The sequence below is a fragment of the Onychostoma macrolepis genome, chromosome 11, assembly GCF_012432095.1.
Source record: "Onychostoma macrolepis isolate SWU-2019 chromosome 11, ASM1243209v1, whole genome shotgun sequence".
In the NCBI taxonomy this organism is placed as follows: Eukaryota; Metazoa; Chordata; class Actinopteri; order Cypriniformes; family Cyprinidae; genus Onychostoma; species Onychostoma macrolepis.
In genome coordinates, this window is record NC_081165.1 from 11502464 (window position 1) to 11624359 (window position 121896).

General features: G+C 37.1%; 1 protein-coding gene across 2 annotated transcripts; it reads left to right on the plus strand.

The window, feature by feature from the left end:
• The first annotated feature begins 55039 nt into the window (after positions 1–55039).
• On the plus strand, positions 55040–121366 carry sema3fb (sema domain, immunoglobulin domain (Ig), short basic domain, secreted, (semaphorin) 3Fb). Of its 2 annotated transcripts, none has more exons than XM_058790858.1 (19): positions 55040–55367; positions 57918–58071; positions 90704–90864; positions 91382–91444; positions 93478–93597; positions 98384–98473; positions 101776–101869; positions 104368–104487; positions 104805–104944; positions 108082–108196; positions 110790–110859; positions 111039–111183; positions 111445–111667; positions 113781–113869; positions 114478–114519; positions 115089–115246; positions 116062–116129; positions 116641–116774; positions 119240–121366. In XM_058790858.1, the coding sequence occupies exons 2-19, from the start codon at positions 57960–57962 to the stop codon at positions 119657–119659; spliced, it is 2364 nt and encodes a 787-aa protein (XP_058646841.1). In that variant the 5' UTR covers positions 55040–55367; positions 57918–57959; the 3' UTR covers positions 119660–121366. The 2 variants fall into 2 exon arrangements, with proteins under 2 accessions (XP_058646841.1, XP_058646840.1); XM_058790857.1 differs by having other exon boundaries at positions 115089–115245; positions 116049–116129.
• Positions 121367–121896: the final 530 nt, after the last annotated feature.

The following is a 121896-nucleotide window of genomic DNA, read 5'->3' on the forward strand; positions in this document are numbered from 1 at the left end:
ATCTTTGCAGCACACCATCCCTAATGAAATCAATGAATTTGCAGTGTTCTCTGACACAGCATAAACTCTGGTGTAGGCACCCTAGTAATCCATCCGAGATTAGACACAGCTATAAATCACCATTAATAAGTTTAATAAACCAACAACTTAACGCTCTCCCGTCTCCTAATTAAGACAAAAAGTTCCCACCCTTACCTGAGCCATTAATTATGACAAGAAGTCAACCACAGCCTGTAAAAGCATGGCAGTCAGGACAGTGACAAGAGAGCACACTTCTTATAGTTCGTAACTTTGTGTGTGTGTTGGGGAGCCCATAATTTATGATATAAGTTGAGGCATGGCGCCCCATCTTTCTTCAGAGTTGGCCTCCTCTCAAGCTTGGCTGTTTTATATGCTGAGGAGGGGGGCACAGGGCCAGGCGCTCTTCACCGTGGGAAAGAAGAGTGGTCGTCAGGCCGCGGTAGGGTTTTTTAACGGTGCATTGTTGAGGAGAGCATGAGGTGGCGAGCACTGGGGCCCAGGAGGCCCCTTCTCATTTGTAACCTGAGTTGATTTGGTCATTAAAGTGGGCCCCGTTCAAACCTGGCTTGGTTATAGTATCTCTCAGACTTATTAGGACCCTATGATTTCCCCGACACGTAAAACGCAGATGGAATCCTGAACTCCAGTAATAAAAATGGAATTTACTATATGATGTGGACTGTCACAGAATTTGGGAGTGTACAGTTAATTTTGGATAGTAGACTATGCTCATCGTTTAGTGACCTGGTGTGACCTTGGTGGCTGTCCAAGACATGAGCCCAGGGTTATGATGGTTTAAGCAGATAATGACTAGTTCGGGACTAGTTCAGTCCCTCAACGCTAATTACTCTGTAAGGATATGTTTTGCAAACTTTCCCTTGCAAAACAAGTATTGTGGAAATACCATGGTTCAGTTCACATTTACATGTTACTCCAGGAATATTATGAAAACTATGAAACTATGGTTTTACCATCCCTGCACAAACCACCTTAGGCTGGTTTTGGCTAGTTAGCATTGATGAACAAAGCCTAAAATGGAAACAATTGTACTATAGCCGAGCCTGGTCAGTCTCTAGGAGAACAGAATTAAAGTCATGCATTATTTCATTCAGTTAATGTCAACTGGGTTTAAGCTCACACAAAGACGAACAATTAGCATGATAGCTTGTGTATGATAAATGTTGCCCCGCATTGTCTCACAAGTTCATTGCTATGGAAACCATCAATAATTACAACTGTCTGGGAGAAACAAAGCCTTAATTAAGCAGATGATTGAAAACAAGAGCCTGTCTCTCCATTCCATTACAAAGCTCTTCTCCTCGAGTTAACCAAATATTTTGTTAGCAATCATGTGGGTTCTGTGATTTTTCAATGGTGGGGAGAAAGGGATTATGTATCCTCTTACTCAATGCTACTGAAAATCTCTCTATTTTCTCCAGTCATAAGAGGCTAATTTAAAACCACAGTTTTCCTATATAATGATTTGGTTTGGCTGGAATAGACAGCTTGAAGCAGCACATGATGGGAAAAATTAATTGTTCCCATATTTCACTAGTTCTTCCTCTGATACTTTAACATGTCATACTGAGATTGTATGAAGCGTTTCTTTGTAAAATGTTATCCTTAGCATGACGGTTTCTCTCTGTGAGATTAGCAGAGTCACTGTTACGCTAAATAAGATCTCAAAGCGTTTGGGAGTGGATCTGTTAAGACTTCCATGAAATTCCCTCAGCAATGATGGATACATATTTTCCAGACTCTACTTACTTTTTCATTGTTGTCAATGTTTTTCTTTTTTTCTTAGTTGTAACTGTACCTTTTTTAAGCCATGTTGGCTAATAGTTTGCACATGCTAATTTTCCAGTCTATCTCATGCTAAAAGCTTCTAGTATGCTAAAAGTTAACTGATGATGGGAAAGTAAGGTAGGGTAGTATTGTATTGAAATATGTTACCAGGTCATGAAATAGCATCTATCTATCTATCTATCTATCTATCTATCTATCTATCTATCTATCTATCTATCTATCTATCTATCTATCTATCTATCTATCTATCTATCACCATGTATATTAATTGTCAGAGACATGGAAAAGCTGAGCTCAAAGTGAAGAACACAATTGTGTCATGATTAAAGTAGGCATAACACAAAGACAACAGTAAGTTATTACAAGGATTTACTTGTCTCTTAGTGTTTATAAAGTTATATAAGTTAGTTGTTTCTATGTTGACTTTTGAGAATTGCTCATGCACAAACACACACACACACACACACACACACACACACACACTTACTTATAGCAGAGGTGGAGACAGATGCAGGAACAGTTGCAGTCTCAGGATCATCAGCTGTGACTGTACAGCTGTGTTTGATGTGTGGCCCTGGAAAGAAACACACATACACACCTGCTTACACAGCATCTTATGAGAGACCACCTCGTTTCTGCATTGTTCTGTGTCTAATGCATTTGTTTATGAAGGGATTTAGAAGGAGGCCAAACTTCACAGTATGGTAGCAGGTGGTTTTGGTTGTTTAGGCCAGATTACATATTTCTCATTCTTCCACCAACCATAACATCTATTAAAGGGGTCATCGGATACCCATTTTGCACAAGTTGATATGATTCTTTAGGGTCTTAATTAAAAGCCTATGACATACTTTGGTTAAAATTTCTCAATGGTAGTGTAAAAAACACCTTTTTTACCCTGTCAAAATGAGCTCTGTTTTCAGCAAGCCGTTTTTTGGTCCATGTTGTTTTAAATGCTAATGACTCTGCTGACCCCGCCCCTCTCTTCCGTGGGGTGACGAACAGTACTGTTTACCATAGACATGCATATCTATGCTGTTTACTTTAGCCACGAAACTGGCTAACTAGCACGTTATTAGAAAATGCGATTTGTGATTCATAAAAAACCCTTATACTCACTCAAGTTGGATCACGACAGAAATCTCAGAACAGCCTGATTTTTTTAATCCCTATTTTAAAATCCCTTTTCTCAAATTAGGCTGTTCTGAGATTCCTGGCAGAATGACGTAGTTCTGCACAGGCCGCTCCCACGATAGTTGATTGATAAGGTCGTCTTACCTTAGACCCGCCCTGGGTGAGCTGAGTGAGCTGTCCGCCATTGTGTCGACTCCGGTTCAGGGGAAGACAAGAATGACTCCTAAGCGATTGAGGTGTTTTGTTGTTGGATGTAATAATGAACATAGCAGTCGTCATTTACTCCCGACATCTGAGCTGCTGAAGAAGCAGAGGATTAATGTTACTTTCATTTTTGAAAGGAATGCGCCGATTCCCGATTTGCTTAAATGTGTTTATGTTCACACGAATCATTCGTGATCCAGCTTCATCTACAGAAGAAGTGAGTATAAGGGTTTTTATGAATCTTTGCAAATAGCCTTTCCTAATAATGTGCTAGTTAGCAAGTTTCACGGCTAAATGCGGCTAAAGTTTACAGTCTGCTCGTCACCCCACGGAAGAGAGGGGCAGGGTGAGCAGAGCTCATTAGCGTTTAAAGCAAGGAAAAGGCTTGCTATGAACAGAATTGATTTTTAAAAGTAAAAAGGGTGTTTTTTACACTACCATTGAGAAATTTTGACCAAAGTATGTTACAGACTTTTCATTAAGACCCTAAAGAATCATATCAACTTGTGGAAAATGGGCATCCGATGACCCCTTTAAGCCGCGGTCATACTAGATTTTGAGCATGCAAAATTTCTTTGGGTGGTGCAACTTTTCTGTCATTATTTACTCACCCTCATGTCATTCCAAACCCATAAGACCTTTATCCATCTTCAGAACACAAATTAAGATATCTTTTATAAAATCTGAGAGTTTTCTGGCCCTGCATACACAGTAATGCAACTGACACATTCAAGGCCCAGAAAGGCAGTAAGGACATCATTAAAATAGTCCATGTGACATCAGTGGTTCAACTGTAATGTTATGAAGCTACAAGAATAGATTTTGTGCACAAAGAAAAAAAAACTTTATTCAACAATTTCTTCTCTTCCGGTACTCTCCTGAAAATGCAGCAGAGACTGATGCAGAAGAGAAGAAATCTTTCATTAAATTACAGTTGAACCACTGATGTCACATGGACTATTTTAACAACGTTATTACTACGTTTCTGTGCCTTGACCATGGTAGTTCCCTTGCTGTCTATGGAGGATCAGAAAGCTCTCGGATTTATAAGACCTAATGTGATTAAACTCCATGAAACAATCATATAAGTGTTAGTTTTAATCCGTGTTATCTGTTAATTTTTAATACCCTTTGGCAGTATCTAATAGATAGCCTATCTAATAGTTTTTTTTTCTTTTGCTCACCAAGACTGCATGATAAGTAAAAACAGTAATATTGTGAAATTATTAATTTAAAGTAAGTGTTATATATTTATAATATAATTACGATCATGATGAATCTGGGTCTTCAGTAGCATTACTACTATTACTTCTCCATCAACATCTACTTCTTTGTCATCATGTTCTTCTTTGTCTTCTTTTTCATCTTTTTCGTCATCTTTTTCTTTATCTTCTTAGTCGTTGCCTTCATTGTTGACGTTGTCTTCATCTTCATCATCACCTTCATCTTCTTTTTTAATATGACATGGTCTTATATTACTATACTTTAATTTAGCATTTATGTTTCCACCACTTATTCATCATGTATATTTAATTGACCACAGTCAATCCAGTGTTTGATCTGTCTTTGATATTGACTCATACGAGATGAGATCTTGTGTAGTGAATGATAATGAATTTGTTCATCATTATCACAGAGCTTCAGCAATGTTTCTTATCAGTGCTGGATGTCATTCCGAGAGCTTATCGAAATTTCTCACTAATTAAGTCCAACGGAGGGTTTGATCCGCTCTGAAAGTGCTTGTATTCTCCTGCGGCTCATTGATCATAGTTGTGTTTGTATAATATATTCACTTTGTTCTAGTCAATAACAGCGCCTGCAGAACGGCGTGGGGGATTCAGTACAGAGGAGCTATTGATCACAGTCAACGCAGGCGCTAATGAACTTGGCCTAATGACACGAGGGAGATCTGGCAAAGCTAGAGCAGAAAGCACATGGATGATTGCGCATCTCAGTGACCTTGTGCTACTGGGCTAATGGGCCGAAGGTGGGTCAATATATCCATTTGGAATAACAGAGCTGCCCGAATGGGGAAATGGATTTGGATAATATGTATCTGGCAGAATAATGGCAGAGTAATGTACAATGAATGGCCAAACATATTTGGAAACCTCTTCAAATTATGTGGTTCAGCTAGACCCCTTAAATCCAGTAAAGACCTTGACTAGTCTGCACAAAGCTAGAACTGAACGCCTTTGGGATGAATTGGAATGGCAAAATTAATTGGAATAAGAAATGTTTCTAGATCAGCAAATCAGCATATTAAAATTATTTCTGAAGGATCATGTGACACTGAAGACTGGAGTAGCTAATGATGCCAAACATTCAGCTTTGCCATCACAGGAATAAATTACATTTTAAAATATATTGAAAGAGTTGTTTAAAATAAAAATGTAAATACAGTATATAATTCGTTTTTTCTTTTTCTTCTTCTTTTTGGACTAGGGTATCACAGGCACAAATGAGTGAAATTAGTGAAAAATAAATACTAAAATGTCTTTGAAATGCATTTATTTCATGCTAAGTATACTAAAAATTTACATATTTATGTACTTAATAAAAATTCCCCTGCAATTGTACTTTTAGTGCACTAAACGTGGTATACTTAAATTCTGCTAAATTGGAACAACTAATTTTGTGCTTAATGCACTTTATTTGTTCAGAAGTAGTGCTGAAGTCCAACTAAAGATATACTGAAGTATATTTAACTGTGATAAAGTGAAATTATTGCAATTATACTTCAGTTGCACTTTAAATATCTTGCATTTAAAGACCGATATTATTCAAAAATCATACATCAGTACTGACATTAAAACAAATTTTAGGCTTAATATTAAGAAATGTGCATTGTGCACAAGTAGTACTCCAAATAAAGTTTAATTATAATTTTTATATCAGTAAGTCTCGAGCGATATATCAGTAGATACGTTAATGGATTTGTTTTAGATAACTATATTTAATATGAAAAAAAAAGTATTTTAAAAATATATCTCTTTTACTAGGGTAGTTACATCTATTACAAAAATGACATTTTCCTTTATTAATGTACACAGAGCACCCCATATTGACAGAAAAACACAGAATTGTTGACATTTTTGCAGATTTATTAAAAAAGAAAAACTGAAATATCACATGGTCCTAAGTATACAGAACCTTTGCTCAGTATTTAGTAGAAGCACCTTTTTGATCGAATACAGCCATGAGTCTTTTTGGGAAAGATGCAACAAGTTTTTCACACCTGGATTTGGGGATCCTCTGCCATTCCTCCTTGCAGATCCTCTCCAGTTCTGTCAGGTTGGATGGTAAACGTTGGTGGACAGCCATTTTTAGGTCTCTCCAGAGATGCTCAATTGGGTTTAAGTCAGGGCTCTGGCTGGGCCATTCAAGAACAGTCACGGAGTTGTTGTGAAGCCACTCCTTCGTTATTTTTGCTGTGTGCTTAGGGTCATTGTCTTGTTGGAAGGTGCCTTGCCACAATTCTGTCTCTGAGCTCTTCAGGCAGTTCCTTTGACCTCATGATTCTCATTTGCTCTGACATGCACTGTGAGCTGTAAGGTCTTATATAGACAGGTGTGTGGCTTTCCTAATCAAGTCCAATCAGTATAATCAAACACAGCTGGACTCCAATGAAGGTGTAGAACCATCTCAAGGATGATCAGAAGAAATGGACAGCACCTGAGTTAAATATATGAGTGTCACAGCAAAGGGTCTGAATACTTAGGACCATGTGATATTTCAGTTTTTCTTTTTTAATAAATCTGCAAAAATGTCAACAATTCTGTGTTTTTCTGTCAATATGGGGTGCTGTGTACATTAATGAGGAAAAAAATGAACTTAAATGATTTTAGCAAATGGCTGCAATATAACAAAGAGTGAAAAATTTAAGGGGGTCTGAATACTTTCCGTACCCACTGTATAATTTCAGTGTGGATGCTGCTTTAAGTGCTGATCATGTAGACTGTAGATAGCATGGCAGCTCACTAGGATTTGGAGCAGAGCCATAGAGAAATGAGAGAGTCTAAACACCTTTATTATCTCACTGATGTCCTTGTTAGCAGAGCTTTGCTCTGTCACATAATGCTGTTGATGGGACAGTTGAAGAATATGAAGGTTGTATGCGATCCACGGGTTGTCATTAATGCAGAGAGACTTGTGCATCAGCAGGCACTGTGGACATGAGGTGACTGACCCTTTTCAGCCAAAGCGTCATGTTTCTGGGCACACATGCCAGCATTTATTTAGCATCACGCAACAAGTTGTAGTGCAACTCTATCCTGTTACAGACAGAACGCCGCTTATCCAACACACACACACACACACACACACACACAGATACGGACACTCACACACTCTATCCAGTCCAGCCTAGTGACATGAGCACAGTTATATTCTGTTGACCTCTCACTTTATTTCTGTCATTCTCTCTCTTTCTCTTGCATTCTGGGTGTCCTCTGATTCCTCTATTACAGTGTCAAAATGCTGCAGCTCGTGATTCTGGGGCGATGACGGGCTGGGGTCAGATGCGTGAACCAGAAAGGAGATCCTATACCACGTTCCCAGTGCGGCATTCTGGGAATGCCTTGAATATAAGCAAGCCGACGAGGATCCACCCTTATCCATGTCCTCGTGGGCATCCCACCACTGCAGGAACCAGTGGCTTGCACAGACCTCCGGAGGGGCAGGGGCTAAGCGACGTTGCTAGGGCACAATCGCGGTCCAGGAGCACATAGACGGTTTCGGAGCTAAAGTTTTATACATGGGGTGGCCAAGGCTAATTCAGGGGGTCCATAGACCATGACAGAAAATCAGTGTATAACTCCAACCTGGCATAAAAAAGCATGAATAATACAATTGCTGATTACTTCACATTACCCCACATTAGCTATTCATTCCTACCGTAACTTCAGTGAAACTTATTTATCACCTCATTAACCAGTGGTTGGAGCAAAAGATCTAACATTAACTTGTAGGATACATTGGATTTTGTAAAACAGGACTGCCAGCTTTTGAGTTCAGCCTGGATTGAGAATTATTCAGGAATCATTAACAAGCCTGTGATTAAGTACAAAACCAGTCAGAAGTTTTTGAACAGTAAGGTTTTTAATGTTTTTTTTAAAGAATTCTCTTCTGCTCACCCAAGCCTGCATTTATTTGATTCAAAATACAGCAAAAGCAATAACATTGTAAAATCGGCCTATTTTTACTATTAAAAAAAAACTATGCTTTCTATTTGAATATATTTTAAAATGTAATTTTTAGCCTACTCCAGTCACACGATCCTTCAGAAATCATTCTAATATTCTGATTTGCTGCTCAAAAAACATTTATTGTTATTATTATGTTGAAAACAGCTGAGTAGAATTTTTTTCAGGTTTCTTTGTTGAATAGATAGTTCAGAAGAACAGCATTTATCTGAAATAGAAATCTTTTGCAACATTATAAATGTCTTTATCATCAATTTAAAGCATCCATGCTAAATAAAAGTATTAATTTATATAATTTCTTCCCCCAAGCCTTTGAATGGTATGGTGCATAATGTTACCAAAGCTTTTTATTTCAGATAAATGCTGATCTTTGAATCTTTATATTCATTAAAAGAATCCTGAAAAAAAATTTCACTTTAGCATTTAATTTTCTCTCCATCAGCTGAAAAGCATTATATTTGGATTACTAGAAATGTCACTTTTGGAAATGCTCAAATCTAATAATAATAATAATAATAATAATAATAATAATAATAATAATAATAATAATAATAATAATAATAATAATAATAATGTTGTTGTTGTTGTTGTTGTTTATGAAATGCTTAAATCTAATAATAATAATAATAATAATAATAATAATAATAATAATAATAATAATAATACTATTTATTTATTTATTTCACAGCCAACTGAAAATTAGACTTGTGCTTATTATCAATGTTTTAAAGTTTGTTTGAAACAATAACCAATAACAGTAGCTTTAGCTTTAACTCTGATTCAGTTCATTCTGGTGTGTAACAACCACTTAGCACAATCCATATTCTCCTTGCATATAATCTAATGAATATTCATTTTAACCTTTAAATGTGATAGTAAAATGGGTTGTACATGGCAAATAACATTGACTCAGAAAAGTAGAAATAGAGAAGTATTATTTGTTTAACCATTAATGCATTACAAACAGTAATACTACAGAAAAAAAATAATTAAATTGCTTCTGGGACAAATTTTGCCAACACAATATTGCTAAACAAACCAATACACATGTTGCACCAAAACAGACTGATCTGATTATGAAGATAAGACCGAGTATGCTGTTTTCTTTCTTCTTAACTGCATGGTCATAGAGATTGAAAGGCTGCAGGGTGACCTCTGATCTTTCTGAATCTCTGTTACATCCTGGTCCCAGAGCCAGATGGCATTACAGCACTGGACGATTAAAATCAGAATCTGATTTCCAAAGATGATCACTGATCTTTTTCTGGAAAGTTGCGTTGTTTCTTAATAACGTCATTTAAACTGGAAACCAAACTCTTCATTCATCATGACGCTCCACTTCGGCGGCTCTGACATTGAGTAGGGGCGAGAACGCGGCTACATTTACCAGCATGACAGTTCAAATTGGTATGAAAGGGATTTTACTATTGCGAGAGCGTTACCTCATAAAACTGCCAGATATTTCCATTGATGTTTCCATTCTGTGGAGCAGTTCGAGTTAAGAATTGTGTCTCGGTGAAAGATTGGCCGGACGCTGATAAAAGATTATCCGTATGCCGTTTAAAGCATAAATTAACTACAGACAAATGCTTAATGTGGTTGTTTTCTGGACAGCTTCAATAATAATGGGAAACTGGCCGCATATTCCATCCCTCCCTCTAGGAATCTGGACATGGGCTTCTCTCTGGATTCAATCACTGCACAGATTTATCAGGTCAGGGTTATCTTCTCCGCCTGCCATTGGACAAAGAGCAATGGTGGGATCCCGAGTGCTTTCCCCTAAATAGACCAGCGTCCTATAAGTGTTGTTGCTTCAAGCAGAGGGCCAAGTGATTAGATAGGGTGAGGTTTGACAGTGCTCTATGGTGTGATATGATTTCTTTGTGTTGCTTCAATGGGATAGGCTCATACATGCAGCGAATCTAAACACAGATGACCTCATATGTGCAGTAATGATGGGCCGAGAGCGGAGGGCAATCCTGTTTATGTTCAAAAATGGGCCATTTAAGCCTTTGTATTAGTCAGGCATGTGTAGCATATCTAGGACTTGTATTGGTGTGTGTGGCATCTCACATATCATGTGCTACTTTATGGAAAGGCTTTGTATACATTTAATGAATACACATCAGTTTTACTTAGCTTTTTTAGTCATAATGTGAGCATTATATCATTGCATTATTTATTTTTGGGTATGTATTGACACTCAGACATTTTATGTGTGGGGTAAAGAGTAATTCAGTCCAAAATGACAAGCCTATAATCATTTATTTAGTTAGTTCATGTTGTTCCAAGTCCACATGCATTTCTGTATTTCTGCAACCGTTTTTGATCATACAGTGAAAGTCAGTTGAGTCAGAAATAACATTGAATCCTGTTGACTTTTATTTTGTGGACAAACACTGAGGAAGTGTGCATGAGGAAGTGTGTGGATACATGCAAAACACTTTGCACACCGAGGAAGGCTTTGAGCCGAAATGTTTGTCTTTTCCCATCAGCAATGAATGTAAAATAAAACTAAAAAGAAAACTGTTTTCGTGAGTGCGGATCATAATCTCCTATACTAAGTAATTTAACAGATTGACGCACCAAAATAAAAAGATCAAGTGACAGAAGAGTGCGGTGCAAACAGTGTTGTGGACAAACACTGAGACATTTTTTTAAAATATACTACCTGTCAATTTTTTAAAAAACAATTAGGATTTATTTAGTGTTTTTAAAAGAAGTCCACGAATGCTACATTTATTTGATCAAAAATACAGTAAAAACAGTAATATTGTGAAATATTTAAAATAATCAGCAAATTAAAATGACTTCTGAAGGATCATGTGACACTGAAGACTGGAGTAATGACTGCTGACAATTCAGCTTTGCGTCACAGGAATATTTCACAATTTTAATGTTTGATGAATCAAATGAAAGCAGCCTTGGTGAGCATAAGAGACTTCTTTAAAACAAACAAAAATAAATAATATATATATATATATATATATATATATATATATATATATATATATATAAAGTCGCAGTGTTTGTCCGTTATAGTGTATTATCTGTTAGGTTTCACAGAAAGAAAGAAAAAAACAGACATACAACGACATTGAATGACATGAGTGTGAGTAAATTATGACAGAACGGTTATATTTGAGTTAACTAAATACATTTCCAGCACTGTATCTGTTCCAAAAAATGGCAGTTTGTGTTAAGTGCAAAGTAAGTGTGTCTGTTTTCATTCAGATAAAAGTCTCGAACTTGTTGAAATCTGTAGGAGGATCCTGTCTGTCTCTCCTCACTTTCCCACTGCTGATAAGGTGAAGGTCTTTAGCTAGATGACCATTAATCTAGTAGTCTTGTACCTGAATCAGGTGGGCTGAAATCCACACTAATCAGGGTCTGACACACACCAGACCCTCTGGAGCTAATTCACATGGACCAATGGCCATAACTTAATCGATTAGCTTTACAATGTCAAACACAGACAAAACATGTTGACAGTGACATTCACAGAGATATATATAAAAAAAGGTTACACTTTATTTTGATAGTACACTTTAGACATTCTACTAACTATAAGAAAATTTGTAACTACATGTCTACTAACTCTCAGAGTAGACTGTAAGGGTAGGTTTAGGGTTAGTATAATAAGTTGACAGATACTTGCAAAGTTTCTCATACTCAGTATGTTGTATGTTGTGGACCCATCAAAATAAAGTGTTAGAAGTTATTAAGCAGACAGTCTACTAATACTCTAATGACTGCTAGTTGGCATGTAGTTGCAAAGTTACTTACTGTTAGTAGAATGTCCAAAGTGGACTATCGAATAAAGTGTTACCAAAAAAACAAAAAAACAAAAAACAAAACATTCATCACCTATGAAATAGTAAATCATTAAACTGTTTATATATATACTGTATATATATATATGTATGTATGTATGTATGTGTGTGTGTATGTGTGTGTGTGTGTGTGTTCTGCAGAAAATGTGATATTGTGTTGTGGGATGTTTCTAAGGCATTGCTCTGTGGTTCCTAAGATGTTCTGAATGATTTTTAGCATGCTGCTATGTAAAAAGTGATAAGTTGACTTAACTTAAAAAAATTGAGGAAACCCGTTGCCTTAAAAGTAAATGATAATTAAAAAAATAAGTTAAGTGAATTGTCAAGTTCACTAAACTTTTTTTTAGAATTATTAATATTATTTGCTTAATCATTTTAAGGCAACGGGTTTCCTCAATTTTTTTTAAGTTAAGTCAACTTATCACTTTTTACAGTGGGGAGCCAGGTATCTGTGAAGAGTTTCAGATTTTATTTGATAAAAGCTCTCAATTCACCTCTATTTCAATTACATTTTATTAGAATGCAGTTAATTTTGGGGATATTTCATTTAAAATATACATTTTAATTACATACTGTATGTAAGTAATTTGCAAATGCCATTGTTTGTACTGGGAAGTGCCTTAGACTGATTCAAATCTCTAAAGAAGAACCATCTCATAGGAGTCATTTGTTTTGTGAATTGGCTATACTAGCTGCTATTGATTTGCTAAAACAAACTGGGAAACTGATGCCATTTGTTTGTGAATCAAAATACGCTACATGTGCTTTATGTTTTAGAGTCACAAAAAATAACCAGTCCATAAGAATCATTTGTTTGTGAATCAGAATACACTAGATGTTATCTATGTTTTTGATTCACAGAAAAGAACTGGTTCATCAGAATCATTTGTTTGTGAATCAAAAAATTATAGCTGATCTGTATGTTTTTGATTCACAAAAAAGAAACAACCCATAAGAATAATTTGTTTGTAAATCAAAATACACTAGATGTTCTCTATGTTTTTGTTTCACAAAAAGAACCGGTTCATAAGAATCATTTGTATTTAAATGAAAATATTGATACTCTGTATGTTTTTGATCCACAAAAAAGCAACCAACCCATAAGAATCGTTTGTTTGTGCAGCAAAATACACTAAATGTTCTCTGTTTTTGATTCACAAAAAATAACTGGTTCATAAGAATCATTTGTATTTAAATGAAAATATTGATACTCTGTATGTTTTTGATTCACTAAAAAGAACAACCCATAAGAATCATTTGTTTGTAAAATGGGGCATATTGTTCAATAGATGTAACTAGATTATATATAAATAGATTTTTTTTTTTTTTTAATCATCTGCCAAGTAAAATCATAAGGCCAATTTGACATATGAACTGTAGTAATAGTGATGATACCTTCTTGATCATTTGTTTTTAAGCACCGAAACCGGGTGGAGCAGAGTTGCATGACATCCGTAGACACAGCCGACAAGCAATCGTCCCATCTTACTCAGATACCCCTATACTCTTCTTAACCACTACAAAGGCTCTTCCCAGAAGGCTCTTGCTTTCTCGTGCGAAAAAACAAGAGACGGCGGAGTGCCGTGCCTGGGAGAAAGCGAAGCGAAGACAAATGGTAACCTGCACTCCTTTCCCAACACATTGTTTCTTTGCAGATTTTCTTTGGTTTTGAAGACGGCAAGATAAGGTGCACAAAGGAAAAAGCGGGTAGTGCCCAAAGGGAGAAATTAAGGATGAGATTAAGATAAATTAGGGTTGAGGGATATCGCTGACTAATGCGATTCATCTCGAGGGAGGGGGGAGACAATCAGGGTCTACCTCAGACATGCTGGTAATTAGGAGAACGGCCAATCTGTAAACACGCATGACCCTGGAGAGAACCACTCACACACGCGAGGCAGAGACCTAAACATAACATAAGGTTAAGTACTCTCACGGGCCCTTATAGACCTGCTGAGAAACATACACAACATATAGTCCGCAGCTTTGCTAATTGTTTGTGTGCGGTTTGTTCCAACCACAAAGTCTAATTGTCTGCATCCAATATAGCTTTAGATGTAAGACAGAACAGTTTGAAAGCCTGAATCAATTACAAAAGTGACTGATCTGTAATAAGAGTTTTTAGGTTCAGTGTTAGCCAAAGTTTATGAGGTCTAAATTATTTCATCTCAGAACCAAAGCTGCTTGTTGTCATATGTATTTATTATTAATAAAAAAAATATTCATTTTATTTAACACCACTGGCAGGAACATTCATTAGTTGGTCCAGATGCCTTGTGTATTTTTTTTTTTTTCTCTGCATACGATACCATGCTAATAGTTTTAAAGAGAGGTGAAAGTTGAACACACATTATCAAACTGTCATATATTTTTAATCACGGTCTGGTGAACTTGAATCGCAGGTGTTCCAATTCTAAGACATTCTGTTGAACTTCCATGATTCCATTCTAAGAATAAATGATTTTAGCACTATGAACTCATCTGGCAAGTGTTTCAGTTTATGAGGAACAGAAATCATTTCTGGTCAGTCGAGCTACAATCCTTTTGTATTGTATTGGGTCAAAAAGATAAAATGTGTACACCTTGGTGACCAAGATTATTTCTTTACTTTTCAGATAATTGCCTGTGAATCCCTTATTAAAGCTTTGAGTGTTTTGTTCTGTTTTATGATCTGTACAGGTGATGATGAAAACTGTTATGGCATGTTTTGATAACATTGCCATACAACTAGTTTCAGGCTGTCATTGTCTATGACTACCAGAGAGTGCTGTAATATTATGAGCCAGATGCAGAAGGTTTTCATAGAAAGCAAAATAAGATTAAATGCCTTCAGATTAAAGGAAGAAAGATTGAGTTGACGTAAATTGGAAATAATCTCAGATCTCCATGCAATCTCAATTTAAATTGGGATGACTTTAATTTAATCACTGCAGATCGTGCTTAAGGTTATCCTGATATATTTATGAGTTTTGTTATGTATATGGGTTATTTTTAAATTAAGGTAACTTTTAGCCCTTTAGACTCTAAACTGCTATTTGTTTAATTATGAATTCATTCATTTATTTGGTTAATTTCTAAAGAACTCCTGGAATTCCTGGTTTAACCAAAAAATGAAGAATGATCAGGCCACTTTGCTGATGGTTTGAATGAGTTTCTTCCCTACAAAGCGTTTCCATTTGATTTATAAGTAAAATGAGAAAAAGCTTTCTTTTTCAAGATATCAAGTACTAAAAAGTGTCTCTAATTAAAGGATCACCATGTATGTATGTTAAGAAAGGAAAAAGGCACCGATCCACAGAGACTTCTGACGTACAGCTGTTCCCATTGTTATGAGTCTAATATTAAAAGTGAAAACGACCTCTTGCCAGATGTCTTGGCTTGATGGTTGGATGTCTTGGCTTTGGTTTCGGCCACACAAGATGATGCAACAGACGGCTTGATCTTAAATTCTAACCCACTTCAAATGAATTTGTATTGAGCAGTGACTGACATACAATGGCACTGCATCAGAGACCCTTCACATGACTCCATCTTTAACGACTGTCATTTTTATCAGCGACTGAATAATCCCACCTATCTACATTACAACTAAAACAAGATAAGCCTATAGTAAACGACTACGTAATCAGAGGGGTCACTTACTGGTCATTAATTAAAGCTTATCGTATTTGTCATTTTGGATGGAGTCATGCTGTTGAAACGAAGCAGTTTCCTTAAATGGCTCAGATTTATTTTCCTGCTATTGTATTTGGGTTCTTAAACCCACCCCAGGGCCCCTCGTTCCATACCAATAACCCCATAATACACATACATGCATATAAAAACACATAAGTACACGCAAACCAAAAGCAGTTGCACAACCACAAGCCATCTGGGACTCTGCACATCATATGCAGAGCGTTCCAAAATATTCGTGCATAGGTCCACCGCAGAGGGCTGTTGTTTTGGTTGGTGATCAGGAGCGTGGAGAGAAAAGCACAGGGAATGAGCATCCCCCCTAGGATCACGGGAACTCCGAGGGGGTGTTTTAGCCTCGTGGGAGATCTGTGAGGAGTGAGTGACAGCTAACTATTAACTAGTGGCTGTTAAACCAAGTGGTACCATATTGGATGCTGTTGGTTTTCATAATGCCTAGACACAAAAACATGAGTGGGGTTTGACACTGGAAAACACTGAAATGACTTTAACTCAGAAATTGGTAGTAAATAATTACAGGGACATGGCACATAACACATTAATTATTAAACATGGAATTCTGAAGAAGAAGAATGACTATAGTATTTTCTTGTTACAAATATTTCAATATTCTTCATTCAAAAATCATTGTTTTTACAGTGTACAAAGTGGTAGAATTTTTAGCATGACCGAGGTTGTGAGGCAAAAGACTTTCTCTCTGCAGAACATACAACATTCATATCCCAGACTGTCACATATCTTTAGTAGCTGCAGCTGCACAGGTATGTCACCTCCTGATTGATAGCTATCTCTGTATTTTTGTCATGCACTTTATTATGAAACTGGGGCCTGAGTCTGATCTGATGAATCTGAAAAATACTCATCTAAATATTTTTCAGTCTGATAGATGTATGCATTATTTTGTAGTCAGCATGTTGTAATGTGCATCACATGCTATGCAAATGTCCCTGTTGTATTTAGTTCTATGCTTTATTTGATTCAATCAAATCTGTTTGCTTTTCCTTTCATGCGAACAATTTTTGCAATCTAGTGTTTTTGAAAGAGGTTTCTGATGTTGGATTCATTTATTTAAAAAAAAAAAGCACGTGTCAGTTGCACAGTTTTTTTTTTTTTTTGTATTTTGAGTGCTAATTATGTAGAAACTGACTTTGGTGTGCATACGATACGCACGTGTTTGACATGCATATAATTTGCAGTTTTTGCATGCATACGCACTTTGTTGGTGTGCATATGATACAAATTTTAGCTTATATGTAATATGCATCTAACCCACACCTCGTACCCTACCCATTGCATATCATATGCACGCCAAAGTCAATTTCTGCTTAATAGTACGCCAAATAGAAAGAAAATCTTGCCATTGAAATGCACTTTCATGAGATCGGGTTAATTCTATCATATATTCATATTATTCATATATTCTATTTGAATATATTTTAAAATGTATTTTATTCTTGTTATGGCAACCTTGAATTTTCAGCATCATCACTCCAGTCTTCAGTGTCACATAATCCTTTAGAAATCAGATTTAGAATGCCTCTCAAGAAACATTTCTTCTTATTATCAATGTTGAAAACTGTTTTTGCTGTATTTTTATTAATTTTTTTCCGGTAGTGTAAGTATGCATACATGTGTGAGTATATGCTCATCTCTATGGATCCGAATATCCTCACCACACTGAATAGAGGATCATCCTGTCTTTGCGGTTTAGCCTCATATAAAACTCAGTTCTCCTGTTCCCTGCATTCACATCCAAACCTTTCATGCCACCCTTGTTTAATTTTTCTACTCCACAAAACCCTCATCCTGACCTGGCTCCCGTTCAAAACGACTCTTAGAGGAGTTTAGCCGAGTCTTTGTTGGCCGCTGTTTCGGACAGGAGCTCCACTAAATCAAACAATGTGCCTTCCTCCTCTCTCCTCAGATGAAGCGTTATGCTTTCCAAAAGAACTGAGCATTCATTTATATGCCTCGGGCTTAATTCTGTCATTCGTCCTTGTATCCTAATCAGATTCAAGCTTTGTTGTTGGACTGTGAGCCTGCTTCCTTCCAGCTGGTTTTCATTCGCTTGGGCTGTAGAAGCACTAATGTTCCTCTATTGGACAGATTTAAGGGGTAAGGTTAATTGCAACGTGCTATTTTACCAGCCATATCAAATTACTCTAGTAAAACAATTAGTTAAACTTGAAGTAGGGAGACATGCCATAATTGGCCTTTGCAGTAATGGAAGAAACAAATACTGATCTATTCTCTACAATGCATTGTTTCTTCTTCTCACTCATTCCTGTGCCATTATTTCATTTTGCCAGGCCCTTTTTCGCTCCTTATCTCTCTTTGTAAATTGTTGTCCCACCTCTCCTGCCAATGCACCATCGAGCGTTTGCACATTAATTCTGATAAGGGAGTTTTTGTGTTTACAAATGTTTGGTCTAATATGTAATAAATACATCTTTATATGATTCTTTGTTTTGGTGGAAGCCAGGCACAGGTGGAGGGAAGACGCTTTCAAAACCCCTCTTAAATGTTTCCGAGAGTTTTGGAAGCCTCTCTGTTTTTAAATAGCAAGAGGAGGGAGATATTTTTGGCGGAATCAAAATATATTCGTAGCAGCAGCAATGAACCGAGACACTGGGATGGTGTTCCTGTCTTCTGAATAACACACACGCCCAGAGACGGTGAAACTTTCAACAAACTGAAACTAACTCTTTAACTGTGTTGTTTAGGAACATTTGGGTAATATGTCACACTCCACATGGAATTAATTTATTAAACACAATGAAAATCCTGTCATCATTTGCTCAACTTTATAGCTTTATTTCTATTGTAGAAAGCCAAAAGAGATGTTTTGAATTATGTGCCTAGCATACAAGCACACAGTCGCCAGCAGCTTTCAAGGTCCAAAAAGGATAAAAATCTGCTTAAATATATCACAAAATTAGTCCATATGACACGTGCATGATATTTTTAGTGCTTCATTTGAGAAATACACCATAATTTAAAGGGATAGTTCACCCAAAATTAGAATTCATTCATTAATTACTACCCCTCATGTCATTCCAAATCCCTTAAGACTTTGTTCATCTTCAGAGCACAAATTAAGATATTTTTTGAATCCGAGAGCTTTCTCACCTTGCATAGACAGCAATGCAACTACTGTGTTCAAGGCCCATAAAAGTAGGTAAGACATTGTTAAAATAGTCTATGTGACATCAGTGGTTCAACCGTAATGTTATGAAGCTACAAGAATACTTTTTGTGCACAAAGAAAGCAAAAATAACCACTTTATTCAACAATTTGTTCTCTTCTGTGTCAGTCAAGCTCTCGGATTTAATCTAAAATCACTTAATTTGTGTTCTGAAGAAGAAACAAACGTCTTACGGGTATGGAACAACATGAGGGTGATTAATTCATGACAAAATGTTTATTTTTGGGTGAACTATCCCTTTAAGCCACCATTGACTGGAAATACTCTGTTTAGCTTTCAAACCTAGCTCTCAAATCCCATTAGTATTTGTGCATATTCAGACGTTTTGTGCCAGGTTTGATGTCCAAAGCTCCAGTTAACCCCACTGGTTCTCTCATATGTTTAACCAATCAACAGTTAATATTTGGTTATAGTTTAAAAGCTTTTAATTTTGGGATAAATTAATCCTTTAAAAGTAGCATGTTCTCTAGCTTACTGATATAGGAAACATTTTAGCTTTAGTGTTGTTTCTACAAGGAAATGTTCCCTAAATAGTGATTTTCCCCTTTTGCCTCTCTCTCTTAAATTTATTGCTGTGATAAACAGTTTTCTAGGGCAAACTCTAATATTTTTCAATTCTCAGAATGGTGATATAAAGCAATATACTGTTGCAATACTCTAAAGAAAACAATGTCTCTGCGCAGGATTTAAGTTCTTTAAAAGCTCAGAGGAATTTCTTGGATTCTTGTATGGTCAAAAACCCATTCTCTCTCTTGGATTCATCTTCTATAATATCCACTTAGAGCTTTGGCAATAACAGTTCTCCCTTCACACTTATTTTGCCCTTGTTTTATGAACTGAACTACAAATCTTAAGAAGCTCAAATGGGATTGTAACATAAGGATGTTTGTGGTTTTTGCTTTGCTCATACTAGGGTTTGCTAAGGCAAGCATGATCTGATCTGATAAAGCTTTTCTTGTACTCAGATCAGTTTTCTTACCCAAATCCACTCTATAACCATTATAAGACAGAAGCTGGAGGTCAGTTTATAAAGAGCAACTTCTGTAATCACTGTCAAAGCTGCCTTCTCTCAGTTTCATGGTTTTTTTAGACATAAACCAGTCAACTCCAACTTAAACCTGCATGTATAATGTGCTCTCAGAACAGGCTTAGGAGCTATAAAAGACATAGTGCTCAGCTGCGCAAAATGTTAATGTTTGGTTGATGTAAACATGCTAAACTCTTATCTATGATTCCATGAAGAACCTTTACCATCCACTGAATCCATTGCACAAAAAGTTCTTTATAGTGAAAAAAATGACGTTTCAATAAATGGTTCTTTGAGGAATCCAAAATGGTTCTTATATGGCAAAAAAAAAAAAACATTTTGGAGCTTTAATTCTGAGAGTGTATACAGTAGATCAGGTGTATTCAATCAAAGCTCTAATACTTAAATTTCCTTCCCAGCAAAGATCTGGACAAGATCTGGCTATTTATATAGAAAATATCTGTTATTTCTATGTGGAGAATCATATTTACATACAGTATGGAACAATACATTGAGCAATGGTGTATGGAAATGATTACACCTGTAATTATGTGTTCTATTCTCTAGCTCATGGTTTTCAGATAATAAGGTATTGTTATGATCATTTTTTATGGAATAAAGGGTAATTTTTGGCAGTGGCTTTAGGGTGTGACCTCTCCTAATTTTTTTCTACCTTGTTATTGCAAGTCAGGTTTTATAGCAGCCAATATGGAGTACTGCACAGTATTGTGGGATGTGTGTGTCTGTGTTTGTGTGTGTGTAAATGTGTACACTGCACATTTCTAAATATGCTAACGGAAGTACAAGCTAGTCTGACTATTTGGGGTAATGTCAGTGTAACTTTAATAAATGAAAATTTATTAGGACTGGGAGTTTGCCGGAGACCCAGGGGTCCTGACACACCATGCACACAGTCAAATAAACACACGGTACTGGAGGAAACCGAGCCAGAACACATCTGTTACCTGTTAAAACCCCTTCACCAGAGCCTGCACTCGAACGCACCACTTAAAGATGCCAGCTCGCACAGACTATGAGAATGTGCAATATTTCACAAAACTTTTATTAGTTTTCCACAGACTTTAAGAAAGGATGTACGTTTTTTATCCTAAACATTTTTAATAATTTATTTAATTGATTTTCCATTTTTTCCATTCAGAGCATCTTTGTGATTGCAGATACAGGAAATGAGAACGTTATCTGATTGGCTCATAGTGTGTGTCAATCTCACAAATAATGCCCGACAGCATGCGACCGCCCATTTTTTCAGTTGCTTTGATTCTGTATTCCACCCCCCACCCCCATTCATTTTCTCCATAGGAATTTCAAAATTATTAAACAAAGACATCAAAGGCATAAACTAAATCAACAACTCCAAGATTAATCACAACATTATGAAATATGAGGCAAAACTCGTTTTTGAAAACTGGGAAATTCAATACCGTTCAAACTTTTGGGGTAAGTATGATTTTTTTAATTTTTGAAAAAAAGAATCCTGCCTGTATTGCACAGAGACACACTAAATTAATAAAATTGACAGTAAAGTCATTCACAATATCATAAAAAAAAAGATTTCTGAAGGATCATGTGACACTGAAGACTGGAGTCATGATGCTTTACATTCATCTTTGCCATCAGAAGAAATAAATTACATTTTAAAATATATTCAACTGCTATTTTGAATTGTAATAATATTTTATGGTATAATATTTTTATATTTTACGGTTTTTTACTATTTTAATCAAATAAATGCAGCCTTGGTGAGTATAAGAGACTTCTTTCATAAACATTAAGAAACATATTTCTTTGGGCTTTTGTCTTGATTTGTTTGCCATGATTCCTTGTTTATTGGATCTTTCTCATCAGCATTCATGGGTAATATAGTTTTGCACCTGGAATATGATTTAAAATTGAAGTAAAAACCTGATTGATGGCTCATCACAAGATGAATAACCTTGGAACAAATAGTAGGCCTGGTTTATATAAAAATGTTTATAATCGATTTCTCTGTGGCGAAAATGGATGGGAATTTTACTTCCAGAATACAAACATTGTGCTCAGTTAGTGTTTAAAATCATTTACAGGAGCTTTAGGTGAAAGTTTACAATAAAACTTATGTTTAAAAGTTAAAAGCTCTGATCAAATTCCCACAAATGAGGCACTTTGAGAAATTCAGCCTCTTTTTTTTTTTTGTTGCAGGATTTACATGTTTGTGTTCTCACCAGCTGGACCTCCGCTTTGACTGGAAGCCACCGTATGGATGTGTGAAGGGTCCGGGACTTTGAAGTGTGAGGGGCCGGATTGTCATTGAGTGGAAGTTGTGTAATTACAGGGAACTGGTCTGAAAGAAGTCAGAGGGAAGAGTGTATGTGTCTCAGAAATATTTGCCCTCTCCGTTATAAATTGGTTCAGTGTGACCCGTAAAGGGCATTATGTCGAAAATGATTGCTTTTACACACGTGACCCCTCACATTCATTACTCGCAGGCTGTCAACACCCTCTTCTCTTTTTGGGGTCAGTGAATGTGTAAGTTACTTAACTAAATGAGTTTAGACTTGAGAATAGTGTATTAGAGGCTATCTGTTACTAAAAAGCTTACATTATCGTAATCGATCTATGCATCGGACACTAGTCCTTAATAATTTACTACCAGGTGGGAGGGTGATGGATTGGACTTGTAAGAGTAAAATACAGCCACTGGTTGTGTAGACAGCTCAAGGCCATTGTTAAGTGCCATTCATTAATTAAAAGCACAAGCTGGGGTCAGAGGTCATATCCTCTCTGGTGGTTTGACGCCACGGCCATAGCCAGTCTGACGCTCGGCTAATAAGGTCTGCTTGACTTGTTTGGTCTGAGGGGGTTTGGAGATCAGGGTTTGACGGAGCTTCAAAGACTAAACACATAAACACCATCCCAGCGGTACGCTTTTCACCAAAACAAGTTGAGCTTGAGTAATAGAATGAGACCCAATTTAGGGCTTTAGATTAAGGTAGCTCAGAAAGATTATGTAAGATGTTAGGGAGGAGGGGTTCAGTACAATAAAGCATGCCACAGCAGAATGAGCAAACTCAGCTGTGAATGGAAGCGTTTAGTGCTGTTTGATAATGTAAAAAATTCCCATTTAACTCATATTTTGTTTTCTGTCCATTTAAGTGTGTTGATTTTGTGCAAATGCTTATTTAAAAATGATGCAATAGAACACTTAACACAATATGTTGTATAAATAATATTTATTGTGCTAATAGTACGAGATGCTGAGAAAACATTGAGATGGGAGGCAAAATCTTCCATCTGACATAGATTATGATTAAAAATACAGCAGAAATTCTCGATTGTTATCTAAAACTATTAAAAAACTGAAATAAAATATAATTATTAGATGAAAAGCAAAAAAATTAAATTTAGAAGCATGGCCTTGGTGACCATTCTGTGGAATTCTGTGGAACATTACTGAAACTGAAATGAAAAATCAATGAAAGCTAAATATAAATATTTAATAAAAGCAAAAACAATTAAAAATGTTACTAACATTATTTTACTTTTCAATTTTTCAATTATTTTTCAATTATTATTTTATTTAAAAAGTTCTTCATTATTTAAACTGGTTTCTGGCTACATTTACTTGTATCATTCTGAGATCCAAAAGAGTTTGGCATCATTGATGTCAATATGGCGTCATGCATTTTGATCCATATTTGACTACATGAAAATGCAAATGAACTGTTCCAGCAGCATCTCCAGTCAGTAGTCTTGATTGACTGATTAACAGGTGAATATGATTGTTAAACAGGTGAAAGTGTAAATCTGTTTCCACGGGCCTGATGGTTTGTTTCCAGTTGTTAGCTGTGGAGCTAATGCTCTCAATGTAACGTCATGTGTGACGGAGCGGGCTTCTGTCCACAGCTGTCCTCAGAATGAAATAAGCCACTCATAGACAGAGCGGTGTGTCTGTCATGCTTAGCGTGGGACCAGGGCGTGGGAAAGCACGCAGGGTGTGTGTCCTGAAAGCGCCCAATGCTATAGCATGTTGTTAGCAGCTAGTTTAGAGGTCGACATGTGTTTAGCACCAAACATGACAAGCAAATCAAACATTTAGGAAAAGGGACATCCAAACTTATTTTTAAAGATGTAATCTATGTATAAATTGGTAAATTAACATGTGACAACAACTGTAGGTAAAAAACTTTTTCATGTTTTTTGGTTTTGAACTTGATTCCTGTCTTACCGTAAATGCACTATAAATGTAAAATAACAAGTACTTAATCCCAAATGAATGGTGAACATACTATATGAGCATAAATGCAGTGACTTCACCTTTTCAAACGTGTTTGTGGATGTTTGTGTTGTAAAAGTCCACGTCAACAGCTGATACACATGTACAAGTGCGCACGCACACGCACACACACACACTCCAATAGCGTTTAGACGTGTCAACAGAGCACGTGAGGGGGAGCGAGATGACAAGTTGTGAATAATGATGGTTTACGAGGGAAAAAATGGCACGCTCTTTAGCTGAAGAGGCCATAAATTAAAAGACATTAAGGGTCTTTGAAGTGTGGAAAGTCAATGCTGTGCTCGTTCAATCCCAACACTGAGGTGTCAAGGGATGTTTTTTACCTGTCACAGTTTGGACGCCTCAAACGTGAACTTGTTCTCTCTTGTTTAGAGTTCTTGTCTCATTTTGTGGAAACTGAAAGGGCTAAAAATCAGGAAGAGAGATGGAGTACACTGCTTTTTCAACAGACATTGAGTATGTTTGGAATTGCATACTGTTCTGCCAGTGCAATTGTGCAGTATGTATACTGTGCAATGTGTGCAAATTGGTAAACTACCATTCAAATGTCTGAGGTTTAAAAAAAAAGAATGCTTTTATTCGGCAAGGATGCATTAAATTGATCAAAATTAACATTACTATGTAACAAAAAGATTTCTATTTCAAATAAATGCTGTATTTTTGAATTTTATATTCATCAAATAATCCTGAAAAAAAGAGAAAAGAATGCATCACTGTTTCCACAAAAATATTAAGCAGCACGATTTTTTTCAACATTGATAATAATAAGAAATGTTACTTGATCTCCAATGATTTCTGAAGGATCATGTGACAGTGAAGATTGGAGTAAGGATGCTAAAAATTTAGCTTTGCGTCACAGAAATAAATTACATTTTAAAGTTGATTGAAATTTCACTTTTTTAACGTTAGTTAGTGTGTAATGTTGCTGTTTGAGCATAAACAATATCTGCTCTGTTTGCAGCGCTGAAAGTTCAATGCAAACAGAGATATCATCTTTTAAAATTCTGGAAGTTTAATGCCTACAAAAACGGCTGGTAAGGGACTACAACAAACTACTTCCCTGGTCTGATACGTCACAGACCCAGATAAACCCCGCCCTCGGGAACATGTAAGGAAGGGGGCGGGGCCATGCTGTGCTGCTTTAGAGAAGAGGAAGAGAAAACTAGGGGTGCACGTAAAAATCTATTCATATATGAATCGCGATTCTGTCTTCTATCGATTCTGATGGATTCACAAGTTTCAAAATCAATGTTCTAAAACAGCCGTTCTTAATACTGTTCCTTGCGTCGCCCTGCTCTGCATCTCTCTCTCTCTCTCTCATTCAGATCGTCAGATCAGCTCCAACAAACTGTTCCAATTATACATTTTCACATAGCAATGAGAAGCGTTATACATGATGTGCGGTTGCCGTACTGTATTAAAACTTTAATCAGAATAAAACCGTATATTAAAAACTACCATAAGCAGTAGCATAATAACAGCGTACCTAAAAGTATGAGACAACAAACGAACAAACATACCATTAAGAGCCCTGCTTGCACAGGTTCTGCGCGATCCTCTTCACTAATACCCTCTGCGTCTCAATCGGGCTCAAATTGATAAGCAATATAGACAACGCCATTGTTTACAATACAACCGGAGCACATGCCGCTGAGCTGAGGGGCAGGACATTTAGACGCACGCTCGGCGGTTTAGTGAATCACAACACACTGAGCCAACCAATCAGAGCCCATTACGTATTTCTGAGGGAGGGGCTTCATAAAAACAGGAAATAATCGAGGCGTTTGTCAGAGAAGGGACAGAGCGGTGTGGAATAAAGGTAAATTATATGAAAAATAATGCGTTTTTAAAAAAAACGAAGCATGAACACATTTTAGACTGCACCCCATAAGCACAATCAAGCCTAGAAAAAAAAAAAAACAGTAAACCACCCCTTTAAAATATATTTAAATAGAAAACAATATATTTCACAATATTACTTTTTGCAGACTGTATACATGAGATAGCTGCATGAGTTCCTATATTTGCCAAAACAGAATACAAATATTGTACACCGTGTGGAAAACTGTATCCCATAATGCACTGTTTAATTATCATATTATTTCTGCAGCATTTAACATAGGGAGATCATTTGACCACATTGTAGCATATTATAATTTGAAATGTTTACTGTTGCATACTGCATATACTTTCACATGCACTAAATAAATTAAGTGTAGAAGCAATCGTCACTCATAAATTGTTAATAAATCTCACAATTAATTACACAATTTTGAAGTATAAAAACAGATATTGTATTTTCTTGTAAACCATACTATAAATAATCTGGTTTTTTTTATGTAGCTTAGATTTTTATAAACAGTCTAATACTGTATTTATAAAAATACACTAGTCAGGATAATATACAGTAAGCAGCATGCTAGTATTTCATTCTGAATATAGCCTGTGTATTATAAATGGCATGCTTTAAGTTTGATTTAATATGATTATGATTTAATATGGACTAAAGTTATTGATAAGCTCATAAAACTGACACAGTGAATTTCTATACTGTGTCACTGTATAAACTTCCCAGGATTGTCTGCATTGATAGAGCTTGAATGTGCTGCTCGTGCCCTCAGTTAAGAATGCTGCCTATGCTAATGTGCATTTAACAGGTCATTAGCTATCACCTGATGCTCCTCTGGGTTCTGGGTAAAGAGAGAGGTATTTAAAGTAGTGATCTACAATACAGTTTGGGCTTCAGGTTACCAGCCTGGCCTGAATGCAGACAACCCAAGGTCCTTCGGGACACTACGCGACCCAATTTGACAGATGTGTTGAATCATGTCTATGCATGACTATGCCTTACATTTCCATTTGAATGCTCAGGCCCTCTTTTAGCTAGTCATTGGCACTGACAATACTGAGTGTCAGCAGATATCTGTGAACTCAAGTTATTTCGTTCATGGTCATTTCAACTGGATTTGGCAGATGAGTGTTGCGTACAGCTGTCTAGTATGAGTGACTGCTACAAACTAAGCAAGGGGTGTAAATACTCCCATTTGAAACCCTATCAGGCCACAAATACAGCTCTCAAAGGACGAATGTGTCTTCCTTGGCCCAAGTCCATTTACACAGACAGACAGTGCTTCTGGTGTCTGACTGGGGTTTGATTCTTATGTCCAGAGTCTTCACTGAAGTTAATTGAAAGGATAACTGTTTTCAATGCTGAATATAATTAGATATGTCTCTTAATCAGCAAATGAACCTGTTAGAATGATTTCTGAAGGACCATGTGACACTGAAGACTGGAGTAATGATGCTGAAAATTCAGCTTTGCATCACAGGAGTAAATTACATTTTAAAATATATCCAAATAGAAAATGGTTAGTATTTCATAATTACTGTGTTTTAGATCAAATAAATGCAGCCTACAAGCATAAGAGACGTCTTTCAAAATAATCTTGTGGCGATTCTATGGGGTTTAATTCTTGTGTCCAGTTCACTGAAATGATCTTATATTCCTTCAGGCACTGAATATTAACTGTAGAAAGGAATATTTGGCAGCATATTCTATAATAAATATGGCTTACAGTGTGCACCTGAGAGACTGGAAGAGAAAGAGAAATTCACATACCTGCACGCACAAACATACTCAAAGCCAACCAACAAGACTTCTCCATTACTAATTCACTACTCGGCAGGATTTCCAGACAACCAACAGTCGCCTTCTCGCTCTTTTTTCTGTTTTATCAACTATTCCTTTTGCTGGAATCCTCTTGAGGGAAAGACAGACGGCAAAGATAGAAAGCAAAAGTCGGAAAGGAAGGAGAGTCTTGCGTTTTTTCAATTTATGCATTATGCCTTGGTTCTCCACACAGGTCTGGAAAAACTCCAAAGAGTTTTCCAAATCCATCTCCAAAAATATTCTTTCTGATTTTCAACTTATGCCAAACAGGCATTTTAATGAGTTGTACAAGTTTGCATCTGAAGCAAATAAATAAACTAAATGCCACCAGCAAACATTTTATTTTTGAACAAATTAACAGAATTTCTTAAACATGATTAAATATTGACTTTTTCAATTTTGAATATATTTTATTTGGTTATATAATTTATTTTATATAATTTATTTGAGTTAGTAATTATTTTTTTTAATATATATATATTTTTTTTAATTTTAGGTAACACTTTACAAGGTTCATTAGTTAACCACATTAGTTAACATGAACCAAGAATGAACAATACTTTTACAGCATTTATTAATCTTAGTTAATTTCAGCATTTATTAATGCATTATTAAAATCACAAGTTGTGTTTGTTAACATTAGTTAATGCACTGGGAACTAACATGAACAAACAATGAACAACTGTATTTTTATTAACTAACATGAACATAAATCAATAAACAGTGTATTGTTTATTGTTCATTCATGTTAGTTAACACATTTACTAATGTTAACAAATGACACCCTATTGTAAAGTGTTAACCTTTTTTATTTAAATTTTATCTTAAAAATATGCATTTTTACATAAATTTTGTGTTTGTCAGTTTAAAAAAAACAAAAAAAAAAACTTTGTACTTGTTATTTTACATTTATTGTTTCCACACTTTGTTTATGCAAAACTGAGAAATAACAAAACAGCATGTTCATTATGTATTTATTCTAATGTGGTAATGCTTTATTTTGATTAAAAAAAGGTAAAGTTTTAGCCTATATGCCTGCAGTACTTTCCTAATGAAGATTTACACAAGAAATCCATCTTATTTTAAAGAAACGGGAACAGATAGCAAACTATACTTTTGTTGTCCCCTGTCATCAGGTCAGTGGGTCAGACTTTAGTTTGGTGGCTGCCTCGGGCAATAACACTTGTCACATTACACATTCAAAACAACAAAGCTCCTGTAAGTGTGTCACGCCGAGAGACACATTAACAGGTCTTCATGTGAGCGGGACAAATGCCAATTAAAGGCTTTGATTAGCGAGGACTGACCACAGAACATCTGCCTCAAATGATTCTCTGTGAATGCCTCGGCTCCTGTGGATGTTTCTCATGTAAATAACAACAGCACATAACAGCAGGAACACACACACATACCGCCTTCAAACCCGTATTAAACTCATTCAGTGTGTGTTTGTGTGTATTCATATTGCTATGGCATGTCATCTTTTAACAGACAAAAGGGGCTTTCTTTCTTTCTTTCTTTCTTGTAACATAATCAGTTATAAATGTGACAACCTTCCCACGGCTTGGGATTTTAAAAGTATAGTTCTCTAAAAAAACAAAAAAAACTTTGTACTTGTTATTTTACATTTATTGTTTCCACACTTTGTTTATGCAAAACTGAGAAATAACAAAACAGCATGTTCATTATGTATTTATTCTAATGTGGTAATGCTTTATTTTGATTAAAAAAAGGTAAAGTTTTAGCCTATATGCCTGCAGTACTTTCCTAATGAAGATTTACACAAGAAATCCATCTTATTTTAAAGAAACGGGAACAGATAGCAAACTATACTTTTGTTGTCCCCTGTCATCAGGTCAGTGGGTCAGACTTTAGTTTGGTGGCTGCCTCGGGCAATAACACTTGTCACATTACACATTCAAAACAACAAAGCTCCTGTAAGTGTGTCACGCCGAGAGACACATTAACAGGTCTTCATGTGAGCGGGACAAATGCCAATTAAAGGCTTTGATTAGCGAGGACTGACCACAGAACATCTGCCTCAAATGATTCTCTGTGAATGCCTCGGGCTCCTGTGGATGTTTCTCATGTAAATAACAACAGCACATAACAGCAGGGAACACACACACATACCGCCTTCAAACCCGTATTAAACTCATTCAGTGTGTGTTTGTGTGTATTCATATTGCTATGGCATGTCATCTTTTAACAGACAAAAAGGGGGCTTTCTTTCTTTCTTTCTTTCTTGTAACATAATCAGTTATAAATGTGACAACCTTCCCACGGCTTGGGATTTTAAAAGTATAGTTCTCTAAAAAAAAACAAAAAAAAAAACAAACAAACAAAAAAAACATTGCTGAATATGTACTCACCCTCAGACCATCCAAGATGTGGATTAATTTGTTTCTTCATCTGGACAAATTTAGCATTGCGTCACTTGCTCACAGATGGATCCTCTGCAGTGAATGGGTGCCGTCAGAATGAGGGTGATAAAACAGCTGATAAAACATCACGATAATCCACAAATAATCAACACTGCTACAGTACTCCATCATCTTGTGAAGTGAAAAGCTGTGTGTTTGTATGAAACAAGTCCATCATAACATTTTAGCTTCAACCCGTTGCTTCCAGCTAAAATACAAGTCTTCTCTCTATAATTTTGCTTTCTCCAGTGAAAAAGTTGGATCAGAAGAGAAATATCCACAGATCAAATATCGTTTACAATGCTTAAAGTTCTTCAAATCTGTTCCGATAAAGAAATAAACTCATCTACATCTTGGATGGGCTTAGAGTGAGTACATTTTCAGTAAATTGCAATATTTCTCTGAACTATTCCTTCAAGACGTATTTCAGACTACCTAACAGCTTAAAGGTCTTCAACGTGTAATTAAAATGTAATGTGCTCCACTTGCAATGAAGAGTTCAAGGAAATAATTTCCTTGTAATATCAAAGTTTTACCTCAAGTGTATGGAAAAAGCTGTACTAACTGCTGGGTTCATATAGACATAATTACAGCATTCAACATTCAATTACAACTAAATGTAAAAAACTAAACCAATAAACGTCAGTAAATTGAATACTAATTTACTTTTGCTAAAATGATCGTGGATAAAGTTTATTGATTTGTTTTGTAAGTGGGTAAATGGAGTTGAAGTAGAAGAAATGCTTCCAGGGTTATTTTAGAAAGCTCTACCTATCTGATTCTATCTGAATCCTGGATCTCTCTGTTTAGTACATGTTCAAGATTGTGTGTCGTTCTATTATGAGAAACTCAAACTGTTATTGATAGACAGAGAGAGCCAGCAGGGTGAGGACCTCAGAATGAACCCGTACAAACATGTTTTCAAGAAAGCCGCACTCCTGCTTTAGGGCACCATGCCATCTCAACCCCTATGCCATCTCAAGCACTGGCAGCTTGGCACTGATCGTTAACTGCCACATGACTTGATTAGACAGGCCGCCCTGACCTTGACATGGACAGTTCTGTGCATTGCACAAACACAAGCGTAATGATCTTGACAGAGTTTATCCGCAGGCAGGAACAGTCTGCACCTTCCAAACTTCAAGATATGCATTTTCAGAGCTGACATACAGTTTGCCTTGAATTCTTTGATGTTTTCTACATTAATAAGGCAATCAAAATGTGTTAAAGCAATTTGAAAATCCCTCCCTGTGATTTACAGTGACCACAGACCATTGTGATTTTTCTGATGGAATAATTACGTTTTCAACATGTGGCAACAATAAAACATATTTTATCAAGAATGTGAAATATGAAAAAGTCACCATGAAAGTTTAAATGAAAGCAGAGCATTCAAAAAGTCCTGGTTTTGGAATATGGCTTAAGCTCATATAATCTTGTACAATTAAGTGTGTGTGTGTGTGTGTATGGATCATTCCATGTCAACTCAACCAGAGGTCCCTGGCTCAAATTTTTTATTTTATTAATATTTTTTTCTGGTAAAAGAAATACATAAATGAAGAAGAAAACCAAAATATTAAATGTCATGGATGTATAGTTTCTGAGTAATCCACTATTTTCTAGAGGGGGTCAAAATGACAAGTTTCAGCCAGATTACAGTGGGGTAAATATGGCTTCAGAAAGATGGCAGCACCGTTATGTTATTTTAACACAGAGACTGGTAGGTCTATTACTAAAATTTGCTGACTTTAGCAATCTTTGTTGCAAATATATATATATATATATATATGCCAATGGTGACCAATCAAAAATGGGAAAAAGCAGCAAGTTTTTTTTACATTTTTTTTTTCTCCAAGTTTGCATACTTGTAACTCAAGAAGTATTATCTTAATGCCCTTTTAGATTTTGGGTTTTAACAATCCTTTCTTTTGGCATTTTCATTTTTAAAGCCCTGTATGGTTCAGTTCCAGAGATAATGGGATCTAAATATGGCTTCAAGAGTAAATGTTAAATTGTACACATTTTCAGTGGTCAAAAACCAAATGTGGGCCATTGGTAAACTTTGGTTTTCATCACTATACATGTTTATCTTTCTTCAGAAAAAATAAAGCAAAATCAAAAATTTGAGGTGGGTGCATTTCTGAATTTGGTTAATTTGACACGGCATGACCCATAGCCCTATATAACGTGCTGAATTCAGTACTTCAGAATGACTTGAGTTGTTGGTCCCCACTGACTTCTATAGTATGGAAAAATACTATGACAGTCAACAGGGATCAGCAACTGTTATGCAAATTCTTCAAAATATCTTCTTTTGTGTTCAACAGAAGAAAAGCTCATAGAGGTTTGGAACAGCTTGAAAGTAAATAGTAAGTAAGTAATTAAATGTACTTACTTACTATTTACTTACTTTCATGAGTTTAATACACCTGCAGCTAAGTACTATCTACAATGTGAAAGAGTGAATTTACTAAGATGAGAAACTTCACTCTTTCACATTGTAGACAGTTTATTAAACTTGTGTGTTTACTGAGTTGTTATTGAAGGTAAAGCAACAGGAAATCACTTCCCGCGTGTATGTGTCAGTAAACAAACTCAGGTGGGCAGCCTTCCTTCCAACAAGTCAAGATGAAAGAAGCTCTTTGTTGTTTCCCTTCAGGGCAATGAAAATACTGGAAACACCAATAGTATAAATCTCACCTATAACACAGCCCTGGGTCGTACTGTCCTCAAGCTCTTAATGACAAACATTGACGATGGGGGGATAAAATCAGTGTTCTTCAGACAATACAATGAGATAAGCACAAGTGAAAAGGAAGAGGCCAATTATTACAAATGGGAAAGAGTGAGGTTGTAAGCCAAGGGTGGAGACCAGGTGAATTGCATTTCCCAAAAGCTGCAGGCAAATGTCAGCTGTGATAAGCCACTAGGCCTTTGCAGACAACCATATGCCTCAAAGTAGGTACTGAGGTATTAGCATGACAAAATACAGGTTTGGGTTATGGGACAGAACATGTTATGGAACAGATCATTGGGATGGAGGTTGTACCGTAAGACACACAAAAGGACTGGGTGGGACAGGCTGGTGCTTGGCGTGTGAATTATATCATGATCTTTTGGGTACAGGAGCGAGGTATGCACGACATGAGCATTAGTGACGGAAACGACCCTCAGCACTCACGCAAACACACACTCACGCGAATACTCCCAAATACCACCCAGACCACGACAGGGAATCACCCTTATCCTCTATGCATGTCATCTTGTCTGCTGAGATACTATCTGCCGGCTCTTTGTTTAACACCAGAAAAAACAGATCTGTTTGTCTTCATTCATAGTTAGAAGGGCACTTACCACTCCACAACAACTTTGATGTCACAACAGGGAATTTTATCCATCTTTTTGATTCTTTTTGATTAAAACCTGTCAAATTGACTTAGGAAGCATAACAAATGAGACATGCAATTCTCAAGAACTAACAGAAACAGATGATATGATATGATATGATTATTGAAAGGTATCGTTCTGGACATCCAATATGAGTTTGTTTCTTCATGGGAACAGATTTGGAGAAATTTAGCATTACTTGATCACCAATGTATCCTCTGTAGTGAATGGGTCCCGTCCAAATGGCTGATAAAAATGTCACAATAATCCACAAGTAACTCCAGTCCATCAGTTATCGCCTTATGAAGTGAAAAGCTGCATGTTTGTCATCATTGAGATGGTTTTAACTTCAAACCGTAATATTTTAAATGATAGCTTTCTCCAGTGAAAAGTTGTCTCATTTGAATCAGCAGAGAAATATGCACAGATCAAGTACTCTTTATAATGAAAACAGTCCTAAACAAATATGTTGGTGGATTTTGATATGTTAAAACTTTGTTTTGTTTCACTTTACATGTACATTTTTGTCTGAAAAATACACTTGAGATGGTTTTATGGTATCTAGGTGTGTCTTTTGTTACATTAAAGCTCTTACATTACTGGTTTTCACAGCCATGAATTGATTGGCGAGCAATCAAATCAAAACATTTTTTATTGAAGGAAGTTTTAACCTCAAACACAGTCATGTGGGCCAAAAATGATCAGCGGCTATTTTTCTCTCCCCCTATTTTCAGTGATGTGGTATTTTCTTCTGACATTCCAGTAATTATTTAGTAATTGTGTCTTTGTCCATGTGAACTAATTGTTTTCAGATTTAGTTAACCCCAGAGTGGTTTGTGGTACATACATATGTATATACAGTATATATACACATATACACTGTATATATGTATATATATATACACACACACACACACACACACACACATATATATCCTCCTGACTACCTGGAAAAAATCAGTTTTGTGAAGAGGTCTGTAGAGGACATCAGTAGTTTAAAAAGTCCTGTTTTTAAAAAAAATAAAAAGACATGAATAGATGTGAAAAGGCAAAAACAGTGGGATTTTTGTTTTAATCACAAATCAATTTTCTATTTTTATACCAAACTTTATATGAAGATGATTCTAAACTATGTTAAGAATGATATATATATATATATATATATATAAAAAGCAAAATGTGTTTTGCATTTTCCATTATATACAATGAATCTATAAACTGTATCTAATTTGTATATTAATGTGTTTTTGGGGCAACATAGAATGAACAAATAAGTGCAATAATGGGAGTAATAATTAGCTAGATTTTCATAATAATATCTAATATTTAATAGGAATATTGCTATATAATTTTTTATCTATTCATATGTTGTGTCTCTCAAAATGTGTAATAAACATGCTTTAATTCCTGGTGTCCTCTACAGTGGACATGTATGAAATCGATGTCCTATTTCATAACAGAAGGCCATATTTTGATTTGAAACCCCATAACATTTTCCAACAATCTGAAAATTAGTCAGATTTAAATGATAATTACAAAATATTATCATATTTCCATAAGGGTGTTACACTTGAACACTAAATTAATGTTTGCCATTTTTAAAGACCAAGTAGTGGGAGTGGTCATGGTGAAACATCCAATCATTTGGTATCTCTGAAAATCCCTGAATGTGCTCTGTACAGGACATCCAGACTTAAAACTGTGACTTGTAATGTCTCAGAGAAATTGCTAAAACATTATGTCCTCTACAGAGGACAAAACTCCATAGCTGGTAGTCAGAAGGATAAATATACAGTATATACTTCTTTGAAAAACATTAAAAATGAAAAACAAATCACAGTGCAAAATCGCTGCCAAATGTTTAACATCTGACAGACAACATTTAGCAGTTTTTACGTCTTAGTATTTGTTATATCGATAAAGGTGCAAAATAACAAACATAGTGCACAGGATCACTGGCTTTAGAAACTCTGAGAAGCAGCACACTCTCTGTAGAATTCACTCTTATGTTTTTTTTTTGTTGTTTTTTTTTTACTGTGGCTTCAAATTTACTTCTCACTGGCTTTGACAGGCTGACTGTTGCCAGTACCATGATCTAACACCTGAACAGTGCCCAAGAAAAGTGATGGCTGATTTGTATACCAGTGTGAGCAAGTCTTGACCTGGTTCATAACATCCTGAATGCAATACACTGGGGTGTGTGTGTCTTGGGGTTTGAGGGGAATCATGCTGGCTAATTTCCTGGCAGCAGCACTGGTGGATAGTATGTCTGTGAGGGAAAAGTGAAAATTAAAAACATCCACAGTGCTTTCTAATTCTGCCTCTGATGCTTTAACTGTAACTCCCCCTCTCTTTCTCTCTCTCTCTCTCTCTCTCTGTGTGTACAGATATGTGCCCTTTTAGCCACTCACATGACATCAATAATACTGTATTTAGGCCACTTTTTTATAGAAGCAGATTTAACAATGCATATATTTATATACTCAGATACTAAAACACAGAAGGGCCCAGACATGCATCTTTCCACTCCCTCCAGCACTATGGCAGAACTTGCAATCATTCTCTTTAAGTATTCTGACTAAAACTCTGTCTTGCTTCGACAACTTTCCTGTGTTTTCAGATATCCTTCCTGCCCCGAGCTGGTTTTGGGGTAATTACATTTCAGCAGTTTTCACCTTGAAGTTGGAAAACCTTTTTTTTTTTTTTTTGAAGACTTTTGAAGAGGCTGAGGAGTTTTAGATTTGGAGACCTGGAGCCTTATTTATAGATATTATGTATAATTATCCTTAACACTTTAAAGCCTGACATTTGAAATGATAGTCTGAATAATCAAATTTTTTTTAAGTGGAACGGTTTATTAAACTTGTTGAGAATTTAATTCATCAGGCTTTCATGGCTCATAGCTTAATATACAGTAGGAGAATATGGGCATTCATACTCAAAGAGGGGGAAAAAAAAAAAACATCTCAATTTTACTCAGAGGCCCAAACTGAGGAAAATATGCAATTTGATGTAGTTACTGATATTTTTATGGTCAAAGAGTAAGCCTGATAATGTCAATCAATGAGTCTTAATAACAGTATAACAGACAGTTATCACTCTATATCTCCCAATAATATATCTTTGTAAGATTCATTTAAATGTTTAGTTGTTTAACGATTAAAGTTTTTTCAGCAAAGTTTAGATCATAGTGATAATTTAGAGGCCTAAATTTACACATCAAATAAATTAATAAACCTTTAGGGTTAAAGTAAACACACAATAATTGTCTAAATGTTCGTACAATCAAGGAGAATGCTTACAATGTTTTTTTTTTTTTTTTTTTTTTTTTTAAGGAATAGTCCACTAAACAATAGTATTGTTATTTACTACATATGATATTTTGTATGTCAGAAATATGCTATTATATATATATAACAAATAAATATAGTAGATAGGCTATTATTGATATTATAATAAACAGTGGATTTATAGTTTGAATATGCTTCTACATGTAAACGTGTATGTATAAAAACATTTTCATTTATTATTTATTAATCCTAATTTGTTAGTTTATTTTATCAAATCCATTGCATTTAGGAACAAATTGTACATTTGTTTTATGAATAATTTCCCAGATCTATATAAAAGCTTGCAAAATGGATGTGAAATTATCTTACGTCATTACCAGCATGAGGTGCAGCCCAACATCACAGGAAGTGACAAAGCAGGGAAGTTGCGTGAATGTGGATCTGACCAGGCACTTTTAGAGGAAGCGGGTGGTTTCAGGAAGCCACTTTATAATAGTTCATGTTTCCTGCGTGAATACTGTTTCCAAGTTGCTCTGAGTATTGGAGTCATGAGATAAATATATGTGTGAAAGCACATTGTGACATCATCACATCCCACCTGCCATCCGAGGGACCCCTGTTCACGTCCTGTGGGCGGAGAGGGATGGAAAGTAAATGGGAGACAAAAAAAAAGTGCCACACACTCCCATTAACATGCCGCTGTGCGTCAACATGCATTCATCATCTATTAGCACCATCAACCATCTATTAGTGCCAACAATAACTGGGCTGTCGCTGACATTTACTGATCTGATGCAACCAACCCGAGGCAACCAGGCAGAAGCACCTAAGTCAACAGCCGCAGTGCCTTGGTAACAAAAGCATTTCCAACACGCCTAATCCTCCTGGCTCCTGACTGCCAGAGCCCTGAGGTTTCCATTCAGACTAGACCAAAGAGCTGCCGCCATAATGCACCTTCATTTAGCTTTTGTTAACTTCAAAACAATGAACTGCAATCATCACAATGAGCGGAAGGCAGAGTACCCTGTAAAAAAAAACTTTTCGGGAGTCACGTGACGTGCTCATGAACCTATTTGCACTTGAGTAGAGCTCCGTACGTTTGGCCACTTTTCGCAATTTTTTTAGTTTTATTTTAAGTTGTATTCATTAATAATACTTTCCCTGATGGCATACAATCGGAAACAGCAGGAGTTGTCTCCGTCGGCTTCTCCGATTAAGAAGAAATCCAAGCTACCGATCGCGAGTGATATGGTGGACAAGATGGCGAACACTGTTACACACTTTGAGGACATTATGAGGACACACCGAGTTGACGGCGATGCGGAACGAGTTCGCTTCTCACATGTCAGTTGTTCAGTCGCTATGCTCTAAACTGGATCTTCTTACAGGGGAGTTGAGAGAACAAAAGAAAGTTGTCGCAGATCACGATAGGTGAGTAGCAACAGGTTGTGGACTTACAGGATCGCAACAGGCGCAACAATCTGCGTCTGGTTGGATTGCCTGAAGGTTCCGAAAAGGATGACCCTATGGGCTTTTTGAAAAGATCGCTACCGACGTGGCTCCCGTCTCTGGCGGACAAAGAGATTGAAGTGGAGCGAGCGCATTGTGTGTACACAAGGATCTCCTCAGATTGCGCTAAACCACGGGTTTTCATCTTTAAACTGTTGCGGTATACAGACAGGGAGCTCATTCTGCTGGCCAGCAGACTTCATGCCCCGGTGAAAACATCCGACGGAGCAATGCTGTCGTTCTTTCCAGATTTTTCTCCAGTCATCGCAAAAAGAAGAAGTGCATTTGCACCAATTAGGAAGGAAATGAAAGAAGCTGGCATCCAGAATTTTCTTCTTTATCCTGCAACGCTGAAGGTCATTCTCAATCAAGGTGAACCTAAAATGCTATACTCCCCAGAAGAAGCAAGAGTTTTTCTCAGATCCCATTCATCCACCAACTCTCAGTGAGCTTCAGCTGGACATTTGCTGTCTAATCGGAGAATGGTTAGGTGACGGTGTTTTTCACTGTTCACTTTAATGTTCACTTCTTAATTCATAGTTACTAGAAGCTTTCATTGTGCATACAGTATCGATTACTGATTATGCATTCCTTCTCTTTCTCTCCTTTTTTTAATTTGTGTATTTTTATTTATTTATTTTTTTTAAATAGAGATACTACCTTGTCAATATGTGACTATGGGGCCAATGTTGGTGCTTCAGTAATGTGCAGGTTTTTGTTGACGCCACGGACCATATTAAGGGGTGCTGGCAGATCAAGGTTTGTTCTTGGTTTGATCTGCCATAGTTCATGGGAATGTATTTATGTTTTTGTTTTTAATAGTGACGGGAAGGGTGGGGGGTGGTTTAATGGTAGACTCAACTGGTTTTATTTTCAAACTTGTATTTTGTCTTATTATGCAGTAATTCTGTTCGATACCTATGACTGACCTTAATATTCTGAGTTGTAATATTAATGGCCTAAATGGCCCTCACAGACGTACAGGTTTTCTGGATTTTTTGCGAAGAAGAAGGATTGATATGGTGTTAGTTCAAGAATCCCATTTGAAAGAGGAGAATATACACAGGTGTAATGGTGGGTTTTTTTGAAGTGGTATCTCACTCATCTTCGGATACTAAAACCAAGGGTGCCCTAATATAAGACTTTAAATATGACTATTTTAGATAAAGGTTGTGATACAGACAGTAGAATAATACATATAAAAACAATAGTAGATAATAGGAATATTGTATTTCTTTCAGTTTATGCCCCTTGTACTCCTGACCCTACTTTTTGTCTGTTTTGTCAACCTATCTTTTCGGATTTTGAAATTGTATTGGGTGCAGATACGAATTCTATAATGTTGCATATCCTAGATAGATCTGGACCAAAGGAATCACACTCTCAAGCTTTTTTTTTTTTCTGAATATGAATCTGTCATCTTCTTCTAAGTGTAGGAGGATCTCTGTTCGCAAGGATCTTTAGGCACGTTTTCGCATTGTTTCTTTGGGAGTGCCCTCTCTCTCACCTTTTTGGTCTCAGCTCTCACAGGACCCATTATATTTGTTGGGTACTACTGAGATATGTTTGATTCTGTGCCATTTTCTCATGAATGACTTTTGGGACTTCACCTTGTCCGTCCAACAAAGATGTTTACTGTTAGCTGCTCTCACAGCAGCAAAAAAATTGCTAGTCAACCGCTGGAATCCTTCTCACACAATGGACAGACGAACCTGGACGGTGTATTTGTTGGACATTATCGCAACTTCTCGTATACATGGATCTAATGTGGAAACTGTAAATTTATGGCATTCAGCTTTTAATGTTGTGTCATCTTTTCTAAAATCCTTGTAAAAATTATTTTATTGTGGGTTGGGTTGGGTTCTAAATTTGCACAGTTGCGTTTTGTTTTTTACTACTGTTTCTAGAAGAAAATTTTAAATACTTTTATTTTTATTTTTTGTTTAAAACTGTACTGATGTGAACTGTATATGATAACACTTAATGATGTAAGGTTAATATGAAGGTGAAACTATAAAGTATTAAAATACTTTTTATTTTAGAAATAAAACTATTTTATAATTTTTTTTTCATGTAAATACATCGTTGTATTGTTGAACATAAAATAAATGAATGAGCATAATTTAATTTACAAGATTTTACTGCAAAAGCCCACAACCATTCAAAATTGTGATGTTAATAAGTTTAAAACGTTTTTGAAAGAAGTCCCTTATGCTCACCAAGGCTGCATTTATTTGGTCAAAAATATAGTAAAAACAGTAATATTGTGAGATGATATTACAATTTCAAAATAATTGTTTTCTCTTTGAATGCATTTTAAAATGTAATTTATTCTCCTGTGATGGTAAAGCTGAATTTTTAGCACAGTTTTCTACATGAAAATTGTTTCAGTCTAATCAATCTAATGCTGCTCGAGAAACATTTCTGATTATTATCAATGTAGAAAAATGTTGTGTTGCTTGATATCTTTGTGAAAAAAAAAAAAAAAAAATCTTACTGACCCCAAACTGTTGGATAGTAGTACTGTATATCATAGTCATATTTATTTGGTTGCTTATCTATTGCTTTGTTGTTGTTGTTTTTTTTTAAAATCTTTTTGTATTTACATTTCTGGAGCAGCCGTGGCCTAATGGATAGCGAGTTGGACTTGTAACCTGAAGGTCATGGTTTTGAGTCTCAGGTCCGGCAGGGATTGTAGGTGGGGGGAGTGAATGTCCAGTGCTCTCTCCACCCTCAATACCACGACTGAGGTGAGACCCTTGAGCAAGGCACCGAACCCCCAACTGCTCCTCGGGTGCAGCAGCATAAATGGCTGCCCACTGCTCCGGGTGTGTGTTCACGGGGTGTGTGTGCGTTTGTTCACTACTCTGTGTGTGTGCACTTGGATGGGTTAAATGCAGAGCACACATTCCGAGTATGGGTCACCATACTTGGCCACGTCACGTCCTTTCCTTTTTCCTTTCCTTTACAGACACATATAGAGGAATTGCAGTGGAATTGCTTTTTAGTTAAAAGAACCCTACTGGTATATCCCGATTTGAGCTAAAGAAGCAAATTTTATGATGCCAGTTGTAAGCGTAGCCAACAGTCTTGGTTATTTCAGTCTTTTTTCATTCAAGTAGATAGCAATTGTACTTATATGACTAGAACATAGCTGCCTGGGGACATTGCCAAGATGGCCGCTGAGTGAACTGGCTTGCCTTAAAGGGACATTGGCATCTCATTAAAGTGGAGGAATAATGTAGGTTGGTTTCTTTCTCTTATTCTTTGGTATAAACCCCAGTATTAGTGACAACATCATTAAATATCATTAAAAGTAACAATGATATTTATGACTAACATTCATAGCTGAGCAAGGAATTTCTGGCACATTTATGAGATGAATCTGAAGGTCATTTCCTTGCAGACCTATATATGAGCTCATGTACTGCAGGTCTGAGTGCTCCCACAATGCTCTTCATCCACATATATGATCTCAGTAATGTCTTTAAATAAAAAATTCCAATTTCAAAATGATTTGAGCTAGAGGGTGTATAAGTTGATTGAGGGAATTGATATTACGCTACTTTTTGCATGTTTTGCAACACTTTTAAAGTGAAATGTGTTGCACTAAAAGCACATTCAGTTTGATCCAAAACAGATGAATGTGAATTTGACAATGATATTACATATCACGACAGTTCAGAAATGACATGTCTGGTGATTGCCGCTGAAAGGTTAATGCTCTGTTGCGTTTGAAAATAAAGTAGCACTTACACTAAACCCATCCCTAAACCTAACTGATAGTGTTAACAAAAGCAAACATGAGATGATAATGTAATCATGCCATTTTAGTTTACTTCTACAAGTCTTTTCTCATGACTCAGGTTGCATGGACTTATACCTTTTCATCGCAAATGCAACACTGTACCAGGTGGGCTACCAAGCAAGTTTACAATACCAGAAAAGTCAATATATGCTAGTTTACAATTCATATGCTGTGGTAAAAGTATATTAACAATGTGTATTGCAAGAGACTGTGTGAGAATAAGTCTTTATTCATCAATAATCTGCCCATTATTTGTCTAAAATGGAATAAACATTGAAGGGGTTTGCTGCTCTAGTGTTCATTTCAGCTGCAAACTGCAGTGAGTTGTATGCAAAACTGTAGAGTGAGGCAAGTTTTGCCAGTGAACCTAGGTTAGAATAAAAGTGGCTGCCAAATGCATAAATGAAATATACTGGTGGCTTTTTGAGGTTTTAAGATATGTGCATTGCTTTGAGCACTGCAACCCAAGACAGTAATGATGGCATTTAACATTATGCATGATGCTGTGTTTCTCTGTTTCGTGTTTTTTCCTCCGCTGTGGCTTAGTAGTGTTTTATGTGAAACAGCTCTGTTATGGAGATTTTATTGCTTGCAGGAGTCTGGGTTTTCTCCCCAACATAGTCCAAGTCTTTGTATTCCAGGGTGTTCCACCATTGTTCTGGGTGTGGTAGGTGAAAGAAAAAACAACAACAGAGATCCACTCAAATCTATTCTCTCACATCAACATAAAATCCAGGTTTAAGACAATTGCCGTGAATGTTTAGTTTCCATTTTGTCAATTTTCTAATCAAACTCATTTTTGCATCGACACAAGCATGAAGTCATAGCATTTAGATGGCCTTAAATTCACAAAAGAGCTCTGTTTTGTACTCAATCAAGCGTAGATAAGACAATTTCAAAACCTCAAACACTGAGATCATTGTTTTCATTTCTTCATTCAGACTCTTCTAATTGTGCATGCTTAATTATGCAGTTTAACAAGCCGTCTATGCCGTCCATCACTCGAAGTTTTCTATAGAAACATCTTTTTGTGTTCTATAAACACATGCAATGTTGTCTGCCTTCTTCATTGTTTGTGGTTCTTTATGATGAAGTATTTATATGATTTTTACAATGGCAGTTATGCTGGGAGGTTTGGTGCATTGAAAAAGTGCCAGTCATTATTCTTAATTGAGATTGGCAAGGTTTTATTACTTGCATTAGCATTAGCACTGGCATACACACACAAGAACATGTCGCTTTGCCTTTGATGTTGATGTTCTGGTAGCAGGGAGGAAGGCCAACGGCTGAAACGCCACTGAGATGAACTATTAAAAAGCACAAACTCTGTAATAGCATGAGCCTTTCCTCCCTACCCGGTCTTGCCACACACGCTGTATCCTTAGGAAGTAGGCACACGCTGTGCTCGCCAAGGTTACTGCACAATAGACAGTATTCCTCTTCCTCTTTGAGTATAATGTGGGCTTTTTTATTTTATTTTATGTAATTTATTTTAGATATATTTTTTTCCAGGTAAATCTATATACTTTGTCTTGCAAATCTGTGTAATGAGGCAACACTCATTTATTTCACCAAAACCTCTCAATCTCGCAAAGCATGTCCTTTTACTTTCTAATGTGCTTTTATTTTTCTTGCTTACGATTACTCCTGACTCTATAATTGCAAGTTTTATCAGGATCAAGTATGATTTGATTTGACCCTCATGACATGACATTTCAGTTGTGGTTGATCTCTGTTTGTTTACTCTTTAGATGATGGAGATACTACAGATAAAGTACATTGTTTAACATGTCACCGCACGATACAGCATCCTCCACCCATTTTAAGATCTCTCTGGTGAGATTGTCGCAACTTCGATTAAAAATGGAGATGGATCATTCTCCTAATGGGAGTTTGGGAGGAGTGCGTAATGATGCTTATAATGGCAACAGTCATAAAGAAAATAGCATGTACACGGCTACTTACCTCACTTCTTCCATGAATTCATCCAGCATAACCTCTCCACCTTAAATCTACATTTTCTTAATTTTCTTTAATGAGTGTGCTCATTAAAGATTTTAATGTTCAAAGGATTGCACTGTTGTAAGTTCAAAGCCATCAAGGGTTGATTCATCTGTCGTGCCCTTAAGCATGACCTCAGGTTACTTCAGGAGGATTGATCCGGCAATAAGTTATATAATAATTATATATTAATTTATAAATATACACAACGATGGCCAAAAAAAAATATATATATATATATATGCTGCACTTAGGCTGCACTTATTTGACCCCCCCCCCCCAAAAAAAACCCAGTAAAACTAATTATTTATATAAAATAATAAATAAAATTGCTAACTTTCCATAGCGATGTGCAGAGAATGCTGAACTTGAGTCATTTTGGCCTCTCCAGTTTGGAAAAACAAGCTAAACCTGGTTACCCTTTCCTGGATGGCTTAAATTATATAAACACTTGAACTGAAGCCTGAAATGTTTTGATAGGAATTACTTTGTGTATCCTGGGCCAAATTTACAAAAATGCTTGGTTTCTTTTACATTGACTTGCATTCACGGTTACTTGACAAAGTTGTATAAAACGTATACATTCAAACTTATGCATTCAATCTTGACAACTTGATAAAAATGATAACTGAAAGAGAGAGATATATTAATATTAATATTTAGTTATGAACATCACTCACCCAATCAAATTTTATAAATAGTTTTATGAATATTATATTAAAAAGTTGTTTTTGCTTTAAAAACAAGGTTTACTGATATGATTTTTCACTTTTGAAACCTTCACCCAGTTCCCTCTGGTGTTCATTCAGGCCATCCAATCAGCATCTCCGTTCACCCCTATCGGTCAAAATTACTTGCATTTCATTATACTTCTGCCCTTCACTCACTTCATCATTCTTTTGCACTTTAAACAGTCATTTTTATTGTCAACAGTGAGATGACAGAATATTTTTTTAGTCCTGTGGGCAGAGCATGTGCCCGCAAACCAAACCTGTGCCTCCCTTGGACCGAACCCAAACCCTGACGCATAAATGAATCATAACATAACCCTCCTATGATTTGCACATGCATTTGCCTCTGTTTGTCAAGGTTGTTCCATTTGCACTGAATTAAATCAGTGTTTGAACTTGGTCGGATGGGTTTGTTTTTTTTCGCGCCCCCCAACTCACCCCAGCCCGAGCGTGTTTGTTCCCACAGAACAAGCCAGGATGAGGTCTGGACTGGTCTGAAATACATTACAGAGAACTGTTGAATTAGCAATGCAGCAGAGAGCTCTGGTTTGTGGTTTTATTCAATTAAGATGTATTTAATGAAGGCATTTTTAAACATCGATTCTGTGTGGTGGAGGATGAAAGTGTAGTTTTACATTTGAATCTGTGAGTGAACTAACTGGCACACACACACACACTCGGCGATGGCTCTGTTCCAGCGCTCTCGAGAGCGCGGTCTGTTTGTGCTGGTCTGTGGACAGCGGATTCAACCTCTTCCTTCCACATATAATGGGTAAAAAGTGTAAGGAAACCAGTGAAATAGAAGGGAGAGGGAGAAACACCGTCTAGACTACTAGATCCTTCTACGGTTTCCAATTATTAGGCACAATTGTCAGTCAAAGTACAAGCTCTTAAATTGTATTCTTCAGTTATTTAATACAGCTTGTGTCTAAGCTTTTGGGCTGGCAGCCAAAACCCGGTTGATCCTCACACGATTCTTTGTGTCCTTGATTAAAATATATGTATTAGTGTGCTGAAATGCTAGTAATTTGGTCTGATTGTGGTGAACGGAGACTCTTAATCTGTATGAAAACCTGAGGACACCAGGTCAACGTTTCAGAGAAAAATCAGACATAGAGAGATTTAATGCATGCTTCAAAGAATCAAAGTATATGCAACTATTTTTAAAAAGTTTTATAATTAAACATTAAAACTAGATGTTCTGTATCTAAATCTGATGTCTGGTTGGATTATTCAATGTACAAAGCAGAATATTGATGTAGCTACATTAATTGATATTAATAAATTTAATAATGTAAACAGCCTTCAATTGTGCTAATGCACTCTCTTTCTCTATTATTATTATTATGTTTATTATTGTGTATTTCTACTACTACTGCTAATCATTGCTATTAATACAATTAAAAGCTTCTGAAAATTCAATACAAATGCCAAAAACGGACAACTTTAACTATAGCTCAAACAAATCCACTGAGCTCAGCCTTAAGAATGGCACAAGCACATGAGGGATGCATTTTTTTATTTTATTTTTTTATTTAAATAAGCTTGAATACATTATATACAAATGACAAACAGCTGAAACATTTTTTAAAGGTCCAACACATTTTATGTCCTCGCCCTGTATACAGGACCTCGGTGATAGTGACTCATAACATTTAATTCTGCCAAAGCAGAACGGCCTCAATAAAACTTCACTTCTTATTTTGAAAGTTGACAAAGAGTTTGACCGTCCACGACTCTCATATAAAACCTGTTTTCACAGCTGCAGAAAGAAAATGAGACAAAAAAAATCAGAACTTTGGGAAAGATGTATAAACTCTACTTTGAGTTATTTGGAGCAGAGTGTTTGAGCGGAGATGAAGACCTGTGAATGCTCAAGGTGAGAGGCAGAGGAGAGAACTTTTCTCATATATATGCTAATGAGAGAGACGGGACATCAGCTCTACCGCTGGCTTGTCAGGAGGCTTTTTTTTATGTCATATCTTGTCACAGCATAAGGTTCCTATTGAGGCTGTGAGATTACTACATGTTCTCTCATTAATTCAACCATTTAATCTGTCGTACTGTTTGAGGGTGTGTTGTGTGTGTGCTGTACGTATGGGAAAGTTCTAGAGTGTGTGTCCATCTATGAAGAATACTTACACTGTAGTTTGCTTTGAGTATGTTCCATACAGAATTTTGGAGCTCAAACCCCCCAGTTCTCACAGGGTGCTGCGGCATTCAGAATTGAGTTGGAAACAGCTTTTAAATTCCTGGATTTAAATTGAATTTGAATTAAGGTAGCAAACAGGATGCAGAATTAGAAGTCAGATTTGGAAAAAAGATAGTAAAATGATTTTGAACAATCTTTGTATGTTCATTTTCAAGTTTGCCAACCTTTGAAATTTGAAGCTTTATAGATAGATAGACAGATAGATAGTTGCTCTGATGAAGTATATTAGAATATTTGTTTGTCAGCACTTGATTTTTATTTTCAGAGGTTAAATTGTTTTAATATCACTTTCTCAGCAGCTTTGCTGATGCTCAGAGACAAAAGCTGTTCTTTTCTAGTCATATTCATTGTTGTGATAGCACATTAGCATTGGCTTAAAAGCTTTGCGTTGAGAAGGCAAGAGAGCTTTCGTGAGCTTCCATCCTCATATGAGTAAGGGAACTGCTGCGGGTGACCGAGTTTTATTTCAAGTCTCCAGAAAGCAGGTATTCCCCAGAGAAAATCCCTGAGGGTGGTGTTTATTTCCAAACGCTAATAGCGCTAATGCCTCCTGAGTGATTCAAATGGCTGATGTGATACGTCTTCTTTGATTGGGTACAAATAGAGGCCTATTCAACAGAACCTCTTAAGCTCTGAGACAGGAGTGACACTTTTAACCTCCACAAATTGAGAAAGAATACAGGACGGTTTCCAAATCTCCGAGCACCTGAGGGAAACCAGTACAGGAGACTAATCAGGACCATTAGCGACGAGATGGGCCCGACCGACTGGTGCAAGGAACAATTGCTGCTTTTTACAGTGCTTTAGTGAAGGGGGAATGAGGTTGTATCAGGCTGGACAGGAATAGAGAACTTTTGTCTGTTTTTGAAGAGCACTGGAGGGCGTCTTCAAAGTGAGAGGATACAATGAGGCTGTTTGCTCCAAAGGTAAGTTTCTTCAAAGATTTCTGTATAAAGGTTTCAGTGCCAGCAGTCAACTGAGAATCTTTGAGTTGAGCACCAAATATAACAAAAACACTCAGGTCACACTTTATTTTAAGGTCCCATTCCTGCTATTATCAAACTATTAACTACTACTTTTGCCTAAATAAACTCTTAATTTGTTGCTTATTAATAGTTAGTAAGCTAGTTTAGTAAGTCAAGTTTAGGTATTTGGTAGGATTAGGGATGTAAAATATGGTCATGCAGAATATGTGCTTTAAATAGCCAATATGTTTATAATAGGCATGCTAATAAGCAGCTAGTTAATATAGTGAGAAAACTAAATTAAACTAAAGTGTTATCAAAACTCACCACAAAAGGTGTCCAAACAACTTCTGTGCTATTTTTAAGTCTTTTATAAATCTTCTGAAGCGATACGATAGCATCATATTCAGTATGATCTTGCTAGAACCACTGATATTTGAAAATTGACATCAAACCTGCTGTATTATATGTTGAATGTGCCACATTTTAATGTAAGTAAACACAAATATAAGAAATGAAATAGATATTTATCAAAAAAAGAAGGAGAAAAGTAAAAAGAATAAAGAAAACATTTTGGTGAGTTTTGCACATAAAAATGTTTTTTTTTTTGAAAGAAAGAAAGAATGTAAAAAAAAAAAACGTACATTCAGCAAGGATGCAACTGTCATCATTGATAATAATAAAAAAATGTTTCTTGAACATCAAATCAGTATATTGGAGTGATTTCTGAAGGATTATGTGACACTGATGACTGTAATAATGGGTGTGTCAATTCAGCTTTTCAATCAATTCATTTTAAAATATAGTAAAATAGAATACATGTCACTCCGAATATGAATATGAAACAGAATATGGTCTGTTTTGGTTTAGTTGCTCTGTTCTCGCTTACGTGTTCCCTTATTAGTTGCCATGGTTTTTGATTAATTCCTGATTACGTTCACTGTTTTTAAGTCCTGTGTTCTCCCCTGATTCTTTGTCCGCTATTGATGTCGATTTGGATTTGTGTTGCTGAGTGTTGGATTCACTCCTGGATTCTTGATTAAATACCCTATTGACTCTGTTCCTTTGTCGTGCGCTTCCTTTAGCCAGCTCACACGTAACAATACAATTGTTTTAAATTGTGATATTTCACAATATTACTGTTTTTACTGTATTTTTGATTAAATAAATGCAGCCTTGGTGAGCTTAAGAGATTTTACTTTTTCAAAACCATTTACAAATACTGTATATATATTACCGACCCCAAACTTTTAAATGATATTGTATCATGTATGAGTCATATGGACAATTTTCATGGTTATTTTAGAATACTTTTTGAAATATGTCTGCAAATCATACAGGTTTGGAACAATATGAAAGTGAGTAAATGATGACAGAATTATTCCCTTAAGTAAAAAATATTTAATCAAGCTAATTCTTTTAAATAATTCCTAATTTAAAATAATTATGTTTTTTTTTTAGATATTTAGAATATTGTAAAGTAAATGTAGAATAAACAACAAATTATTTACAGTATTTATGAACATATGTTTAGTTGAAAAAAAAAAACATCCACAAACTCAAGGTTTTGTCAGATATCCTTCGGGGACAGTTTTCAGCTAATCTCACATACACATCCTATTAACATAAAAGCACAGAACTAAAGGGCCCACAGTTTCCTACACACACCTCCGCTGTGGGAAAGGTGTTGGGTTATTGACCCCTGAGGTAATCACAGTGCGAACACTTGTGACTAAAGTGCCTGCACCCTTCATTATCACCCACAGTTCACAGATACACACAGGTACAATAACACCTGAAGCCTCAGGGCTTTACTGCACTACAGGAACGCAGGCCTATTATTTCTGTTGCACAAGGTGCCTCAGCATGAGCTTGTCATGTCATCCCACTGAAACGTTCGACTAATATTTCTGCAGCCGTATTAGGGGTCGAGCCCTCGAGGGAAGATTTGATGTCAATACAGCAAAGCGGATAAAAGACAATAGCATGGTGGAAACAAGTTCACGGGCTCACTCAGACTCCACATCCAGTCTTGACATCTGAAATGCCTTTTATTTCCACATAAAGGACGGAGTGAAGGCTTCTGAGACAGTTGTGAAGACCTGCCTCCTCCAGAAGCCCCTCTCTGCCCCACGCTGAAAAGATAAGTTGTCGAAGTTGTCAGAGTTCGCCTGGAGGGAGACAAAGTCAGGCTGCTTTCATTTACAGACATCTTCCATTTGACCTCTGCCAAGTCGTCTTTGAAAACAGTTTTATTGCAGGTCGGCGCAAGACAGGAGGGAGGGGTGAATGCTTCGGCAGTGCTGAAAAGGACAGATTCCCCTTCATTCTCCGGTTCTGTCCATTCAACCTCTTCAGCCCGAGCCCAATCTCACCGGCAGGCTGCATTGTGACTGTAATGTGAATTTTGAGGCGAATGTAGATTAAATAGGAGGCTAATAAAGAATGTGAGCGACAGAAGTGCAGCAATGCGAAGCCTAGAATTAGCTTTTTCAATCTTTTTTGACAATAGCGAATGACTTTTCATTAGTCAAAGGTTTCGAAATAACTTCATGATGTGAGAGACAAAGATGTCTGTAAACTGACTGCTGCAGAACATTTCAATCATGTTGATGTCCCACTTTTTTTCTGACCAACCTATAGATTCTGCTGATGAAGAAGGAAGTGGTTCTATTCAAAGAGTTTGCAGAACTGCAGAACTATGGGAAATTTACTACTTGTCTGTTGAGTTTGTAGTCATCCTGTATTTTGAAAATGTTACACTAATATATAGCTTTGATCACAGGAATAAATTACATTTTAAAATATATACAAATAGAAAGCAGTTATTTTAAATAGTGAAAATATTTCACAATATTTCTGCTTTTGCTGTATTTTGGATCAAATAAATGCAGGCTTGGTGAGCAAAAGAGAATTCTTTAAAACACATTAAATATCTTACTGTTCAAAAACTTTGGCTGGTAGTGTATGTATGTATGTATGAATATATATATATATATATATATATATATATATATATATATATATATATATATATATATATATATATATATATATTTTTGTAACAATATGTTATATTGTTACAAAAACATTTTATAAATACTGATATAAATCAAATAAATGGTGTTCTATTGAACTTTATATTGATATATTCATCTTTATATTGAAAATATATCATAGTGTCACATGTATGTTGTTTTTTGTCTTCCCCGTGACCTGGTTTTCCCCATTCTCTTTAATTAGTTATTCTGTTCACCTGGTGTCTTGTTAATTATCCCATTAGTTCCCTTTGTTTGGTCCCTGCTTATAAGCCCTCAGATCTCCCTTTATCTTCGTCTGTTCTACGTCTATGTTAAGATGGTTTACTTGCCTGTCTCCTGGATTTTCTAATTAAAATACCTTTTTGTTGATCTCCTTCATCCTCGTGTGTTTGTACCTCGCCAACCCGTGACAGAATAAAGGACCGACTACAGTTTGTTCGGGGTTTTTTTTGTGGTGTTTTTGTTTCATTTTTTCCCCACCTCTGTCACCATGGACAATCCTAACGTTGCTCTGCTATGCCTGGAGCAGAGGGACCGCTCCCTAGAGACTCACACCAGGGATTTTTTGGAGTTGGCATGCCTAACGCACTATCCAGACCGCTCACTTTGTGTGTTTTACATTTCAAGCCTCATCGAGCGGTCTAAGGCACGCCTCCCCGGGAGTGGTCCTCGGGACAGTTTTGCCGCATGTGTGGAGTGGGTGCTGGAGAATAATGGACTATACTTCTCCGTCTGCCCTGCTGATGAGGACATCTCCAGCCCCACTCCCAAACCAGTGACCAGCCAGCCGCCATCCCGCTGCACGGAGGTATCGCCTGAGCCCACTGCAGACGGAGAGCCTGAGTCTGCCATGACACGTGAGCCAGCGCAGAAATCTGCGTCTGAGCCGATAGTCATCCCTGAGCCTCAATGTTCTTACCAAGTGCGTGAGCCGGCAACACCGCCCGTTCCTGAAGGAGTTTTAGTGGAGATCTAGGGCTTGGAGGGAAGCCCTGCCCACACTCCCACCGCTCAGGGTGAGCTGCAACTGGCCACTGGACTATATATTGAGGAACTTATGGACCTCTTTGATATGGATTTGATCGACTGGGTTGGGGAGGTGATTCCCAGTTTTCCTGAGTCTCCTGTGTCTCTGCTGGTTCCGCCCAGCTCTGAATCTCCTGCTTCCAGTCTCCAGCTCTGCCTTGGTGTGAGGATTCCCTGTCTCCGCCTCCAGCCTCCGAGCCCTGGACTCCAGCTCGGTCCTATGACCCATTGGCTCCACCTTGGCCCTCCGGATCCTCAGTGTCGCCCTGGCTCTCCATCTGCTCCGCTCCATCCTGGGCTTCCCTTCCATCGGCTCCATCTCAGTCAGTTGTCCCCAGGGTGTCGTCAAGGCCTTCTACACCTTGGCTCCTCCCTCCCTCGACTCCGCCCTGCACTCCCTCCCTCGACTCCGCCCTCATCCTGGCTGGTCTCTGGATCTTCATCTGGCTCCTCCTGCTCCTGGCTTCTCCTTGGCTCCTCCCACCCTCCACTTTCCCCATGGACTTTTTGTTTCTGCCCCTCTCCTGCTCTATGCCCTCCTCCTGTGCCCCCACCCTCCCTCCTCAGTTGGAATATGCTACGGCGCAGGGACGCGCCTTCCTGGGAGGGGGCGAACTGTCACATGTCTGTTGTTTTCTGTCTTGCCCGTGACTTAGTTTTCCCCAGTCTTTTTAATTAGTCATTCTGTTCACCTGGTGTCTTGTTAATTATCCCATTAGTTCCCTTTGTTTGGTCCCTGCTTCTAAGCCCTCAGTTCTCCCTTTATCTTCGTCCGTCCTATGTCTGTTAAGTTGGTTTACTTGCCTGTCTCCTGGATTTTCTAATTAAAATACCTTTTTGTTGATCTCCTTTGTGTGTTTGTGCCTCACCAACCCATGACACATAGCTTCCACAAAAATACTAAGCAGCCCAACTGTTTTCAACATTAATAAGAAATGGTTTTTAAGCAGCATATTAGAGTGAAGGATCATCTAACACTGAAAAGTAATGACTGTTAAAAATGACATTTTAAATATATTCAAATAGAAAACAGTTATTTCAAATTGTCATTGCATGCTTAAGCAGAAGAAAAAAAAGGAAAGGAAAGATCCATTCCATAAAATCCCTCCTGATTTCTCCTAGAGGTTTTCCCAAGCATTCCACATGGGTTCAACACTCTCTATATCAAGCAGTCTGAATGCTGTAGTGGCACCATGTTGCTATCACCTTAACTGAGGGAGACACACACAGTCATTTTGAATAGATGAATGTCGTTAAGTTATGTCACTGCATGTCTTACATCAAGGAGAGTGAAACTCATTCCTGTCTTTAAAAGACTACGAGAAAGAAGACGAGTTGCATGCCGATATTGTCTGTAAATCGTGAGCAGGTAGTTTTTCAAAGCAACGGTATGCCTTTTATCTAAAATCCCATGTCATGTATTAACACGCACAACATTTACTCCCTAATACAAGAATGTGTTTCTGCTTACAGGCTGAGCTGAAGGGACCTGAATATGTGTGTGTGGTGTGCAAATGGTCGTGGATAAATTAAACCTGAGGCTCTCTATTGCATTGCTTATTTTGCGTTTCAAAGCAAAGATATGTTTGAAAAAAGCAGCAGAACTGGATGTGATTAATCCACTGTCAACAAAATTGATTTTCAAAGTTCTTAGAGTTGCAGTCCTTGAAGGGAAATCGCTGGAGTTAAAAAAATCTCAATTGCACAATGCTCTCATGTTCTGACCTGTAAACAAATAAAATATAAATAGATCGATAGATAGTTGAATAGATATACAGTATGTTACAATAAATATGTTTATATAGAGAGAGACTGGTTGCTATAGGCTGTTTCTCTGGGTTGTTTTATTTTTGAAAATTCTGTATTGACACCTTAATGTCTTGGCTTCAAAAGGCTATTGAATATTTCCACCACTATTTGTCAAGAAAAAAAACAACAAAAAAGATATTTTGGATTAAGATATAGAATAAGTTTTCACAAAAAAAACAAAAACAAAATTTTGGCCATAAAATAAAATAAATATCTAAATAATACATACATGTACACACACACACACACAAACCGTGATAACTTGCCCCAAGCCTTATTATATTACAAATATATTCCTGTCTTTAGGACACAATTCAGACTTTAGTTAACTCTTGTTTAAATGTTAGCTAGTGTGGTTTTATTGTTATTCAAAAGCAAATATGCAAAATACCGCATTTTTCTCATCTAAGTGGGTTATGAACTAGATATATACACCATAGCCTACACAATTACACTACATTGTAAAAAAATAACTGCACAAATATTGCGTTCCACACAGTAATTGCACATATGTAAGTTCTAGTGAATTCTTACTGAGTTTACTCCACCTAATGAAACATGAATGTAATCGCATTCACAGTGTTCCCTAGAGGTCCGCTTGGCCGTAAACTAAAGTGTGTTGAAGATAATCACAGCAGCTCGTGCTGAAGGGGGTGGAGCTCCAAGGTAAACTCCCCACCCAATGGGCGTGTTGTATGCAAATGAGCGACAATGCATCCACCTGCCAAGCTGTTTGGGCAGCATTTGAGGCGAGCGAATGAGTGCGGGCAGAAGTGCGCTTGTGTTTGGAGCTATTCAGACGGACAGCCACGGCGCTGAAGCAGTTCACGGAGTTGTCAGGTGGCTTTACGCTTCTTAGCTCGATATCAAACGGGATTTTACAACAACTGTACCAGATGAACACTATAATAGAGGAGAAGCAGCACACCGCGCTCAGGTGTTCAGAGAGATAAAGTCTGTACCTCACTATACCTGCAGGACCTAGGACATACGAACATAAACCAGAACTCACAGACGTTTACTGGATTCACTCTTTCCAGAAGTTCCTTCTGGACAGTTTAGATTAAGCAGGTAAACATTGGATTGCATGCCTTTCCATTTATTAACACTATTTTAGTATTATTTTAATACTAATTTTATAATTAGTATTATTATTTTATTGTTGATGATATTATTATTATTATTATTGCTGTTGTCTTTTTTGTTATAAGCCACATTTAAACATTGAGATTTGAAAGATTTTTTAAATGCAACTTTTGATTTTCCAACTCAGTTGGCTCTTCAATGAGTTCAAGCTCCTATAATAATTATTTTCCTATTTAACATTCAGTGTTTGCATAATTTTTTTTTCTTCCTCCATTATGTAAAATTTAATTTCTTGATGTTATTGTTGTTTGCTGTATGTGGGTAGTTGGCAACAAAACTTTAGGTTAAAATGTGCATATAGGTATGACGAAAAGCGTCTTTTTTGCCTTCACAAGTTAATGGTTTATAATGTCAAATTGATTTTTAAAAGTACAAATATTCCACATAGTACTTGAGTGTAATACAGTCCTAAACACTTCATGTATGGAATAAGTATAGCAGTAAAGTCACACCACTGGACTCAAAAACTGCTTAACATTTTTAATGTTAATGTTGATTAGATTAAGAGTAACACGTTCTCTGAACTTGCATTACAACAGCTCATAATATCCCAGTATGCACACTAAATAACCTTATAATTATTTGTATTATCACTTATTTCTACTCTCCACTGCGAGTTCAAGCTGCTTTACTTAGCACAGCTCCTTTCTTGCTGTTTCCCAGCGTTTTTTCTGTCACAAGTTAACCATACACTGGGCTATCCGAGCGCTCCTGTATATATAACAGCACAATAGGCAGTTAAGAGAGTCAAAGTAGTTTATTTTCATTGCTCTGCTGGGTGGCAGGAAAAAGAAACAACATACAATGTCTCCAGGGGCCGGAGTGCATGTCTTTACAAAACAAACACCGCAACAATTTCACAAACTAACAATAAACAAACACAATAAATGCAGATATGGGCTGTACATATTGATACTGTAGAACTTGTAGAAAGAGCTGCATGAAAAATAAGTGAGACCAATCAAACTGTTGATCAGTCAGAAGACTTTATGAATGTTGACAACTTGCACTTCCAGTAAGGCTAAATTTACTAGCCAAATTTGATTTTGCTCAGTTATGAGTCGCTGAAGAGCCCATTCTATACATTGTGTTTTATTCATAGAAAGCTATTATTTTAAATTCATCATATTGGAATTTATTAAATAAGTTATGTGTTAATGTAGTAGCTGAGGAATTAGTTTATTACAGTTAAAAGTTAATAAAGTGTCCCTTAAGCAGCGGTTAAGTTTAAAACATTATTAAAAGAATGAGATTTGAATGCAACAGCCTAAAATGTTTCTTGCTACCCCACAATTTTTCACATAATATTCTCATAAAAAATGCCCTAAATACCATAAATTTTGGGCTGTATGTATTAATCCATTCTTTCAGTGTTTTTGTGAGACTGTATCCATAATTGCTTGTCTCCGACTGTGTCTGTGTGCACTTGTGTTCATATAATTGTTGTTTAATTTCACTGGCTTGTGTGAGGTAAAGAGGCAGAGAATTTAGATAAACAGCCGGACAGTTAACAAATTGCCTGCAAATAGCTGAGGTTTAAACAGCTGCTTCCACTCATAAACGCTCTGCGGCCAGGCTGCACTTTTTTGGACTGATCGTCTTCCGCTAGCACTACTTGTCTGTTTTTTGAGAGAGTTTTTTTTCCTTCTTTAAAATAAAAAATATATATATTGTCCATACATTTGTGATCAATGTCAATACCATGTGGCTTTGGGAACGGTAAAATTTATTGAGATATATCCGCACCGATTCACTTTTTTAGGATTATGTGTCACGCCACCACTGAGCAACATGAGTGCAGCCCCTCTATGGGTGGCAGCCTTGTTCCTGTTCATCTGAAAGAGATGGACTATGTGGCAGCAATGGGGTTTGTCAACATACTCTCGTGGGGAATATCATTTTGCTGTATGTTTCAAACAAATGTAACCAAACCCTTATTTTTTGGTGAAATGTTTACTGTGGAGGGCCTCTTAGCTTCTCTTATTAAAGCAAGGAGCCCAGAGGTAAAACATATGGAACTTTAAAGTATCTGGAATACATACGGGCGAACAAGATTTCAGATATGATATTGGCTGTTGCTTAGATGTTAATAGAATGCATTTAACATGAATTTTCCCTTTTCATTGCATATTTTCCTTCTCAACCTTTTGGTCTTCATTTGATGGTATTGCAATAAAAAATGTACACAAATATTTCTTAAAAAATAGTGTGCCATTATAGCTCAAGGTGAGCAGAAGTGAGTTTTGTGAATAAGGCAGAAACAATAATGAACCTAATTTACATAGAAAGGAGGCGTGTTTATGCTTTGAAGAATGAGAGTAACTTAATTTGAATAGAACGTAGTGCTAACAGTTTTTGCGCTGAAATACGACACGCATATTTCATAATGAGTAACCAAAAGAAACAAACCTTTAACTTTGGAAAGCAGTTAATTGACACAATATTTTTTACAATATGTGTTTTTTTTCTTCCCAGTGACCTCTGCAGTTGTGTCTTTTTGACTTCAACGGATGCACCATGCTGTTGGACAGTCGATGGTCTGTCCAGGTTCTCCTGGCTCTATCAGTCCTGATATTGGGTTCGGACAGTGAACCTCAGAATGCCCCTCGGGTCTTCTTGTCCTTCAAAGGTAAGAGAACATTTCTGATTGGCTTTCTTTTGATGTGCTCCTGGTTTTCTTTCCATTTGTGTGGCCTGTGGTTTTGGGGAACCGTGTGAACTTTCTGGAATATACTTTTCTCATGTGCTACCTTCTGGTTTCCATGAATGAATTTGATGAGTTGATAAATGTTCTAGGTTCGACGGGAAATTCACTACGTAGACGGATTCTCCGGTCTAACCGCACGCCGAATGAGTGAAAACCATCCGTGCGTTTCTAATGGCTTTCCCGTTAAATGTCTTAGATTTGTCTCATCCAGCTGCGTCCACTTTCATTCGGTGTCAGAGTAATTAAAAACACAAACAAGAGTTGAAGAAACAATTATTTCAAAACTTCAACACAGTTCAGAGAAATTTACAGAAAACCAAACATGCCTTTTCAATTATTTCAGTAGTGTGTTTTTAAGCACATTTCTGAAATAATCGGTAGCAGATGCAAAATGGGAGTTGTGAGATGTTAGTGATGAAATGATGGCAGACGAGTCTACTGTTTTAGCACAGGGCCTGAACTCTCTCACAGATTCACGCTTATACCTGCAAATAAAGGAATTTGCAGAGTCATTTAAATAAAAGAACAAGAATCTGTGTCAGTCAGTTCCATTCTGATCTGAAGAACAATTAATGTACACTCTTAAAAATAAAGGTTCTTTTCTAGCATCTATAGTTCCATGATGAACCTTTAATATCCACGAAAGCTTTTCATTCGACAAAAGGTTCTTTACAGTGAAAAAGGTGGCATCTATTGCATCGCTGCAGTAACCACCTTTTTGGATTCCTTTTACTTTTTAACCAAAAGGTCCATAGAGTGAAACTTATACAGTGGAAAATGGTTCTTGCTGAACCCAATGTGCTATAAAAAACATTAAAGAATCTTTGTTTTTAAGAGTTCAATTGGCCAGGCTGCACCTGGGGGTTTAAAAAGCATCTTGTAGAGTTAAATTGTCAAGATCAGCTACGCACATCAATATGCCCCAGGTCTACACAGCCGGAGATCCGTCCTGCGAATAGCTGTTTGAGAGAAGGGACCAAGCAATTCCCCTGTTTGCCAAACGCCAGACCAGAATGCACTGGTAGACTTAATTACAAAAGCCGGGCAGCACAGTTCGGTATTCGAGGCTTTTTCCGCTTTAATCAAGATGGATTTAACACTCCACTGAGCGTGTTTGTAGATCCAGTCATTTTTGAAGGATTTCAAATATTGCTTTCTCAGGAATCACTTTACCTCATGAAGCGGTGCAGTGCTAGAACCCCGTCCCTTTACATGACCCACATTCTTTGATTAGCTCCATGATGTCTAAATTGTTCATTTAATATATTGAGACCAGCAGGATGTAATGTGGTTATGGTTGAAAAGGTCATGAATTTGCCATTTTGTTCGTTCTCCTAGGAAAAAGCTGAATCGTTGCTTACTGGCTTGCCCTGTCAAGCAGGGCGCAGCAGTATTTGGATTCTGCAGTCGAAGAGCTCTCGAGCCAAACTCGCATTTAGCGCTTTTAATTGGTTTTGGAGAGCGACTGCAAACCTCATCATAAGACAGCACCTGCCATCCACCCCAAACTGCAGGCCTACTGTTTTCAGGCCCATAACGCCTCACAGCACTCACAGGAATTTGCTAATTATTGTCAAACCCACGCCCATTTTAAGACTTATAAACCTCCATTCTTATTTGAGTTTGGTCCATGTGCGTTATATGATCACTGAAGCATTTCTCTAAAACTTTCCTTGAATAGCCTAGTTCTCAATGCTTTGAAGATCTAAAACCCAACCCTTCTGTGTTTAAGTTAGCTGTGTCAATACATCAACCACTCTTAGATATGTTATCAGTTTTCTATTTTACAGTGTTATTATTATCAGGAACTCCATGACAGAAGTATAAACTGAACCAAGCCAAACTGAACAAGTTGAGGCTCATAAAACTAGAACGTACGACTGTCTAAGATGCCTTAAATCGATTTGCTCCGTCAACCCACTTTCGAGGTCAGGAGTTGCGACCCCCACTCGCACGAGAGCAGCTCACTTTTCTAGTAAAGCGGTTCCAACCCACTTGGAGAGTAAATCAAAAACATCTTAATTGTTCTTTGAGCTTTGCAACTTCCTTCCCTTTTGTGATGAACTTCATCAAGGTCGTTTCCCCTTGGGAAAATCTCCCATGATGCCAACGGTGAGGGTTTTTAAACCAGTGGCAGATGTGGTACCTTTTCCATATCAGTTTTAGGAGAAACCCAATCTTGTTTGGTCTGGTGTAGAAATGGATTGTCTTGGTAAATGGAATGACACTGATTCAGTGATGATCAATCAAACCGTTGACTGCATCCAGACATCATATTGTATGCATTTGAAGACCAACGGGGGTTATCGACCACAATCACAGTTCATTTAATGCAAATCGATGCTGTTTGAATGTGTGATTTAATTCTACGACTCGTCCCCACCGTTGAAAGGTGACACAGCATGCACAATTGATTTAGAACCGTAGGAGTCTGTGTCGCCAGCCTCCCTCCAGGGGGTTCTGACCCTCTTTGACTACACACACACACACATACAGACACACACCCCACTGGGTGTTTAGACTAGTGTTGGCTTAACTTGTCCCCCTCATGCTGAACTGATGTCAGGATTGCTGCTTTTCTAAAAATGTCCGGCACTGATTAGAGTAAGTTAACTTGGCTCTGGATAAGTGTAAACGGATGACGCACCTGAAAGTTTTTGTGCTTGGAGTAGAATTCATAGGCGGCACCTTTGAGCTTGTTGCTGTAGTGATGCAATACTAGAGTTCAAAGTTGACTTCAAAGATTTTAATGACATGCATGTGAAATATGCTGCCTGTTCCGGTTTGGCTTAGGGGAATGTTATTGTGACCCTCCTTGGATCGGTTTATGCCATGCATCATACTGACTAATTTTAAAGCAGCCAATTTTAAGCCAATCAGGCATGGAGCTACTTATTTACAGATACAGGAGAGTAATTTGATCATTGTTTTTGCGTTCTGTTTTATTTGAATATATGATATTTTTACACTGATCTGAGAACCTTTACATTTAATGCAGTTTCTTGCTATTGTGACAAAGGCAGCAGTACTTTTGAAAGAACGTATACTTTAGATTGCTTTGTTTTGAAAACCTGGTTTATTTGTACTTGTTATCGAAACTTATAACAAGTACAAATAAACCAAAATAAATATATTAAATGTATGACTTGGTCCTTGAATTTTGCTTCAAGCAAATAGTTCTAAAATATTCAGCAGAATTTTGGTCTACAGTGGGTACGGAAAGTAATCAGACCCCCTTAAATTTTTCACTCTTTGTTATATTCCAGCCATTTGCTAAAATCATTTAAGTTCATTTTTTTCCTCATTAATGTACACACAGCACCCCATATTGACAGAAAAACACAGAATTGTTGACATTTTTGCAGATTTATAAAAAAAGAAAAACTGAAATATCACATGGTCCGAAGTATTCAGACCCTTTGCTGTGACACTCATATATTTAACTCAGGTGCTGTCCATTTCTTCTGATCATCCTTGAGATGGTTCTACACCTTCATTTGAGTCCAGCTGTGTTTGATTATACTGATTGGATTTGATTAGGAAAGCCACACACCTGTCTATATAAGACCTTACAGCTCACAGTGCATGTCAGAGCAAATGAGAATCATGAGGTCAAAGGAACTGCCTGAAGAGCTCAGAGACAGAATTGTGGTTACAAAAGGTTACAAAAAAATTTCTGCTGCACTTAAGGTTCCTTAGAGCACAGTGGCCTCCATAATCCTTAAATGGAAGACGTTTGGGACGACCAGAACCCTTCCTAGAGCTGGCCGTCCGGCCAAACTGAGCTATCGGGGGAGAAGAGCCTTGGTGAGAGAGGTAAAGAAGAACCCAAAGATCACTGTGGCTGAGCTCCAGAGATGCAGTCGGGAGATGGGAGTAAGTTGTAGAAAGTCAACAATCACTGCAGCCCTCCCTTTATGGCAGAGTGGCCCGACGGAAGCCTCTCCTCAGTGTAAGACACATGAAAGCCCGCATGGAGTTTGCTAAAAAACACCTGAATAAGATTCTCTGGTCAGATGAGACCAAGATAGAACTTTTTGGCCTTAATTCTAAGCGGTATGTGTCGAGAAAACCAGGCACTGCTCATCACCTGTCCAATACAGTCCCAACAGTGAAGCATGGTGGTGGCAGCATCATGCTGTGGGGGTGTTTTTCAGCTGCAGGGACAGGACGACTGGTTGCAATCGAGGGAAAGATGAATGCGGCCAAGTACAAGGATATCCTGGACGAAAACCTTCTCCAGAGTGCTCAGGACCTCAGACTGGGCCGAAGGTTTACCTTCCAACAAGACAATGACCCTAAGCACACAGCTAAAATAACGAAGGAGTGGCTTCACAACAACTCCGTGACTGTTCTTGAATGGCCCAGCCAGAGCCCTGACTTAAACCCAATTGAGCATCTCTGGAGAGACCTAAACATGGCTGTCCACCAACGTTTACCATCCAACCTGACAGAACTGGAGATGATCTGCAAGGAGGAATGGCAGAGGATCCCCAAATCCAGGTGTGAAAAACTTGTTGCATCTTTCCCAAAAAGACTCATGGCTGTACTAGATCAAAAGGGTGCTTCTACTAAATACTGAGCAAAGGGTCTGAATACTTAGGACCATGTGATATTTCAGTTTTTCTTTTTTAATAAATCTGCAAAAATGTCAACAATTCTGTGTTTTTCTGTCAATATGGGGTGCTGTGTGTACATTGAGAAAAAAAAAAAAAAGAACTTTAATGATTTTAGCAAATGGCTGCAATATAACAGAGTGAAAAATTTAAGGGGGTCTTAATACTTTCCGTACCCACTGTATGTGTGGCATAGTTTACTATATTCACAAAATACCCATACTTTATACATTTAACATGCAAGGTGACACATTTAGAAGTTAGTTTGAGAAGTAACCATTTTTAAGTGAATCGAAACTTGGAAAGTGGATAAAACCAGGGAGCCCCATACCAGTCTCCGCTTATTTTCACTCATGTGGTTAACCTCTATATGCCAAACTTGTGGCATTCATAGTTGCCCGCAGATATCATTTTAAATTTTGTAAAATAACTACTGTTGGTTTTAAGGTGTCGGTTTTGGCCAGAGTGGTGGTGAACATTACACGTCTCATTGACTATTACACCCAATACAGCAGTAACAAATCCAGCCATAATACACTATAATTAATGTGCTAAGGGCATTATGCATGTGTCTGCCAGCACTTATGCGATGAGAACACATCCGCAAATGGACAGGTTATGGGCAAGTGGAAATAATGGGTTGGCAGCAGACCCATATATCTAAGTAGCCTACATAAAATGATGTTTTAGATCTTTTTCCAGCTAATGCACATGCACGTTTTAGAGTATTTTTTTTTTTTATGTTCTATCTCTTTTAATTAAAAGATGGCACTTCATTTCTGCAGCTGCCTTATTGAGCGTTCATTTTTTTATTTGAGTGGACCATGATCTCCCTCTTTTAATGTCATCCAATGTCTATAAACAGTTCTGTGCTGTCATGTAAAATCAGGTCATTTGAAATGAAGTCAGTCGAAAGTGATTTGTTCTCCAGGCCTCTTAAGTATCCGCTTTTATAGGAGGAACACTGAACGTATTGTATTGTGTTAGAGCAGGTAATGATCATTCAAACCTGGCATTGCGACCACATGAGGATCTCAAGAGGAGATCTGATAAGGATGAATAGACAGATGGATGATAAGGGGAAAAGAGCCATTTGGAAGAGTCTCTCTTTCTTATTCTCTAGCGCCTTTTTCTTTCTTTCCATCTAAGCCATTTCCTCAGAGGCTGTTCGGATTTCAGGAAAACACTCTCTTGCGACACTGAAGGCTCCAATTCGCTTTGAGGGCCTTTGGCATTCGAGACTGTGAGACCGTTAACCCTGTGAGGGTGTTCCTGCCCTCCATGCACAGAATGGGCCAGGTCGTAGTCCTGTATTAAAATAGCTGCTCTGGTTAAAGATAAGTACCTAGTGTGGACTTGCTGGCCCCTAAACAGGAAGAGTCCTTCCAGTCGCACAAAGGGCTCGAGCCTGTTGATTAAAAACAACACTTCAAGTTTATCTAATCAATTATTTTTGTCAGACTGCTGTTTTTACTTCAGAACTGCCTGACTGATATATAAGTGATATGCTTTTCATGCACTTCATTTCAAGGAAGGTAAGTTTCCTAAAAAGCGTGTTAATTCATCCTTGTCTTGCAATTTGTGCATATGTGCATTAAGATGTTTCTATTGAATTTTTTGAGAAAACATCAGTAGCAAAAATGGCTTTAAAGAGCTTTGCTGTATAACAATATAAGACTCAGCCCTACTCAAAACTACTATCTGCTGCAAATGAACCCGAACAATTGCTTTGAGCTGCTTCACACACAGATTAGATTCTGCACAGATTCTGACCTCCACAGAACCGCTCTAAAACTGGGAATATGACTAACAATTTTGGTCGTTTGACACCATTAACCCGCCTTATCAATGTATCTGACTGCACAGGCCAGCATGGTTCAGTAATCTGGAGTGATAAGATCATGTCTTTTGTGCTCAGCATTCCCAAAAACCTCTGCTCTAATCCATGCAGCTGCATCGTAATGCAGCCTGTTTGCATCTCATCAGGACATAAGCAGCAGCTGGACCTAAAAAAAACCCTCACAAACCGGAGCATGCACTGCGAGCGCTCAGAGCGAGGTCAGCGGATTATCGCGCCCTTTCGCACCAGTTTCAGGTCAGCCGGTTCAGCATGAGTGTGTGGATACAGAGAGAAGCTTCTAAGTGCTGTGATATGATGAATCTCTCAGCCAAAGGTATGAAATCTCTAATAACATTTATATAGTCCTATAGTTCATATGGGTTTAGAATAACATGGGGTGAGTAAATGATAATAGAATTTTCATTTTGGATGGACTGTTCTTTTATGATTCAAGCACGAGTGACTTTAAACCAAACAGCCTGTGAAAGCACTGTCATTCCAACTCCAACAACTTGGAAAAAAATCTGGCCACAATCTGGTTCCATTCTATTTAAAAAGCGTAACAGAGGGTAATCCAAAAAACGTGAGGGAAAAGCACAAAGGGACCAAAGGTTAGTGAACTATTACTGTGAGAGGAAGACTTCCTGTTTATTGGTACTGGATGTTTCTAGTCATGTCATCCAATCACATGTGTTCAACACTGGAGATTTAAATGTGCATCTGCATATATCAGAAATCACATGGGTGGCCCTCATTTGTCATTTTGGGACATGGATTGTGTGTGGATCTGTTTGTGTGTTCCATGGGATTTACTGCTGCTCTGTCCGCAGATGCTGAAGATTGATGTTTATGTGGACACCTGGTGAATATGAAGTGTCTCTTGTAGTTACACACACATGGACAACTCCATATGGATTCTCACTTGATGAAGTGTTTATTCATTTGAGGGGTCAGAAATGTTAGATGATTATATGTTCACTATCAAACACGGCTCTTTGCAATACTTGATTTTGATTGGTCAGTTGTGGCATTCTGAGGTAAAATATTTTTTGTAAATTGTCCCAGGCAACCAGGTTCCTACACAGCTGTGCTAGTTTAAATGTCTTGTTTTGTTCTCACATTATAAAATACTTCAAACTCAAACCAATATTTCATATTTGGTAGTTGATATTTCAGTCAGTTTTGTTTATTTGGTTAGTAGCCATGAAATAAGAGGGATTACAGTCAATTGGTCATTATCACAAAATAAACCCTTTTAGCGTGATACAAGTCTTGTTTATTTGGCGATAATGACCATCTGACTGTACATTAGCTCTTATGTATTTTCCTCTCTGTCTGTTACTTTCTTTTTCCCATTCCCTTCTCTTTTCTCTTCTCTCATCTGATCCGTTGACACGGGGGAATCTCAGAGAGGCCGAATACTCTGAATTCTTGGGGCGGCAGCAGTGCACACTTTTAGCTCTCACAGGAAGAGTGATGTTAGGTTTACCGTGGCCTCCCTTCTGGACTCTCACCTGTGCGCTACTGAGGGTTTTGGGTTTCGCCGTCTGTCAGAGCTCAGCTGTGATTAAAACTGGGATCTTTCCTCAGCAGGAACACTCAGAGATGCCACTCCACACTTCTTTATTTCATTCCATCTGTTGTATTTGCCACACTGGAGAGTGACACAGGAAATCACATTCATGTTTTACTTATCCTAGTAACTGAGTGGATTATTTTATTCATTGTAATCATGATACTACCCTGGGAGTATCTGTGGGTTTCATAACATCTGTCAAAAACCAAATCTTTAAAATTAAGAATTAAGGTTTTGCAAGTACAATCAAGCACCCCAGTTCTCCATACTGCAATATGAAAAATAGTGATATTTATTTCAATTATTTATAGGTAGTTGTAGTAGTGCATTTATCGTACTGAATGTATTCTGAAAAAGTATTGATTTTATTAAATTTACTATAAATGTATTAAAGTGCAGTTATATATTATATTATATTATATTATATTATATTATATTATATTATATTATATTATATTATAAAAATATGGCTTGACGTTTGGGTGAAAAATGACCTGAGATGTTTTGTAGATTCATCTATAGATGCTTTCAAATAGGAAGTCCAGAAAACTTCCGTCCACCAACAATAGCAAATAACCAAATATTGGAAGTGTGAACTCAATGACCTAGAAAACTGACACTCAGGCTTGTCTTTATGTACAGTTGTACAGTGCCTGTGGCTCTGAATTCAGCCATAGACTTAAATGGGGTATATTTAGATCTAATGCTACCATTCTCAGATTAAAATGTCAGATAGAATGATGGTCTAGTGGGATTAAGAGTGTGTGATTATTACTGACATGTGTTTGTTGCATGGTGAGTGGAATAGCAGTGGAAAATAAGATGAGACTGCACTGTGGGAGGTGAGAGGTGATTTTAGCAAGCCTTAATTAGGTCTTGACTGGGGGGGATTGTCTCTCATATCCAGTCTTAGCCAGCATTTGACCAATGTCAGTGAGTTTGAGCGGCTGTGCTCTCATTGGCCAATTGTGATTAACCAATGTAAACAACACCACTGTGTTTATAATGATTAGACCTTGACAATATCATTTGTAGAGAACTTTTAAAGCTTTTCATTAATTCATATGGTTTACAAGTCATTTAGTGCACAGATGGATTTTTATGCATATCACAAGGCACAACATGTGCTGTTACAGTTCAGTATCATTCAGAGTTTGGTATATTTTCCCAGAACGTCCTCCTGTGAAGTTTTGGAGAAGCTCTGACCCCTCTGTGGGATGGGGTCAAGAGCATGCTCTATTTAATGAGCTTGGTGTCATTAATCAGCACACTGTCAGTCATTCACTAAATCTGTCCTTCTCAAATACTTTCAGATTGAGATTTAGATTCTAGAGATGATCTGGATTCACTTCAGTTTGCTGATTTATAGTGTGAATGATTAAAATTAAGTCATTCTCATCTCTCACTGGATTAAACCATGTAAAATTAAGAAACTCAAAATAATGAGTCAGTGGGAACTAGAATGACAGTCTTCAATGACCATGTTAGAGACATAATTGGATCAAACCAATAGTAAATTTGAATGAGTTCTATAGAAAGAGGGTGATATATTAAATGTCACTGTCCAACTCTTAAAACTTTTGTGATTTTGCTTACATTTTCTCCTTTCTTTAATCTTCTCCTTCATCAGTCCTCCACCATTTCAACCAATAGTGAAGAGGACACAAAATTTGTGAAGTGTTGATCTCAGCGTCCGCCCCTGCATCAGGAGCCTTTGATGCCTTCATTGAGATGCTGATTTGCGTTCTTCAGTCACCCGACACTGCGTGCTTTTCGAGTGGGTGGCAATTGTCATGGAAGAAGATGAGCTCTCATCTGCTCTCATTGAAGCCATGCCAGGCCCTCCCTCTCCACCATTGACCCTCCACCCACGTTCCACCCCTCTTCCTGGTGGGAAATGGGTGGAGGTATGGCTTTGTGAGAAGATCAACTTTTTAAAGTTCCCTGTGGATCGTGGAATTGGCCAGGAGTTGAGGGCGTATTGCAGTCCTAGGGGTGTAGAGGGATGGAATGAAAAAGGGGTGGGGCTTCTCACATCCCTTGTTGTTGTTGTTGATGTTTTTGTTGTATCGTCTCGCCCCTGCATTCATCCATAAGAAGGGCGAGCAGGCGGGCGGGTGTGAGTGGTGAGAGGGCATTTGTGTGGGTTCATCGTTCCATTCACAGCAGTTCATTCACATTCTGGGAGATCTGGGGGTGGGCTTGTGACTGGCACTGGGCCTTTATTTTCCATCAATGAGTGCCTTGCACACTGTGCCACAGAGCAACACACTTTATATACACACACACACACACACACACACACACACACACACATACATGCACATTCATTAGCCTCAAACTTATGAACTTGTAGAGATATAGGAGGGCAGCTTAATTTGTGTTAAAAAGAAACTGAATGCTATTCAGATATTTATGATCAATTAATTTCAAATCATTATAGGTCTTGACATGTTAGTCAATAGGTCTTATGTTTAGTAGCTTTAAAATTGTTAAATCATTAAATAATCATATTCATTTAAATTTAGTTATATTATTTCTCACTAAATCTAGTATTTTATGTCACATTATGGAAGTCAAATGCTAATTAAGGTTGTTTTTAAGACATTTTGAAAACAACATACGCCATTGAACTAGCATCAAGATCTATGAGAAATAATTGGGTCAAAATTCAAGTCGTTTTACAAATCAGTTTTTATTAGTAGTCAACTAATGTGGATTTTTGAGTGGCCAATATCTAGAGAGTATTTTATTTTATTTACATAAATTGAATCTAAATAAATTATGTAGTTTAATAATAATTAAATTTAATATAAATGGCCACACTTGTCAATGTATTGCCTTTATATTGATTTGAATTATGAAGATGGTTGCTTCCACTCCATATGTACTATATTACCAAAGTAGAGGAGAGATTTCCAGCTTTCTCTTTCTTTATGGTTTTGACATCTTTGTCGTTTAACCTCCAAACAAAGGGAACTCCTTTAGAACAGAAAGCTTGTTGCTATTGGCTGAGACCAGATTCCCTCAAAATGCAACATGATGGGCCTTTTCTCTGGTTGTGTTTGTGTTTACCCACTCTTCTGGCATCAAAGCGACGCCACTCAGTAGGTAAACGCACTTTATCCCAAGTCCCATTCACACGAGCCCGTTTCCCTCCAGGCAAGGTGCACTGCTCCGCGAGACCCCTCAAAGGAGCTCTTTTGTTTTGTAAATATATAAGCCCAGGGGAGGTTTTACCGCATAGAATCCCTGTTTAACTTCTTAACTTGACCACTTGTTGCCCCGCTTAGCGTCTGAATGGTTGTTAATGAATACTTTATTGCCACTTTGCCACATGCATCACGGCGACTTTGTTTAATTTCTCTATCCAGGCGCCCTGTGGCGTTTCCCAGAGAAGTGGGGAAACGGCACATTTGCATTTCCTTTCTCTGGAAAACACAAACGTGGGATGAGTACAAGTGAGGAAAAGACAGCAGTAGTCTTGCACGCACAAAGAAGACCAGAGTAGAAAGAGATCGCAAAGGAGATGGTGTGCACGGAAGGAGGCCGGAGTTGAATTTGTTATGGTGTTTGTGTGGTTGTCCAGGATGGGGATACAGTAGGAATCAAATTTCCCCCCAGACCCTAAGGTTGATGCCTCAGCAATCTTCCTGCCTCGCTGGTCCTGTTTGGACATGTTTAGAATTTATCTTCCATGTGCACACATGTTAATATGAGCGTTGAGTAACAGTCTTTATTCTGGCTGTTGAGTAAATGTGTGCTGGTGACTCTTGGGTGTCGTGAAGCAAGTGTATAATCAGGCTGCGCTCCAGATGTGTGTGGAAGCCATCATTTTTACTCTCGCTGCCATTAAGAACATATCCTGACTCGGAGGGATTGCATTTGTGTGAACGCATAAGTGTGTGACCACTGCCACGGGATTATGATTGTCATCACCCACTTCTCCTGGTTTATTTTCTGTAAGAAATTACTAATAACTCCATCAATTAGCTAGTAGAACAGCTGCGGCGATGATGGTGGACTATTTAAATATCCCAGTGCTTTCAGAAACCATTTTTTTGGAAAGCTATTTTCATATTGCATCATATTTTGTGACTGACTGAAATACGTTTTACTATATTTTGGACACCCATCGCAAACCAACTCGCCCAATAGAAATGATGTAACTTGGTTTAATATGATGAACTCCGAGCATCAAGTAATAAATAGATTGACATAGAATATTTGTTGCTTGAAGCTTTATCATGTTGCACCTTGTTAAAATGCAGTGTTAGTGATAATTCAATACTGATGTGTCCATAATGTTCATCATGCGTAGAGGCAAAAAGAGCAGCGCTTGTCCCTGTGACGCAGAATTGAGCAACTTTAATTGATTGGAACTAATTAGCAGTGTAGAGATAACAATGATGAACAGGGATTCAGCAGCTTCTAATGACACTCCAGGGGAAAATAAATGTCAGAGGATCTCTTTAAAAGGCCAAGCCAGATTTACTCTTGTGTGTGTTTGTTTACATCCCTTTATCTGTTAAGGCCAAAGTTCATAAAGTACCAATAGTATTAATTATGTTTCAGTAGTAATAATAATAATAATAATAATAAGGTGAATAAATAATAAATAAGGAATAAACAGTAATTTAATATATAAACAAGTAATATTAATATTATTGAGAATATATTTTGTTTGTATATTTATTATTATTATTATTTATACCATTATTTATTCAAATTCATTTTACTTTTTAGACTGATGCATTGCAATTTATGTAAACTATTTAAATTTACTTTAGTTTGTCTTTTTTTCAGAGTGGTGTAATGATAGTAAGACACTCACCAAATGGTGCATGTCATTGATGGTTTGATTTATTAGAACCAATTATTTAGTTACAATTTTGTTGAAAAGTTTGAGTATCTGTTTGGAATACTGGTCAAAGCGATTATGGTGGCAGTTGGACATGTTTTGATTGAAGTTGTGGTGTCACTATGATTATGTCAATCAAAGTACAACATGCACTCCAGCCAAATTTCCACCAGTGTTTTCTCTCTAAGTCTCTTACCTGAAGCCCAAACCTGTTCTGTATCAGGACACATTTGTCCAGCCGTGACAGACCAGCGTCACTCCCTCTTGAGGTTTTGTGCCCACTTGCATTGCCAAAGTGGTCCCAGTTCAGTCTTGGAAAAAACGAACAAGTTACAGTTCTGGCATCAGCCAACGATGTAAAAGAACTGCGAGGTGACTTTAACAGCCTTCATCTGTTTTGATTTGTGGCATTTCATTAGAATGCGGGAAAAAGCACTGATCTTGTGGCTGCTCCGCTGTAGCCAAGGTCTTCACCGCTCTTTACTCTGTGACAGACTTAATTGCTGGAAACTTCAAGTGCAGCTAGATGGACGACCTCTTCTATGATTCGCTTTTTAGTTTTGACAAGCGACGGTTAAGAGGGCACGCACGTCCAGTACTGTTTAATGGTCATCACATCACGAATGACTGTCAAACCGGCGGTCAAGGAAACCGCCGGAAAATATGATGTGTTTAAAACTTGTCATTTCAGGCTCATACACTTCTCAACATAGACTTCAATTTGTTTCTCTCGCTACATCTCTCTGTAGGTGATCGTATTATTTCCAGTTGTGCTTATAATGGCTCAGCTCTATGCAGAAACGGACAGTTGGTTTTGGACTAGAGTTCAGTTCTGTGAGAGATCTGTTCCCAGGTGGAGTCCAACTTGACTTAGAGTTCACACATTTATTATTTTGGTTTGAGCAAGACCGTTTTCTCACATAGCCAGTGTGAAGTCTCTGAATAGATGAGAATTTCAATTTTTTTATTTTTATTACTTCTTAGTAGCTATTAGGTTTTAATTGCATCTCATCCTACAGAGCATTTGATTGGACTGAACTCTGAATATTATTGTTTTTTTAAGCAAAAAAATGACAGAAATTAGGCCTACTTCTAAATTATTTTTCTCTTCCCCTATGATGAGTTTTTTGTGATCTAATAAGTTCCAGATCAAATCAGTTGAACTTGCATTTCCCTTTAAAAAAATTTTTATTGAAGTAAAATGGTTTTTGAATGCTGTTTTATGTTAATCAGTTATGGAAGCCATTGAAGCCTTGGTAACATTAAACTGGAAAGAAAAGTCTGAGACAGTTATTGCATTTTGAGACTAATTAAGCACATTAAGACATGGACCTTTATTAAGTAAATGATCACTTTAGATTTTTTCTTTAATGTTGTCTCCAAGGAAAGCTAGTAAAGGAATATGTCTGTCTTATGTGTTTCATACTGTATGTAAGCTCAAGGAAGACATGCTTTAGGGCTGTTCAACCAAAAGACTCTTTATGATCCATAAGCCCGAGCTTGCTGTGAATCCATGGAGGATTGAATTACGACTTAATCCCTTTAATGAAATGCTTTGTGCTGTAATCTGCCGAACAAGATGCTGGAGACTGATACCATTCCCCTCACTATAATGTACCACCCAGATTGTGTGTGTGTGTGTGTGTGTGTTCATTCTCAGATTTAGCACACATGCAAAGTGTACGGCAGCAACTGAGATATCTTCATCCGTTGTTTGGTCGACGTCTCCTTATTAGGTCATTCTTTTCTAGTTTATACTTTGTTTATATGCAGAAACATTACAGTTTAATATTTGAGCTCTTATAGAGTTGCTAAATAACCTCTAGAAACTCTGTATGTAATGCCGTTTTTTTGTTGTTGTTTTCTTGATTGACTGAATAGATTCAATTAAACATTATGGTCTTAAATTCATAAGCTTGAATATACACAAACAGTGAGATTACGCATATGTATACATGGTTTTTGTCTTTTTGATGAAAATTAACACACAACTTCTGTTATCTCCTAATTTCTCTTTATTTCTTGCATCTCTCTTCTCTCTTAGAAAACCAAACACCACCTCCTCTCACTGTCTGCTCGTTCCATTGAGGAACAGTTTTGCCCGAGGAGGCAGATTAACATCTTGCTGTGGGAATTTTCAGGCATGCTCGGTTTTTGACTCGTCTTGCTTAATTGCTAAAGCAATTAAAATGTTTTCTGCTGAACATCATGGGGTGGCACCTCGGCGGTCTCTCTCTTTTACTCTGTTTTAGCGCGCTGTTATCTCTGGATAAGCTTCAGAAGAAAAGTCTAGCAAAACACAACAAACAAGTAGGAAAACATCATTGGCTCTTTCCCAAATCAGATTAGCATATTACCCAGAGAAAGAGAAGCTTCCACTTTGAGCTTTGCTATCTTGACTGAAGGATGTAGCTGAGATGTTAATATGAAAAGAGTAAGATATATTACATGCCAACGCTGCAGGTAGATTTGCTGATATTGCAATAGGAAATTACTTGGGAGATTTGGGATTTTATGCACAAAAAGTTACTCCACAAACTGTGAATTTTAAGTCAAATTTGGTTAGCTTTTAGTTGAAATAGATGGCCATTATTAGAAAGGTATTCAAATTTTGGATGTAGCCGAGAAGTTACATTAAAAGAGTAAGACGGATTACATGCCAACTCTGCAGGTAGCTTTGCTGATATTGCGATAGAAAATTACTTGGGAGATTTGGGGTTTTGCACACAAAACCTAACTCCACAACGTCAAATTTGGTTAGTTTTCAGTTGCAGTAGATGGCCGTTATTAGAAACGTATTCAAATTTAGTCTAACAGTAATCAGTTTGACAGTAATCAGAGAAATTACCTTGACGTGGCCTCTCAATATTACTGTTGTGATGAAATTTATGAGCTTTTATGAGGGTTTTGCTATTTTGTGGTAAAAATGAAGCCAACAATAACACGCCATATTAATGGCTAACTCAGTGACGCTAGGTATTTGTTCGCTTTGGCACTGTGTGGGAATTTCATTAATCTCGTTCGCTGGACAAGGGGGCATTCTCAATGGAGCCGGTTACGCTTATTTTATGCTTAATTCGCAAAAACTTGGAGCCACAAAGGATTGTGAGAAAAGGGGAGGTTCTTCTTCACTTGATCTTGCTCAACCGTGACCAGAGACCCAGATAGAGAGATCTTTGCCTCCAAGATTTAGGAACAACGCTCATTTTCTCCTCCACTGGAACTCAATGGGCTTTGGAGTTTCTTAGCCTTAGGTACATCATTATATAGCATAGTTCGCTTTTATTACGAAGCCTCTGATTCGTTGTTTTTATTATACCACATACTGACTTGTTGATGATGGTTTCCTTTTAAGACGATCACCTAGGTGTAAAGTTAGCTTAAGTCTTTGCTACTTAAAGGATGAAGCTAAGACCCTGGAGATGGTTAGCTTGGTGGAAAAATTCAGATGTTTATCTGTTAACCAAGATGCTAACTCAGAATTGGTGTGTGGTGTGGGGGGGGAGTGTATCTCATGTCTTCATCTTACGGCCGTCTAGCAATCTGACTGCCAGAGGTGAGAGGTCAACCGTTAGGTCATGGTTTAGGATGTCCTGCCTGCCAGTCAAGTGTGATTGGGTGTTTCATCTGTCAATCATACGTAACTGGAATGAGCTCTGACAGGTTGGAGGCTTTGTGAGGGTTGAGATGGCTGGTAGGGGAGAGATGGTAAAGATAAATGAGCTTCTTAGATGGGTGTTAATTTATTGGACTGTCACTCTTTCCCCTCGCTGTTTATCTTTCATCCCAAATGTGTGAGACCTGAGCCGCAGGGGCTAGAAGTTTATGAGTTGAGGGAGATATTCTGGGCCTGATTTCTGACAGTCCCAACTGTGGTTGGATGTTCCTGGAGGCGGAAGGTTGAATTCAGTTGATTCAAATGTTAAATATATAGTTGCTTTTGAAGCAGTTGTTAAAACATCTTACCAACTGAATGGAGGTGCATAGCCTACATATTGGCTATATATGATTCAAAATCTCTATACTGGAGAGGTAATCTTTAAAAATAAATGCGTAATTGCTGTCATGTTCATTTGAGCTTGTACTTTAGGCTTCCAGTTTCGTGTTCCTGTAATGAGTCTAGGGAACTGTATTTTTTTATGCGGACACCCTGTCCTCCTACATGTTTCTTTCTGTCCTGTTTTTCATACAGTAACTACCATTTCTATTCCCTTTGCACCTTGGGTAATAGATTAGATCTGCATGAAACCGCTTGTCTGTGCATGCACTTTAAGAAGGTGATGTTGACTTATTCTTTTGTTATTAATTGGAAGTGTGAGGTCAACCCAAGGCTACTCCTAATGACTGATATGGAGAATGGATGGTTGGGATTCGGATGATAAAAGGCAGGGAGGGAAGGTTTACACCACTGTTCGGCACTGGGAAGTTATGAGGCCTGGCTAATCCGGGCAAACCTCTGATGATGGATGAGAGCTCTCTCTTCTCAGCTTCCCTCTCCTGAGAACAGACCTGTAAGTGCACTTCTGTGGGAGGAATGGGGCTTGTTAGGTATCCAAATCTCACTGGAGCGTAAAAAAGACTATCATGTAAAACACAGAAATCTAGTGTAAAATAAAGTTTTTTTCTTGTATGGGATGTGCATGTGAACTGATCAAGAACATTTCCAGGTCAAATTTCATTCTCCAGACATAAGAAATTATATTTTGCTTAATTTTTTCTCCACAATTTCACTTAATTTCTTCTCTTTTAAATTTTTTATTAATTCTCATTACTATAAGTGCATAAATAAATAAATAAACAAACATAATGGTAGTATTTTTCATAAAAATGTCCTGTGTGTAAATTCATGTGCTTAGTGTTTCATACTTTTGTATTTTTTTGCTACATTTTTGCATTGTGACATTATTTTCAAGGGATTTTCTTTAGGCCAAATATATCTTTTGTTGCTTAGATTTTGTGGTTAAATGACCTGGACATATTTTGTGAGGTTCATCCAATGAGCTGCTGCAATTGTGGTTAAACTTCAGGAGAAGGCTTGGAATCCTCATTAAAAAACACATGCTATAGTGTGGGCCTTGGATTTTTAGTGTATTTGGAGCATATACTTTACCTTTCCGAACTTTTCTGAAAAACCACAAGATATAAAAAACAAAACAAATGTGAGAGGCGTACATGCAGAGATCAGGTTTTATGCTGGAATGATTTTAAGTTCAAGCAACAGGTCTTTGGGTTTTAGTTTAAGGATAAAGTAGATTATATTGCTCTCATATGATTACAGAAATGCTACCTCACAAATAAGAGAATGTATGTTTTATGCATTTCATTTTGTGTGTGTGGTTTATGCATTTTTTTTTAAAGCATTTCAACTTCAATATTTCAGATTCTAAGCTCATATTTTGAAATATTAATATACTGAAAGTGGATATGTTCGTGTTGCTGTCAAAATACAATCCTCAGCAAACAACAGCAATCCACTCATGTTTACTGGCCTGTGGAAATCAAGACTATTGCTTTTTGCATTGCATTTCTCTTTAGAAAATCAATAGCAACTGGCAAATCCTCTTTTGTATCAGACAGCTCATGCGAGAGTCCATTATGCAAACAGCAAACTGTGTCAGAGATGAATTTGGTCAGGTTGGAGTGGGGGCACCAAGGGCATCATAATACAATTTTAACATCATGGTCCCATTGTAGTCCTCTCATTTTTCTCTGGCTTTGTTTGGCACTTGCATTGATAGCAGCACAGTGCATTCTGGCTGATGCAGTGTTATCTAGAGCTTAAGTTAAAGATGGAGCCTGTTTATCTGCAGCAGACAGCGGTGCAAGATGATGAGGTTTAAGTGTGGGTGTGCTATCACTGGACAAGGTTGGACAGCCTGTGACCCTCCCTTTCTACTGAATGTATGAATGCATTGCTATGATAACCCTATGACCTCCCTCCTGCTGGAAGCTAATCGGGATGCTTTGTGTATCTAAAGCACAACGAGAGTGTGTCGTTGCATTAATTTATCCGAAGACTGTCTGTTAGGACAAACCTTTGTTCCCACGGCATTAACTTTGGTTAACCAGATTAACCAGAAAGACTGTGGTGGTTAACTAACATTTTTGGCAATGGTCCACCTGCTGGACCAGCATAAACCAGCATGGAAATTCATGTGGGTATTTTTTAGCTGAAAAAGTATGCTGTGTTGTGAAACGTTTTCTAACTTCCACCATAGATGGTTGTGGTACGCTAATAGACTTACCTGGCTGGCTTATAAGCAAGCCAAAGGTCTTATATTGATCATTATGAAAAAAGAAAACATAAGTCCCTTAATTGATGGTGTAGCACTATGCTAAATCAATATCAATTCAGAGTTTCTGGGCGAGAACTTAAAAACGAGTTCAACAAGTCCAGTTTAAGCTCTGGGGAATTGTATCGATAAATCCAAAAATGTCATGGATTTGTTCCTTACACATCATTGATCAAACCAGCTTTTAACAACCTGGAATGACTCTTCAGCCACCCAGCTGGATTTAAAACAACAGGAAAGTGAATTGTAGCGCTCTGTAATGACTTTCTGCAAATGCAGTTTGGCTGTTATTTAAACAAAGACAAATGAGTGTTCATGTTCTTGTGAATGAATCACCTGGATCGATGCGCTGTACAGCTGCTAACTGACATTACGTTCACTCAACGACTTTTTATGAGTTTCAAATATTGTTTTATTTAAGTTTATAAACGTTAAATTGCTCATTACTCATTCCACCCTACATAGTGTACATTATGAAATGATGGTAACCAGAAGAACGTTTCAAGATGTCATGCACTCTCTTTCCTACTAATCTTCAAACTCTAGATGAGCCAGCAAGCTCTCTTCCTGAGGGTGGACCCTAGAGCAGCACATCATTTCTTATGCGAAGAAGTATTTGTTCAACATTGTGTCTTGAAGTTGGCAAGGTTTGGGTTGTAAATCATCTGACAGTTACCTTCCAAGCCAGGTCTGATTGCATGGTTACCTCATTCGCCTGCAATACTGTAAACTATTCATAGGGCTGAATTTTTCCATACCTGTAATTTAAATGTTTCTCTTTTCGTCGTTTCTTTCAGGCTCTGCTCTGCTCTCCCTCAAAAAAGAGTGTTTAATACAGGCTTGCTGATTATAATTGGCTTTTGGAGTTGGAAGGAGTTCAGCCGTCTTCTTTTGAGTGAGAGTGACAACCACTTGAACCGCTTTCTGTGTGGAAATATGTTTTAAGTTCAATATTCATGCATTTTTCTGTTTGCACTCTGTCCTTTTTTATTATTTTTTTTTTTTTGCCAATGTCATGGTCATGTTGTTGGTAATCTCTCTCTCGGCCAATTACCAGCAAACAGGGAGTCACTAAATCAGCTCAGTGAAACCCTTTAACCCCAGATCTCATTCTCCTTTACTTACTATCTGCTTTATCTTGCCCTACTTCCTTCCTTTCAGTTTCTCCAGTCCAGTTCTTTTTTCAAAGTGGACAGAATCCTGGCATGAATCCAGGTGTCCGAATCTATCAGCGTTTGATAATATATAAGTAAATTAGCCATAAGTGCATTACATTTAGTTATAAGAATGACGGTTAAAGACATGAAACTGAAGGAACTAAGTTATTAAAATGGAAAGTGTTTGACAATATGCAAATGCAGTGCATTCAGGATAAGAGATATTTCCCAGGCAGCTTGAACTCTGTTCATGTGTGTTACTTGGTGAAATGCAACATCACTATATTTCCCAAATAGGTAAATGAAGCGTTGCCTTGTTTGCATTCATTCATCTGTTATTTTTTTTGTTATAATTAATTTGAATTATTTGAATTCATTTTTATATTCATTTGTTTCGTTTAAATTTGTTTTATTAATTAATTAATTAATTTTATTTATTCATTCATTTTTATGCACTTATTTATTTTTTATTTTCATGTTTTTACTTTTATTTTTTTATTTTAATTGTTTTATTTTCTCATTTTATTTTACAAAGGCTTTTTTGGCTTTATGGTCTTTTTAATTTTTCTATTAATTCTTTTATCTGTTAATACATTTTATTTTTATTTTATAGAAATGATTGAATTTAGAGAATTCTAGCTTTTTTTAGATGGCCAACATCTATTCACTTTTTTTATTGTATGGAAAGAAACATTGTATGTTATTTTTATGTTGTGAAAAATAAACATTGAGGACATTAGGGTGAATAAAAAATTACAAAATTTTCATTTTTTAGGTGAACTTGGTATAAAAGTATGACTGTAAAAGATACTTGTAACATAAGTTGATATAATTTGTCCCACCCTCATTGGACAGATCTTGCATCAGTCGTCGCCTTTCTTGAAGTTAACACAGGCAATTCTTAGAGTATTTGAGCTGGTCATTTTACTAGGCTCATCAGCAGGGACTCCTCTGTGACACCTGTGCATCCCACTCTACTTCAGAATAAGGTCCCACCCGTGGTGACAGAACCTGTCCTGAAAGGGTTAACCATCTGCCATTATATTCCCACGGGAGAGTGCGTGTGGGGTGCCGGGTGAACGTGTGGCGCACCAAACCTCGATGCTGTTTGTCTGCAGCTAATCGCCTCCCTCTCAGATGAGCGCTTGCGTAAACGGAGAGGAAGAGCGACTGGGCGAAATAGATGAACGTGTTGACTCAATCCTAATCCCGCTTCCTTCCTGTCTGGCCTGGGAAACGGAACATATGCAGCCCAGATCGCATCCAAAGCGTCTGCCAAATTTAACACCAGTGCTGGCTTTCTCTCATGCATTGGCTCTTATAGGTCTTATAGGATGCAAGGTGTGAAAAGACTCACTTCTATATGTAATCTTTTCCATTTACAAAAGCAGACAGTCATACGGACTCTTCAGGTTCCATAGGTTGGAATGACAATCACTGAGGCAGCGCTATAGAGACCCCACAGCGGGCGGTAAACCGAAGGATAGAGATCATTCACAATGGCTTCTGTCACTTTTAGCATTCCTTTCCGTCTGCCTTAGAGGAAACAGAGGAACAATTCCATGGCCACCTCTGCCAAACCTTGACCCCTTCACCTCTGTCGTGATAGCCCAGCTTTCTGACGCTCTCACCAGGGTGTACGTAGGCCTTTTCCCATCACCTCCAGGGCCACCAGAGATCACCTTCCTGGATGTCCGTGACTGTAAATTAGACTGACGAAGCGCTTCTCCTCCGTTCCCATTTTCCCAGGTCATTTTTAGCCAATGTGTTTATTTAAGGAGGGCATTGTTTTCATTTCAAGGATGATGTAGCAATTCTGTCTGTGGCGGCCGTTTAGTACGGGACTATGGTGCAGACATCTGTTCTTCTCATAAGTGCAACACTTCCCTGGACTCTGATGTCACATTCAAAACTATATTAGTATATTAGTTGGACACCTGAATGGAAAAAGTACGTCAAATGAAATCAAACCCTTTACTCACGTTTTTGTTTTGAAAGTTTATTGAGGCTCAACCCTTCCAGCGCCGTCTTCAAAATGCTGTTCTTTAATAATAACAATAACAAGCGTCAGTGAAGTGGAACATTTTTGCTGAATTTGAACTTCCTTCTGGTCCAGGCCAAGTCAAACAACATCTTACTGATACGATGAAAGCGTATATGGGTTTTGGCAGTGTGTAAACGAAATAAGGGTGGCCCGTAGTCTCAGAAGACCAAAAAAAGGCAATCAAACTACTATGTTCACCATGATTTGTTTCAGAGTAAGTTCATTTGCTGCCTGAATCTCAAATTGTCATCAGTTAAGAATATTATTTACTTTACTATTAGGCACCAATTTAACAGCTGCTGAATTTGAAATAATGTATATTCTGTAAAAACAATGCGAGTATGTCTTTACGCTTTTGAATATACACTACTGTTAAAAAGTTTGGGGTTGAAGGTTTGTTTTTTGTGTGTAATGTTTTTGAAAGGAGTCTTTAATGCTCATCAAGGATGTGTTTAATTGATCAAAAATACAGTGAAATATAATTTTTTGATCAATTTAATGCAACCTTGCTGAATTCATGTATTCTTTAAAAAGATAAAAATCTTACTGACCCTTGCTGACCTCTAAACCGTACTGACTTTGAACGATGTAGTGTACTTTCCCTTTTTCTATTTAATTTTTCGCTTGGAATCCTCATTGGGATTCCTTGCAGTAATGCCACTTTGTTTCTGCAATCCCTGCTTCCTGATTCTGCTCAGGTCGAGGCCAGTGACTCTGACCCCGGGGCTAATCCTGGATTAATCTGGAGCTCAAGCAGTCTTTGCTGCTGCCGCCTCACGACTTAAGCCCTGGCGCTGTGAGCCTGATGTATTTACATTGGCAGGAATGAGTATTTCTCTATGATTGAGAAAGACAGGATAGTTCAACAGCTGTTCAGTTTCTTTCTGATTCACCCTTCTCAGACAATATCATACGCAGTCCACATTTCAAATATCCCGTGATCCGTTCAGTCTATTTTGGGCAATATTGTGGCAATCATAAAAAGGTCTCTTTCTAACATACACTTGATCCCTGAACAGCCGAGGCGGCCCACCCTCCTGAGTTCAGGGCACATGAGGGCAACGCGTGTGAGAGGCAGACGCCCCAGATTGATCGCTGTTGAGAGAACGCTTGTTAATAAAACATGTCTGTGGTGATAGAGAGCCATGTTTTCACAGATGTGTCTAATTCAAAGCAAGCTGTCTCTCTTCCTCACAATTCAGGCTCAAAACAGATACCGTGCACTGAAACTATCTGTGGTTTATTGACATTCACTTCCTGTAGGAAATGGATTTTCCATCAGATGTGTGGTTTTAAACACCAGTGACGCTTTCATTGATTTTACCTGTCATTAATTTCATCTTTAATATCAAACAGAAGGAGCAAGTGGTTGAAATTTGGGTTATTAAGCTTATGTTTTTGATATGCCTGTTTACAATTTCATGTATAAGGTCAATTTCATGTGTTTTTGTGTTGTATTATGAGTTTTGTTCTTGCTGTTGCCACAAGGGGTGGTATAGTAGGCTCTAGACTGCTTCATAAACTATTTTCCAGTCAGTTATCTCGTTCAGGTCAAATACTCTGCAACATTTTGAAGAAAAGTTGGTTAAATATCGGTTAAGGAATTATCACTGTTATGTTAGTGTACTTAACATGCTATTATAGTTTATTAATATTTTTAAGTATTTTTTGTTTTTCATTGCATTTTTTTTATTTAATGTTTTAGTAGTTTAGCTATTTTTTTTATTTCAGTTTTAGTTATTTTAGGTTAAATGAACTAAATTTATTTAAATAAACAAAATGAAAATGAGAAATGTTGCCTTGGAAACTAGCTAAAAATAGTTTATTTTTAAATCTATTTTATTTGTTAATGTTTGTTTGTTTGTTTATTTACTTTATTTACGCATCTGCATATTTGCAAATAATATATTTCTGATCTTTTAAAATGTTTAAAAGACCGTGTATTTTTTTCTGTAAGACAAATGGGTGTCTTTTTATTGTTTGTTTGCTCAGTCTTGTACACACACAGATGCCCACAATCACAGGGTGATTATTATATCTTTGAGAATAGAAAAATGCAGACTGCGTGATGGGAGTTTGGGTCGGAGGTGGTGATGCATGATGATGAGGGGCGCAAACATTTTTAAATGATCCTGAAACAGAACTGATGTGACGCATACAATGGCTGTGGGTCGAAAGACATCAGCAGATCTAGTTTTAGATGTGCTCATTACAGATGAAATCACCAACGAAGAAATGGAGTGTACCTGAAAACACCTCAAAACATATGTGCATTTTAAAGTGCAAAAGATTTGCACACCTCCGAAATGCTGCAGATTTATAAGGTCACACAGATGTAAACTGGGGAGCTTGGCTGTTTGGCCATATAACCTCCATTATGACTGGCTGAATGAGATTTTAATTATTTTATTTTATTTATTATTTTTTTTTATTCAAAAAGTTTTTAATGCATTTTACAAGCACCTTATCCTTGTTTTATCCTTTTCTTTAAAAAAAAAATATATTTTTAATAATTCTTTTTATTATATTATTTATTATCTGTATAGGGATAAATGTCTTTAAACTAGAACTTTCAGCAACTTTCTCAAATTCTTTCTTTAAACAGTTCTGTTTTATTCCACTCCCATACTTTGTGTTCTATAATGGCCTTTCTGTTGCTCTCAGCTGTGATTAAAACAGGTCCAAACTAAACGGCAAGAGTATGCTAGACCTGCTTTCCAGTAGTTTTAGAAGCATTCCTTCACCGTTGTATCATCTTTTGATCCTGGAGGCCAAGAAAAACTCTGTCTGTGTGTGTGTGAGAGAGAGAGGCTGAGAAACAAGTGTGTATTAATTTATGACACACAAATATGTTGCCTTTTAACGGCATGAGTCATAGCGTCAGGATTAATGAAACTGTACTGTGAGCTGATAAAGATGCCGCTTGCCTCATATACAGCCAGGCTTCCAGAACTTTAGATATGAATCAGGTGCAACATCCGGCTGGAACATATTAGGGATAAATACAGCTTTCTGTCTCTCTGCTCTCTGTGAGCTCTTATCTGAGTCTTACAGGAAATCAGCATGTGTGAGTTGTCAGAACAATAACACAAGTGCACTGCGGCATGCAGTGCGTTGGACTGCTGCCATCTCTCTGTGTGTGTGTGTGTGAGAGTCTGTGTGCTGCTCTGCCCACTTTGCCACACGCAGACACAAGACAAGCTGTTCTATATGGACAGGCATCGATGAGGGTCACGTAATGATACAGTATACAAACTGTAAAGGCCTTAAAGGGACAGTCTGATGAAAAAATGGAAATTCAGCCATCAGTTACTTTTGTATTATTCCAAATCTGTATGACTGACATTCTTTCTTCTGTGGAATGCCAAAGAAGATATTTTGAAGAATGTTAATAAGCAAACAGTTTTGGTTCCCGTGAACAAAATAGGAACCGAAACTGTTTGGTTATTAACATTATACAAAATATCATCTTTTGTGTTCAGCAGAAGAAATACATTTATACAGGTTTGGAATGACTCTAGGGTGAGAATGATTACAAATTATTGCTAATATTATTGTTTTAAAATAAAAATGCTTAGAGTATATTTTACCAGAACTTCAAAATGTCACATCTAATTCAATGTGTTAATTGCCTTTTTTTTTTTGTAATTATTTGTGAAATTTACTAGCAATTTCTGAGTAAAAATTGCTTTACCAATTTTTCCCAGTAGATTTTCTTTTTGGTGGCAAGTTGGGACTGCTACCCTTACCTTCACATAGCCTTGCTACATTGCCTTTCTCAAATATCCCTTTATTTGGCCTTCATCTCCCTTCTTTTATGCTCATAATTTACTAATCAGGCTCATGTTACACAATTTAAGTAGACGTACAGTATAAATAGCAGGTGTTTGGTGGTTGTCAAGCTTTAGCTAAGAAAGCACAAGTTCACACCATAAATTTCAGTCGCAGTGACATTTTGGGCAAAGCAAAATGAATGTGTTAAAACTTGTGAATTTTAATGGCTGCTAAGCAAGACTCTTAAACACAGCTGTCTACTCAATGTACGAGCCAGTCTCATTAAAAAAAAAAAAACAGTGACATTCTTGCCAGACTTCTTGATTCATCTTTTACTAATGTAGCTGTTAGTCTTGGCTACTTTTCTGGTATTTTTTTACACTTAGGACAAGCTCACCCAAATACCACTTTAATTATTTTTATACAGACTTTAAGGTTGGTTATAGTTCAGTTAAGGGTATATCATGTCCTGGAAGATGTGTATAGGTGGAAACTGTTATTTATATGGGAGTGCTTTCTGTGTGTCACCTGCACCTCTTAAACTGTAATTATCACTTCATGAGTCTAGAGTATGTCACTTCTGCTTGTGCGTGCGAGCGAGTGAGTGCACAGTCATACGGCATACGCTGTGAAGAGCAATGATGTGGGTTCTGGCTTTGTCCGTGGACCGCCTGCATACATGGTGTCAAGCTAATCCCAAACCACTCTCATCTCTCTCTTCCTCCTCTCCTCAGGGCCAGACTGAATTTCGTACAGGAACTTGCGCTTGGCAGCGGCTCTTTCATTTAACCAAATTTGAAACTGGAGAAATCTGCCACAGGATGGATTGTCAGTTCTTGCTGTATAAAGACAATAGCAGTGCTAGCAATCTGGACTCCCAAACAGTGATGTTGCTGAATGATTGTTATTATTAGAACAAATGTTTCCACTCTAAAATCTAATTTTTGACATGAAGGAAAGTCAAAATTATATCAAAATTCATCCTGTTTACTCGAAACCTGAGACACATTGATTGACATCTCTACATTTTTATTTTTCTTGTTTTACTTAATATTTATTTTTTTATTTCTGTCTATCTGTCTTAGATGGCCATAATTTATCACTTTTTTTCAAACATTTTTGCAGTTTTGTTGTTGTTATGAATATTAATATTAATAATAATAAAGTGCAAAATCATTGTCTTTTCCATTGCCACAATTTGTTTTTCTAACCTTTTTGCAATGTATTAAATCATATTATTCGTAGTATTTGTAGTATTCGAAGTAGCAGTGGTAGTAGTAGTAATAATAATATTAATAGTTTTAATAATTTCAATTTTGCCATTTGTGCCTCCAAATACAGATAATATTTTGGAGTTGATGTTGTGTATGTGTAAATAGGCGTATATCAAAACATTCAAACTGCGCAATGTTGGTTTATGTAGGACGAAAGAATTCACAAATACTCCTACTGAAAAAGGGTTATGAATAATATATATAGACGACATTTTGTGTAAAGTTTGTATTCAGAGATAAGTGGCGTCAATAAAAAACGATGAGACCTTTTGCAATAGCTGCTCTTGCAGCCAAAATCAAGCATACTTGGCGGCACAAAGTGAACAGCTGACCAACAGATAAAGAAATGAGTCACTTACATGCTAATGTTATTCACCAGCTGTTTTGTCTTTCTAATACAAAAACAAAAGCTTTTAATCTTTGAATATGTGAACTTTGGATGTCTCTCAGCTGTGGAAAGTGTGTTGAAAAAGCAGTTTTCTTGAAGTTTAGCCATTGTTACAACAATATTGTAAGTGGTTTTTCACTTTTTAAAATCAAGCACACTTTCTGAAAGCAACTAATCCAGATGTACTGTAGTCCGACAGTATAGGACAGCCCTGTATTCAATACAGTGACCACTGCGTAGGGGCCACTGACTGAATCGTACTAAATGCAGCTAACGCTACAGGATGTGACTTTATCCAGCCGCTTATGATTGTAATGCTATGGGAACATATACCTTTGTGGGTTTTGGAGCAGAGTTGAGCCAGCAGGCATGCTCTGTGATTTGTTTTTGGCCAACAACTGGAAAAGCCATTCAGGAAGAAAGAGGTCAGTGCTGGAAATCTTGGTACCATCATGTATTAGCAAGCATGGATTAGAGCTGATCTCACATACCCACACCAAAACTCCCAACAGGTCGCATTACCTAACTTAGGGTTTACCAGAGCATATGGCGTGAAGGAAGCGAGAAGGTTTTCAGTTGATTGGAGAAACTCCGAGCATGTGAGAAGGTAGAAGAAGAGAAGGAGCAGAACATAGCAGCAGTATTTAGGAACGGATATCCCTCTGTCTCTTCCTGCTACACTGCTCATGCAAAGAAACAGAGTGGGCATGTATCCGTGAGAGTGGGAATTGTAAAAACGGCTAAAAAGTGCAAGTACGGGTCAGGTTACTTGCTCGTTAGCAACACCAAGTCCTAGTTTTCCTCCAACAAGCCATTTCATGCTACAGAGGTGAAGCAGAGAGGGGCCATTCTCAAGACAAAGTCTCCAGTGTGTGTGTAAAACAGACCCCCCAGTAGTCACCAACTAAGACTACGCAAGGTAATGCTGTTCCTCAAGGGTTTATCTGGCTCCACTTGACTGGATTTTCACAGGTCTTTCTCCTAAAGGTTGAAAGTCGATCTATCAAAGAATGCTGTGGTTTTGGTAGACGTTGGCCTTGTAGATCTAATTAAGTTTTGTGGTTATTTTTGCAATATTTCAACACCTCTACTGTTTTGTTAGTCTGTCTGACCTGTCTTCAGCTTAATCCAAATCAGACACCAGAGTAGTAGCGCCGTTCCAAAACCTACTGTAGGCTGTGCCCAAAATCGCATACTCTCAGGGTAGGTAATTCTTTTGAATGCAATATGAATGTGCATGAATGTAATCTTGACGTATTGCGTTCATGTTGTCATGTGATCTACAAGAGTTAGTTGCATTGCTTCACTTTCATTCACAAATTGTGAATTGGGGCCTCATGGGATAGTAAAGTGTCCACTGGATGCACACTTCAGAATTTTGACAGAAGTAGTAGGTAATTCGGGTGCTTTTCGCCAACTGTTTTATGAATCCTGAGAAATCGGACATACAGTACCACTCTTTTCACATACTGTTCATTCGCCTACTGTATGTTAGGAAAGTATGCGATTTTGGATGCAGCCCTAGTATTAGGACCCTGTGATTTCCGCATTGAATCATGAAGTCATAAGAATGGAATTTGCTGTAAAGCATGGAATGTCACAGAATTAGCTACATTTTGTATGAATAAATCAAAAGTAGGTCAACACACATAAAACAAAATATGAAATGGACTAGTATCTGTGAATATTAAGCCGAAAAAAAAAAAAAAAAACTATTTAAATCCTCAATACATGTCTCTGTGTGAATAAATGGTGCAAACGCACTGTTTCGTTTACTACACACATACTGAAGCATGTGTGACCCTGACAGGGATTTAAGCCTCTGCCGCCTTAATATACAAAATATATTAGTACATGAACACATAACCATAATCTCCAGCACTGCTTTTTACCATTGCTTTTGTGAAAAAATGATCATATCATAAAAACAGAAACTGTCAGAAAAAGACAGCAACCTGTCAAAATAAAAATTCAGTTTAACTATGAATTTTTAAGAAACTATGACAGAAATATAGCCTATTACTATAATGATAGTACTACTACAAATAATACAATTATTAATTAAACATTATTTTTAAGGAATATTTATCAAGAAAATTATTTACCAGAAGTTATTTACCAGAAAAATGTAAATACTCAACATGGTATTTCTGGCCACGGTAATTTAACTATTAAAATAGAGTCTAGAAATATATTAAAACTGAGAGAGAAAAAAAAAAAGAAAAGAAAAAGGAATCCAGATAAATTAAAAAAAAAAAAAACATAATTTGGGAAAAAATTAAATGGATTTCATTGGGCCTTTCCTGGTATGCTGTCTAATAAACATCCAAGATGGTCATTAAAGTTGAGGGAATTGTTGAATAGAAATATATCTCATTTAGATTTGAAAAACTATTAATACAAAAATTTATCTCAATACAGATGCACCTTTTTTTCAACACTGTATTTGTGTGGACTATGTAAATGTTCCACTTGTCAGAGTATCATATTAGCATTGCATCTTGGCTCTGTCTTTTATTACTTCTATGTAGACTAGTCTGATATTGTCTAAAGGAAGCTGTTGGCTTATGTGTCCGGATGGATCCAAGATAGACGTGAAGCTGTTGGTATTGGAGTACAGGGACCTTTAGACAGTTGGTCTTGTTTCCACAGGTGGCCCTCTGTCTTGTGAGAGAGAAAGGGATGGAATGAGAGAGTTTGGGGGTTGAAAGTCAAGGGAGAGAACGAGAGAAGAGCGAGATAAGGGTAACATTTATTTTTTGGCATGCACAGTCTCCGCTCCGTATTTACTCTGGTTTCGTCAGGTCCGACCATATGCCAAGCCTTAGAGCTGAAGCGAGCTTTGTGCATTTAGAGAGACAGTGCATACTTGAATTCCTACAATAGTAAACTTACATTTCCCCTCCCAGTAGAACATTCTAGACTTCAAACACCAATGTTTTCTTTGAGGGCTTCAGGAACTGGATTTGCTGCACGGCTCTGCAAAAATCATTGAATACACGTGGTGAATATCCTGTCGAAGTGTTATATTTAGGTTATGTGGTGGACAGAATGGCTGTGCTGTCTTGCTTCTGGTTTATTAAAGCTGCTTGTTTGGGCAAAGATTAGAACAGACCCCTAACCTTCCATAGATATTAACATTTAATGTCGCTCCATTTGTGTGACAAAACTCAAACTGTGTGGATTTTTGAGGAGAAGTGTGTGCTATTGCTTTACTAAGCCACCATTCCCATCCCAGCATCATGGTGATGTAGTGTGAGATTGAGTGAAAGCTTCACCTGTGTCTTAAGTGGAAACACACACTGGTGTGAGTGAGGTCTGAGCCAGCAGATGGTCAGTCAGAAGGGCTGCTAAAACAAACAGATGTTTAGGAGATGCTGACAGACGTGCTGAAAGGAGCTGGAACTACCACGTGGAATCTACTTTTCTTGCTTTTTCACTCTTTCTCCAATTCTTTTTCTTGCTCTTGATTACTTTGTTCTTCATTCTTCCTTTTTAATTCTGTTTTGCTTGATTTTTAGCTCAGACTTCTTTTCTTTCTTTCTTTCTTTCTTTCTTTCTTTCTTTCTTTCTTTCTTTCTTTCTTTCTTTCTTTCTTTCTTTCTTTCTTTCTTTCTTTCTTTCTTTCTTTCTTTCTTTCTTTCTTTCTTTCTTTCTTTCTTTCTTTCTTTCTTTCTTTCTTTCTTTCTTTCTTTCTTTCTTTCTTTCTTTCTTTCTTTCTTTCTTTCTTTCTTTCTTTCTTTCCCTTACATGATAGAATCATTGTTCTGCCGTGAGCTGAAACACAAATAATCTCACAGACGGAGGCTCTCTCTCACACACACACACACCGTTGTGACAGCTGTCAATCAAAGCCCTGACCTCAAAACACAACCCTTGCTCGTGGATATAGTAAATCAAACTATGCAAACAGAGCAATGGTAATGTGATTAATCAGAGTGTATTGTGCTTGTGAATTCAGGGCCTGTGTCAGGCAGATAAACCGGTAATTCTTCATTGGATTTGTTTTGATAAATTACTAAAATTAGAATTAATTTTTTATCATTATCTCTACTGGGTGATTCTTGACTTGTTGATTGACAGACACACTGAAGAGATGTGTGTGTGTTCTTTGTCCTCTGTGACCTGTGTGCAACACCAGGTTAACTGCTGTCTGTTAACTGTTTTACACCCTCTATAAATTTTCATATTCTAAATGTAATTATATTTACACAATGTTATTATAGTACTTATTTTCTATAGTACTTATAATTTCTTACATACAAAAAGAAAGAAAGGCAGGGCTGCTATAGTGGAGATCCCAGTGTATATATATATTTTGTTTAATTTATTGATAACTTCCTTTTGCTTCGGAAATGAGGTGAAGTGTTTTTTTCCTTTCTCAGACCTCACTATGTTTGTGTGTATCTAAGATAAGATTGGAAAAATCTGAAGACATAATTACAGATTCGGTTGCCATGTTTTGTCCCTGCAATAACAAACTGTCTATTACCTCATAAGGTGAAATAGATTGAGTTTTCATTGTTGTGAACTGTGGCCAAAACTATTATGTTATTGTCAAGTTGCCATGTTTTTTATGATATGTATTTAAGCAATTATGGAAATGGAATGAAACTGGGAGTGGAGCGGTCTTTCTCTCTGTGTAAATCTTTTTAAAACAAACAATGTCATAGCAATAAATGGCTTGTCTGTTTTCACTGATTGACCTGAATTTTCTCTCTCATTCTGCAGATCTGAGGTCTACAGGTACAGCCCATCACTTCTCTTTCCTTTTGAACACATCAGACTATCGCATCTTGCGCATGGATGAGGATCATGATCGCATGTATGTGGGCAGCAAAGACTACATACTGTCCCTGGACCTCCACGACATCAACCGAGAACCCCTCATAGTAAGAACCAACACGAATCACTCCATCTTCCTCCCACATAGATGGATAGATAGGTGGCTAGATTTATTTATTTCATTTTATATTTCATTTTTTATGTGTTTAATTTATTAATATATTTGATTTATTTATTTATTATTTTGTACATGCTTTATTTAATTTTTAATTTAATTTAATGAAATTTAAGATGTTCTGTTTTGGGTTCAGTTCATTGACAAGCACAAGCTATATCCTAAATCACAGTAGGCTCTAAGGGTCATTCCTCTATCACTGTTGCTTTTACTGATTAGCTCACAGCAATACAGGAAACTGACTATTAAATTCTATAAAACTAAAGCCTGGATATGTGGGGAACCCTGGGGCCTTATAAAAATTCAGGGTGAAAATTCCCTGGCTAGTTCTGCTCATTACAGTGAAAGGTTGTTGAGTTAAAGGCGATCGTTTCTGAGATAGTGTGTCATTGTTGTGACAAATGGGATTGACCTTTCTCTCGCTTTTTCTCTCATACGCTCTCTTTCAGATACACTGGCCTGTTTCCCCGCAGAGGAAGACGGAGTGTGTTTTAAGTGGCAAAGACACAAACGTGAGTGCCGTCTTTGCTTCTACTCCGCTCACATACTCTGATCTGGAAGGCCGTGAAAAACTGAGAACAGCATTCCTGAAAACCGCTCAGCGCATCAAATTAGAGAACTGGAGCTAAATGTTATCTAATTCCTCCAAGAATTATTCCAGACAGTGTTATAACAATGTACACAACCCGTTTTTCAGTTTACAGTTGGTCAGCATTTGCTCGCAAGATATCTTTGTTTAGACATCTCAACTCATCTCGATAACACCAGCCAGCGCTCACTTATGAAACACTACAGTACGTCTATGTGACATCTGTTTGTGGTTTGGATTTTAAGCTGTAAATGTCATTACAAATACACAGCATATATACAATTGTTTGGTCAAGGCCAGGTCTACAGCCCAGCTCAACAAAAAATATATGCTGATATAAATGAAGTGAAAGTGAGATATTCAGGTTTAGGAGTAGTGCTGAGGTCAAATATATGTGTTACAAACCTCAACCTTCCTGGTCAGAAACCACACGCAAAAACATATGCACTGATATTCAGAGAAGGAAAACAGATGCTAGATCCAGAGTGAGACGAACTCGAACCGGTCAAATTCCTAGATTTGTGGACATATGGAATTGGACATGCGGTTTAGTGGTCTGGTAAAGAAACTGTGCATCACCTGATCATCTACACATCTGTGGGGTGCATTTCATTTGGGGTGTTTTGTTGTGCTCTGGTATGGTACTTAGTGTCAGTTTGGTTGTGGGATGTGATGGGTTTTAACCACAGCTCATGAATTATTAAAAATGTTGAATGCACTTGCTGTGAAATGAATCCTCATGTAGGTTTTTTTCTGATTTGACTCTTTTGAATTATCGAACGTAACGTTGCTTAAATAAATGCCAGTTTAAAAACCTAGGAAATAACTGGATGCTTATTTTCCTGTGATTTCCTAATAAAACAGGAAGTTATACATTTTTAAATGGGTGGATTAGTCTTTCATTTTCATTACAGCTATACAAAAGCATGATTAGCTGCCTATTGATACTCTGTGAATGCATGTTTGTTGATGAAATCCAAAATTTCGGGGCAAGATACTGATACTTACATTCAGCAAGGATGCATTAAAATGATCAATAATGACAATAAATACATTAATAATGTTACAAACCATTTCTATTTCCAATAAATGCTGTTCTTTCACACTTTTCTATTCATCAAAGAAATCCTGAAAAAAATGTTTCACAATTTACTCAAAAATATTAAGCGTCATGTTTTCTCGAGCAGCAAATCAACATATTCAAATGATTTCTGAAGCGTCATGTGACGTGCAGAGTAATGGCTGCTAAATAAATTAATGCATTGGATTTTAATATATAAAATGAAATAGAAAATAGTTTTTTTTATTGTAATAATATTTCACAATATTTTTACTGTAGTTTTGACCAAATAAATGTTGCCTTGGTGAGCATAAGAGACTTCTTACAAAAAATGTTTTAAAAATCTGAATTTTGAAAGGCTCTTAGTATCAAAACAAAATGAATAGAGCAACTGCGTCATAGTGAGTGTTATCATAAACTATGATATTGCATAGTCTTCTACAGCCACTTTCTCTTTGAGGTCAATTCCAGTGAAAGTGGAGCATCAAAGTTTAAATTTGAAATGATTTAAAATGCTGACATGTTTATAGCTAGCTACCCATATACCTGATTGCATTGGTCAAACATTAGCATCTGTGTTTGCATACTAGCAAAGTATGTTTCTGGCATTGTTGCAGTTCTTGTTTTTGGACAAACAGTCTCTGAATACTGCCATCAAAGTTTTGGTCTGTTTTCCCAGAAATGAAGGACTAATTTTCAAATATTTATATCTGCCTAAAGTTTATTTTCTTAGCGTTTAGTGATAGCATGTAATGCTAACACAACCTAAAATCCAACAGACTGGAACTAAAAGCCACAATTTCACTTTTTATTTTAATGTCTGGTCTAATGGCTCTTTTGTTCAGTCTGTCACATACATGTGTGAAAATAATTACTGTGATTGTTTCCTCTCTCAGGGCGAGTGTGGTAATTTCATCCGTCTGATCGAGCCGTGGAACAGGACACACTTGTATGTGTGCGGGACGGGCGCCTACAACCCAGTCTGCACTTATGTCAACAGAGGACGCAAACCTATGGTAAGAGTGGGGTAACAGGGCATGAGAGTCTTAAACATTGCGGGTACACCTGGATACCTGTGAGGGACAGGTGTTCTTACTATATTTATAGATATTCCTTTTTCAGCTTTCTCAACAAATCTATCCATTACCGACTCTTACAGTTCATCAAGTGTGATTTCTCACTCACCGTCCCCCTGTGTCACCTCCTCCCCCATTAAAAACCCTCCAGGTGTTGGCTGGTGTTCACCTTCACAGCTGCCTTCCCCAGCGCGCTATAACTCTCTCCCCTGTTTAGTCTTACTCTTTAATTGAAGAGCTTGAGTTTCTTCACTCCAGCCAGGCATCACTCTGTGGACCCTCTTTGCCTTTTTAGGACCCTTGCTTGTGCAGCTAGCACTTTCGGCTCTCTAAATACAACACTTGTTCTCTAATGACGGCTCAGGGACATTTAAGGTGGAATTAATAGAAGTCATATATATATTTTTTAAACACACATGCTTATAAAATCACACCTAAGCTAACACTTATTTGACCTGGTTATGCATTTCATAATGGGTAGTTCACCCAGAAATGAAAATTCTGTCATTGTTTATGCAACTTTGTCATTCAAAACCATAACTACAGCTAAAACCAAAACCATATACCATTTTCAGCTAAAACCATTTTCCTAACTTGAAATAAAATAAATGATCACTGAAATAAAATGAAATATTTAGAAAAAAACCTTAAACTTATTTTATTTCAGCTAAATACCAAGGCAGCATTTTCAAAATGCAACAAAAATGTTAAACTTGTAAATGTAAAATCTTATTTATATATTAATAACACTTAATATAATACTTATTTATATACTTAAAATAATTTATATAATACAGTATTTATATTAATGTAGTAATAATAATAGTGAAAATAAAATAAAAAATTTAACCAATAAAATAAAATACAAATATTAAAATAAATGAATTAATACATATTGTATTGTATTGTATTGTCTCATCTTATATCATATATCATATCATATCATATCATATATCATGTCATATCATATATATCATATATATCTCTAAAGACCTGCATTGAATGCTGTTCAGAAAGTCATATAGGTTTAGAATAACAGGAGAGTAAGTAAATAATTACAGAATTATTCCTATATTTTCCTAGTTTCAAGCCTGAGATCTGTTATGTAGGGTGTTATGCTATGGGAGCTCCCATTATAGCGTCTCAGTATGGTGCTGTTGGTCTGTAGCTCACCATAATAATGAATTTCCTCAACATTTCCCAGGACTGGCACACATCCTTTTTATGCCCTCCCCGTGTGAATGTTTCTATAAGAGCTGAGAGGTGATATCATACCCTTTAACACCCAGCTCTTTTTAGACAGGAAACCTGGGTCACAGACTGCATCCACAAAGTCCTCCAGTCAGGCAAACATCTCAAAGTCTGTCCCAATGAGCACGACACACATCACGTCTAACACATACAGACGCACATTAATCCAAAGACATCCAGATGTGGCTGACTGCAGCAGGCCTTTGGCATGCTAGCCCAGTCTTTGCCTTCAGACTCTACCCAAGACAGTGTGTTGAAAGAAACACATGTGGCTGCAGCAGACGTGCTGACTCTCAATGTTGATTTTTGGGGTTTTCCGAGAGCCGGCTGTGCAACTCATCATGGTCAAACCATCCGACAGCATCTGCTACGATAAGCATCTGTGTGAACACATGACACCACAATCCCAGACGAGTTTTACTTTACACTTCAAGATATCTGTAGAGCCTGATATCTTTCACACACTAACTCCACAACCTAGTGAGCAATTTGATGTCCATGCTAAAAAAAACAGTGCAGTAAACCAGGTCTGTTTTGCCGGTTTTAGAGACTGGGAGACCAGCAAGACCAACTTAAACCACCTTAGGCTGGTTTATGTTGCAGGAGTCAACTTCCCCTACCAAAGTAACATCCTTACTGAAGTGATATTGAACAAACACAATACAGTAAGCAAAGCATAAAATTAAAAAATCCACATAAATAGTGTGTAAAATAGTTTGTTTATAATAAAAGTATTAAATATAAACGTAAATGATAGAATGGTAGAATACAAGGAGACAAATCAAAGCAATTGTCATATTAATAAAATGTATAAATATAACTTTTATATTTTTATTTTGTCAATTGTTTTACATTTATTAATATGATTACATTTATTAATATTTTTATATACTGTACTAATTTAAATGTGTATGTAAAAGTATTAAAAATTAAATATAAATGGAGAAGTATTAAATATTTCACATACATGTGAAAGATAAAAACAAGCTAAAAATTGGCATGAATTGATTGCACACATGTAAAATGTGATATGTGTGATAGGAAAAAAAATGTGTGTAATATAAAATGTTTTTGTGTATTTTTTCATCATACATTAAGCTCTGTGCAGTGCATTCTGGGATTTCCTTTACTGTGATGGATACTTGCAGTGATGCTTTTTAATATATATATATACTGTGTATATGTACAGTGGGGCAAAAAAGTATTTAGTCAGCCACCAATTGTGCAAGTTCTCCCACTTAAAAAGATGAGAGAGGCCTGTAATTTTCATCATAGGTACACCTCAACTATGAGAGACAAAATGAGAAAAAAAATCCAGAAAATCACATTGTAGGATTTTTAAAGAATTTATTTGCAAATTATGGTGTAAAATAAGTATTTGGTCAATAACAAAATTTCATCTCAATACTTTGTTATATACCCTTTGTTGGCAATGACAGAGGTCAAACGTTTTCTGTAAGTCTTCACACACTGTTGCTGGTATTTTGGCCCATTCCTCCATGCAGATCTCCTCTAGAGCAGTAATGTTTTGGGGCTGTCGCTGGGCAACACGGACTCCAAAGATTTTCGATGGGGTTGAGATCTGGAGACTGGCTGGGCCACTCCAGGACCTTGAAATGCTTCTTACGAAGCCACTCCTTCGTTGCCAGGCGGTGTGTTTGGGATCATTGTCATGCTGAAAGACCCAGCCACGTTTCATCTTCAATGCCCTTGCTGATGGAAGGAGGTTTTCACTCAAAATCTCACGATACATGGCCCCATTCATTCTTTCGTTTACACGGATCAGTCGTCCTGGTCCCTTTGCAGAAAAACAGCCCCAAAGCATGATGTTTCCACCCCCATGCTTCACAGTAGGTATGGTGTTCTTTGGATGCAACTCAGCATTCTTTCTCCTCCAAACACGACAAGTTGAGTTTTTACCAAAAAGTTCTATTTTGGTTTCATCTGATTCTCCCAATCCTCTTCTGGATCATCCAAATGCTCTCTAGCAAACTTCAGACGGGCCCGAAATGTACTGGCTTAAGCAGGGGGACACGTCTGGCACTGCAGGATTTGAGTCCCTGGCGGCGCAGTGTGTTACTGATGGTAGCCTTTGTTACTTTGGTCCCAGCTCTCTGCAGGTCATTCACTAGGTCCCCCCGTGTGGTTCTGGGATTTTTGGGATCATTTTGACCCCACGGGGTGAGATCTTGCGTGGAGCCCCAGATCGAGATTATCAGTGGTCTTGTATGTCTTCCATTTTCTAATAATTGCTCCCACAGTTGATTTCGTCACACCAAGCTGCTTACCTATTGCAGATTCAGTCTTCCAAGCCTGGTGCAGGTCTACAATTTTGTTTCTGGTGTCCTTTGACAGCTCTTTGGTCTTGGCCATGGTGGAGTTTGGAGTTGGACTGTTTGAGGTTGTGGACAGGTGTCTTTTATACTGATAACGAGTTCAAATAGATGCCATTAATACAGGTAACGAGTGGAGGACAGAGGAGCCTCTTAAAGAAGTTACAGGTATGTGAGAACCAGAAATCTTGCTCGTTTGTAGGTGACCAAATACTTATTTTACCGAGGAATTTACCAATTAATTCTTTAAAAATCCTACAATGTGATTTTATGATTTTTTCTCATTTTGATGAAATATGATGAAAATTACAGGCCTCTCTCATCTTTTTCAGTGGGAGAACTTGCACAATTGGTGGCTGACTAAATACTTTTTTGCCTGTATGTATGTATGTATGTATGTATGTATGTATGTATGTATGTATGTATGTATGTATGTATGTATGTATGTATGTATGTATGTATGTATGTATGTATGTATGTATGTATGTATGTATGTATGTATGTATGTATATATATGTATGTATGTATGTATGTATGTATGTATGTATGTATGTATGTATGTATATATATATATGTATGTATATATGTATGTATGTATGTATGTATGTATGTATGTATGTATATATATGTATATATATATATGTATGTATGTATGTATGTATGTATGTATATATATATATATATGTATGTATGTATGTATGTATGTATGTATGTATATATATATATGTATGTATGTATGTATATATATATGTATATATGTATGTATGTATGTATGTATGTATGTATGTATGTATGTATGTATGTATGTATGTATGTATGTATGTATGTATGTATGTATGTATGTATGTATGTATGTATGTATGTATGTATGTATGTATGTATGTATGTATGTATGTATGTATGTATGTATGTATGTATGTATGTATGTATGTATGTATGTATGTATGTATGTATGTTTCACTTGAAAAAGCATTCATAGATACACATACATAAACATGCATGTAATAATATTTGTTTTCTCTGAGTATTAAAGGTCACCTCAGTGCCTAGCTGAACTTATCCTCTTTTATTTTTTTTAAAAGGGACAACCGTGCTTGGTAAGTGAGTAACATCATGGATCATGTGACTATGTTCTATTTTAGACTGCCATGCATCTCCAGATGCCCCAGACCAGAGGAAGAGCTAGTCGTGCAGCTGAACCTGAAACAGTGTTTGATGAGACAGGACTGCAGGTGGGACACGGATCTGGACGTCTGTCGTGAGCCCGTTGGCTCTCCTTGTGTCTAAAGATGCATAACCTGCATGCTCTTCATTCCTCTGTGTCTTTCTTGTTCCACCTCATCTGTGGCTGATGTCTGGATGTTTTTTGTTAACACATTGTCTTGTCTTTCTAACATGTTTTCTTTCAAAGCTTTGTTCTGTGTCTCACATCTTGTTTTTTGTCTTCACTTTCTTTTAGTTTTAATATATGTCTTTATGGTTAACCTCTGTTGGCTGATCTATGTTTAAGTTCTGTTCTTCTGTAATGTCTTAGCTTGTTGAATGTTTCTCTCTTTGTAGTTCAACCCGCAAAACTACCTTCTGAGTTTAGTTAATTGTTAATTTGCAAGATTTTGCAATGGAACATTATATACTCCGAAAAAAAAGGGTTTTTTTTCTTTTCTTTTTTCTGGTACTATTGCAGTTTCTTAATAAATAACTAACTTGCAATACGTAACTTTCTTGGTTTTATTTTCATCGCTCACCTCAGCGTTCCTGCCCTCAAAAGGAGTGAATGCTAAACTTTTAGGTGGCTGATCCAGAGCAAACACAAGTCGGCTCTACCAAACACAAAGAAGCAGATGGAATAATAGACCTACACAGCTAAACATTACTCAAATACTTCAGCCGTCCTACATTTCACATCACAGGAAGAAGCGCTTAACCTTCTCATGACCTCAGCTCCCTCCAAGTACAATACTCTAGGTTTGAGCATCAGAATGTAAAGACTAAATCCTTACACTACACTTTTGTTGACTGAACGATCTAAACGTACTACCACTGCCAAACAGGCCTTTTCTAAGTTAAAATGTGAAAATATGGTTTATTAGCATCTTTTAAACCCAGTTTAAGTTATTGTTAGATTTCAGCTCATGGAGCACCAATTCTCGAAGAGCTCGTAATAAAAAAAGTTGCAGGTATTGTTCATACTAGTACAAGCTAGACGTGGGGGTTAAGAAAAGAGAAAGCAAAGTCGAATGGTGACGATGAAGATGAGTTTTCAGCTGTCGCTTGAAAATGGTCAGGGATTCAGCATTCGAGATGGTGATGGGAAGATCATTCTACCAGTCAGGAACTTGTTTTTCAAGGATTTTGTGCCTCTCTGTGAAGGTACCACGAGGTGTTGCTCACTTATAGATCTCAGACTTCTGGAGGGGATGTAGATTTGTAAGAGTGAGTGGAGGTAGTGCTGAGCCTGTGGCTGTTCTATATGCAAGCATCAATGTCTTGAACTTGATGCGAGCTGCAACTGGTAGCCAGTGCAGGGAGATGAAGAGGGGTGTGACGTGGGCCCTTTTGGGCTCGTTGAAGACTAGTTGTGACGCTGCATTCTGAATCATTTGTAGAGGTTTGATTGTGTATAATGGAAGTTCAGACAAAAGAGCATTGCAGTAGTCCAGCCTAGAAATAACAAGGGCCTGGAAGAAGTTGTGCAGCATTCTCCGATAGGAAGGACCTGATCTTTCTGATGTTTTAACATGCAAGCCTGCAAGATGGAGCAGTTTTTGCAATGTGGTCTTTGAAAGTCAGCTAATCATCAAAGATTACACCAAGATTTCTGACCGAACATGTTGGGGTAATTATTGAGGAACCTAGCTGGATGGTGAAATCATGCTTGTGGAGTTGGAGGAGCAGGGAAGGCAAGAAGCTCAGTCTTTGCCAGGTTGAGCTGCAGGTGATGTTCTTTCATCCTTGCCGAGATGTCGGCCAGGCAGCCTGAGATCTGTGCAGCTACCATTGAATCATCTGGTTGAAATGAAAGATAAAGTTGTGTCATCCGCATAGCAATGGTAGGAGAAACCATGTGCCTGTATGATGGGTCCCAGTGATGTAGTGTAAATGGAGAAGAAGAGGGGTCGAATAACTGATCCCTGAGGAACCCCAGTGACCAGTTGATGTTCTGTGGATACCTCCCCTCCTCAGGAAAGACCTACCTGCAAGATAGGATTCAAACCAGCGAAGTGGAATCCCTGTGATGTCCAGTGATGAGAGGGTGGGCAGGAGGATCTGATGATTCACAGTGTCAAAAGCGAAAGATAGATCCAGCAGGATAAGAACTGTTGATTTGGCATCAGCTTTCACAGTCTGCAAGGCTTCAGTGACTGACAGTAGTGCAGTCTCAGGTGAATGGCCACTCCTGAAACCTGACTGGTTAGCGTTCAATTGGTTATCGGAAATGCAAATAACCAATAAATACATTTATTTTTATATTTTAAAATCAATTTATAAAAAATAATTAATTAAATAAAAATGTGAGTTGTAAAAAGGAAAACAAATTAATCAATTCCCTTATTAATAAAAATGATTAATCCAAATGAATATTTATTCATTTATATTTATTTAATACTTACATTTTTATATGTATAAATACAACATCATAGTGGGGGGAAGAAAAATCATTGGAGAAACAAATAAAACTAAATTTGGCATGAATTGATGGCAAGCCCAAACTTGAAAACTTAACTTAAAAAAATTTATTAATTTAAAAAAAAGATAATTCTCACAAAATTGAGCAGTTTTTGTAGCACACTATAATTTCCATTCAATGCTCCATATCAACTGTCAAACAGAAGAATAGAGGGTGTCTGTTTCAAATTTAACGTTTCTAATTTAAGGCAACCCTGCAGGAGCTGCCAGTGTTGGTTTGTTTCTGCAGTGTTGATTTTAATAATGGGTGAAAGGTAATCTGTTAATGCTGGACAACTCTGAATATTTTGACAGCCGTTCCGCTCTCCTTTAAATGAATGTTTATAGATAAGATTAGAAATGTCCTGCACTCCTCCATCTCCTCCTGTGACTGTAAAGGAAAATTTGGGGTTAGAAAGCTATGGATCTGGCTCATGGCAAGTCTTCGGGGCATGTCAGCACAAGCTCGTGGCAGTTCCTAAATCGCACATCCAAATTCCTGTCAGTCAGTGTTTCTACATCATGCCTGAGGGATTCTGGGATGGGCCAGTGTCAGTAAGCCATTCCGCCACGCTCACGATACAGGATTAGACAGGTGTTAGCAGGCTACGGATGAGCAGAAAAGTTTGGATAGCGAAACTTTCTATCTGCACATTGTATTCAGAGATCTGTCTTTGAGATTATTTAATTTTGCACTATTGCTTTTCTCTTTCCATCTGTGCATCGTAGTCTTTGCCGTCACATGCCTAACCTTAACTAAATCCATGTCATGTTTTATAGGGCTTTGAGGATATATGCAAAGCGTTTCTACGGAATTATTGACTGTAAGACAGAGAAAGCTAATCTTTGCTTTCAATTTCCCTTTCAGGAATACGTCTTCCATCTGGAGCCCGGCAAGGAGGATTCTGGGAAGGGAAAGTGCCCATATGATCCAAAACTGAACAGCGTCTCTGCTTTGATTAGTAAGGCCTTTCAGCGATTCCATTTAAAATTGTGGAAACATATTTCCACTTAGGTGAACAGCCATATTGTGCAGTCTTTTGTACCTGTTTTACTACTAAAAATGGCACTTTTTTTATCCTCATGAGCATTCACTTTAGTATCTACTCAAAGCCACTCACTCTTTAAGAAGACTTTTTGCACAGCTATTGCCCAAAAAAACTAGTGGCTTTTCCTGCACGCCTTAGAAACAACTTGGCATTTTCTCATGAGATGATACCTTTCTTGACTTAGTGACAATTAAATTGTATTAAATGGAGAAATCACTGCATTATTGGTGTGTATTGAAAAAGTCCAAACCATGATTTCTGAGTAACTCATAATGGAGAACTCAGATGGCAGTAAAAGCCTTTTATATTGAAACATGCGAATGAACCAAGCGCACAGAGTGTTCTAACAAGCCTTCTAATGATGCTTCTCACTACGAGTTTTCATGCACTAGCAAACCCGACGGTTTATAGATCATTGGTAACGGGGTCGTTTCAGAATGGTGTTTGAGGCAAAACAATCTTTACATTTAGAGAGATTACCTATGATCCATTTTCACAGAGAAACTGTCAACTCTGCCAAAATATAAAAGCTTGATGGTTGACACTTGAAAATGAAAAAAATCGGACAGCCATAAATATTAATATTTTTAATAATAAGTTTTACAGCTGTACTGTCAAATTAAATTCTTAGTTAAATGTTTATTAAAAAAAATCTACAGTATTAAAATGGCAATATTTACTATTTTGTTAACATTTAATAATAATAATAATAATGATGAGTAGTAGTAGTAGTAGTAGTAGTAGTAGTAGTAGTAGTAGTCGTCTTTATTCCCAATTCATTCTTTTTTTTCCACACAAATTATGCAGCCCTAGATAGGAACACATGCAAGTTTATGAATGTAGATTGAATGGAATGGTAACTTGATTTTGCTCATCATTGCAAGTGTGTGTTGCATTCTTTTTTAGTTTCTCTATTTGTAGAAGTGCATAGGAGTAAACAGTCTTAGTCTTTAAAATGCGTTTAGCTAGCAACCTGAAAAATAACACATTAGCGAAGTATTTGCATCAGAGTATTTGTAAGTTAAAGAATATTACCTCTAGACCATTTTAAAACCATATGTTTCTTAGGACTTGTAAATCTACAGTATTTTGTGACTAATTTGTTGTAAATCTGTTGTAGCTTTTTCCTGACTAAACAATCCCCAAACTAGCACGTCATCAGCCGAGTCCAAAGAACAACACAAAGCCCCAATTTAGCAAGGCTTACACAGCAGGTAATTCAGAAAAACCCTTGACTAGGAAAACAGCCGGCTAAACCATCTAATCAGCATCGCTTAGCAAAGCCCACAACTAGCAAAACCACTTAGCTAAGCCAGTAAAACATTTTATCACAGTCTTACATGAAGTGCGACCTTAAAAGCCACAAACAAACATGACAAGGAAGCTTTTGCAAACAATTTGGCATGCTATTCGTCCAAAGAACACTTTAGTGCTTGCCTGTCTGGTTGTATTTAACTACCACCTCATATATTAGAGTTGTTTGGTTGAATTTACAAGGCGTTCGGACAGGTTGGCACCTAGACTTCCCCTAAGAATCAACAGTTTTGATATGCCATCGGAAAAACCGCCGCCGGGCAGAGCAAATAGATTGTCAACAAACTCATTCTACATCCAGCATGTTTCCTCTACGAACTCCTCCGATTGAACTCGTATCTCCCGCTGTACACAGAAGCAAGTGTGGGCAAAAACGAGCAGGCCCTGTGTTCTGGATTCCTCAGAGAGGGAATTAATCATGAGAACCGCTCATGACAGCGCTCCGCCTGGCCGTGGTTCTCCGGCCCCTCCTTAACAGCCGTGGCCTCTGCCAACTACATGCTGAGACACCTGCTCAAATGGCCTGCAACTGGGTTCTGCTCACACACACACACACACACACTTGACCTCCACACTACTTAACAAGGAACAAATTCCTCCAGAGGCAATAATAACCCCTCACATGCACATGCATAATGACCAGCGCATATGAGACCCAGTGGGCATCAATCTTGTGCAGTGTGTAATGTAAGTTGGCAGTTGCCGCCAAGCTTTATATCGTTGTACAGTGTTAGTGTCAAATTCTTAACATATGCATAATTAACGTATTATTGTTAAAAATAATAATACTAAGAATAATTTTTAATCAAATAATTATTAATCAAATTTTAAAAAAATTATATATACTCCTGAAAAAAATCATTCTCTCGACTGATTGTCTCTGTAATTTCACTGTAAGTTGAGCATTTGATCAGTTAAATGTTCTTTTCTGTGCCTTGATGGATCTCCTGGCAATAATCCATCATCATGGGTGTGGCTGATGTTTCAGTATAAAAAAAAAAAAAAAAAAGCTTATAAATCAAATGTTTAATTCTTTCACATTCACAGATACTTGGATTCTGACTCTCTTTGTATCTTTCTGTTTTTTTAACTCTTAGATGGAGAACTGTACGCAGGGGTGTATATTGACTTCATGGGAACAGACTCTGCTATTTTCCGAACTTTGGGGAAAAATGCAGTCATGCGCACTGACCAATACAACTCAAGATGGCTAAATGGTAAATAAGTGGATATGAGTGATTTTATTTTATTTTTAATTACATTTTTTTATTAAATTTAATTTTTTTGTTGTTTTTTTTTTTTTTAGTTTAGTTTAGGTTTTTTGTATGGGATTGTGTGTTTATATATTTATATTATTTTATATATTGTAACCTAAAGTTTTTCTCCATTTTTACTTTTCCATTTTCACCTTTATGCAGATCACTTAAATAGTCCTAATTATTTCAGGCAATTTCTCAGGCTGATAGATTTTTAATTGTGCAAAATGAAAAATGACATTTGCATTTTCTCTCCCTCTTTCTCTTTTTTTTCTTAGACCCCTCATTTGTACATGTGCACCTCATCCCTGAAAGCAATGAAAAAAACGATGACAAACTCTACTTTTTCTTCCGTGAGAAGTCTTCTGAGATGGGCCAGAGCCCCAAATCACAGTCACGCATCGGCCGAATCTGCCTGGTGAGCTAAAATCTCTTACCTAAAATATGATGTGATAAATATGAGCCAAAGTTTGAAACATTCTGTACCGTTCAGCATTTCTGAGAGAGATTCCAGCTACAGCCGAGAGAGAGCGAGCCGTGGTTTGTGGATACTTGACTGTGTCATTACTGTTTGCTTGCCGCTGACGTGCTGAAATCCACACATATTTGACCTCCCTGCTTACAATACGTCTCTCTATCCATGTGACCCCTGAACCTGTGATCTTTTGACCTGTCAGGTCAGCCGTTCTGCGTATGACAGAGTTTCTTCACCAGAGCATGCAATGGAAAAGATGGCTTATTCACTAGCACCACAGCGATTTGTCCCGAGCGCGGAGCTTAACCACAAGTTCTTAATGAAAATAGCGCCAGACCACAACTGCAAATTGAGCAGGGCAATGAAAACAAACATGGAACGGCAGGCTTGAGCCACAGTGGTAAACTCAGGGGTTTGTGGTGCATCTTCTTGGGCTTAATGTAAGCTTGTGTATGTGTTTGTGTTTGGCTGTACTTCGAGGGATAAATTCTGAAATGTTCCTTACAAATGTCGTTAAACCATATAAAACCCACATAAATGGATCAAATAACCTTTTTTATTTATTTATTTATTTTTAATTTTAAGCTAAAATGCAGTATGTATTGAGTTTGGATAATGGCTAATTTATGTTTTAAAGATATTTTCAAATTTGTTTTACAATGTCAAGTTTCAAAATGGGCAAAAAAGGATCATAATTAGTCCATATGACTATAAATGAGCTACATATAAATAATTTGAAGCCTTATAGTAGTCATTTTTAACTCAAAATCTTAGCTAGGATTAAGGTAATTGTAAATAGCTTAATAAAACAACCATAGTCGATGACAGGAACCACTTTTCAAAAGTTTGGAGTCAATAATATTTGTTTTCAGAAAAATACAGTAAAGTAATATTGTCCAATATTATTGCAATGTAAAATAATTGGTTTCTATTTAAATATATTCAAATGTAATTTATTCATGTGAAGGCAAAGCAGAATTTTCAGCAGCCATTATCAGTATTGAATATTGTGATGCTTAATATTTTTGTGAAAGCCATGATGCAATTTTTCAGGGTTTCTTTGATGAATAGAAAGTCAAAACAGAAATTATTTGAAATACCCATTTTTCTTAACATAATTTTTTACTGTCACTTTTGATGGATTCGATGCATTCTTACACACACACAAAAAAATATTTTTAATATTAGCATATATACCGTGTAAAAGCTTTGTGTGTGTCTTCGTAAATGGGTTTGTGCTTGTGTATTTTTTGTAACATGCATGTGTTCATTGAGCTGTTTCATATGTGGAACCACATGGTGGTATATGACATTGCATGTGTGTTTGTGTGGGTGGTTTGGGTTTTTGTGTTTATCTGCTTTCTGTTTTGTGTTTACGGGTGTGTTTATATGAGTGCGTGGTCTCTGCCGTGCAGCCCCCCCAGGTCTTTGTTTATGAGTCGGGGTCATGTGGTGACCTATCACGCAAACACACCCCTGTGCTCAGGGCTTCATGGATCACCCTCCGGAGAACCAGCCATTCTGCATCTTACATCTGAACCCATCTGGTCACCATCCACCCTCTCTCACAAAGATCTTTAGCTTCTATTAATAACAATGAGTCATGCGATCAAAGATGAAACACGTAGAGAGAGCCTGGGGTATGATCATTCATATCATGTATACAGTTTGTCTTATATAACTAATTTAGCTGCATCTGTTAAAGAGGTAGTTCACCCAAAAATGGAAATTTCTTCATTTATTTCTATTGAATTAATGTCAGTGAGGACTGGGAATGTCAAGCTCCAAAATGGTATAAAGCATCAAATGAATTGTGGTTTTTCCTTTTATTTTTCCTTTTTATATTCCAAATCTGTTGAAGTCATGCGAAATGTAAGCTGTCGATGAAAATTAAAATATTAGTCCTAGCTCTACTTTGCATGGTCTTGAGTGAAGTAGTGAGTCCAGTTTATGAATTAATTGTTCTTTTGAGTTGTTTTGAATTAGTTGATCCAGTTCACAAAACCAGTCTGAATGATTTGTCCACAAATAGGACTGATTCAGGGCCGGATTCACAAAACATTCTTAAGAATAAAGTTCTTCCTAACTGCCATTTTCTTATGTTTTTCTTATTCTTATCATTTTCTAATTTAAGAATGAAATTAATAATTTTATTTTATTTTTATTCCCAAAAACATTTCCCCTTAGACAAAACCTAAGAAGAGTTTGAATGCCTGAAAAAAAAAAAATCATTGTACTGTAAATAACCTCTGAAAGTTAGGATAACCTTGTCTTAATAAACACCAAAATAATGTCTAATGAAGTTATTGATTTCCATCAAGCGTATTGCAGCAAAAACAGTTTGCATACTTATGGATATTATGTAATCTGCTGGAAACCAAAAAGTTCTTTACATGTTGTTTTTTTAATTTAGTTGACAAGTGCATCTTTGACAAGGCCCACCATACAATCGGAAAGTTTGTCACTTTCTTTATGAGGAAAAAAGAAGTTCTTAAAATATTTTAGAAAAAAATCAAGAATTGTACTTATTAGAAACAGTCTTAAAAACTTCTTAGAACGTATCTTAAGAAATGTCTTATAGCAGTTAACATCTAGTTTAAAGACTACTTTGATGCTTTTATGGTGTTTTTATTACCTTTTTTGAAACTTAAAAGCTCTAATCCCAATTTACTGTATTACAGTATTACACTATATTTGTGTTCCACAGAAGAAAGTAAGCGAAGCTGGTTTGGAACATTAAAATGAAGATTAAGTAATTGCAGCTTTTTTTTCAATTTTGGGTGAACTTTCCCTTCATACTGTACCTCCAAACGAGTAGGTTGTGATTGAAGTCAGATGATAAATCAGGGTTCCTCAACCACCTCTCCCTGAAATTTGGCCGGCCATCAGACCAGATTGGTGTGTGTTGTGAATCAGACGAGACACTATTTGCAATCTTGTCTTCTCACAGCTAACTTTTCCTGACTGTTTGTTCCTCTCTCTCCCGCTGCGGAGGGGCTTGCCATGAATTAAATGCAGCTATTTCACCTCTCTTTGATTTCGACTCAAACCGACGGCTCTGAACGTGTGTGTGTTTACAGAACGATGACGGCGGTCACTGCTGCTTGGTCAACAAGTGGAGCACCTTCCTGAAAGCACGTCTCATCTGCTCGGTCCCAGGAGCTGATGGAATTGAAACGCATTTCGATGAGCTCAGTAAGTCTCCGTTTCCGTCTCACTCTTTTCATCTCCAACAGATAAAGTCGTCAGTTGAAAGGCCCCATCTCGGCTCTTAAAATGGTTTGCTTTGGCTGGAGGCCAGTCAGGGATCACTGTAGCTGTGTGTGAACGAGAAAGATCCTCTCCTGGTTAGTCAGGTTTCAGTGGCCCTGTCCAATGTCGCCCACACCCTACTACAAAACCACATGCAAACCCTCCGTCCACCCACAACATCCTGGATCCCCTAACGGGGGCCTCCAGGTCTGCATTTACACCGGGCCAGGTGACGTACCTCACCCTCCCTGCCATATGGCACAAGATTCCCCCCCTATGTCCATATGCTGAGATGGATAATGGCTTATTCGGAGCCGTGTTACAGAAAGCCACCCTTTTTTTCTGAACAAAAGGCTCTTTTGAGAAAGCTGAAGGTGTGGGAGATGTGCCATGAGCTGTGGAGAGACTTGAAGGGAGTTGGGATGACGTCCAGAGAGAAGGCCATGCCCTGTGGACGGATCAGGTGGACCGACAGGAATGCCGGGTCCACTAAGGGTCTCTCTCTCGCACTTACAGTCATTTCCAGACTAATTGGCCCCAGTGATGTAGGGAAACGGCGGAGTATGATCATGCTGGAATTTATTGCTGTTGCTCATATTAAGAGCAGATTTGGGCTCCCGAGCACAGTATAAACACATTTGGCTCTTTATTAGTGGGGAGGATGTTTACACAGGCTCATGGAGGATATAGTTGTGTGTGTTGAAGGAGGGATGTCCAGGCATTTTTAATAAGGCAATAAAGCTGTAGTTCGTTGTGAGTTGTGGTGGTCTACTAATGAACAGGATTAAGCTTTTATTATAATACAGATGGGAGTTAAGTACACTGTGTCATAGTAGTCAGAATGATCATAATTACACATTTACATTCTTTAGAAATTAGATCTCTTATATATACACAATGATTTCAAAGTTTGGGGTCAGTAAGAAGTCTTTTATTTGATAGAATAATACAGTAAAAACAATATTGCAATATTGTGAAATATTATTACAATTTAAAATAACTGTTTTCTATTTTAATATGTTGATTTGATGCTCAACAGTTGTGCTGCTTATGTACAGTATGTGTAAAATTATAAATATCTTTACTGTCACTTTTGATCATTTTAATGCATCCTTGTTGATTAAAAAAATAAAAAAGAGTAGTAATTCACTTTCTGAATATATGTTCAGAATTATGCATGATTCATGAGTACACAATCTATATTATCATAATTTTCCATCATAATTGATTTTCTCTATAAGGTCACATGGGTGAGGAAAAATAATGTTAACCATTAATATAGCATAAGTTTTAGGAATCCAATGAATTATTGATGCATAACAAATCAGATACCATCCTATATTACTTTCTATTGTAGATTGTTGCACTTTTGAAGTAGTTCACATTAGTTGATAATAAATGCTGTTTTATGTTTTTAATGACATTTTCTGCCTTTTTCATTCAGTGAAGAGTGATTGTGTGGATTTTAACATAGACTCTGGCTTTGCATTTACTGGAGTTCCTAACAGTTGGAAGATGTTAAGAATTTGGCAAATTCGTCCCAGATGTCCAAATGTTTGTTAAAAAAAATGCTGTAAAGATGTGTCATTTTAAAAGTATGTGTGTTCATCCTTTTTGAAGATCCTTACATATACGCCATTAACTGCAGTTCTCCTGTTGTGAAGGAGAAAGGGGGAGGAAGTTTGCCTCAGGTTGCCAAATGCATTGGCATGGGCAAAAGAGAGTCCTTAAAGTGTTTTTAGTTAAAAGCATACGAAAAATAAGGGGATGGGACATGTTGCAGACGGAATTTGAACCTGCATCTCTGACATTAACTCCTCAATGTATCTGGAACATGTGCATTAACTATACCACAACTGTCTTCTGCATTTTTCTTTTATAAGATCACGAGTTTCAAGAACTGTGAATGAGTTATGAATGAATTTTCGGTTGTCTTATAAGCCCATGTCTTTGATCCATATACACATGATGCTTCACCTGCACTATACAGCTACACTCAGACATAATGGTTGGCAGGATGTGTGTGTGAGGCAATAGGAACCATATGCTTTGCTATCCTCATCCTTATTATCCTATGAGTTCTCCCTGTGGAGCACTTCAGTGAACACACTTATTCCCTTACACACACAAACACTCATATGCACACATAAGTGTTTATGCAAGCCAGCTCAGCAAGTTTCATAATAGTCATGACAATGTCTTTTCTCTGAACACTGACTGTCTCCTTTACATTATTTACTGTCCAGTTTACTACCTTATTTACCCAAGTGTTATATCTATTTTTAAAATGTTAAAAGCAGTTTGTGTGTGTTGTAGATTGTAGTGTGATTTAGTGTTGCTGTTGTTAAAAAAAAAAAAAAAACTTAAAAAATTCTCATTACTTCAGAGATGGTGAGTGAAATGCAGTGAGAAACTCTGAGTCACAGGAAGTTTGTCCCAAGATTCATTAAATGTGCTTGATTTATGCAGTGCAAATATTAGCAAAGTGTTCTCCAGCTTTGTCACTGCAATGCTCCTCTATGTTTGTGTCTTTTAGGGGATGTGTACATACAGCCCACGCAGGACACTAAAAATCCTGTCATCTATGGGGTCTTCTCTGTGTCTGGGTGAGTTACCAGACTAGGTCTTCCTCCATCTGGAAGCTGTAGTAAACACTGGAAGGGCTTGTTTAGCATGGGCAGTTGCCCACTGCATTTGCATCTGCTTTTTTCCATTTTAAATACTTATTAATATTAATGGTTCTATAAATGGTCTTTATAACAAAAACTGTCACATTTTCCCACAGCTCTGTATTTAAAGGCTCAGCGGTCTGCGTCTACTCCATGGCGGACATTCGGATGGTGTTCAATGGACCTTTTGCCCACAAAGAAGGTCCCAATTATCAGTGGGTGGCCTACACTGGAAAAATCCCCTACCCTCGTCCAGGAACAGTGAGTTTCACCCTCTTATGAACCAGACTACCAATAATAAAATGAATTATTGGCATACTGATACAGATAAATTAATCTAAACCTGCTGCTGAAGGTTAAAACAACAAGCTTGAACTTCATCAAGCCTCAAACCAAGCTGAAAGCACAAATTATAATTGGGGTTTAGCCTTAGATATACCCATTTAGAAGTTAGGCTTAATGTTAGGAGAATACAGAGATCTCATTGGCTAAGGTTGGTCCCCTTTACCCATTTTTGCTTAGTGTCCTGGTGGGACTTTCACCCCTAACATGAAATCCACGAAAGACTACCCTGACGAGGTCATCAACTTCATGCGGAACCATCCCACCATGTACAACACCGTGTATCCGGTGCACAAGCGCCCCCTGGTGGTCAGGACCAATGCGGACTATGAGTTCACCACCATCACTGTGGACCAGGTGACCGCAGCCGATGGCAACTATGAAGTACTCTTCCTGGGTACAGGTGAGTTTGGAAACTAGCCTGATTTTTACATATTTAATTATTTTATTTATTTTTATTTTTTTCATGTTAACTTATCATGTTATATGCAATAAAATGTGCACTTTTTTTAATTTATATTATTTTCATTTTTTTTCAATTTAGTTAAGTTTTCATTTTAATAAAAAAAAAAAATTATAGTTATATAAAAATGGGTTTTACATTGTACCTGCATGTAATTACATCTGTAATTAATTTCTGTAATTGCATTTATAGTTACACTGTTAACCCATCCCTTACACCTTAACCCACCCTTAAACCTACCCATACCACCAAACCTGCCCCTAACCTTACCCATATCCCACCTCAATAGCAGCAAAAGTGTTTTAGGGTGCACTTTATTTTAAGGTGTCCTTGTTACAGTGTAATTATACATTTTAAGGACTGAGTAATATTAATTATCTACCTTCTATATGGTTAGGGTTAGGAGTAGGGTTTGGCTTAGGGTTACTTGCATGTAATTATGCATAATTTAATGTTATTATAATAGTAAGTACATGTAACGTGTGACAAGGACACCTTAAAATAAAGTGTTTCCTTGTTTTGCAATACAAAATTAACTTATTTTATTATGTATTTACATAGTAGTTAAGGCCACCTAATATAAAGTGAGACCAAAAAACATTTTTTGTTATTTTTCATTATCAATGTATGTATATGAGGTTTTTTTAGGTAAAGTAACTGTCGTCTTTAAACCTTTGTCAAGACACTGAAACTGCTGCAGGATAAAGGGAAATAGTCAGTTTCATTCTCCGTGTACTGTACATTTATCAGAGGAGGTGAAAGCATCTGAGGCTGCGTTTACACTTGGCATTAACATGCGATCACCGTGATCCGATCAAGCAGATTGGATCATCAGTCAATCAGAACGCGGCACGTTTACACTTGGCAACATCAGCTGACTTCTCTATCTGGATAACCGATCGGATCTGTCTTTCCCGTGCAATATTTAAATAAGTCTGCAGAGAATGGCCCGGTGCAAAGTCAACCGGAAGTGGTGGGTTTTCTTTTGAAAAGGGTGGCGGCGTTTTGCGTGATGTCGACCTGCGAATGCAGACACGATGGCTGGATTGCATTTACATTTCACTGAGATCCGATCACAATGCGTCCTCGACTAACTCTGGAGCAGGACACGCTGATCGGATAGTATTACGATCAGAAGTGCGTTTACACTTATCTTTTCAATGTGTATGTGGACAACATCCGGATACATGTCGCATGTTAATGCCAAGTGTAAACGCAGCCTGACTCTATTTACTTTACTCTAAAGGTTTTGTGTTTCCACCATTCTATTCTTGATATTAAAACTGTGAATGCAGTACCTTAAGGCTGCAGGGTCACTTTGAGAGTCCATCAACCTACAACAGATGATCTGCCTAACTCTCATCTCCTTTTCCAACTTTAAAGAGTCAAAATGACATCATTCTTTGGTCTCGCCGTGCTGTAGGTTATCTCTTTATGTCTGCTTTTCTTGCTTTGTGAGTCTGAGAGTCTAATGGGCTTTTAAATCAACTCTGCGCGGCCCATTGCACCTACAAGCACTCACAGGAACGTCCCTGGCTTTCAGCTGCTGGCACTCGCCTGCATTCAAATCTCAGGTTAGATGTATTGCTCCGGTTGCAATAAATCTCCGGTGACGTGCACGGAGGAATGCAATGGCACGCTTAAATCAAACAAGCATTTCGCTAGGACGCAGCAACTGAAATACCTCAGCTTTCCAGTAGAGACAGAGCCTGACAGGGTACACCCGAGCTGAAAGATGAGTATGCCGTGAAAAAGAGGGAAAACAAAAGACAAAAGAGGGATTTTTAAAGGAAGGGATGGTGTGTGAAAAAATGTGAAGGGTCTACACGGTAGATGGGATGGAAAGAAAGAGTACCTCAAGTGTTTCTGTACTCAGTGAAAGATAGTAATCATGATTTTATCATGGCATAAGATGCAAAGACAAAAGGCTTGGAAAATGGAATAGATACAAAGGTGTCAGAGGAATATCATGGCGCTTTGAATGTTTTGGAACTTGTTGTAAGATGGAAGTGCACTTAGAAAGAGGACTGACTGTCTTTCTTTTGGCCTACAGACAGAGGTACAGTGCAGAAAGTGATTGTCCTGCCCAGAGATGACCTGCAGACAGAGGAACTGGTGCTGGAGGAAGTGGAGGTCTTTAAGGTGAGATCTGTGCCCTGGCTCTCCTGTTGTACACTAACTTATTAATATTACACAGCTCTTTGGAATACTTGATCCTGATTGGTCTCTTCAACTCTTCAAGGCTGCATTTATTTAAATAAAAATACAGTAAAAACTGTAATATTGTAAAATATTATTACAATTTACAAAATCTGTTTTCTATTTTAATACATTTTAAAATGTAATTTATTCCTGTGATGGTAACGCTGAATTTTCAGAATCATTACTCCAGTCTTCAGTGTCACATGGTCCTGATTTACTGCTCAAAACACATTTATTATTATTAATCAATGTTGAAAACAGTTGTGCTGCTCAATATTTTTGTGGAAAAAGTAATTTTCTTTAATAGAAAATATAGAAATAGAGTTCAAAAGGATAGCATTTATTTGAAACAGAAATTTGTTACAACGTTATAAATGTCTTTACTCTTACTTTCAATAAATTCAATGCATCTTTGCTAAAGCAGTCATTTCTTTTTAAAACCAATCTTACTAAACTTTTGCATGGTAGTGTATGTGTATATATATATATATATATATATATAAATTATAAAGTCATGCACAATACATTTTTACATCTTTAATTTTCAGGTCCCTACTGCTATCACAACTATGAAGATTTCTTCAAAACGGGTAAGAATTTGCTTTACACTAAACCTGATAACATGGTTCACAAATATTGATTTTTTTTCTATAAAATACTGGAAGAATTCCCGAACCCATGAAGAGGACAACAACAAACCCACTTCAGCTAGACATGCAGCTGCTATCTGTCTCTGTAATCCATAAGCCGCTTTCATATGAGGATAACAATTTTACAGATGCATGGAGATAAAATGTTACATTTCATTTGTGTTTTATTCTTTCACCATGATTTGGATTTTTGGCAGATGTAGCATGACATCATTACTAGGCTGTAATATAAACCCTAGTCCTCCCAGAAAAGCTGATTTAAAACAGCTGATCCTAAAAACAGAAATGTCAAGTGTCTAAATGCTGGAGGGAAAAAAGCTCCATTATCAGAACAGGCTTACATTTGCAGTTCAAAACCTGCACAGACCTGCACAGTCACATTAGAGCTGAAGCAAAGGTTTGAAAATAGAAAATGATGTACCTTGAAGTTTTAGGATCAAATTATATATCTAAAAGCAGAGAAAGATAACAATCACTCAGCATAACAATATGTTTTCATTTTGTTGCAGCAACAACTATATGTGGCGTCTGCGGTTGGTGTGACTCATTTGGCCCTGCACAGGTGTGACGTCTATGGCGAGGCCTGCGCAGACTGCTGTTTGGCCCGGGACCCTTATTGTGCCTGGGACGGCAAGTCCTGCTCTCGGTACTCGGCCTCACAGAAGAGGTAAATATGCCAAAGCACTTCAAACCAAATGACATTTACACACAGTGTTAGTCAGCATCTTTACATACACCACATTTAGGTACTGTATGTACAGGAACATAGTGAGAACATTTCGTTTTAAAGTGCCATGTCAGAACAATAGCCTAGTGGTTAGTCTATCAGATTTGAATCTGCGTCTCTGTTCTCCATAATTTCTTAACAATCTGGCCTATTTCTTTCTTTGGCTCTTTTATTGACATTGATAGGAAATAATGAAACGCAGATTAATAAGACCCAAAACCTCACTAAACAAAAATAATTCCAAAACTCTTGCGCATCAAAGATCATATTCCAGTCATGTGCATTCATAATGATTTGATCCTCATTTACAGTCACAGCCTCCTAATTTCTGGAAATTTTGTTCAATAGATGTTGCAACTGAAGATGTTTTGCTCTCATGCAGTCAGATGCATTAGTCATATTGGGCAATTTCAGGGGAAATTACAGTTTCATTTAAAAACGTCTGCTAAACGCATAAATTTACATTTATTCCAAAGTGTTTGAGACAAACAGGTGTCCGTATGGATCTTATTTAGTGAAGGGCGAGTATTGTTATTGTGCAACAGGATGGGACTTTCCCTAAAATTGCAGAAAGATGAACTTTACGCTTGTTCAGGCTGCCAGCGTTCATCCTGGCTGACCGTCATATCTTTAGCATGTTGAAACTGAGAATTTGAATAATCTAATCAGATGATCTGTCTACTAAAATTTTCCTTGTATGTGTGTAGTCAGTTAGTCAATAAATTTCTTATTTTGTCATGTTGGCTTCCTTTCAGACGCAGTCGGCGACAGGATGTGAAATACGGGAATCCCATAAGGCAGTGCAGAGGATTCAATTCCAACAGTAAGCTACTAGTCTAACTTGATTACAATTAATATTTGTAAATATATAAATTGGTTATGTATAATATCAATAAATAGATTTAGTTCCGCCTGTTTTTTTTTTTTATTCTAGTGTAAATGTATCCATCTAATAAATATTTTGTATACACAAGTAATTCATAGATAAATCATTCACAGCTAATAGTTGCTTTCATGGCATGACACATTTATCAGCATCATCAGTTCATGAATTCAGTTTTATTCGTTTTCATTTATTTTGTAAAATTTGTTTATATAAATTAAGCGTATATGTAAAATACAGTTGTGCTTTCTTTATACAACCATAATGAGCTGTTAACAGAAAACATCAATGTGCTTTGATCTGAACTGAGTTTATTTACATTACTGTAGTTTGACTGACGTGACCCCCACATTCTATTGGCTCTGCTCTAATAGTTCATGGCCAGCTCTCGTTCTCGCTTCAGTGGTGTGCTGATGTCAATGAGAAATGACATGTTGTTCTTGTTGTCCAGCCAATAAGAACACTCTAGAGATGGTGCAGTATGGGGTGGAGGGCAGCAGCACGTTTTTGGAGTGCCAGGCCAGATCGCCTCACGCTGCTATCAAATGGCACCTCCACCGAGACAACAGCGACAGGAGGAGAGAGGTGAGGACACACAATTACATACATATAAAGCAAATGGTATAGATTCAGTATCCTCCTTTTTAGACATACTGGATGCCAATAATATGAAAGAAGATAGTATGATAAAGATTACACGGAAAAAGTGGATTTTATTTTTTTTATTAAAAAAATTAAACGTATATTTATTTTCAAATATTTGTATAATTAATTTTTATGTGTAGTATAATACATTATGAATAGTATATACATTTATAGTATAATATAGTGTAAAAATATAAAAATGTAATAAAATATTGTACATATACAATTATAATTTAAATGTAATAACAATTTAATTATAATTTAAATACCATTTTATAATGTTTAATATACAGTTATCTTTTCTAATATTTAATATATAATATTAAATAAATATAATTGTACATATATAATCATGATATATTTTTGTTACTATTTATATATTGTGTAATTATAGTATATAGTAAAAATTAGTCATTTAATATTTATACTTCTATAATTTAGTTTATAATTTATCATTTATAATATATATATGTGTGTGTGTGTATATATATGTATGTGTATATATATGTATGTGTATATATATGTATATATATATATATATATATATATATATATATATATATATATGTATATATATATATATATATATATATGTATATATATGTATATATATATGTATATATATATATATATATATATATATATATATATATATATATATATATATATGTATGTGTATATATATATATATATATATATATATATGTATGTATGTATGTGTGTGTGTGTGTGTGTGTGTGTGTGTATGTGTGATCCTGGACGACAAAACCAAGTGTCAATTTTTCGAAATTGAGATGTATACATAATCTGAAAGTGTTGATGCATGGTTTGTTAGGATCTGACAATATTTGGGCGAGATACAACTATTTGAAAATCTGGAATCTGAGGGTGCAAAAAAATCAAAATATTGAGAAAATCGCCTTTAAAGTTGTCCAAATGATGTTCTTAGCAATGCATATTACTAATCAAAAATTAAGCTTTGATACATTTACGTTAAGGAATTTACAAAATATCTTCATGGAAGATGATCTTTACTTAATATGCTAATGATTTTTGGCATAAAAGAAAAATCTATAATTTTGACCCACACAATGTATTTTTGGCTATTGCTACAAATATACCCCAGCGACTTAAAACTGGTTTTGTCCTAAGACAAGAACGCTTTTAGGTTTTAGGACAACTTTGATGAAAGGTTTTGATCAACTTCAAATGTTGACGTGTGTGTGTGTGTGTGTATGTATGTATGTATGCATGCATGTATGTATGTGTGTGTGTATATATGTGTGTGTGTGTGTGTATGTGTGTATATATATATATATATATATTAGGGGTGGCACGGTACACAGATGTCACAGTTCGGTACGTACCTCGGTTCGGGGGTCACGGTTCGATACGATTTCGGTACAACAGGGGGAAAAAAATCTACTATGCTCAGTTTCTTTTCATTTATTTTGAACAGACAGTAGTGCAAATTACAATTTTTATCCATCTAGATGTGAAAATACTAAATATTATTACATGTTATATATATAAAATCTGTTTTGTTTTCATTCTGAGTGTACACAAATAAAAGCAGACCTTTATACAGTGATTATTAATAAGACAATGTGTTTACAGTTGATTCTGCTGGTATAAGGAAACAGTGAACGCGCGCGCACACACACACACACACGCACACACACATCAGTTCCAGCATTGCTAACTTGACAGCGCAGTTGGTACTTTATCAAAATAAAATACATTGAGCCAAACATCAGCGCGCGCCTCTGTGTCACCGTTGGAACGCGACTGAAGTACAAAGTCTATCATTTACATAATAAATAATAGTTTAGCATTCAGATACGTTACATCGCAAATATGTAAATATTATAGAATATTTGGATTTGTGCCGAATGAGAGAGGTAGGATACACGGGCGCAAAGCTCCATTACAAACATTTGAGTGCGCAAGCCTTTAAACGGTCAGTCTATGTGAGAGACGCGTTCAGAATCAGCACATGGTCACTGTCTGGGGGCTTTGTTTTCAAGTGCGCAACTCGGCATTCGCTGTTCTTCTGCTGGCGGTTACAGCGTCGCATTGCTGCGGGCGCCCCCTTCTGGATTGGGGGTGAATTGCCTGTATTCGTCGTAAGGCCTCATGCACCGAACCGAGACGCCCGTACCGTGACGTTTCGGGACGAATACATGTACCGTGCCACCCCTAATATATATATATATATATATATATATATCTATATATATATATATATATATATATATCATACAAAACATTCATAATATAATGAAAATATTGCTTATTGGTATCAGCCAACCATATGCAACAGTAATAGATCAATAAGCAGTCTGAATGACACCTCCAAAGTTCATTGCTTTATTTCTCATGGCTGTTTTTGTTTGTTTCTTCAGGTCCGTACCGACGGGCGTGTGATGAAGACAGATCAAGGCTTGCTACTTCGTTCCCTCCAGTCGTCCGACTCTGGCATCTACGTCTGCACAGCCACAGAGAAGAACTTCAAGCACACCTTGGTCAAACTCCAGCTGGTGGTCTTGACCAACCAGGCCGTCAACAACATCCTGGTGGAATCAGGCCATCCGGTAACTTCTTCGCTCCAATCCAGCCCCTGGACCCCCAGTGCCGGACAATACAAAGACCTTCTGACCATCCTCAGTCAGCCTGAGATGGGCCTCATAAACCAGTACTGCCAGGACTATTGGCAATATGGAGACCCACTGACGGGGGTCATCAAGGCCAAAGACCTCAAAGAGCTGAAGGAACAGAAGAAACCGCGGAATCGCAGACATCACGGGGACGAGGAGGAGACATGAGGGCGTTTTCGCCCCGGCCTTACAGGAAAGACTTCTTAAAGAGGAAAACCTGGAAAAAAAAAAGAAAAACTTCCATCAAATGAAACCGAACTTTGCAAGCAACAAACGGAATTCCCTTTTAACACATAAAGATGATATCATACACAGTATTTATTGTAGGTTGTATATAGTACCATTCTGTGGATTTCTTTGTACTTAAATAGAAAAATGAATGCTCTTTGTGTATAAGTACCTAACGGGCAAATATTATTGTAATATTATTTTTATTGTCACAACTACAAACGAAACGAAAGAAATTCTCCAATTTCCATCTTCCGGGCATTGACGACTCGTGTATATATTGACATAAACTCATAGACTATGAACTATGTTGAAATGAGATGGGTATGGAAAGAGCGAACGGGGATAAATCTTCCCCCTTGGACTCTTCACATGGAAAGACACACGGGGCAGGAGACGCTGACATCATAATGCACCTCACCACTAGTCCCACCCCTAAGTGCATTCTGGTCCCTCATTGGTTACAATGATACACCAGCTCATATTGTCTTCCTAATGTCACTCTGTATGCACAACGCATCTGTTTCATTGCACAAATGTTTAAGGTAATCACGTTTCACGGCACAATTTTTTGTGACTGTTTTGACTAATGTAAAACAGCTGCTGAGGGCTCTTAGTAAGCTTTTATTGTTTTTTATGCCACTTTTGAAAAGACTAAAAGCACAAACCAACTCGCAACGCGATGATGTCATAAATGCACAAATGCAAAAGCACGTCCAGGTCATATTTCACCCATTAAAAAAGTAAATTAAACCCTCCTTTTAAATTTCCCATTTCCACCCATGTTTTATTTTTTTAATTATGATAACAAAATTAGACAAAAATATACTAATACTAATTTTCTCATTATAGTGAGATATAGTGATTTTTATTTTTTTATTTTATGATATTATGATGATTAGATTTGAAAAACTGCAAAACTGGTGACATGGGACTTGTTTTTATGTCAATTATATATAATTATATTCCCTTTCATTTTGGGGTGAAATATGATCTGGTACTGTTTTGTGAGATTCATCTAATTATGGCACATAGCCTAAATATGAATTTAAATAAACTGGTGAAGGCTACAATATTATAATAGACACATCCTGATATATGACAAAACCTACATTCATTCTCAAAATGTGGTCACACTGTATAGAGCATTTTATCACAGTTTTAAACTACTCAAGGTCTTGGGAAGCTGGCTTTTCATTGTGTGCATGATTTATGTAGTTGTATTGTAATTACAAAATTAAAGATAGCTACGTTGCAGTTCTTTCTGTTCATATATTTTTATGGTCAGGTCAGTGTTTGACAGAAGGCTGATGGTCTTTTTCTGTGCGGCTTATACAGGCAAAACAGAGGGCAACTATTCACCTTAAAACGTTGACTAACTGTTTTCTCAACAGTTGATGGTATTGTTACTGTTGCTGCAAAGCACCACATGGCCCCAAATCCAGTATGAAGCAGTGTCTTACAGCGAGAGAAAATGGTTGTACAATTTCTTGGTATTTTTAAGATGTGTCTTTAGAAATGTTTGTGTTTTTATTTTGTCATCAGTTTGAAACTAAATGCACAGGTGATGTTACTGTGATAATTGTGTAAATGATTTTCTTTCCCCTCTTGCTGTTGCTGACTAATAAATTAAAGCTCTATATTTTATAGTAATTCAGCCGTTCATTTTTTTTTCTTCATCAGCTGATACTTTGATCGCAGACCTTTTTTTTTTTTTTTTGTGGAGGAATCCTGGGATGAAAGGACTGAGGATGGATTTGCTGGTATGTTTGAGAACGTAAAGCTATGTGGGAACAAAATTTCACGATCAGAGCTTTTGCATGCTGACACAGTGGGGGTATTTCTATAGAAATTCAGATGTATCAAGCAAATTTATCCAAAAATAATAATAATAGTAACCTGTAATTTCTTCAACCTTAGGTTGTTCCAAACCTTAAGTCATTCTAAACCCTTTTTCTTAAATGCAAAAATTAAAAAAATATATATTTAAGCATATATGTAATGACCAGGAACTGGCAAGGTCCAGATAGCACTGCAACAGTGATATATGATATTATACCTTTGTGTGAATACCAGACCAAAATAAGCTGTTAATTTATATAAGCGTCTTCGGAGCTAGTGCAATGTGAGATTTCTGCAGCCTTTCTTATGAGTTTATACAAACTTGAGCTTGTAGA

What these genes read in the sequence shown, in the direction of transcription:
- sema3fb (XM_058790857.1), top strand. Translation starts at nt 57,960, where the DNA reads ATGCTGTTGGACAGTCGATGGTCTGTCCAGGTTCTCCTGGCTCTATCA. An exon ending in TTGATGAGACAGGACTGCAG is followed by an intron (nt 98,474 to 101,775) that starts GTGGGACACGGA and finishes TTTCCCTTTCAG; the next exon opens with GAATACGTCTTCCATCTGGA. An exon ending in CCTACCCTCGTCCAGGAACA is followed by an intron (nt 111,184 to 111,444) that starts GTGAGTTTCACC and finishes ATTTTTGCTTAG; the next exon opens with TGTCCTGGTGGGACTTTCAC.